We start from the raw sequence: 130,102 nt of genomic DNA, 5'->3' as shown, positions 1-130,102 counted from the left end.
TAATGCTGTGGGATGGGAATAAGCTCTGGTGAGGACAGCAGCTGTGCAAGGACTTCAACAGAGATTATGAAATAAATTTATGCTTAATTTCTTCTGCATGTTGTAGGAAAAGCAAATTATTATTTATGATGTATGTGCTGTGATCTCAATGGTCTTTTTTCCATGTCAAAACATAGGACTCCCTATAGTTTTGGCTAAGTGCTGTGTTAGTTGGTCTGCTTAGCCAAAAATACCTCTCCAGACCGGCTTTGGGGAGAGAAATGGAATGGCCTTTTTGTACATCTTGATGGATGTCTTCAGCATTTCAGTCTGAGGAGCAAATACCATAAATCATGTCAGCAGCACAGCCAGGATCCAAACCCCAAATGCACTGGAGCCCTAGGCCCAAAGAGGAGCCACACACAGAGAGCGTCTCTGTGAGCTCACTCTGCAGAAAAGGACAATGGGGAACAAGTGAGGGATGGTGGGCATGGTCTTAGATGGTACCGAACTCTCTAACACTTACTGACTGACAGAGGCTGATAAATAGGAGTCCTGCATGCACTATTTCCTGCAATTGATAGAAAATTTCACACTTTTCTGTCTCTCTGTAACCCACGTACATTGCTCTGAGCACTGAGACTGTCATTCACACAACACAGCCCATGATCACTTGAGAGTTTTATTTTCATGGCTTTCACACAGAACCATTAAGATCCCTAACTCAAGACACATAATAAACAGCAGGGGAAAAAATTAGGTTTTGCCCAATTTTAGTCTTCGGCCAATTGCATCATCAGAACAAAAAAGCACTCCAAATGAAATAGTTCTGGCAGGTACAGTTTGACAACTCTTTTGTACCAGGTGGTGCTGGTTTATTGTGATTCCAGTAAGAAAGGCACTCAGATTCTAAAGTGTCACTTAAAATACCATTTCTTGCAGCCAACATTATAATGGAGAGAACAGTGTAGATAACCTTACATTCCTTCAGGAACCCTGGGCTGTCCCGCATCAACCAGGTGCAGCACATCACGCAGATCCTGCCCATGGAAAATTTACACCATTCTGGTCATTCAAGCTATTACAGGAGTTTTGTACAAGGAGACAACTCTGTACATTGTTTCATGGCTATACATAAAAAATGTTCATGCCAGAACCCTTTGCTGCCATTTTCAGATGAAGTGCAGGGCACGCAGGGATTGTCATTGCAGGTACGACGCAGGACCTGCCCCAATAATCCTGTGGGACAATCAGCCAGGGAGATTGTCCCCCGTGGGCCTGGAGGCCAGGCTGGACAGACAGCACAGCTCAGCACAGGCTGGGCAGTCTCAGACCTAACTTGCATGGACTACTGATCCTGTGGGTGCAGCAGGGCAGGTAAGCAGGCAGCAAAGCCCACTGTAGGAAGTATTGCTAATTCTCATAGGTGATAAATCATAAGATTGGTTTTCTCTATGTGATGGAGACTATAATCACCCACAGATTTTTATTCTTTAGAGATATCTTTTAAAGATGTTATGGCCGCCTAGTAGCACAGTCAGTTGCCCAACACAATCTGCCTTATTCACTGAGCATACTCTAACAGCCTTTTCTCCCTCCTTTTTCCCAACCTTTTGCTCCATAGTTTATTCAGGACTTTGGAATCCACAGATAATTATTTATGCTCTTTCCTCAAGATGGATACTCTGAACTAAATTATTAACATAAAAAATTATTTTGATCATGTTTCCTAATGAATCTGATTTGCTAACATTGCAGATGTTACTATTACCAGAAACATCTGCCATCTTAAATACATTAGCATTTCCCCAATTAGAAGACAGCTATTCCACTTAAGAAGGAGACAACTTTTATACATGCAGATAAGTTGGTAGCTGAGCACCCACAAGGTCACCAGTAAACACAGAAGACCCTTCCTAAAGTGCATTAAAATACAGTTAGAGTCAGTGAAAAGTCACTCAGGAAAAGCAATTAATGTAGTTCACACATCAATCTTCTAATGGCAGGGACTTAATCTCTGCTTTGAACAGAGTTCAGTGATTTTCTGGCAGTTTGGATTGTTGGTAAAAAAAATAGAGTGGAAAAACCAAATGCAAACTAAATGCTCCACAAATGGTAAAAAACAATGAAACCCCATCACACCCACACATATGAAAACCAACCAACAACAAAAAAACCCCAAACAACCAATCAGTCAAACAAACAAGAAACATACAGAAAAAATTAAACACACTAAAACCCTGTGTGCTGCTTTTCATTTTCTCTTCTTCTTTTTGCTGGCTTCTGTTAGTGCTGATTTAAATGACATGCTAAAATCCTTTGCCAGAACAGGATTTGTTTTCCACTCAGAATATAAATAGTCCCATTCAGGTCACTAGGTTAGCAGTCCATGCTTAAATGTTTCATTAAAATGAGTGGTTTACACAAGTCTCAGCTGCTCCAGCACTCGGTAGGTTAATCAAGAGGATGCTTACAAGTTGTGCATAAACCTAGTACATTGTTTTATATAACCATACTCATATTTAAATCCTCAGTGTTCTTATAGGATTGAGCTAACTGAGCAAAACCAGTTAAAGTGAAGATCATATTCAGACAAACTTGCTGTGGAAAGAAACCTTTGTTTTTTATGCTCACCCAAAATAGCTTTAACAAAGTTACAGGACTAACTGCATCCACACCCAAAGTGTGAGTTATTTTAAGGAACCTTTCTATTTCATATGCTAATCTGGATCTTTGCTTATCAAAGACTTTACATTCTGAACCTTTGAAGATAAGATTGACATGTAATGCATTAACCATTAATTAACAGCAATCACACTTAACCAAGAAACCCTTGATAGCACTACATAAACTCTAAATTGCTTGCCTGGTTCAAAAGCAAGTTCTGATGCAACTTCACATACTTCTGCTTTTCCTGAAAGTTGTCTGAGAGCTCAGCAGCTTCATTTAAAATCTGTGCTTATTCTAATTTTGTTTCCTCACCAGAGTGAAAAACATGACTGAGGGGAGGGAAGACTGGCTCTGTCTCACGGAGTGACTCAGTCTCAGGAAGGAGCTTTAGTTAGACCCTGCTGAGGCTCAGCCTGGAGGGGTCAATCACTTTTCTCTTGGTCCTCTTTGCAGAAGCTTAATTACTCCTTGTTAGCCAAATAATAAGTATTTGTCAGGGAAGTTCTAACCAGAGGAAAGATTACGCACTTGAACCGTTACTAATTTTGTTTTATGCCACTGAGTCAGTTAAACTGACATCAAGGAAAGAATTCCAGCACTTCAGTTCTCTGCTCGTTGTTAGCCCAGGGAAAATCTTCCCAGCCTTGGCTGGAACAGTCATTTTCATTCTCCACAGGAAAACTAAATGCAAGCAAACAGAAATTGAAGACCGTTAAGGCAACTTTGCAGCAAACTGTGTTTCCAATATCTGCCACTTCACAGCAATGTTTCAGGAGAAAATAAAACTGAAGCAAATGCTGGGGTTTATTATCAATGTGTTAGTTTCTGAATAGACTTCTCCTGCCATAAAACATCTCCAGGAAACAGTGGGGGAGAGTGTAAAAAGCAGTAAGTATATTTGACATAATAGCATGACACAATCCTCAAGCCATCTGAGGAATTTGTCTTTTCTGCTATTTTAAAATACTTCAGTAGTTTTAGGTGAAACAAGAAGCAGCATTAGATGCTGAATCAGAATGGCAGTTTATTCTCTCCTAGGGAAAAAAAAAAGAAAAAGAAAAAAAAGAAAAATTTTCCATTCACTTCTAAGACTTTCAGAGCCATCTTTAAAGGGATTACAGCAAGGCACAACTATTTCATTATGGTTTTCTACTATTTATACACATGTGCACAATACATGCACTTTTATTTAAACTTCAGAAAACAAACATAATGTAGGGGTAAAACACAGGTTACCTTTCAGTTCCTCCCTGATAACACACTTCTTACTCTACACTTTCAGCTTATAAGGTGTTTCTCACCAAGTTACAGGATTCACCATAGAGAACAAAATACCACAGACACCTTACCTGCAGAGAGGAAGAGGAAATTCAGTTCCATGTGTGCTGCAATATCCCATCTTTTGGAGTGGAAACTGGAAAGAGAAATAGCCAATGGAGAAAGGCATTTAAGCAAGGTTAAAGTAGAGGAAAGTCAGTCAGAATCAAGGAATCTTCAGTGTTGGAAAAGAGGATCATTGGGCACTTCTGTTAACCCAGCACTGCCATGGTCACCACTAAACCATTTCCCTCAGTCCCACATCCACATGTTTTTTGACTTCCAGGGATGGTGCTTCCACCACTTCTGTGGACAGCCTGTTCCACTGTCTAGCAACCTTTTCAGTGAAATTTTTCCTGATGTCCCATCTAAACCTCTACTGGAGCAGCTTGAGGTTGTTCCCCTGTTGTCCTGTCACTGTTACCTGGAGGAAGAGCCTGATCCCCACCTGGTTACAGCCTCCTTTTAAGCAGTTGCAGAGAGCAACCAGGTCTCCCCTGAGCCTCTTTTTCTGCATGCTGAACACCCCCTCAGCTGCTCCTCACAGGACTGGACACAGCACAGGGGGACAATCCCTGCCCTGGCTCTGCTGCCCACCTGTTTATGACACAAGCCAGGATGCCCTTGGCCCTCTGGGCCACCTGGGCCCACTCTGGCTCATGTCCAGCCCCTGTGGACAGCACCCCAATCCTGTTCCCTGAGCAGCTCTCTATCCACTCTGCCCACAGCCTGCAGCACTGCCCAGGGTTGTTGTGACCCAAGGGCAGGACTGTCACTTCACCTTGTTGAACCTCATACAATGGCCTTGGCCCATCAATCCAGCCTTACCCAATGTCTACAGGATCAAAAGGAGTTTAAAATCCCATGTGCAAACACATGGATCAAATATATGAGGAGATTCTGCCCTGAATCTAAGTAGATGAGAATGGAAAGAGGCAAGAGGAAAGAGCTGCAGAGGCAGAAACATCACGTAGGGTTGGTGACACTGCTAAAGGTTGGGAATCCTAGACAAGCTGGCAGCCCGTGGCTTGGACAGGAACACTCTTTGCTGGGTTCAGAACTGGCTGCATGGCCGGGCCCAGAGAGTGGTGGTGAATGGTGCTGCATCCAGCTGGCGACCAGTCACCAGTGGTGTCCCTCAGGGATCTGTGCTCGGGCCAGTTCTGTTTAATATTTTTATTGATGACATGGATGAGGGCTTAGAGTCCTTTATTAGCAAATTTGCAGATGACACTAAGCTGGACATGTGTTGATCTTGTAGAGGGACAGAGGGCTTTGCAGAGGGACTTGGAACAGTTGGATGGATGGGCAGAATCTAATGGGATGAAGTTCAATAAGTCCAAGTGCTGAGTCCTGCACTTTGGCCACAGTAACCCCCTGCAACGATATAAGCTAGGAATGGTGTGGCTGGACAGTGCTCAGGCGGAAAGGAACCTGGGGGTGCTGGTTGACAGTCGGCTGAACATGAGCCGGCAGTGTGCCCAGGTGGCCAAGAAGGCCAATGGCATCCTGGCCAGTATCAGGAACGGTGTGGCCAGCAGGAGCAGGGAGGTCATTCTTCCCCTGTACTCAGCACTGGTGAGGCCTCACCTGGAGTATTGCGTCCAGTTCTGGGCCCCTCACTTTAGGAAGGACGTTGAGATGCTTGAGTGTGTCCAAAGGAGAGCAACGAGGCTGGTGAGGGGCTTGGAACACAAGCCATATGAAGAACGACTGAGGGAGCTGGGGTTGTTCAGCCTGGAGAAAAGGAGACTCAGGGGTGACCTTATCACTCTCTTCAACTTCCTGAAGGGTGGCTGTGGTGAGCTGGGGGTTGGTCTCTTTCTCCAGGCAACAACAGACAGAACAAGAGGACACAGTCTCAAGCTGCGCCAAGGGAGATACAGGCTAGAATTAAGGAGGAAGTATTTTACAGAAAGAGTGGTCAAATACTGGAATCATCTACCCAGGGAGGTGGTAGAGTCACCATCCCTCGAAGAGTTTAGAAAAAGACTGGATGCGGCACTTGGTGCCGTGATCTAGTTGAGGTTTTAGAACATGGGTTGGACTCGATGATCTTAAAGGTCTCTTCCAACCTAGAATTTCTGTGATTCTGTGAATAGCAGGTGTTTCTCCTGTCCCCCCACCCCTATCCTGTGAAACACCTTGCCTAAAATACTTCCATTAGTGGTGCCTTCTGCTGTCTGTAAATCAACAGATGAACAAGATCTCCTCCATCAGGATGCAGGCTGAACACGTAGAATCTTCCTGTGTATAAATTCAGCAGCAGCAGCAGGTTTTATGTCCGTCAGCTCCCTTGTCTGGCAGCAATCTGAGGGATACACAGGAGATCATTAATCACAGTCAGGCCACTTAGTCTGCTTTCATCTTGACTCAAAGAGAAATCAGTTTAGACCAGCATGATAATTCAGATGTCATGCTAAATGCTCATATTGTGTATTGTAAGGGAGTCAAATGACAGGCAAAAGGAAGATCTTTGAAGCCAATGCTTCAGCTTTTTCAAGACTTTCCAGAATTTCAAGTTCATTTTTAGGCGTGCACAACGTCAGATCTCTGAGCAACATGTTAAACAATAATAAATTGCTTCCTGTTTAATTAGGCCCAGCGATATTCTCTCCTCGGGGCACCTCCCTTTCCCCTAGCCCAGTCCCATTATACTTTGGGAAGACAGAATCTCCATCCAGTTCCAGCTCTCAGCCAGGAGCAGTTTCCTGAGTGCTGTCCTGCCCAGTTTCCTCCTGCTTTCTCTGTGCCGCGTTTCTGGAGCTGAGAGCCTTTGCTGGGCTCAGCAGCTCCCTCCGAGGTTTCCAGGCTTCCCTGGAGGAGGGGAGGGCTCAGCAGGGCTCAGCCTGGTTTCACTCTGCTGGCCATGTTTAGAGCCAGGTCCCCAAGCCCAGTTACAGCAGGGATATTTGTAGGTAGCAACACAGGGGTTTATTAAACGCATGCACACATTACACACCATATTTACAGACACATGGTGAGGGTGCCCTTTCCAAGCCTACACAGTCAAAAGGGGTGACTGGGATGGACAAATGAAAACGCTCTTACCTGAGCTACTGCTACCAAGAATGCTCAGTCACTGCTGCAGAACAAGACAGTGCCTTCTAACAATCAGGGTCGAGTGTCACACCAGCACACAAACACTTCAAAGACAAAAGTCAGTGTTCAGTTAACAATTCTGTCCAGCAGGTGTTGCTGCAGACTACAAAACACATTCAGGCAAGGTCCAGCTGGCCAGCTTTTGGGAGGGTGTCAAACACATGGTGCCAAGGACAGGGTGCCTAAGTACACTTCTATTCATGAAACTTTTCAGTGTCATCAAGTAATGCAAGCTGTGACATTGAAATCGAACTTTGGAATATACAAGCACTGCTTAACTCCATTTCTAAGTGGAAGTAAAACTTGGCTGTGACTTCCAAAATAAGCCAACTTGACAGGAAGATTTCAGGTTCTACATTTTAGTGATTCAGATCCATTCCAGCTAATAGGGCAGCAGGATACTTGGAAACTGAAAAATGAACCCAACAAAAACTATAAAAAAACCCTAGACAACTGCTGTATGGGGATACCTTCCCAAAACCAAAACAAAACAACATACAAAAATTACCTCCAATTGTATTTTGACAGTAATGGCATAAACAGAATTTCATGTAGTATTTGAATACCAGATGTGATTCAATATTTTAAGTATATCTTTTATTATTCAATTCACTGGTTTTGCCTGCAAACCCATCAGTGTTTCTATAGACAGTGGAAAGGTTTGAATTGCAAGATGAATTATCCAAACAGTGAATCAGTCCTTGATACTTGAAATTCATTTTTCTGTGTTAAATGGTGTTGTGTCTTTACAGGAAACTGAGTCTGTAGGAGCTTTAGTCCTTCACACCACCCATGTTCTGGTCAGAAGATGCAGAAAGACTGAGCAAGACCAAGCAGGAGGTATTGTCCAGTAGTGCATCATTAGAAGATGGAGAAGACAGAAGAGCAGACAAATGTCTAGAGGAGGTAGGGATATGAAATACCTGCTTTCAAGTATTTTTACATTCACTTTGAGTTCTTCATGAAGTCATGTCATCTGATCAAAAAGGTTAATCTTGGGAAATTTAAGATAGATGAATTCAGGAGAAATTGGTTAAATATTAAATGTAGCTATTTTGAAGAACACGTTTGCCACCCAACTCTAATGCTTGCTTCTTAAATTCAGCTAAAGCTTTCCTTTCCAAGTGCTGAAGCTCATCCTGTTACACCATGCTTGGTGGAATCTCAGCTAATATCCAACTCTACATTTTTGTGAGAGGTGAGAAGTTCCTTCTTCTACCTGCAAAGACAACTACAGATAAGTTTGGTCCAAGTCTTCTTTTTGCACTAATTTGTAAGCTGCCAAAATTACTGTAAGATTGTTCTTATTTAAAAAAGAAACCCCCTTCAATGTCAGTAAAAATAGATACCACTTCTTACTCAGTAAACATCTGAATCATGAATCACTGCATGCTGGGACTATTCATGGGAAGCATTAACACACACTTCCCAAATTCTCTGCTCCTTCCCACCAGCCATTGTTGCAGCCAGGATCCACTGCCTCACCACCTGCATCAGAAAGGCTCATGAAAACTTGAGATAACATTTCACGATTTGTACTGCTCCCATAAATTACTTTAGAACTCTGAAGTGCCTTTTTAAATACTTTTTGGCACACAGGAAAAAGTTAAAATGTCTAAAGTCGTGTCAGCCCTATGGTTTAAGCAGGGCACCCCCCTTCAATGGCACACAAAACCTGTGACCAGCACTAGAATAGACCCACAGAATTTTTTAAGTGGAAAATGCCTTTAAGATCATGGAATCCAACATTAACCCAGCACTGCTGAGCCCACCACTCGACCATGTCCCTCAGTGCCACATCCACACAGCTTTAAATAACCCCAGGGGTGGTGACACCACCACTTCCCTGGGCAGCCTGTTCTAATGCTTGACAACTGTTTCAGCGAAGAAGTTTCTCCTCATATCCCATCTAAGCCCTCCGTGGCACAACCTGAGACTGTTTCCTCTTGTCCTCTGTCTTGTTACTTCGGAAAAGAAGCCGACCCCCACCTGGCTATTATCGCTCTTCAGGCAGTTAAAGAGAGTGGTAAGGTCTCTCCTGATCCTCCTTTTCTCCAGGCTGAACACCCCCAGCTCTCTCAGCTGCTCCTCACAGGACTGTCCAGACCCTTCCCCAGCCCCATTTCCTTTCTCTGGACTCTCTCCAGCCCCCAATGTCTGTCCTGCAGTGAGGGGCCCAGAACTGGACACAGCACTGGAGGTGTGGCCTCACCATGCCCAGCACAGGGGACAATCCCTGCCCTGCTCCTGCCAGACTCCCTATTGCTGATCCAGGCCAGGATGCCACTGGCTGCCTTGGCCACTTGGCTCATGTTCAGGCTGTGTTGCAGCACCCCCAGGTCCTTTTCCACTGGGCAGTTTTCCAGCCACTCCTCCCCCACCTGCAGCACGGCCTGGGGTTGTTGTGGCCCAGGAAAAGGATCTGGCACTTGGCCTTGCAGAACCTCCTGCAGCTGGTCTTGGCGCATCGATCCAGCCTGTCCAGATGCCTCTGCAGAGCCTTCCTGCCCTCCATCACTCCTGCACAACTTTGTGTCCATCTACAAACTGAGGGAGCTTTCAGTCCTCTCACCCAGATCATTGATAAGGACATTAAACAGGACTGGGCCCCACACTGACCCTGAGGAGCACCACTGGTGGCTGGCCTCCAGCAGGACAGAGCTCCATCCACCACCTCCCTGGGCCCAGCAATCCAGGCCATTCTTCACCCAGCCACGAGCACAGCTTGTTTGCACAGCAATGCCTCTACTGATGTTACAAGCCTCGGAAAATTGGTGATAAGGAGCACAGAACTGTAATAGATATAACAGATTTTTTTACACTGTAGAGATAGAAAGGCTTAAGTTCACTGATCACCCACCAACTGGAATTTCTGACTGTTTAGAAGTATGCTTAAAGGTCTCACTTAATGTAGATGAATATTAAAACACTGCAACAAACCCATATATGTTAACTTCTCTCACAAAAAAGGGCTATCTTATAAAGTAAAACCCTAAAGGTATTTCAATGTACAACTTTTTCAGTTATCAGTAAAATATCAGTATTCATATCCCTTAAACCAGTACTCTGAACTTTACTGTCATATGTCTAGAACTGAGAACTCTTACTTAGTTATTTTCTGCTAATTACAAAGCTGAATTTTCTGAGTCCATAGAATTCAGGCACAGCTTCTCTGACTCACCTGTGGCTCTAACACAAGGGAAAAACTTCCACAATACAGATCTACTAAGCCTTTATTTACTGTGTCTCTCTTCTTTACACTTGCCTCCATGCCACAGAACATGCCATCACTGTGTTCCTGAAATATTCCAACTCTTCCCCCTGTTTTCTTCCCAACTTCCAAATCAGCAGCTCTTCCTATTCTCATCAGTTCCTGCATAATTTTTCCCTTACCTCAGACCCAGCTATTTCTTCACATAGTTTCTATTCCTCCACCATCAGTCATGGGTTCCACTTCTTCCAGGGGTTTCATCTTTGCCAATGCAATACCCCTGAGGCTGCACAGACAGACTGCTACTAACACATGGAATAGGATCCCTCTCCTAATTATCAGTAAGTCTCTTATCTCAGTCTTACTCTCAGGAGAGGGAGTCACAAGCATCAGGCATGAGTGGGAAGCAGATCTCATCAGGACTTGCCATAGTATATTCCCAACTCAGTATTTTATTTCTGTAACTACAAAGTTAAATAAGTGTTACACAATATTAAACAAACAGAACTTTTAACTTTAATATTCAAATTCAACACTAGTAAGAACAAATAGAGCACAAAAGGGAAACATTGTTTTAAGTAAAATGAATAAAGAGACAAGCCAGTAATCAGAACAGTTCTTCTGTCAGCCTAAGTTCAACATCAGCATTGGTTCCATGGCCACATTCTGTTCCACATATTGGAACTTCAGACTGAATTGTTAAGCTGTGTCTGCTGGCATCCCAGACTGCAGTTTCTGTATAGTACACTATAAGCATGACCAAACTTATGTACATAAACAATGAAAAACAACCTGAACACACTAAACAACTATTTACAAGTATTCCAACATAAAAAAACCAAACATACAATAGCCCAAGAATAGGCAACTGAAGAAAATATGAACATTCAGAGAACCTTATTAGAAAGTAGAACAAAACATCAATAGCAAAGACATTAACAATTGCACTACACTAATACAGAGTCCAAATATTAAATTGGTGCATTTTTTCACAATGCACTAGCTTTGAGAGAAAAATGCTGCCTTCACTAAAATGCAGCTTACATTTGTTTCACGTAATTGCTTTAACAAGAAGCCTATTAACACAAGAATGATTGTTTTAATGCTACAGTTTACAGCAAGGACATTGAACTAAAAATAGCAGCAGTTCCACATGGCACTTAATTCCACAGGTTCCTAAGCTGTGGTTTATGCAATGCCTACAAAGTGCTCCCAGTTGAATATACAAATAAAATTCACAACAGAAGTCTACCTGACATCAGGTACATTGACTGTAGGTGGCCTTAAAGCCTGTCTTTTAAAATTTATTCCCCCTCTGCTCCAAAAAAAAAAAATTAACTATCAAAGTAAGGCCCCCTCCCTCCTTCTTAAAAGATTAGGGATATTGCTTCTTATTACAACGCTGTAACACTACAAAGCAGCACACCACTATAGTGGTTAACCCTGGGACAACATAACATCTAACAGTGTAACTGAAGGCTTATGGAGTAACATCCAGGAGAGTAACCGAGTCCATCAGCCCCGATGGTGAATGCAGAACCAGCCATAGGGTACGAGTAAAAACCAGAAGCAAGAGCTGTCAAACTGGTGATACTGCCTACAGGACAAGGAAGAGGAGCTGAAGGCTCCCCCAGTTGCTGGCTGGGGTGGGTCAGTAGATGGTGAGGCTCAGCGAGCGGTTCATTTTCTTGCCGATGAGGCGCGACGGGCGGCTCTGCGTCGCCGAGCGCGTGGCCATCCTGTCCGTGAACAGCGCGCGCTCCTCGGCCGCCGCCTTGGCCAGCTGCGCCTTCTTCAGCTCCCTGCAACACAGGGACACGGCTCAGCACAGCCACACACAGCAACACAGATACAGCAGTCAACATCCAAACTTCGGGTCAGGTTTAGGTCATACTGAGAGCGTTATGATTCACATCCCCCTGTTAACAGCCAGATGGCAGAGGTGGCATGCTCATTACTTGTACAGATGTTCTTTCTTTTGAAAAGCAAGGGAAGGAAATGAAAAATTCACACAACTCAAAATTCTGAAATCCAGCCTGCTGCAAGCAGCTCAGCACTTCAATTACCAGGACTCAGGAGGGTGCTTTTGTCACAGACATCTTTTATGAAAAATCTTTTCTTAAAGATTTTTTCTCCTGAGAAGCCTCAGGAACAAAACGTAAACAATAGTTATCTGCTGCTGGGGAATGCAACAGGTAGATCTGTGATTGGTCCCATAGAGTTGTTTCTAATTAATGGCCAAACACACTCAGCTGGCTCAGACTCTGTCTGAGACACAAGCCTTTGTTATTCATACCTTCTTTTTCTATTCTTAGCCAGCCTTCTGATGAAATCCTCTATTCTATTCTTTTAGTATAGTTTTAATATAATATATATAATAAAATAATAAATCAAACCTTCTGAAACATGGAGTCAGATCCTCATCTCTACTCTCATCCTCAGACCCCTGTGAACACCATCACACTTTTACCTCCTAGCACAAGGCTCGTGTTAAGTCAGAGTTCATTACCAAAGCTTGCCCAAAGGAAGCAAATTCAGCCACACCTGAACTTCTGTGGGAGTCAGACACTTAGATGAACACAGGTGTGGGTAACTGGCAACAGACAGCTCAGGAAGCATCCCTTTCCTTTTGCATACCCACATCAAAAGCTGATCACCACCTCCACATTTTCTGCCTAACAAAAATGGGAGCCTGCAAGGCAGAGTCACTGAAGGCAGCACAGGCCATTGCCCCTGTGCAACATTCTGCCAATTGCTCTGTTTCAGAGAATTACCAATACCCAGCCTGAGGACAAAGTTAAATCTAACTCAGGATAAAATCATAAAGTAGTCCAATGAAAGAGCACCGCTATCTTTATAAACATTTCCCCCATACGCTGCTTTTCTCCTTTCTTCAAATAATGACATATGGCTAAACCTCAGCCTTCCCCCTCTCCCTTCCACAATCTCAAACTATCCATTAAAGAACTTTCTCTACCATGAGTATTTGTAATCTCATTTCACACCTGGCTGCAAAGCAAAATCAAATGTTACAAGCTTGCTGCACATTGGTGTAGGTGTATTCAGTTTTAAGCTACATGTTTTACTTTAATAAGCAATTCCCATTCTTGTAAGCCAGAGTTAACACCCGTGCCTCATCTAATCACCCCCACATTTTTCACTGTGCCAGTTTACTGGAAGAGAATGCAACCAATTTTCAGTCCTCTTCCTTGTGAACAAATGCACACTCGTGTGCTTGCCCAACCACCACACCACATTACCAGGAAATTTAGTTTTACAATATCCTTCCACTCTTCCCTAGAAGTCTTGAGTTCTTGCCTAGAAATCTTGAATTCTTCCTTCTTCTGAAGAGGACAACACAGTAGAAAACCTGAGTTGCCTTAAAAGAATTTTTTTCACTGAAGATGACTTACACACTAAAGTGGTATTTTAAATGGTTCAAATGCAGAAATTTAAGAAAAAACAAATCCAACAGAAAAAACCCTGTCTCCCCAAACTACCTGAAGTATTTTATGGAGCACTATGCCACACAACAGTAAAAATTACTGTGGCTAAATGTTGTTTTTAAGTCATTCTTAGATTTACAAGGATGTATCCTTGCTGCCAGGCTAGAAGGAATCTTCACAAAACACTAGCTTTGCCATTTTTCTTTTTCAAGTGGTGCAAAAAGATGTTGTCTTCATATAAACAAGCAACTTACCTCAGCAAATCTGCCCTTTAGCAACCTGCACAAATTGTCTGATTATTCTTTCAATGTAATTAATAATATTATAAAGATAACCAGCTAATCCAGTACATCTGGCTGCGGTCAGACTAGCAGTGGCAAGATAAGCAGGTAACAATGGAGTGAACCTGAATGTGAAATTAACATCTTCATTCAAGACATACCACTCCAAAATAAATCAGTGATCTATATTCCCTCATAAAAGCCTGCCCATTATGTATAACACATGTAAAGATAACTGAAGTGAAAGTGTCAGATAGCTGCTTATTGATTTACTAACTCTTTCCCTGAAATTCAAGCAGAAATCAGACTTTCCTAAAGGGAATCTCTTTTCCCAAACTTTAATTCAGAGTGAGTGTTTGAGCAAGGGGTAGGACAAGATGACCTCTGGATACAAATGATTCTCTGCTGACCCAGTAACACTGCTGTGTACAAGTCAGATTAGTCCAATAACATTCCTGATGTGCCACTCCATTTAGGTTCAAAACAAGTAATTTAAGTCATTTTCCAACATTTCAATGTACAAATGACCTAGGAAAACACAGACTCAAATCATACAGACGTAAGCTAGGCAATACCTGTCACAGAAGTGTGCACTGTCCTGAAACATCTGTTTAAAACCATAATGTTTTGTATGCCTCGAATACTAACAGTGCTTTTGAGATTCCCTTAGAGTGTTCAAGAGTTCTTTCTGTGGAGAAAGTTCCTTTTAAAGTTCCATGACCCACTTTGCACTCTCAGAAACGCACATGCATACAGATTTGTGGATCTCACCCACAAACAAGGACACCCCTGTTTTATCATCACTTCACTCTCAGGCGAGAACCTGTTAGAAATGAAGTTCTGTTAAGGACCCCAAGGCCCTACTTACTTTTGCAAGAGGGAGTTCTTGAATTTTTCAGCGTTCAGCTCTATCCGCAGCTGCTCCGCGCTCTTTTTTGCGGCAGAGAGAAGCACCGAATGCTTCACCAGGGCCACAGCCGAAGGCCTTTTCTCAGGATCAGGATTAATCATAACCTTGGGGAAAAACAACACAAGGCATCCTTGTCAAGGCCAGCAAGACAATAAATCACACTTATCAGCGAGCCACTACTACAGGAGTTCTTACTTTTAGTAAGTCTAGTAATTCTTGAGAAAGCACTTGTGGCAGCCTGGGCAGCTTTCCTTGCCGGATTTCGTGCCACTGGTCCCCATTGGTTGGAAGAGGCTCAGCACCAGCAGCACAGACAACAGTCAGAGCGAGAGCAAAGATATCCGCCTTTGGCAAGTGAGTGTAGTTCTTCAAAAGAAAAAAAGAAAAGTAAATTCACCATTTTTTCCCTAAAGGAAACAGCATGCAGGCCTAACATCATTGCTTCCCACAAACAGAACAGTTACCTCTTGTAGGACTTCATTTGCAAGGAAACGGCTGTCGCCTTCTTCCACTTGAGGACTAGAGACTCGAGTTACATGGCCCAGGTCACCTGCAAGGAGGAAAGAAAGTTAATTTTCAGAAGACAACGAGATGATGCAATTCTTTTGCACACAAGCGTGTTTTTTCTCACCTATTTTAAAAATTACTCTGTCAGATGACCAGTCATCATCATCGCCTTCCTCTAGAGTTATACTCGGGACTGATGTTCTAGATATGAAAATGTTACCTGAAAAAGAGCAGAATTGTTAAAACAAACATTCCTGTACCATTTGTACTTGACCTAGTTTCACTACAGTTTCCTTTAGCCATGCAGAAGTTTTATTTGTATATAAACCCTGTTCAAAGAGTGAGAAGCTATAACTGATTCGCTGTGGCCCCTCTGCTGGGAAGGCAGCCAAGTGTTATGCAAGTAGAGTCAATTACACAAAAAGGACCCAAGATAAACTCAACAGTTTAGGTCTGCTGGCCAATTTTATAACTGACATCTTTGTGCTCCTATTCAGAGCTTCAGGGAAGAATTTACAGTTAGTAAGGTGTGGCTAACTGTTCATTTTTCTTCAGCAGATTAAATGAACTGAGCAAGTTGTCAACGGAGAGTAAAGTAGTTACAAACTTACTAGGTTTGATGTCCATGTGTACCAGGGACATTGAATGAATGTACTTTAAACCTCGAGCCACTTGAAGCAACAAGTCCTTCAGTTCTGGTTCAGTAAAGTAACGCATATTCCTGTAATTTTCACTTATGGCATCTGCTAAACTGCCACCTGGAACACCATTAAAAAAACAAGTTATACTTTTGCATCAAACAGCTGACAAAGTAACAACAACTAGCTCCCAAAACTAAGTGAATACATCACAGAGAACTTGCTGGCAATATACAGTAAGTGTAAAATATGGTGCTGTATCCTCTTTTCAGCCATATAACAATATAATAAAATTCTTTCCTCCTGTAGTTGTCAGACTAACAGGACATCAACACAAGGGAAAGGGCTCTCTCTATTCCAAATCTCTGTCAACAATAGCAAAATGCTTCCGAATCAAGTTTAATCTCCTTTTTAATGGAAATTCTAGCAATTTTCTCTATTCCAGCTTGTACTACTGTACAGAAGAAAGAGAAGTTCTTCTGCTCACAAACACCTCACAGTACTTCCAGTATGCTTGAACATGCATGACTTGGTCTGAAACTTTGTACAGTTTTTGCTTCATCCATCTGCTAAGCCTTTTCCAGAAAGGAATACCAGTCACTTGAAAGACAGCATGGGCTATGAGTAGGGTAACCAGTTCCCAACTATTGTTAACAGCTTGTAGATACCTGTATGCCTTCTTTACTTACCATTGCAATATTCATTCTGTATAAGCATGTGATCATCTTCTGCCCATGCAGAGTAGTACCTCACTACATGGGAATGCTGTCCCAGAACTGCATGTGCATAGACCTCTCTTAAAGCATTCTGCCTGTTAGTCACAAAAAACAGCACATGTGAGTATTGTGACACGAAATTAGTACCATTCCTTATTACAGTAGGTATTTCTAATTAAAATCTTCGTATTCAATTCCATAACACCCTAAGCTGGATTTGTACTTATGTCCAAACAGTTAAAATAATTTACATTATATTAAAAGACTTAATCTATGGAACATCAAAACAATAGTTTGGTGTGAGAGCCACACTTCCATTACATACTTGCCAACCAGTAGCAATAGCAAACTTTAAGATGCATGACTAAAGTTCTAGGCAAAAAATAAAAGTGCTTATAAGCCAAGGCTTTGACTGAACTCAACATTCCCCAGATTGTAAGTCTGGTATGCAATTTTGTGCAACTCAGACTTGGGAGGTTTATATTATAACTATCTGAACACACTATTGTGTGTTCAAATACTTATAAACTATTCAAACAACTATTCCCCACAGTGAAGTGTGGGGGAAAGTCCTGAATCACAGGCTCATTCACAAATGCTAAAAAATACCCTCAAACTGACTTAACTCATCTACACGCCACTAAAGCTGACAAGGATGAGGACTCAGTTGGAAACAGTGCCCTCCTTCCATCTCTCAAAGATGACCTTTACAAAGAAGTGTAAGGAAGTCACTTTGAGAGCAGTCTGTTTCCACACAGAATACTGGGACAAACATCTGGCAGGAGAGAGGCCAATCAGCCTTTTCTCCCCAGTACTGCACAGTACTTGGGGAGTGGGTGGGGAAGAAAAAAATCAAGTGGCTTTAAAATTGTATCTATTTTACATTTAATTTATATTTGTTTTATACTTTCCTCTTAAATGCCTTCTCTAGACACCAACACAAAGAGCCAAGAAGAAACACCAAGAGAAGACTTTTAAGTTTTAAGAGCAGGAAGTACTCACTCGTCCACTGAGCCAGCCAGGGGTTTCTTGGATCGTTTGATTGCATAGATGCAGCCATCCAGCCTCTTCACACACTTAAACACAGAGCCAAATTCACCAGACCCAATCTTCTCCAGTTCATGGAATTCGGTTGCATACCGTGACTTCATGTTACTTTCTGTTATTGTTATCCTCTGCAAATATTACCAAGGAAAATATTTAGGTCTGCAGATACACAAACTGCTTAAATTAGTATCAAGGCTTAAAGATTAAATACCTTTGCAGGTCTCATGGTTTCCTCTTCAGGCTCTCCATCACTTGGTTCCATGTCCTCCCCACAAGAGCTGAAATTCACACCAGACATGGTTTAAGTAAACTTAGAACTGAAGCCCAGAAGCTGTTGAATTTTTTTGAGATCTAGTTTTCCTATCTAACTTTAGTTTACTAATTGAACACTAGACATCTGTAAACACAAACTCATAAAATTGCCACGCTAATATCTTTGTCATTTCTTTCTACATGTTTCACACTTGTATTTAATGCATTTTTTTCCTCCTGAATGAAAGACTGTGCATGGCTCATTGTGTGAAGGGAAAAAGATCAGCACACAGCCTAGTCTATGCTCTCTGTACAGTAATCAAAAGATCTAATGCTAAATGACTATTTCATGCTATCATGCCTCTTGAAGCACATCCTTTAAGAGCTGTATTATACATTACTAACAACCTGCAAGCAAAAATACATTCTTAGAAGCAATTTGTAGCAAAATCTTTGCAGGCAAAAGTAGCTCTAAATACAAGTTTAACAAAGGAAGCTACAAGTCACTCACTCATTCCAGTGTATCCTCTTCCTCCTCCGACATTTGCCATCAGAGTTGTGAAGGAACATGGAGTCAGGAGTGAAGGGATTGATGTTCACATGAGGTGTTTGTCTAAAATCTTCTTCTTGCTTCTCTGATTTCCCAACATTCATAAACAGTGAGCCCCCTCGAAGTTTGACTGAGCTGGAGCCTAAACCTTGTGCTTTAGAAAGCAAACTCTGTATTTAAAAAAAGCAAACAAAACCAAAATATTTTTAGTCATTCATGACCCTGACATTGCCTTAGATATTAAATAGTCAGGTAATGCCTGAAGCCATCATTACAGTATTGTCTAATTAAAGTTAGCATCAGTTGTTTAAATATCTGCATTTCCATCAAAAAGCCTGTCTAAGAAACCATAATGCTTTCTACCCTACACAGAAACAGTTCAAGCAAACAAATATTAAAATTAAGAGACAGCAAAGCTGATGATGAGAGTAACCTTTTTCTGTCTTTAATCATTTAATCACCTAAACTTCTTGGGCAAATCTTTGTCCATTAAATGAACACAGATGAAACCCGGACAATCCTGTACTGTATCACTATTTGCACGTGCACGATGTGGAAGCTAGATCAGACATGAAATGATCTTTGGTTTCTACAAATTTAAGTGACAATCTTAAACAGCAAATTCTGAGCCTACAAAAATCGTTTCAAGAATTGGCAGCATGGCTGCACTGCCAGTTAAATATCCAAAACTCATCTTCTGGGTGGTAACTTGGCAGACCAGGCATCCTCCAGGCACATAACTAAACCTCTCCCCTGCACCTGAGTCTCCTCCATCCTGGTGAGGATGCAGGGATGACTGGATCACAAGCAGGAGCATCATCTTATCCTAACAACAAAATAAAGACTTGACACAACTAAAGCCTAAACCACCACAGGGAAGAACACTCAATACATGGGAATCTCAACTGCAATCCTGAAATCTGCCCTAGATGAAGACCTGTGCTTCTCAGGACACATTTCTGTACTTCCACTGGATACCTGAACCAACTGATTCTTCCAAAGATAACCTATGTCGTATTTGGCCACCTAATTTAAGAACCCCACTGAACTGCTGCGTTAAGAACTTGTTTCTAGTATCATATTCCACAAAACTTTTGCAGCTCTGAAGCGTCTGCCACTGACAAGGTGTAAAATCACCACCAATGTCACCTTTTACAAACTTGTACCACTGATTTTTACCAGTGAACCCTCACTGGAGATGGAAGCTGTAGAAAACCAATTAAGAAGGAAGCCTTCCTCACACCTTAAGTCAGTTGTTTTCCATCTATAGCCTATAGACCCCTGGGAGATTATCCCCGGGGATTATCCCAGGATTACTTCTAAAGGGCTATATGAAAAGTAATGAAGAAAGGAAGCCAATTATCACTAGATTTAAATTCACTATAAGGGATTTTACACAGCGTCGAGTTCAAAAGTCGAAATGCCTTCCAAAAGTCTGCTATTGACAGAGTTAAGAGCTGCTATCCATGTCTCCCTCTAAACTTTGGACTCCCCCAGTTTCCGAGCACCGAAGTGTTTCACGTTCGATGCAGGAGGAGTGCAGAGGCTGAAGCAGCGCTGGCACACGGCAGCAGCGCCCATCGGAACGGAGCAGCCTCTGAGATCATCGGGCCCCGCCGCGTCATCACCCAGCCCACGGCACCGAGAGCCATCGGTCATCCTTCCTTAAACACCTCCAGGGACGGTGACCTCACCACCTCCCAGGGCATTCCATTCCCATGTCCAGTCACCCTTCCTGAGAAGAAACTCCTCCTAGGACACGCCAGCTCACCGAGACACGCTCAGGATCACACCCCAAGCCGAGCTTTAACTTTCGGGCTACACCCCTACTAACCAACGCCCACTCCACGCTCCAGCACGCACTCCAGGAGCTTTAACACTCCACGCTCGCACTTTTCAAACATGCCTTCCACAAAACACTGCCAAACTCGGGAAACATTTGTGTTTCTATATGACTAACATCTAAGTAAGCGGCTCGCCCCGTGTCCCGTCGGGAGGCGGCGCCGCCCCACCCCGTCCCGGCCGGAGCCCCCGGCGCGGTCCCGAGCGGCGCCCCCGCCGTTACATAACGGACTAGCCCGGCTCACCTTGGGCGTGTGCGGCGTGTCGAACAGGCGCAGCTTGCGCAGGGTCTTGTGCGGCGGCGTGCCCGGGTAGTCGGGCAGTGGCGAGCCGGGCTCCTCGCCCCGCGCCCCCCGGTACCCGCCGGCCGCCGGGTGCGGCGGGGAGCGCTCGCAGCAGCGCCGGCCCTTGTGCGGGGCCAGCGGCGAGGGCGAGTCGAGCAGGAAATAGGCTCCGGGCGACTTGACCGGCGACGAGCCGAAGCCTTCCTCCTCCCACGAGTCCCCCTCGTCCGGCAGCGGCGCCGCCGCCGGCTCCATCTCCTCCTCCTCCTCCTCCTCCTCCAGCAGGGGCGGGTCGCTCCGCGCCGGGGTGCGCGCGGCCGAGAGCGGAGAGTCCGCCTCCTGGAACGCCGAGTCCTCGCCGGTGCTGTTGGCGCTGCTGCTGCCGCAGCCTTCCTCCTCCTCCTCTTCCTCCTCCTCTTCGCAGTCGCTGTGGCCGCTCAGGAACAGCAGCTTCTGCCGGATCGGGGCCGCCGCCCGCCGGGCCGAGACACGCCGCGGCGGCGCCGCCCGCTGCAGGCTGAGGAAGCTCATGGCGGCCGCTCCGCCCGTGTCGCTCCCGCTGCGCTGCCCGCGCTCCGCCCGCGTGCGGTGCCGGTTCGGCTCGCGCTGCCCACGAACGGTCCCGCCGCGCGCCGTTCGGACTCCGCGGCTTTCCCGCGACCGTTGGTCACGTGTCGCGCACGCCGGCCAATCGCGCCCGCCCACCGGGTTTGAAAACACGGCGCGCGGGGGCGGGGCCGTGCGAGGCCGCGTCACGGGCCGCTTTGGCGCGAGCGGGGGGGCGGGGCCGGAGCGGGGCCCCGCCCCGAGGCGGCCGCGCAAACGTGTCCGCCCGTGAGGCGCGCGCCCGGCGCCATTTTAGCCCCGGGGCGGCCCCGCACGGGCAGCGGGAACCGCCTGGAGACGGCGTCCGGGAGCGCCGGGAGTGCCGCGGCGACAGCGCCCGCCCCGCCGGGCAGCTCCCGGGACACCGCGGAGACAGCGCGCCGCCCTGCGGGACTGCCGCTCCCCGCTCCTCTGCAACGTGGTCTGGCTCCCGTAGAGTTGCTGGAACTGAGCGCGCAAAAATGACAATAATAATAATAATAACAATAACACAGTATTTAATTAATTAATAATAAAAACAGCAGCTTCTACGCCGGTTAAAGGCGCGTTTTTCCTTTCCAGCCAGACCCATTGCTGTATTTGCAGGAGCGGCACGCACGTGGTTTAAAGGGCCGGGGCGCTGCCCGCGCCGCTCGCTCCCGTGAGACGCTTCCAGACGGACCCAGCCCCAGCACAGCGAAGGCCGTGGATGCTGGATGCTGTCATTAGACGTGTCTCCCTACGGGTGCCACCACTTTGCCTCTTGGCTTTGTTTTCTGTCTGGTTACACCCAACAGATAAACCTGCCCCTCTCTTCTGAACCAAATCGCCTTAAAACGAGCTCCTTGGGTAACAAAGCACATGAAGAAATAGGAGTTTTTCCAGCCACGGGAGCCCCGGGGAACCCGAACCCAGCGAGGTACACGTGTAGCGCTGCTCCCCGGGCACGCAGGCAGTGCCGGGATCCATTCATCGCTCGGAGCCAAGCTGGGATGCTCGGACGCTGCAGCACAGCCCCTCTCCTGCCTCACCGGAGATCCCCTCCGCGCCCGGCACACAATCCTCATGTGCTGCCCCTGACACACGCCTGGAGAGCAGAACCTCGCACCCACAGGGATGGATGGCGGTGTCCCCTATTCCACTTCTGGCAATGCCAAATTCTTTAACTTCTTCTGCCTGAAAATACCCATTTCTCTGCAGACAGCTGTTCTGGTTTTAGGACAAGCAGTGATGAGCCACAGGAACCCAAGTCTTGAGATTTGCATTTTGGAGAAAACTGAAAACAGGTTTCAGAAAACTGAAAGTAGCCAGGATAACCTATGAAAATGGGACAGAGATAGGGTTACATCAAGTCAAGTATAAACCCACTTGATGTAAAATAATTTAGAACCACACTAACATTCCATTTAAAATATTCATTTTTAAAAATTAAGTCCCCTGTGCAGCAAGTACTAACTGAAGCATTCAAGTTTTAGAACAGACGATGTAAGAGAAGGTTATATAAAAATAGAATCTCCATCACCTTTTTCTCCAATCAGAGTTCACAGAGGGAGATGCAAAGCAATTCTTATAAGTGACTCAAAACTTTCCAGCCACTAGCTGTGGCTTGCTTCAGTCATAAATGAAGTTTCCTTTTCTTTGAAAAAGTTTAAAGACTGTAAGCTTTCAATAAATTCCTCCCCCTGTAATGTCAAAGCCTGCAGTTTCCTTCCCAAACTCAACCTAATATACCTCATGTTTCCTGGAGTCTACAGACACAGTATTTGGTGACAGCAAGTGACAAACTGAAGTTCAGAAGCCCTGTTGTAATTGAATGAATTACTAATGAATTACTAATCACTGGAACAGTTTAGTGGGACAAAATCAAGTGCTACAATTCAGAATTGTACAGAGAAGAAAGTATTTCTGAGGAGAAGACAGGAGAGGAAATGAAAAAAGGAATAGAGAAATGAGACAACAGTAACATAGTGATTTTAAAAGCAAGTTTATTTGCAATCTGAAAGCAATTAAGAAAGGGAAGCAGTGAATAAATATGTAGCCCACAAAATGCACAGCTGCTGTGTAAGAGTTCACAGGCTCTGTTATGAACAAAAATTCAGTTGATTTTTTTCTGTGAGAAAAAGGTTACCACTACTGCTGGGCTGCTGCCTGTGTTATGGTAATTACGGGTCGCTGTTGTTAATAGTTGGTTTTGTATCGGTAAAAGCCCCGACTGGGGCGAATTAATAGCTCTTCTCTCAGACAGTAAAGGGTGGGGACCTCCCCGAACAGTGAGGAGAAGAGACTTTGGAGGGGAGGGATATGCAAAATACTCTAAGGACCAGCATGCTGTTTGGGACCACTATTCCAAATGCACGGAGAAAACCCCAAAAACAACGAGCCACCTAAGAGTTGAGAGACAGGAGTGATGTCTGGGTGAGAGGAGCGGAGTGCTGGGCCTGCAGAGATACTGAAAAACCTTCGTTGTTCCTCACCCTGTCTTGGAGAGCCCCCGGGCCAGGTCTGGGAGGAGGCGAGACTGAGGCCCATGCAGCAACGAAGGGATCACCATATCCTTGAAGACTGTCACGAGGATCTGATCCCTAGCTTTACCCGTAGTGGACAAAGCTGCGCATTTCCTCCTCCTCTGGGTCGCCCTGAGAGAGATGACAGGAGGCTGCAGTCCTACCGAGCTGCCCAATCCTGAGCCGATCACTTTAAATAAAGGTATTAAAAACGAGAAGTCTTCTTGCCCTGTTTATTTCAGGCTCTGTGTATGTGCTGCTCTGAACTCACACCCATTGTTTTGCTGTAGTCTGACAGGACCATGAGCAGGTGTGTTGAAGAGATGACTTTTGCCCAGACTGAGGGAAATTCTGCTCCCTCTGTGACACCTGTGATGAGCATGAGGAGCCCCACAGAGCCAACTCCCTCCCAGAGAGCACCTGAGCAATGCACATGACCAGAACAGGAAAAGCTCTTCAGGTTTCCACACTGTGCCAAATCATCCCAAATTCTCTGAAGCTGATTAAATTGCACCTCTGAACTGCTACAGATCTTGCAGACTCAAGCCCTGATTCTTCCAACAGATGTAACAACACACAAACTGATGGCTAGCCAGTGCCTGGCTGATACTCCTCCAAATTTGAGTGGTTTAACAGTTTTCAGGATATATATTTACAAAATTTGTTCTTTTTATAGTACTTGTTCCTAAGGTGCACTGAAGATTTTGCTACTAGAAATATTTATCTGGAGCTGCACACATTCACAGGCAAACAGCTGCTTTTAACCAGGAGTTTTCAAGCTCAAGGAAACCATTGTTTCCAACTGTTGTGGGTAGCAGGGGAAGTAAAAAATGAGGAAGAAATAGAACAATGGCCAATTTGTCTGGCTGTCAGAACTGCCAGAGAAGTGGCATTGCCATCTTGTCAGGATTCCTGCACTTGCAAGCTCATCTGGAATCCTCCAAAACCACTTCCATCAAATAGGAAGAGTTCTGCCAAAATCTGGCTGAAACCCATTCTACATCAGCCAGCATAATTCACCTCATCAGGGCAGGTGTGAATGGAGTGAGAGAGCAGAAGAGGAAGAAGGTAAAGCTGCTTCTATGAAGAACAGAAACACAACAGGCAGCTGTGCCAAGGCTGATGGTGGAGAACTGAGAGCAGAGAGAGATCTTTGCTGTTTTCCCAGCTTTTATCTTGGTTTTCAGCAGGTACCCAGGGAGCAGTGTGCTTATCACCAGTGCCAGCAATGGCATTCCAGTGCTCACACAGGACTTGGCATGTTCAGAGACATTCCCAGGACAGTCGCAGTGGGAGTGTGCCAACTGGGAGATGTTGTGTCTGGGCCACTGACAGCCTAAAGGTGAGCAGTTTAAAGATTATTTTATCTGGGGTTGTGCTGCTAACAGCTGCTGTTAGCTGGCAGCCTCCTTCTCTTCAATTACAAGGTCCAGAGTTAAATATGTTTCCCATCAAAAATGGACTTTGTATATCCAAAGACATGCCAATAGCTGGTGCTGCCAGTCTTTGTTCTCTTTTCAGTCTATAGTCTGAGGCACAGAGAACATTGCTTAGGGATTTATTCACCCAGGAACTCTAAATAATAACAGCAAGAGAACAAGGTAGAGAATAGAACAGTGATTTTGACAGCACCAAGGTTTCCACAAAGTAAAGAACAGTTTCTGGATCCAAAATCTAGGAATTTCAGGGAAAATCCAAAGGTATTCAGAAGTTAAAATGTACAAAGTACATTAAAAAAGTACAGATTGTGCCAAGCAGTCACATACAATTCAGTAATTCTCTATGACTATGAGAGCAAACACTCATGACAGTTTTTAGTGACTCCCTTTTTTGCTTTTAAGTTTACCTCTTAACACTTGAAATCTGCTTAACCAGAAAATGGCAAAACAATCTGTTCCTGAGAGTTGTATTCAGGTAAGAAATCTCCTCCAAAACATCTGAAGAGTGGAAGATTGCCATGACTGAAACTTGTACAATTAGAATATCCCAATCCTCTGTTGAGGCCAAGTTAAAATTATCAAAATAGAAAGATTTTGTACCAGCAATTGAAAAGTCACAATGTCTAATGCACAGAAACTAAGTAGTCACTACACTACTAATTTACCTCTATCACTAACCTACCTGCTTCCTTTTTCCCCTTCAGGGAACATGCAAAACCATGAAAGGTACTGTGCCTTTTTCCAAATCTACTACTCTTCTAATAATCTCTTAAGTGCATCATTTAAGGTAAGACATTTTACAAACATTTTTAGGTGTGCAGATAAAAAGATTTTTAAAAAATCTGTCTCTCACTGTCTTGAATGTATCTGTTTAAAAACAAAAATCAGCTTATCCCACCTGTCCCACAAACCATTCTTGCACTTTCTGATTTTTCAGTCTTTACAACCGATATTAAAATCTGACTTAGCCCTGAGTTATTGCACACCAGGGAGAAAACCCCACTGGAGATGTAGCTTTGGACCATTGTTGTATCTCCAGGAGCTTTTTACATCCTTTTGGTAGTTTTTGTTATGCCAGCAGACCTGCCAGGTGCTGGAAAGTCAGTCTCTTGCCCTTGTCCTGCCTCACTAAGATACCTGTTCAGGAACCTCTCAGCAAATCCTACAGAACCAAGCAGTAACACGATGGAGAGTCCACAAGTCTCTTGAAAATTAAGTAAAAAGCAGCAGCAATTCAACTTAAAGGTTGATGATGGATTTAAACAAAAGAAAGGGTAAAACACTGTGGGTTTTGACTACCACATAAGATACTTTTTACTTACAGGAAAAGTTCCAGGCAGTTACTGGTGCCCTGAAAGTGTAAATGGTTTGTCATTCCTTTGAGCAAAGTGCTGCAAATAATTAAACAGAACAGTAATAATCCAAAGAAAACTCTTATTGTTTCAGAACCTGAGATGGATTGGATTTAAGGGGGTCACATTTCCAGCAGAGATAAATACACAGACTGTGTAGGACCAAGTGCTCACTTGTTGATATAGGCTTCTATGTGTATTAGGATAATTGTATAAGCTTTTATGTTTATTGGGATAATTAAAGTCTGCTTTGAATATAACCCCCGGTTAGAAAGTCTGGTATCACCCCTTCCTGATAGGCTGAGGTGTCAACAGCTCAGTGCTAATGGTGATGGCCTAATGAGATTGTTACATTTTCCTCTGGCCAAGTGAACTCCACCAGCAGAATGAAAAACAGAATCAAAGGAATGCCAAACTGATGGGACAATTTACAATACAGATAACACAACAAGGAAAAATGCTTGCTTCTCTGCCTCAGCTTTTGAAAATAGCTCTTGATTTCTGCTTTGTTGTCATAGGTGTCTATGCTTTAGAGGGTTTTATCCGTAGAACACAGGATACTTTTGGGAAAATGGTGTCAAATACATACTTTGCAAATAAAAAAGTAGGAGTACGTTTTTATAAACAAGGGGCTGGAGTTTGATTTTATGCATCTGCAAAGACAAGGCAATTTCCACTTTTTCAAGACAAAAACGATGCATGCTGAATAAATACATTTTTAAAAGCTTCAAACAACTCTAAGTTAATAGCTGAACAGGACACAAGTTACCTGTCATTTCCAGTCTCTCAAAACCTTACTGCTTAAGAAAATCAGTTTGCACATCACGCAGATATTAGTGCTGTTTGAAAATTTCACAGAAATTTTGTTTCCATTCAATGACAAACTCAGAGTGAACAGAACAGGTTTCATCTTGGTCAGCTTAAGATGCAGAGTGACAACTCTCAACATCTGTAGAGCTGGAGTTGCCAGATTCAGAAGCATTTTCGATGAGATCCCTACTCCACTCCATGCTTCCCTGGGGAAGGCTCCCTGGGTGCACTGCACGAGCAAGGCACAGGGATTTCCCTGCTACAGCAGAACCCTCGCAGAACCCAGAGCGGGCAGTGGGACAAACTGGGGCAGTATTGGAGGGGTGAGGAGGGTCGGGAAGCAGAACAAAGCTCAGCCTGTGTTTGTTTATCACTGCTGAGCCCGTCCTGCCCTGTGCTGGGCAGACACCACGTGCCCGTCTCACACGGGCCCTGCGGTATCGGTCAGCTGAGCCGGCCTTAGTCCCAGCAGCAGGATGAGGGCTGTTCACAGCAGGATTTACTCCTATGAAAACCATTAGCCCTTCGCGGTAAAAGCCGTCCTGTTGTTATGCAGAGTGTGTCTGGCACAATAGGTCACCAGCCTGCAGCACCGAAAATAATCACCTCTTTCACTATCAGGAGAGACACTAAACTACCGCAAAGCAAAGGCCACCAGAGGGAAAATCTGGAGAGATACTTAAAAGGGAAAAGTTGACTGCGAGGCCTGGAAAGACTTCGGGATAATTCCTTCATAGGGAGAATTGGTACAGACCTGGAATTGACACACAAGCGAAAAATCCTACGGGAAATGTGGGAGTCAGTCTGCAAGAGGCAGTGGTGATACACTGAGCTCATTTGCTTTACAGGGCTTATCTTCTACAAGCTACTTCTTTGTGTGTGCCACAGCATTCCCTCTGAGACAGTTTTCAAAAGAGGAGTAGAATCTGTGGGTAAAGTACAGAGATTTCCACTGCCAAACACCCAGTGCTGTCATAATCTCTGCTTCCTCCTCCTGAAATCCTTTTTGCCAATTTTCCTGTCTATCTAACCCAATCTTGTTCTGTCTAAACTTTGCTACAGGACCTTCCAATGCCAACGTGCAGCCTCAGCTACCAAAACAGCTCCTTCCACTGCTGGCTGCAGGGAAGCAGCAGGGGAGAACCACCAAGGTCTGTTATGAGGGCAGGCCTTGCAGCTAAGGCACACATAATCACCTCAGCTCTTCTTTAAACACTAAGCATTTTACCTTATTTGTGTAGAGGGAGCTAGCAAAACATGGGAGCACCACCTTTGACTTGGGAGTTTTGCAAGAGTAACTGATAAGGTAACAGTCACAGAAATAATTTTTAAAATACCACAGCTTTCCTGACTGAGCTGGTTGTGAATGAACACCTTGCAGCAAACCAACTTGTATGAAAGAGAAGGAATACTCACATTTGTACAGTGGTCAGGAAATGTCCTGGGAAATGAAAAGAAATAAAAACTGAAGTTATTTCTTTGCTAAGTCAAAGTCACCGTTCCAGCCACCATTTTCAGAAACTATTAGCAAGGAAATTTAAGGAAAAAAAAAACCTTGAACATTCACATCAAATGATACAACTTTAATTTCTAAAAGGTGATAAGTACTAAGAAACTGATCTAGTTGACAGGCAATTAATCCTCCTTGCATAGTACATTTATCTCCATGGGATATCAAGATTTACAACATTTCAGGAAAACTGGCACCTAAGTGAGCAAGCAACCTCAATCCTATACAAAAGTTACAGACAACCTATATGTTTTCAAGTTTTACTTTGTAGTTTATGCAGAGAATGGCCTTTCCTTTGTCCCCATCTATCCCACAGTACTGTATTCTCTCACTGCTTCTGTGTAGAAAACATAAAAGGCTACAACCCACACTGATACAGTAATTCACAATAAACTGGCTCATTCTATTCAAACTTGGCCTTTCTGAGGTCAAACACCTCAAGGTACTTAGTTATGGACTTTATTTTTTCATGTAGGATGTGCACTTGGGATTCCTTAATAGAGACTTTGTCCAGAGGCTGTTCAATCCTTCCCTTGAGAAAGCTAAAGGTGAGGCTTCAGTTTCAGAAGTGCTCTTGACACTAATCTAAAATAAGCACTGAATCTTACAGGAAGCCAAAATTGTTTAACTTGCTTAACCAGCTTGCTAACAAGACAAGAGTAAAAACACTTCTTCATATAAAAAAAATTGAAAGTTACATTTTGCTGTATATTTTAGACATATCTACAATGGATTTTTTCCTTTACAGAATGATAGTTGGAGAGGAGCATTGTACTTACATCATCATTAATCCCTTTTTCCTAGTAACTTGTGTCCTGATTTTCAAAAGCACTGATTATCAAGCACATCCTAGGTACTGAATGGTAGCAGCAGGCACTCAGAACTGTTGAAAACAACTATTAGTACTTGGACTTTTGCTGCAAATGCACCATTTGAAAATAGTTCACTTGAAAATGGGAAACTTCACCTTTTAGTGAAAAATCACTCTTGTAGTGTTTTAGAATGTCTGAAATAACTATTACCAGTATTCCTTAATACACTATAGTGGATTAGGATCAAAATTAATGCCAAAAAATTCAGTTTATGATAAATAAACTTTGGAAAAATTTATACAAGGCCGTAAATAAATAATTTGAACTTCAGTCTCAGTAAGAAGTAAAACAGTATGTCACATGACAATATCATCCTATCTAAACAATACAATCTTGCTATATTTTATTGCATAATAATTCAGGAGTAACATCTTAAGTAAAATATGTAAAGAAACAAAATCATTAGATTTACTTTCTTTAATATTCAACAACCAGTTCTTTGTACATAATCCAATTTAAAGATAATATAATTAGCACTTCCAGCATTAACAGTCTGTATTTACAATGAATGAGATGGGGTAGATAATCTAAAGAGTATTCAAATCTGTATGAAACAAATCAAAATACGAAGATTTACAGTAGTAGGCTCAAAATCCAAGACTTTTCCATTAATGGAATGCAATTTAAAAAGGCTTTGTTGCCTTTATTACTTGTAAGGGTTCCTGAAATGGTTATTTAAACAGCTGAAATCTTCAGTAATGCCTTCATTATTTGTACATGACATTAAAAATTAATTCCAATACTTCTATTTTTTACTTGCTTGTAGACCAGTCTGAAATCTGATGAAAGGATAACAAGGAAGTTTACTATATAATCCTAATTCCATATTCCTGAATGCAACGGTTGGAAGTAGATGATGTCAGTCCATTCCAAGGGTTATGTACACAAAACTTAGAAAATGTTCTTCACTCTTGCATAAAATGTGTACACAGTATCAGTGAGTGGGGGACTTCAAAGTTTTTACGGGCTGTTGCTGGCATGGACCTTTGTTGGTTGAAAATAAAATACCTTTCACTCTATTGTTCTGGTAGCAGTTTTACAAGTTAATCATCAATCCCTGGTGTTTCCCCCTGTTGTATTCTGGAGGCTATTCTAATGGCTTCTTCCAGAGACTGTTGTTCTCCAAGCTGAAACAAACACATTCAAACAGAAAGAAGTCAAAAATGTTACACTTAGATAATAAATGCATCCAAAAAGTTCTGAAAGCAAAGATCTAGATACCAAACAGTACTTCAGCCCAAATAAGTGTGATCAGTATTGTCACACCTCTCCTGGATGATAATATATACCAGCAGCTATCTAATCAGCTTGACAATTAAGATAGCTGCTGCTAGGAGATTACACTGAGTTTATGTGTAACCACCACATACATGTGCTTCAAAGAACTGCTGCATGATAAACACACTTCATGACCCACAAAGTAGGTGATATTTTACTTGGCAGATATTACAAAGTTCAGACCAGGCACTGAAGTCATAGTGGCTGTTGCATTTCATTTTATCACTTGTAAAGCAAGCAAACATCTTCATTTTTCCTAACTCTCTTAACAGAAAGTCAGCTCTTTGGAACACCATGTGACATTAATTTATTAAAAAAGTGTTCATTTATTGCAGAATCCCAAATGCATAAAAAAGCTGTTGTGATGACACTGTTTGATTCTACAGTTAATTTCCTCTCTTAACTATCTGGTAGTACCAGAAGTAAGATAAGCAACCCTGAATAAATACAACTTGACACAATTTTGGGAGGGAACCCATGGAGTTCTATACTGTGTTCATGGGAACACTGAAGACAACCTCAACCTCACAAAAAAATGTAAAGCTGGCCGTTACCTATTAGCTCAGAAAAAAACACATATGAGAGTGTAAAAGGTAAAACCAAATTGTTTGACCTAATGGGACAATTCTAGGTATCACTTGTTATTTTACAGTCACTGCATATCACATTCAGGATCCACTCAAAGCAAGAGCTCTGTTTGCACCTCGTTAGGATTTCAATTGGACTATCAGGCTACTGGCTTTACCAGGACTTAGAAACCAAATGGAATAATTTGTTAGTATTGAAGTACAAGAGAAAAGCCAATCAAACCCTCAGGAATAATCAACAGTATTTTAATTTTAAAATCCCTCTCTTCTATTTGTGTATTTTAAGTTTACATTAATGTAAAGAGACTTAAGTTAATGCCCCATTGCTGGTAACAGAAGAGGGGCTTGTGCAGAGAGTGCCTGTTTTCCTTTCATTCAAAGGACCCTTTTAGCTACTTTTTTTCTTTCCCTCATGCAAAAATTGCCTTCTGACATGGTTTCTCTTACAGGCAGTTTTGATTAGTGCCAACTTACTCAAAAGAGAGGAGTTCAGAATTCAGGGCTTCTCAACTTTCACCAGCATCTCACTTGCTACTTTGCATTTAACAAAGGGTAAAATAACAATCTCTTGTTTCTGCTTGAGGATATTAATATTATTCCTTTCAATCTGAGCTCTTAAGAGCTCTTTCATACCTAGAAATTACCTTTTCCTGACAGTGTTTGAACAATGTGAGGAACTATTTACAGAGACTGTTTGTACTGTGCTGGTTTGGCACATTACAGAAGGTCACTATTTCCAGAGATTTCTGATTATTAATCTTTCTTTATAACTGTTTGCCCTATTTTGCTATTAGCATTTCAAGGTTCAAATAACAAATTTGCTAATTTTATAAGTTCATACCAATTTATTAGTGAGGGTTTGGATTTATATCTTGTTATAAATTCTATATGTAAAGCTGAAGGATGAACAAAAGCACTTTTTCACTGAAAACCTGTGAGTCCATGAACTACTTGGTTGACTTGAAGTTTAGACCTCCCCCAGCCTTCCCCTTATTTCTGAGTTCTACAAGTAGATTTGGAAAATGAGATGCTGTTTATTCCTCTTCCTAACACTATATATTATTTTAAATATGAGATAATTTAGTAGTGGGCTATTTATTTTTCAGGAAACCAAGCTTATTCAAATAATTTTGTTACCTGACTAGGTAGCTTCTAGCTCTAGAAGTAAGAAACACTAAAAAACCATTTCTCCCCATCTTACCTGTACTGCAATTTGTGTCCCATTGGATGTGGCCAACAATGTGACAGGTCTGGTTTCTGTAGTCACTAGGTGGTGTCCGTGCTGCTGGTGTCCCATTTCTGAGGAGGCACTGTGAAACGCTGCTAGGTCCTGGGCCACAATTGCAACCTTCAGGACAAAGGGACACAGTCACCTGCCTGGCACATCTGTTCCTGCCCCTCACCTCCTACCACCACTGCCTTCAAAGCTGGGATCACTCATCAGCATAATTGTATTGTGCAAAAGAAAAGTTGCCATAATTGTGTTCTCCAAATTAGTACTACCTCTTAAAATATAAATATCCTCATGACTGCAGCAATTCAATAAATGCACCTACAGATCTGTGATTATCTACACAGAGATTAATAACTATCTTAATTTTCATGTGGTGTAATTTTAGAACAGTAGAGTGAATTTTAAGTTAAAGATAACATCATATTTGTACTAAAAGGTTAGCGGTTTTATCTGTACATTAAAAACCAACCCACAGATATAGACTTACACAAATGTTTCCCATCTGCCAAATAAATTACAGTCCCATAATATTAACCAATGAAATTATAGTTCATACTGGATTCTATACTTAGTTCTGTCACACATTTACTGTGTGACTTTGGGGGAAAAGCTTGGCATTTCTAGGTGTTACTTTACAGACACCTAAATGAATCATTGGACTGGAACCTCAGATTTTTTTTTTCTTGGTGTCCCCTTGTTTTTAAAACATTAAAACCTACAGATGTGCAGCCCTGGGTAGGACACATCAGGCACTTAGGAGGGGATGTGTGGGCCAGGTGCTGGGAACTGCTGAGCTAAATCTGCATCAGTGGCAGCAGTGTGGTGGCTCAGGGCCTCCTTGCCACCAGCCCTGAGGGGACAGGAGCAGGAGTGCAGGGCAGTGACCTCACCTGCTGTCCCTCGGTGCCCTCTGCAGTGACCATGGCCACCGAGTGCGTGCCAGCCGAGGAGATGACGGCGTCGTGGGCAGGGACGGTGATGGTGGTGCCATCTTGTGTCACCATGGTGATGGTGTTGCCGATGGCCTGCATGTCTGCCTGGGAAATGTTCACCTGCAACACACAGCAGCTCCTGAGGCAGGGAAGGGCTCAGAGCTGCTCCAGCCTCATTCCCTCTGCCCCACGGGCTGGGAACCAACAGCTCTGACTTTTCAGACACACTGACCTGCTCACAGAACACAATATGGCCCTCAGGAGTAGGAGAGGATGCAAGCCTAATCCCAGAGCCCACAACTCCATGTTATCCCACATAACAGCATAACAGATTATCTATGCATGTGTCTTCCACAGAGGTCAGTGAGATTTAAGGCTGTACCACCTGACATACTTTGATCTTGATGTAAATACTAAACAGCCCTATGAGGGCTTAGAATTTAAGCCACAAATAAACAATCCATAACTAATTAATGACATAAATTACTGATGTCTTCAGTACAAATGCATTAAGGTATCAGATATATAATTTGATGTCTGATTTACAAGTTAATAAATCCCAGAACTGAAGTCAAGCTGAAAGATAATTTAAATGTAAGAATTCTATGTCATGACTTCTGCAGGACTTCATTTTAGAGAGTAAAAATGCCAGTTACTTAGTATTGCTGCAATTTCCAATGTCCTGGCACTGTATCAGGACCCTTGGATATTTTATTTCAGTCTGAATTCAGAATATATCTTTCATATATATATTACTGGTACTTCAGTTGCCCTGCCAGCTGATACAGAAATTTTTTTCCCAAAAGCCTTCAATACACTGCCACAGTGAATCAAGAGAGTTGTGTTGAAATCCCCTTCCAAAGAAATTTCAGATGAAATCCTTAAAAACATGTATCCATGGAAAACATTAAAAAAAGCCATAGGAATATTCAAGTGGAAAATAGTATCAAAGGATTCCTTATCCTTTAGTTTATGTTAGAAACTGCACACTACCAACCAAACTGCTTGTAAAGGAAGCACCTGGACTGGAAAGACTTCCCACCCCTCAACCCCCCAAAGTGTGTGCAGAGAAGACAGTGAAGATGCTCATCAGATATTAACAGCATAATCTGGGAATTGTGAGAAGCCTCAGAAACAGGCTGTATATATAGCAGTTGTTTAAAAAGTTCTTTTCAGAGTGACAAAGATAACAAGGAGAGACTGATCCCTAAGTCTGGAAAACTTTACAGTTTCATGTGCTGGAATATGTGGTTTCACTTAGGTACTCCACAGGAGCACAACCCTAAAGATATCCTGACACAGCTCCAAAGAAGCTTCTTTCCAGCAACATTTATCCAGAATCCTGTGCGATTCCAGAGAGCCCATGGAGAAGCTACAACCTGTGCTCAATTCTCAGCCTGGTTTTGTCAGCATGAGTCACTTACATGTTGGGTTCCATCCTGGGATATGAGCGCTACTTGTTGGCCTAATCCTGACTGAGTGACTGTAGCAACCTGTGCAGAAATGACATCTTCTCCCTCAACACCTGTCACATAGGTGATCTGGGAGCCTTTGAGCACATCTTCACCTTGACCTATTGGATACAAAGAGGCAAGAGGTTACTTTCCATACTCTAAATGCTCCCAGGAGAGCCAATGACAAGTCCCAGTCTTGTCTGAAGGTTTTAAGCACTCCAACAGAAAAAATTAGTGGAAAGATGAGAAAAATAAAAGAAGGAAAGATACCAGAAGCAAGTCAGAAAGTCTTATTTTGGGAACTGGGGGTATAATCTTCTAGCAATCAGTTTAAAGACACATAAATACTACATATGCATTCAGTTTGTAAGCAAATATCAAAATGTGATAAACATTTCTAATTTATTCATTAAATGTTAACCTCTCCAAGCAAGGGACTCCATGCAAACACAACTGGATATTTTTTTTTAAGTTATTAATTAACCAACATACAGAAGAATCTAGTGACATGCCTTTGTGTGAAGATTTAAGTAAATTCATTATCTTTATAAATGTTTAACCTCAGCAAATAAATGTTATCATTCCTTTAAAGGAAGGAATTAAGCTATAGCAAGTCTGCTTGAGGCGTTCAGTGCAGTTTCCCACGAACATGGTGCAAAACAACTTTGCTAACCAAAACAGTTTGTGGGGATATTTCTGATCTTCAGGCACATCCAAAAATCACAATTTGACAAGTGGTGTTTGTCCTTTCACAGTATTTCCTTCAGTCTGATCCTTTATACTCATAATACCATGAGCAGCAAACTCTGAGGAGTACTGCAGCCCAGCAGCTCCTTTCCATCTCTGCCTCTAGGACGGTTTACAGAAACTGCTCTAAACCACAGCAAAGTCAGCCCCTATCACTGTACTGCAGAAATAGATTTTTTTTCTCAAGGCAGAGCCTTTACTCTAAAGATTGTCACCAGCCATGGTGTTACATATATACACACTCTTCGAAAAATCCCTAACAAAAGTCCAGTAGGTTGTAATCAGCTTAGATTCTCTCTGGTCCCTTAGCCACATTCATGTTTTTAGCAGGTTTGCTGAGATTTCAACTCAAATTTCTCTCTAAACCCCATGAGTACTATAAATTAGTTTATTATCTGGCCAATTACCGTGCAATTTCTGTTTACAAGTTGCCTACCACCCTAAAAAGTCTTACAGAGAAATTAAGATCTCTTTATTAAGTACTTTAACTTTTTATCTGTGTTTTCATTTCCTTGGCTACCAAAATCCCCCAGCAAAATACCATCCCCCACCTAGAGATTCAAAGGCTGCAATTCTAACCTGGAGGTGGCTCAAAGAAAGCCTCTTGTTCTTCCTCAATGGGCTCTGTATCGTTGTGTGCTGTCCGTTTGTGCATAGCAAGGGTAGAGATCTGCTTGTAGGTCTTCCCACAGTGATTGCAGTTGTAGGGTTTGGAATGAGTATGTACAACATGATGTTTGTATAAACTGGAATACTCTGTGAAACGTTTGTCACAGCCAGGAACTGTACACACATAGGGCTTCTCCCCTGTGTGGGAAAACAAAAGGGATAAAGTTAACTTTATTAAGGATGCACAGGAAAAATTGCCAGCAAATGATATTTGGGGACAAACCTTCATTGCCAACCATACTTTCATTTCAAAGGCAACAGAGAAGTTCAACGTCACAAAGTTTATCAATGCTACATCTTACTGTCTTTAAGAATTACTGCCAGTAAATTTGGCCCATTTTTCTCCCTATCATTCCATCTAAAACATCCTTCTGATGAAGGCTGAATGATACAGGCTGAAAGCTGCCATTATTGTCATTGTACTGAGAATTTTGTTCTTTTATTACTGGAAGCCCCATAGTTTTCTTCAATGATCAGATATATTGACTAGTATCACTTGAGTATTGAAAGCTCTGAGGAAATCCATAGGAAGCATGTTTATAAACAATTATGGTTTCATAGACCTTCCATTTAAAAATCAATGGAATGAGTGTCCAAATTACATTGTAAACTAAAAATATAAACTAAGCTATAAAATGTTGCTCTATGAAGCTTGTCTGTGTTTCTATAACATACATAATGCTGCCAAGCTGATTTGGCTATCATCACTGGCTTTTACACTTTAGAGTCTTCAAATTTGTGCTTATTATTTCTGCTCACCAAATAAGTATTTTCACATCTAGTCTATAAAAAAGGAAGTTTTGACCACAGTTCCAGCAGCATGGAAAATACAGCTGGGATGAAAGGGTGACTCATAACAGTGAGCCAAAGTTAAGCTCAGACTTGTCCTTTACTGGTATTTATTTAAGAAACAGCTCACAAGGGAGGCAAGCCCCAGAATCATATTAAGGATTCAGCTCAATGCCCAGTTTAAAAAACCTTGTATCCAAACCAAAATGATTCTGCCTTGACAGCAAGGTGGGAAATCTAACTGCTTAAATATCCTCAGCTGAGGGGAGAGGACACCGAAACAGAATTACCAAGCCAAGTCATAAAACATGACTATACCAAATTACAGCACACCAAAACATTGTTCACAAGGAGAATGACAGTCTCTCCCAAGCAGATTCCACTTCAAAGTACAATAAATCACTCATGTACCTGTGTGTATTCTCACATGATTCTTATAATTAGTTGCACTGGCAAAAGCTCTCCCACATCCTGGCTCTGTACAGTAATAAGGCCTCTCGCCCGTGTGTGTCCTGATGTGAACCTTTCTAATATTAGATGTTGTGAATGACCTGCCACATCCTTCAAAGGGACACTTAAAAGGCCTTTCACCTGAAAAAGAGGACAAGAAAAGGTGCACAAGCAAAGGTTACAAAAGAATGAAAATCCCAAGTTACACTTAGACTTGAATGTAGGCACCTAAAGCTACCTAATTTTATCTGTGAGATCCTCAGTCAGAAATACCATGAACATGACAATGTGGAGTGTTCTAGTTTAGCCAAAATGGACAAAATTCAGGAAAATCATACAGTCTGTAAGCTAAATTATGAAGCATTTAGATTAATACTTTAACATGTATAGAACAGACTGCTTTATACTTTAACAGTATAAAACAGAACTGATTCATGCATAGAATCAGTTGCTTGGATTAGCTTGCACACTGACCATAATCTAACAACTGTTTAACAACCTTCCCTATCCATACATATATTCTCCAAACCAAGTGTATCATACCATTGATATTTGACAATTGTTAATTCTTCAAATGAAAAAAAAATCTTTATGATTTAACATATAACCAGGATAAACATGGATTAATACAACTTGTTATAGAAAGTATTAACCTTAAAAAAGAACAAACTTTCTAAAGAGAAGCAGCCATAAAACTCAAGTTTCAAACCCCCAGACCAAAGCAAATCACAAATACAGGTTCTTTTTGAGTAAGTCTTTCTGGGTAATACAAGTTTAAGCACAATAACTTACATCACTGCATTTCACCATGAATAGCAGACGAGGCCAACCAATAATACTGCAATAACCCTGACCTTTGAGATCTACCAAAGCACACAGAGAAGGAGAGGAAGGGGAGTTAAATTTGGAGACACTGGAGCCACTGACAGGATGTCCTGGGGTTATTTCCCACTTCTAGAGCCAAGTACATTCCACACACTGAGCTGCTTACCAAAGAGCAGAATCTGAGAGCAAGAGCAGAACACCACTACCGATACCACTGTAGGTAATTAGAAATAAAAGAACAAGTCCTGATAGACAGTAATACCACAAAACTCCAAAGCAGATCGCTCCTTGGCAGAGGAAACTACAATTCACTCCTTCGGGCGGCTGTTTGGGGAAGGTTTTGCAGCTTCCTGCCAAGGCAGTGTGTATTTCCCGAACACCTCAGTGATGTGTTACCATGGCTCCCCTAATCCTCGCTGCAGCCAGGACCCCAAACAGTCCCAAAGCAGCAGAGCCAGCCCCACCCAGCAACAGACCCTGCACCAGAAACCAGGTCAGATCCTCCAAAACAATGCCCGCAGGAATGTCACCAGACCGGTCCCTGGAGGGGCCTTTTCAAATTCTAATGTTCTTCCTAGCTACGGGGGACCTGTTTCCAGGTGACAGCGCATTGCAGCTCTAGAAATGCAAAGCCTTGAGGCTGTACCCCCCTGCAGCACCATCCACAGCAGCTCTCCCGATGCCAGAGCCGCGTGTCTGGGGAGCTCATGGGGGAAGCCAAGGCAAGCATTTGATGGCACTAAAAGTAAGACTGGACTCTACTCAAAGACGGGGAGAAGTCACTTCTGGTTAAAACAGGCAGAAAGTGAAGGAAGTGCTGACCCTGATGTGCCTCCTAAAGAAGGGAAAGGTTTCTGAGGTGTGGGAGAGCCCAGGGCTGCCCCCTGCCCTGCTGCAGCTTGCAAAGGCATGAGTACACAGTGCTCCATCCACCTGCACAGAGCTGTGCTGCACTTTTCCTCTCATTCTTCAGCTTCCAGGAAACTCATAAATCTAAAATAAGACACCTCTGGCCCCTGCTCTGCTGGGAGAGTATGATTCTATTACTCATACTGTTCAGGTGGGTAGGTTACATAGGGCTGGCTCAAATCTTATCTCAACTGCTAAACATAATTAAATTACCTCACACCTTCTGTGGCCATAAAAAAGGAAAGAAAACAGTCCACAGATAGGAAACCTTTCAGTTCATAGTCTGTACTTGATGCAGTGCATATCAACAGTCCTCTTCTAGAGCTGACATGTGTTCACACTGATGTTTAAAAATCAAAACAGTACTAATCCCAACATAATCTTTTTATGTATGGAAGTCCAAACAAGCAGAAATATCTTAATGTAATCCTGAGTTTTAACAATTTTTATTGCCTATATTTACATTCCACCCCCCATATTATAAGTATTTTTAACTTGAAAAAAATCTAAACCTCTACTTTTTTTATTGTTTCTTCTTGACTCACAGATTCAGACAGTTCAGTGGAAAAGCTTGTCAGTGTTCTAGCAGAGACATCAACATATTTAATGGAATGGGTTAGCAAGTGATAAATTGTCCTTCCTACATTTAGGGGTTGTTTTTCTTGAAGATCACAGGCACAAGGGAGACATTGTGCAATCTTATTTACACGTGTGTGCAGCCACAGAGTTTTGCAGAGTGTAGTGTGCTGTCTAGAATTTGTGGTTTGGCTTTCAATTTAATGTTTTTAGACAAAATGTAAGATTTTCTTTTTTGTGCCTTTGCAAGTTTTAGTAGCTGTTGGTTTTCTATGACATTTTGGTTTTTCTGCTGGAAGAAGAGATGTGAAATGAGGATAACAAGCTCAGAATATCAACTTTCATGGAGCTGGCATGCGAGTTATATTAAAGCACCAAAACTGAGGAACACTGAAGCCATTTCTAAAAGTCAAGACAGATTACTGAGGAAAAGTTCCTTGTTCTGTTACAGCTGCAGATGGAACTGTAAAGGCAATGAGTGACTCAGTGGCAATGTAAGTGAGGCACTGCTAAAAGTTAGTGCATTTGCCATAGCAGTGTGAATGCTTTAGCACTTTTTCCAAGAAAAGCATGCTGGATTTAATGCTTACCATGCTGAAATGCTGCTGAGCTCACTGGGCTTCAGAAAGAGAATATACACAGGCTGATTTTGTCAGTATAAAGTCACAGAATGAGGAAAGAGAAAGAACTAAAAATGCACCGAGGTGAATGAACAAAGATGTGTGCTGAGGGTACCTGTGTGTGTCCGAATGTGCTTCTGCAGGTCTCCAGAAGTCTTGAAGGACTTGGTGCAGTTCTCCTCGGTGCAGCGATAGGGCTTCTCCCCGGTGTGCGTGCGCACGTGGCTCTTCAGCCCGTACCCTGGGGACACAAGGGTGTGAGCAGGGCACAGCACACAGCCAGGACACTCAAGGGTGTCAGCAGGGCACCAGCACACAGCCAGGACACTCAAGGGTGTCAGCAGGGCACCAGCACATACAGGACACTCAAGGGTGTCAGCAGGGCACCAGCACACAACCACGATACTCAGAAACCAACACACAATCACAGCACTCATCAAACATCACCAGCAAAAGCTGGGCTTGCTATTCCCCTCAGCAGTGTTGATGAGTAAAATTTACTCTTTCATTCTTTGCAAGCTCTTCATTCTACCCGACAGAGCAGCAGATCTCTAGGTAACAGTTTAGAAATTCTTAATTCTTTATTTTTTATTGTTTTATTTATTTCCATTATTCTTCTCTTTCCCTTCAGAAGGATAAACTGCAATTATGTGGACAAATATTTACTCTGCCTGCTGAAGAAGCCATGTGCTGTGCATTCCATTGAGTTTTTACCTCTTCCCACTGCTGTCATCAAAATGATATTTAATTATTTGCTCACAGGAAAAGCAATAACCACAAAAGAAGTCAGCAGTAAAATCACATATACAGGTGCTAACCAAGAGCAGTCATAGACACTCATTCTCTTTAAGATTACTTTTAGGAACTCATCATCATCAAAAGCTCTACCAGTCTGAAGTGAACTTTGGATCAGACCCTCTATCAATCATTTTGCAATGAGCATTTAAGCAAAATTTTCCTTTCAGCGCTTCACTGAAAAGATAATGAGCAAAGAAGCCTGAAACAGCCATTTTAGAAAATGAACCTGAACGTCACTTGTATCCACAAGTGATGTATAAATTTGTACAAAATAAAGTCTGTAAGAAAATGACATCTGCTTTAATTTCAGTGAGTTCTCCCCAAAACAGCTTAAATTCCTGTTCTTGATGTTTTTAAAAGCATGAAGCATGTTAACCAAGCTGAGCATTAATTCCCATTTATATCTAAAATAAACTCAATGTCATGACCCAACCCAGGAGAGTTCTTAACATTTAAATCAAAGACTACTCAGTACTTAAAGTGAATTTGGCCAAGGCAAGGATTATTGAACTACAACAGTACAATGGCTCTGATCAAAAGTACAGTGTTTATAAACAAACAGCTGTTTATAGCCATACACCAGTGTGTTGCAAAGGAAGAGAGTATTTAATGACATAGTTTTCAAATCCTTTTACAAACACTATGCAATTAAACTTAGGTGCAGCCCTTTAAAAGTGTGCTTGTTTCCCTTTTGACTCTTTGCATCAGTATTTATTTTGCTTGTTTCTATTCAAAGCAATTGTAGCAAATGTATTAGATCAGATTAAGTTATCTCAAAATATCTTATTAAAAAAACAGAGTCTGACTTTTCTAAGCATGATACTAATTTACATTCCAAGTAAAAGAATAAAATTTCAAACAAGTTTTGCTCTTCCACTTCCTTCCATGTTTCATTCCTCATAATTGCATTTTGCACAATCAAATTCCATCTCAGGGAGAGCATCATTTATGAGCAGAGTAATCTGTACAAATGGAGAGTTCCCTTCATGACAGATGTCACTCTGATACAAATTCAATAAAGAACACTTAAACCAGCATCTTCTCTCAAAGTTCCTTTCAAATTTAGACCAGATGATCAGGAATCTGCCCCTAGCCTAAGGTTCAGCTTTCTATTATCACCTCATTTAACTTTTGCTATTAGTTTAATGGTAAGAAAAGCCTATTTTTAACATTATTTGACTGTAGATGACAGGAGAAGAGTGAGGGAAGTGTTGAGTGCTTCACCTCCTTCCCCCTTCAGTAAGAGTTAAACCTCTCTGTCCTTTCTATTGTTACACTAGATGAAAATGTAACTTTTTCCAGTTGTCCCAACCAACTCAGCAGTTAAAAAAGGCAATATTAAAAATTTAATTTATTCACACACAAACACTAACAAGCAGGAGGAGCTAGTCTGCACAAGATTACCTGTTGCAAAGGCTTTGCCACATCCAGGATGCTCACACTGGTATGGTCTGTCTCCTGTGTGAGACCTTTCATGCACCTATTGACATCCAATACAGTGACTTAATGAAATGCTGTATCTGGTTACTTCAGCACAGAAACAGTTCATTCTCAAAGCCCACATATTTTATTTATCTTACTAAGATTTACATTGAAGTGTCTGTTTATGTCAGTGATGAAAAAAATAACAAAATATGGTAACAACATTGGCCCTAAAACTAAAGATGTCTCTTTTCAAGGTCTAACCTGATCCTGCCAGTCAGTTTGGCACAAAACACTTGTGTAAATACACGCACAGTTGCCATCATGCACTACACTAAAGACAGGAGGTAAATATGCCTCAGAGCCCACTCTCTATCTGATTTTTGACTCCACTGAATGCTTCCAATGATGCTCTAATATTGCAGAAACCTCTACAGCAAGGACATCATTTTAGCAAGTGACTCCTAAAGCCAGCCACTCACTGACCCTGTGGTCAGAGACAAAGCAGCACTGTGAGCAGGTTACCTCATCAGCAAGGGACTGTGCCAGCCTCAGCTGGAATGTCAGCAGCCCTAGACCATTCACCATTTCAGTAACTCCTTTACTTAATTTAAAATAAGGAAGAGAATTAACAAGTCACCATCTGTGAAAAGATGTGCCATCTTTTCACTCTGAATATTAATTTTGAAGAGTGTCACTTTGTACTATGATGGTGAAATATTTCAAAACCTGAAATTTTTTCATGATCATGCATACATGTAAAGTTGATAAAACAAATGCTGGATTCCGGAATTTCTGTGACACTGCTGGTAGGAACAACCTCCCCATGCTGGCAATGAGCAGCTGAACATGATCCCAGAACACAAAGTAAACTCAGCTGAGCACCACCAATTACTGTAAAATCAATCCAATAAACATCTGACAAAACACCCCCATTGCAACTGGCTCCCCCTCAATTTCTATTACTTTTAACCACATAATCTTTCCAAAAATATCATATTTACAAAGTAGCAATGCACATTTTACATCTCCTCACCTTAAGATGGTGAGCTGTTGTGTACAGCTTTCCACAGCCATCATAATCACAGCGAAAGGCTTTCTCTCCAGTCTGCTGAGATTTTGCTGTCACTCTTGTTCCATGTCCTTGCAAGACAATCTTAAGTGAAAAAGAAAAAAAAAAATTAAAAACCCCAACCACATACTAAAAAACAAACAACCAAAAGGGATCAGAGCAGTTACACACTTTATTCTGCTATCAAGCCAGAGCTGATTTCGACAGGTTTCTTTTGTTTCTCTTTGCTCTGCTATGCCATGTATTTCTGAGCCCTCAATAAATAAACTAAAAAAAACTAACTGAAAACCATGATGGAAACTGTAAAACATTTACTTGTACCTAGCAAATTTAAAAGCTTGCATTAATTAGTCCAATAACAAAGACAAACTATTTTAAATATAAGCACAGTGGTAAAATGACCAAATTAGTAGACAGACAAGTAATAGGTGCTAGATCTGTTCCTAACGGAAATCAGTTATAAATCAGACCACCTTCAAATACAAGTTCATGGAAAGGCCAAACAATTAAATATCCTTAGAATGAGCATTTTTTGAAAATGAAGTAAAGCATTTTGAACTTGGTCTGCCATGCATGCACTTTGATCAAACTAATTGGAGCGTTGTGAGCCAGGTTCTACTCTCCCTTGTGGCATGTCAAGAAGAAAATAAACAGCACAGCTTCAGGAGGCACCTGAAAACCCTTGTACAGGCTCCTTTCTACACTGACATGCAAGAAACATGAAAAAACCTGACATTCATACAGACAGAACACAAAAGCAGCAGCCCAAACATCAGCACTTGCACACAACTCGGTGCAAAGCAGTCGAGACTGTTTTATACAGTCTGTCCTTTCAAATCACCTCCCTTCTGTTACAGATCCAATTCTATTCCAAACTGTTAAAAGAAGATTTCACAGGGTGGGTGAGGAGACAATACTCTCAGCAGAAAACAGTGTCAGGTTGCTCACAGCCATATCCAAACAGGTTCTGAGTATCCCTAAGGGTGGACACTCCTGAAGCCTGCTCCCAACGTTCACATTCCCAACTAATTCTTTTGGCAACTGAGGCTTTGCAAAGTGGTTTCCTTTGCTCAGTAGCCTGCTTAGACTGCCTCTTGCCATCCCTGAGCTCCATTCTGCTCCTTCTGTGCCCTGCTGTGATGCCCTTCTGCAGATACCAAGGAGGTCCCCATGAGGCCGCGGGCCTGCGCACACCAGGCTTGCTCCACTTGTCTGGAGAAGGCTTCATCTTCCTCCTGACCATAACCTTGTGCACAGTCACCAGCTCAGCACCCACTCTGGGCTGAGCCACCTCCCAGCCCACAGCCCTGTGCTGTTCCCTGTGGAAGGGCAGCTCCTGCTGCTCTCCTTCCCAGCTGGCCCTTTTAAGAGCCTGGATCCATCACACCACAGCACTTCAGCCACCTGAGCCCCCAGCACAGCTCCCTGCACCAGGGAGGCTGCAGCAGCACACACCTTTATTTCCTCTTCCAGAGGATCACAGATTTCACTGCTAACACCTTTCCTACAGATCCTTCAGAGAGGATGGAATAATCTGGTACCTTCAGAATATTTGTAAGACTAAAGGAGCAAAGTTTAATACAAAACTTTTAATCAGCTGAAATGTTCAACTCCATCACTTCAGAAAGTCTCCTCTGGAACCACAGAGAAAAATAATCTGGATCAAGAAACCATTACTGCTACTATTGTTTAACCTATGACAGCATGAATCACAGAAATCACTTCAATACATTAAGGATCATAAAGAACACATTTGGTTGAAAACTGAAGCACTAATTATTTTTTTCCTATCTATATCTCTACTACTATTTCTTTGTTGTTCCAGCATATAAAAATATTCATATAAAATATGTGTATACGTGCTAAGTTCTGCCATAAAGCTCAAGTATGCCAAAGTTGAAAAGAAAATGAAAACAATTCTGTAATGTGCTGATATCTGCAAGGAAATAACCAGTCATAATCCTACCAATATGAAGATGGATACCAAAACTGGGGAGGCAGCATCTTTCTAATAATGTGGAACTTACTGAGAGGAACTGTGTGCTTCAAATACTTTTAAACAGAAAGAATAAATAAATAGAATTTAACACCCTGTATTTTTAGGAGATCACAAATGCATCCTGATCTCAGAAAGGTAACACAGGAGAAAAACAAAGATCTTGGATCAGATTTTTCCTTGGATCAGATTTTTCTACTGCACACATAAAAGCAGAATCATATAACCCAAGTGTGTATTATGAGCAGATGGGTATGACAGGTTTGAAAGGAAATAGTGCGATATCCATTTGGGCACACAGAGTCTTTTGTTTTCCCATGTAGAAATCACAAAGAGGTTTTATGCTTTTTTTTTCTTTGCTGAAACACCTAACTAACCACATGCAAGTCTGAGTGACTGCTTAGCAGTGTGACATCTGTTCTGTGCTGTTCCCTGTGGACTTAGAAAGTTTATAAATATACACCTATTTAATTCTACATCTAAATATGAGACTATTTTATAAATTATAGATTAATACATATGAATACAGAATGAGTTACAAGCAGGTATCTACTCAAATCAAGATATAAGAATGATTTCTATTTTTATACAGAACTGATAGCTGTGGGCCCCTTCAACTGAAGGCCAGCTGTAGTCACCTTATAAGGGTCAGAATTTGAGCCTAAGCCTCATTACCTTTTGGAAATATCAGATCTTGTTTTGTTTGGAACATGCAGTGCTCCACAGATTGGCACATTTCCATATTGCACATATGTTGCCATATATGTATAAGATAAAACCACATTGAGTTTGCTTTGGGGCTGAAGCCAAAATCAATATTTAGGTGGATACTGATTACAAGTAATTCTGCTTAATTGGCTCTTACTTCAGGTAAAACCAACAAAGCTTTTATCTTACTCCTCCTTGAATTTTGCCTTTCATTGGAATTGTACCTCTATTCCAACCTACAAGTGCAAACCCTCTAAATTTCTTGATTTCATTTTCTGGAACATGGTCCAATACAGTAAATAATGTATTAGTTATTCTCTCCTTCCACAGTCATGCCACACAGGCAAAAGTAAAGTGTCTGCAGCTTTAAATATTGTGGGATCTAACTTGTAAAAGATAAAAATAGAAAATTTGAGCTGTGAGAGGTGAGCCTATAATTATTCCTTTCACAGATTATGTATTTTGAGCTTGGAAGAAGACATTTTTCCTCCTTGCCTACTTCATTATTTCTTAAATTAAGCAAACAGGAGAAAAAGTTTGCCCAGAGAAGCCCCATTCTCAATGCAGTGACTTTTCCATTTTTGATTTTTTCATCTGAACATGTGAGGATATAGAGTTTTTAGTGTTATTTTAGTTGCATATTTGAAGCCCAGGATATATTTTTGTCTTTTTCTTTAATAAAATTCATTATAATGCCAAATACCATTCTCCTTACATAATTTTATGGATCTTAGGGAAAAAAGCTTCAGACTTAGTAAGTTGCACCTGTATTTTCCATTACCCTTTAAACTTTTACACTAATCTTTTAACATTTAAAGGTTTGTAAATTCTGTGTACAAACAATATGGATCCAGAAGAAGCTGAAGTCTTTTCTCTTCTTTAAGCATTCTCTAGGAGCAACACTCTTAACTACTGATTCCTTATAAAACCTGCTGTAAAGGTCAGGGACCCTAACAGGGCAAGTGGAACCAACATAAGTCATTAAAGAGAGAGAACAGTTCCAGACCTGTGCCTGGAATGGTCTCTCCTAGAAGAAATTTAATAACTGAGACAGCATTTTTCTGCTTAAAATACTACCAAAAGTCAGCTCCTTCTCTGGAAAGAACTTCTGAAATACTTACACTCTTATTGAAGAAATACTCAGGTCAGCTTGAAAAATCTTAGCAAGCCAACATAATTTTTAATTACCTTTTAACAGGAAAACCCCCTAGACAACAGTAAGTATTAGAAGATCTTTTACACTCTTGTGACAGGATCTTGTACAGTGATACTATAATCTATCTGTATAGTTTGAACTCCACAACTTCTGAAGGGTAGAAGCAAACCATAGTTCATGGCTACAGGACTCCCTGTCATGCACCTTGCTGGTCAGAAAAGACAAAAGAAATAAATATATTTAACTATTTTGTATTAAGAACATACCTGCATTTTTTTATCTTGTTCATTTTCACCTATAATTCCCGTGCTACTAACACTGTCATTTCCATCAATAGAAACCTGAAAAACAAAGTTGAAATGGGAAAAACATTTACACCAGTTACTTTTATTCATCTGAGAAACAGAGTTCCTGAGACAGTTCTTGGGTTTATTATTTCATAGCTCTCTAGCTCCCTCTTGGAACATGGTTATCCCATAGCACATGAACTTACACAAAAATCACCACTTGCAGCACCTGCATTACACAACAGCAAAGTTGTTTTTTAACAAGCTAGGAAAGACTGCAAGAACTAAGGATGTTAAATTAATAGACTGACAAAAGTATTACAATAAATCAATAAATTTAACAATACTGAGTACTGACAAAAAACCCCAAACATTTACTTATTTTATAAAAAAGATATCTCTCTCACTCCATTAAGCAGAATGTACTTGTTCAAACAGCACAACTGCTTTTTGAATCAAAATACCTAAGACAATATGTTACATCTCAATTTGAACAAGTCAAATTACAGCTAAGAAAGGACTTGGGTATTGCTACATAGGTTTGTTTTTAAAGACAGTCTCCAGAAGGAGAAAGGTATTGCTGTTTCCAAGGAGCTCATAAAAATATTTGAAAGACTTAGATGTTAATGTGAAAGTTTTATTTAAATAAAAATGTAATTACCCAATTAAAAAAACACCCCAAACTCTCTCACAAGCAGCAGCTCAAAGAACAGCATGTTACTGGTCACTATACAAAAATTAAAGTATATTTTGCATAGTTTCCCATCCCTAAGTTGTCTCTGTACTAACCACAGGCATCCACAATAACCTCTGCCTCCATTATATTCAGGGCTGAGACTGATGCACCTAAGCCAAGTCTGAGTGATTTTATTCTCCAGAGCAGTTTGGCAGGACCCCTCCCTCCCCAGAGCACAGCAGGCCCTGAGATCACTGGGGTTGTGTGCAGCACCTTGCCCACAGCAGCAGCCCCAGCAGTTTGCCTGGAGACTGGCAGAACTCATCCCAGGAGAGGTTTTCACACACTCTCTCTAATTTACACCATTTACTTTTGGGGACTTTGAGCTAAAATAGTAATAAGGAAAGTGCCCAAACAGAGGTAAATTTACATTGCAAAAAGATTGAAAAGAGTGTCAGAAAGCAGGTAATTTTGGGGTGTTTTTTTCAGAGGGAAACAACAGCTATTGTGGGACCATGTCCCTCAGAATTTTTAAAGGAAGAGGAGAGAACCTGCACAGAAGGGAGACCTGAATTACTTCATCCTGAACTTCCTGCTGTTGGCAGAGAGAAGAACTGCTGACATGAAATTAGAACTTGATCAACTATTGGAAACAAATTATGCCAAGAGAACGTGTGTGCACGTGTTGAGGCAGGCACAAATCCCAGTTCCTACACTCTGCCAGCAGCTGGGATGGCACAGGAGAGCAGCTCATGGAAGGCAAGGATGTGCTGTAACCTCTTCACCATTCCATCACTGAGAGCAATGACCTTTTCTCCTGGCTTGCTCTGGGAGGATGGTGCCATTGACTCAGCCCAAAATTAGAGGGCTCAAGTTAAGTCTGCCTGGGCTTGACATGTTGGGCAATGTGGCACTTTCCTGCCTCAAGGAGAAGGGAGGGCAATGAAAAATGTACATGTTTCACCACTTTTGGGGAGTCTGCTTGGATCTCTTGGTATGAACTCTCTTATATTCTACACTGACACCTTGGGCACCCCACTGATCTTTCTGTTTCTGCCTGTTGCATAGGATAGGGAAACAAAGAAGAACCAACACTCTCCAAATTCACCTTTCTTTTCTTTGCCCTTTAAATTTCAAAAAGAAAGCCTTAAAAGAACCAAACAAAAAAAGACACCCAACTTTAAACTTCTCTTTTGCAGTATTGTAAGAATTCTGGAAGGATTCCAGGGCAGATCTTTGAGCTCCTCCTAAAATAATCTCCTTTATGCTGAAGAAAGATTTAGTCTGCCTTCAAATAAAAACACAAGGGCACCTACATTGAGTTAAAGTAAAGGCCATACCACTGCATCATTTCAGTTCCACCAGCAGCAGATGCTGGAGAACACTAAACAAACAGGCCAAGCATGTAGTGATGCATTCCCCATAATATTCTGCCAACCTCCAAGCAATTTGTGGTTTATGAGCTTCCTGAACGTGTTTTCATCTAATAGACATGGACACATTTTTCTTCCATGAATTTATCTAATTACTCCTTGAATCCAAGGACATATTAGTGTCCACAATATCCTACAAGCAGTGCACGACTTTGAGCTGTTTGAAAAAGCATCTTCCTTCTTCTTGAACCCATCACATGAGAGTTTCACTTGATGTTTCCCAGTTCTGAAACTGGTGTAGCCAATGACAAGGCATTACTCTTCTTTGGGCTACCTAAAATTTTATAAAAACCTATCATATACTTACCATGTGTATTTCATTTCTTCCTGTACCTTTCTCAAGGTGTCTGAAACACCAGCTATGAAAAGTGTACCTTGCCTCACTATGAAGAGTGCACGGATATGGAGAAGAATCACAAAACCACATTTCCTCTTTTAAGAGAGATCCAGGGTTCTGACCATTGAGCTAATATTTGGTTTTGTACCCAAAAAACCCCATAAACCAGGTATAGTGCTCGGAAGCTCACTCCTATTGTCTGTCCCCTAAAGGTTCCAGCAGTACCATTCAGAATAAGTTCTGAGATGAAAGCTCAAAGAAAATATTTTTTCCTCAACAAACACAGAAGTGCACTACAGGAAACAAATTCACATTACAGAATTAAAAACCCCATATTGAGTTAAATAGGATGAAAATGCAAATTTATTTGCATTTCTTCTGTTTCTTTTTCACCTTCTCAAAACATATATGTATCAGAAATTATGATTAATATAGCCACCAGTTAAGAAGGGCAAAGTTGTGATTGATTTAATCAAAATGAAATAGTACCTGTGGAATGCATAAAAGCTTGTGATTACAGCTCAACTAACATTGAATTACCTTTAATTTCATGAAATGTTAAATCACAACACAATTTGACTGTCTGCCTTAGGATCTCTCAATTCTAACAGACAGAAGCATAATGCAAAGAACAGTGAATAAGCTATTTAATTATCCTAACTGGCCTCCCAGATTTTGACAACTCTCTGTGACATTAAGAGGACACACTTTAAAATATATTCTGCTCTTTTTCCAGAGCAGTACAAGCACTGATGGCAATTATCCAGCAACTGGGACACAGCTTAACTACAGTCATGGAAGTTGCATCACCCATTACCATACTTACATCATGCTTTAGAGAGCCCAGGAAAGTGAACAACATGAATTTTGTGCATCCTACTGCATTTTTACTATTGAAAATATAGATCAAAGAAGTTTCTTTCTGAACTGTCTAATTGTCTTTTCTACACTTCATACCATGTGCTGCCCTTGCTCAGTCCACCAGGCCATTCTCTTCCCATTCAGGGAAAAAAATTAATCCAGCAACAGTGCCTGAACAAGAATAATTCAACTTTGTCCTTCTTTGCAAACAGTGTTCTTCCAAGAGACTCCTTTACAATGCTTATAGAATAGAGAAAATTATAATTTAAATGTCTAAATGGCTTTCTAAATCCTCCTCCACTTCAGTGTTCAATCTTTTCTCCTTTTTACGGAACACTATGCACCAGAGCTGCTCAGGACAGTGAAGCACTGTCATGAAAATTTGGTGTTTTCTCCGAGTCTGAAACTCTCCAAGTTACAATTTCTTAACCAACAGTTGGCTTGTGCTGCCAGGTATGTTGTGCTGTACATTTTTTAAGACATGATGGCTACAGAAAAAGCCTTGCAGAGTACCTTAGCTGCATACTGCTCCAAAGCACTGATGGTGTCAGGGTCGATGGCAGCATCTCCTGTGTGCAGTCCTGCCACTGTGCCATCAGCCTGGATGGCCAGAATGGTGTCAGACTGGGGCATCTGCACCGTGTGGTGGATGTAGGCAGTGGTTCCATCCTCCAGCTGCACAGCCTGCAGGGCACTCTGGTCATAGCTGTCTGAGGAAAGATATTGCACAGTGTTAGGGTTCTGAAAGGAGCAGCAGTGTGTTACATGGCAAACTACTGCTCTCCAGGAGGTGTCTCCTGAAGTCATAGACACATATCAAATATATGGGAAATAGAACCACTAGTATATGAGATACATAAACACTTAAAGTAATACTGTGAATAACACAGGAATTTGTTTTCAAGACAACACCTCCTATAGTTTTATTTCTACACCTCAAAAAGTTAAAAAAAATTATATTGATCTAGTTTTATTTATAAAGGAAATCAGGAACACAAATATACTTTCCATTTCAAATCTACTTATAATAAAATGAAAATAATATACCAGATCTATTGATATCATTACTTTAGATTTTAGAATTCATAGATCTCACATTTTAACAAGAGAATCATGCAAACATAAAAAAGAACCACAAAATACAAAACAACTTTTAACAAAAAAATTCCATTACATTCTTTCCTCTTACTATTGTTGGTTGTAAAATGTAATTGTCACAATGGCTTAAACAGTCTTAAAATATATACTTGATCACTTTTTCTAGAGAAGTGGTACCATTTCCAAGACTAGAGTAATCATCTTCTGCAGAAATATATGTTATCTGGAATAACTACATTTGCATTCTTGACACATTCTTAAATGTGTCAGCTGTCACATTTTCTGCCCTACTACCTAAAGGTATAAACTCACTTTAATGTGATCCTGGGCTAAATAAACAGTGAAATACACTGGGTTTGATTTCATTTATAACTGTTATAGGAGGCCCAGGTCAAGAATTGAAACAGTCATTTCAACAATTTTTGGCTGTCAAAGTTAAAGCAACAAGTAATTTACACTGGGAATCCCATTAAGATGATAATTTTTAGAGATTAAAACACTGAGTTAAACAGTGCTGAAGTTCTGTTGGACACTGAGGTGACAATGCCACTTGGCAGAGCAGTTACCTTTTGAGGTGTGATGGATAAATGCTGTGGTTCCATCCTCCAGCTGAACTGCCTGTCCATCCTCCAGGCGCAGGCTCTCCCCTGCTCAGGAGAACAATTAGAGCAAGACTTCAGAGAATCCTTAGATGGAAAGATTAAACACTAAATACCCAGGATTACAAAATACCCAAGATCTCTTCACGATTAGTTCCATTAAAATAAGAAATCAAGCTATTATCATGACTGTTGATTACTTAATAGCAATATTTATCAGTAATACATTATTTTAGAACATATTTCTTATATTATTGCACTCACTGCTTTTAGGCATAGGTACATGTTGAACATAAGCAGCAGAACCATCTTCTAATTGAATCACTTGGCCATCCATTAATTTGCCATCTGAAATACACAGAATATTGTTAAGAATTCTAATTGTGTAACACATCACAGTTTTAATACACAGTAGATACTTTCTAGATTAACATATAAATAAAATATCAACAAGAAATAATGTTTGGTAAATAGAAAGCACAGCGTGACTGTACAGAGCTTTTAACATTCTGGGATAAAAAAAGCAGAAAAGGTCTGCTGTCCTATTTGTTAGGCAGAATGTTGATATCTGGGTTTGAACAATAAAGATCTCTTCACTTTTGTTTGACTCGTTCTGAATTTCATTTTTACATCTTATTAGCAGCAAAACAGAAACATTTATTTTATAGCATTATCATAATTCCCCACTGGAATTATCCTCAACAACAAATGGAGCTTCAGAAACATTGTACAGATTTTGAATGATTTTACAATGCAAAGAGAGGGTTAGAAAGGGGAATACCACTTCAGTAGCCATCAGTTGGCAGTGCCCTGCCTACCTTTAGAATTGTGCTGGATGTAAGCAGTGGAGCCATCAGCCAGGGTGACTGCTTGCAAACTTACACCTTCCATGTTTTCCAAGTTGTCACCATCTAGCAAGGAAAAAAGTTCACCTTCACTACAACCAGCATGGAACCCTAGAAATCTCAGCTGAAAGACCTCCAAAAATTATGACATTCCCTCAAAGCACACTGCTTTGACAAATAAGAAGAGCAAGTATTTCTTACTTGCTTTCTGGTTTCTAAGCCTGGGACACATACTAGGGTCACATATTCTAGATTTTTGCTCTGTAAACATGACAGCTAAATGTTACTTTCCTTAACCACAAAAACACAATGTTACTGAATAAATAACTACAAAGCTGAGGTTTTAGGAGAACTATGAATTAAATCATCAGAGCCAACAGTGAAATAATGACACACATACTGTATTGATAATTTTGTTTTGTACAAACTACTTGTCATTAATACACACAAAACTATTTAGATTAAAATGCAGATTTAGGATAGAGTTTGTAATCATGTAAAAATCATAAAGCTGTCAGGAAACATCAAGTTTAAGCCAATTTCAAGTCAATCTATTTTAAAACTCAACTTGCTTAATACATACTTAGATATCAACTGAATTTACAAAGTATAAAACAGCAAGACTATACAGAGAATAAAGTCAGATTGTATATTTCATATATTTTTGGCACATTTACACTTCTATTATCTTAATTAAAAGATAATTTCCATCCAGAAGTAAATTAGGGATTTTAATCAATTTCAGTTAACGGTTTTTGATGGATTTTTAATTCGGAATAAACAACATGAATGTCAGTGTTTTATCTGAGTTTCAAAAAGAAAAGACATAATAATGTAGAGGTATTTTAACCTGAAGGGTCACCTTGCACAGCTACAGCTTCTGTCAGACACAGAGTCACGTGCTGGGCCTCCATTCCTCCTCCAGAAAACTCCGTCATTCCCTGAGAGTCTCGATTGATCTGAGCTAATAACATTGTCTACCTAAAAGAAAGGATTCAAAAACAGAACACTGAAATACAGAGCCATATTCTCAGTTAACTGTGATTTTTATACAGCTGCTACAAATATTTTGCTATGTTTTGCATTAAATAGCTGCAAAAAGTTATTGATTTATCTGGAAAATACTTTGAAGGAATAAGAGTTATCTGAAATAGATAAGTATTTTACTTTATTTAACAATTAACTTAGATGTTAAGGACTTCAGGTAGCAGTTATTAGTATGAGGTGCATCAACCACACTTAAATTTCAGTTAAATATAAATGATTTAACCAATGTACAAAGACTAATGTGGTAATGACAGTACAGATAATGATACCTATTTGTCCCCAGAATTGAAATAAAGCTGACAATTCACCCATAGTCACCCATGACAACAGCAGGGCTTTATCTGTATAAATCAAAGATCTCTCCAGTGCCACTAAGAGGTTTAAAAACAATGACACACTGCAAAAGTCTAACTGAACAATTCAACTATTTCCCTAGATTTTTCCAGAAAGGTTTCTGTTTAAACAAAAACAAAACAATCTGTCCTTTAACATAATGAAGTATCCCATGATAAAATTTGTTAATTAGACAAAAGGCCAGTGATCAGGGAGTGACTGCTGTACCTCACAGAACCAGACAGAGCCATCCCCCTGCATACTCACATTTTTACCAGCCATGTTTTACTATGGGAGATCACACCACACCTTTTAATTCTAGTGTGGTTCCATGACCTGCTGGTTCATAATTCAAGGCTGAGAAGAATAATCTAGGGGGTTTAATTTATTTATTATTACCTTTATAAATATATTTAGCTATTGTTACCTCTACAGTCCTGAAATCTGCTCTTGAACAAGCAATTCATCAACAGTCTCAAAGACCACTGAGAAAATTGTATTTTTCTCAAAACTAAGGAATAAGGAGCACAAGATTAGACCATGCAGGTACTCTAGTGTGCCTACAGTATTTAAAAAGGTTGCCACACTAATTTAGTAGTTGAAAATTACACCCAAGCAGTATTTTCCAAATACATCCAAGTGTATAAAGTGAGCCAGACTTCTTCCTCGAGCTACAGGCTCAGTTTCTTATTTCCAGTTAATGGAACAGATAGAGCTGAACAAAGGAAGTGGAAAGCAAGGGTACCTTCGGGAAAGTTTTAAGCTCTCCTGTCTTTCTCATATGTTACATTGAAAATCATACAAAAAACCCTATAAAATTACTAATGATCACTACATAATTCTGTAATAAATATGCCTTCCAAGATTCCTGTCCTCATAACTTCTCCCTGGAACATTAAGGAAATTAAAATACTGGCTTGCAATAAGGAATTTGAACCTTGAACAACTGGCATCAAAAAGATACAATTAAGAGAGAAACCAAAATATAATCCAAAAAGGGTGTGAGGCGATTTTTCTAGGATCCAAGAGAAGATGGGTAATTCCTCCCAACATCCTTTTCAGGAAAAGAAGCTTTTACAGAAAATGAGGCCTCTAAAAGAGATGTAATACACACAAAAAGGAGAAGTCATCCAGACTAAATTGCATTTATAGAGATGTCTCTGTAGAAAATGAAATAGGAAAATTTGTTTGGATACTATAATCTATGACAAGGAACTATATGAGAATATAGGAGATTCTGAGTTCAACCTGTTCCTTGTCCATTACTGAGTTTGGAAAAGTAACTTCTTTTCCTATTACTCATTTATCATTGCCCATCTCAAAATAAGCAGAAAATTTTCACTTAGGAAGCAGTTTGCTCACAAACCAAAAATCAATCATGATGTAGCTACAGAGTCAGCCTGAGCAGGCACAGAAGCAAAGCAGCCCAGCATTCATGGACTATGCAGCAAATAAGATCAGAAAACTGTTGCAGTTAAAAAAAAAAAAAAAAAAAAAAAAAAGAGAAAAACCACTCCCCCCCCCAAAAAAAAACCCCAAACAAACAAACAAAAAAAACCAAGAAATCCTCAACAACAATCTAGCAGCAAAAGGACTTTTATCCAGCACAGCAGTGAGGGAGGCAGTCCATGCAGACAGCTGCAGAGTTCTGAGTCTGAGCAGAACTAATGGCTTAAGGGGTGAGTAGCTACTTTGGAAGGAAAATAAACCTAATGCCAGATACATTCAAGGGCTGCAGGAGCAATAGTTTTTGTTTAAATTGTTTCACAGTGTTTGTTACTGTAGCATGGTTATCAACTCACACACACTGAAAACAGCTGAAGGAACTGCTGCACGCAGAACCACGGCTACAACTTTCCAGTTCCAGAGGATCTGGTCAATCTTACAACCTCACACAAGAACTCAGCAGCAATGCAACCTGTTTCTCCCAAGTGCAGCTCCTTTCAATGGTCACTTCCAACATAGTGGAAGGACAGAGGCTTGAGAAAAGGCTAAGTTCTTTATCCACAGCTCCATCCCTTCTCCTTGTACCAATTTTCTTCTTCAGTCCTAGATACCAAATTTCCAGGACATGCCTCTAATCCCATCCTTCTCCTCAGAACAATATAAAATACTTCCATGCCCACACCAACTCCTTCTGCAACCAGTCTCCAAGTCTTCTCTTGGTGCTGCTCTGCTCTGTGACCCCCTCACAGCACTGTCTATCCCTTTCTGTGCCACCAGCTCATGCTCAGACCCACCTTGGAACTGCATTCCCCGTAAGAGGCTGGGGCACTGGGGTCCCCCCAAACACCATCCCCAGCTGAGACTCCCTTTGCAGGGACACAGCAGCTCTGCTCTGACACTGCTGTGCAGGGAAAAGAGCCCTCAGCCAAAGTGACTGAGATGTGCTGCTCTTCCAGGCTCTCCTCTTCCTCCCCACTGGAGAACACTGACTAGCCAGACAGGGTAGGAAGGACAGATGCAGGAAGGAAGGACAGACGCAGAGCTGGCTGTGCTGCAGAGAAAAGGATCAATCTGTCAGAAGTAATGATGTCACAATGTCATCTGGTGAGAGTAATCAAATACAGGAACAAATTGCCAAGCCAGGTATGGACTCTCCATCCTTGTAGAGGTTCAAAGCACCTTGACACAGCTCTGAGCAACCTGGGCAAATGGGACTTGCTCTGATCAAGCCTGAGCCAGATAAATTTCTGCAAGTCCTTCCAACTTCACCTGCTCTCTGGTAATCATTTCAATAATGCATACATCTACAACAGCATCACCTTGCTGTTCATGTATCATCCACCCTGCAAAATCTACTCTCCTAACACTTTATAATTTGCTTGGCTTTTTCAAAACCAGTTGGTTTTCACCAAACTCAAATCTCTTCCTTGCCTCCACTTGAGTCACTCTCTTCAGTTTCCATCAAATTTGTCTCCACCATTTTTTCAATCTGAATCTGACCAGCTTTCCCTAATTCATCATTGCTTTTATTCCTCTGCCTTTGCATCAGTTAGCTTCTTTCTTTGAATTTCCTGTCTGCCAGGAGTTCTGTCAATGAAAATCTAGGAGAGATTTCCTTTACCCACTTCAAATACTGCAGCTCATTAGTTAAAGGCAGCTAAAGTAACCATTTTTAGGAAAAGCCAGGATCCCTGGGGTGGAGCCCACATAGCAGCTTGGCAAGATTGACACACGTGGGGCCTGCTCCATCTCAAGAGCTGTCTTTTACAGAAAAGACAAGTCCAGGCTCAGAAACCAAGCAGTCACTGAAGTGAAAACTTGTGAGCTGACTTTGTGAACTCTTGCAAATCTTCACAGATCCCAGGCAAGCTGCAACTGTCAATTTGCAAAGGCGCATCAATGACGATATCTGGGCAGACTTTCACAAGGACACTAACGTATCCTGCATTCCTGACATGATTAGTCACCAAAACATGTCTATGGTATCCATGCAGAGAAAACCTTACCATTCTTTGAGATGGTTCAAACACTTCTCAAAAGATCAGCCTGAGGCAAAAAAAATTGGCAGAAAATCTCTGAACTGAAGAGTATGTCCAAGCACAGGCAGCCACCTCCTCTCTAGCACTGATCCATGCCTTCAACAGCATCCAGCACAACATAGAGGTGCAAGCTCTTATTAAATAATAAAAAAACCACAACAAACCAAAAACAAGCCATCACCCCCTACAAATTATCTGAACAGAAAAAAAAAAATAGGCACACATTAAATTCTCCACACTTGGAAACGAAAGGAATGTGAGGGGGGAAAGGACGGTTAAAAACAAATAATTTTTTTCAAGAAGTCGCCTATCTACAGAGCACCTCCTGTAATTTTTCCTTCACCAACACGCAAACAAATAGAATTTTCTGGGAGCTATCACTCGTTTTGGAGAAAAGATGCAATGTTAGAAGAAAGGTTTTTATGTAAACTCAATGTAGCAGCTGGAAACAGGAATCTCCACTAAAAACTAGGAATCAGCAATTAAAAAACAGCAGGTGGGATTCAGGCAACTGAAAAGCAAGGGGAGAGCTGGCAGAGGGCAAGGTAGAGGCCATGGCTGCTCTGGGGCAGAAAGGGGGTTTGGGGCACTTGGGAACTCCAGCAGCTGAGAGGACAGCCCAGTGTGGCTGGAAAAAAGCAGAAATTAGCAATTTAAAGAATAACTGGACTGCTGGACAAAGGAAAAATCCTGCAGAGACAGTAGCAGAAACTCCTTAGAGAGACAAAGATGATGCTTAATGGGAAGAGGATGATTAATGGGAAATAGAATAAAGTTTGTAATAGCAGGCATGGAAGAAAATTTACTGTTACAAATACAAACTTAGAATGTGCAAACTGGGAAAGAATGACAGGAAAAAAGCTACTCTAGACATTCACCAACCTTGTGATTGTTCACTCCCCTCATGCAGACAGCACTGAGAAGTTTGAAATAATATGCATTTATTTCATTTGAAAGGAAACATCACTTTTATTTTAATACACTTCTAAATAATGTACAAAACCATTGTAATTTTATAAAACTTATAAAAACAGCAATAAAAAACCAATCAAGAAGGGTAATATGGCAAATAATACATAGCCTCATAATAGTGAAACTTTTATTAAGGAATTTAAGAAAAGTGTATTCCTATGTTTGACAAAACTGGATCCCAAAATCAATTCAAGTATGTCGGCAGTGTAACATTATGAAGATTTTTCTGAATTAAATACTGCCTACCTTAGGGTCCTTGTCAACTGATATGATTGCAAATAGCAGTAATTTCACAAAACTAGTATGAGCAACAAATGTGTGAAAACAGAAAAATAGTACCTATAATTAACAATTGGGTTAAACACACTTCAATTGATAATTCCTGTGTTACAGCCTCCTGAGTCTCAGTGCAAAAGAAAGTCTGACAGACTGGAAAACTGACTATTCCACACAAAGTTTTTTCAGGCAACCCAAGAAGACTTTTAGCATTTCTTCCCCCACTAATTACATAAAGTCACTTGTCATCTTTAAGCTCAGAAATAGACACAGGAGAACTAAGACTCTTTTTACAATCTTACCTCTGCTCCCCTACGTAGCTGCATGATAATCTTTTCCAGTATTAAGCAGAAATCTGTAACAGGGTCAGAAATTTAATCTAGATCCTGTGGGTGCTTTGATCAAACACTTCAGGAGACTGGGATTTCCTTCTTCATCAACAGCCCTTATCTTTTCCAGGATTTTACTGCACTGAAAAATTGGGGTTTGTGCTGTTGTCAGTCAGACTGACTTTCAGTAAACACAACTTCTTAATTGTTATGTGATTTCTCACATAATCTCAATTGCTTTTACTGTATTTTCTCCAGTCTCTTATAAAGTCAAAACATAATTAAACAGCAATTTCCACCACATTAATCATCCACAGTATAAAATGGAAACAAGGCTGAAATACAGAATATAAACCTCTCCTACAGAATCTGGTAACATCAGCTGGATTCAGATAATTTCACAGCAAATCAAACAATCACTTTCTAATTTCCTACATGGTAAAGAAGTGTTGTGAATAATAAATAACAGTCCCTAAATCTGGTCCTGCAGAAAAACCTGACCAAGAGCGAGAGCACTATCAACTGCACAAGCACAACATACACACCCTGAAGCAGTCAAACTCAAGACTCCTTTTTATTCTTTTTACAGTATTTCAATGTTTCTGTTCCACAAGAGATACATCCTAATAATAATGCAGTTCAAGACTAATTCAGCGCCACAGTGTTTGGTATTTCTTCAGAAACAAAAAATAAATGCAGGACCAAATTTATCATTGCCTTAACCACACATCAGTCTGACTTAAGTGTGAGCAGTGGAAACCACATTTAGCCTGACAAAATTACCTCATGTTCCAGCAGTCTTTTTCCCCCAAAAGCCATTTCCATACAGTTTATAGAGCAAATGCTATCTACAAATTGTGACTGTTAAAAGTATGGTCTGATATCAATGCTTGCATTTTATAGATATAAAAAGAAAACTGGATTAACCAGTGCAAATAAAGAATATTTACAAATCCTTACTCTAACTAGTAAGACTATGTGTGTGTATTTTCATTCTGTGGGAATGTGAAGGTTGCTATTATTTTTGAAGGTACAGCATTTAAACACAGGAAGATTTAGAAAGTCACCCACCAACAAGTCCTACACATGTGAGAACACTCAGGCTGATCCCAAATATGACTTCTAACTTCACACATTTCTTGAATATATTAGAGAAGAAATTACTGGTTAATGAAAGGAGGCCAGAGTAGTTCCAGCAACACTGAGCTGTCAGCAGTGCTGACAGAAGCTAACTCCTTCTGCAGCTCTGGGACAAGCAGCTCACAGCAAACACCCAGTTCCATGACCACATCTACCACCCTGGGTGCCCCATTCCAGCAGCATGGCTTACTAAGCCAGAGGTCTGAAACAGATCCGGGAGCTTCCAACAGAGCCAATTCCAAAAATCCTGCATGGAAGCTGACAAGCAATTGAGACCCACGCAGCACTGTTTGCAGAGGTATAAACACCAGGGTTCCCAACCTTTTATATTAATTAAGTACAAAAAACCATATTAATGCAGCTGGTCAATGAGCAGCATGCTAATGACTCGGTTATTATTATTAGCTGTAGTAGTACACAGCAGCAGCAGTCTGGCTGGAGGAAGAGCCACCCATATAATCTGTCCCAAACACCAGATTCCAGCACGCCTGAAACATCCCTGATCATTAGGAATGCTGGGCTGTGTGCATGGAATGCCTTGCAGACCTACTGCAAATGCAACTGCAGAACTCACCTACCCAAACTGCCCATCAAGTTTCTCTCCATGCAGGCGGTATTTCTCGTTCATTTCTTCTCTCCTGGCCAAACTTGTATTATCAGTGCTCAGACATATCTTCCTTTCTAAAGAACCTCAATCCCATTTCTTTATTGCAGACTGACTGGTAATAAATTACCTGTGTGTGTTTTAATAGGCAAAAAAGGTTTGGGTAACTAATCCTAATATGCACACTCAGAAAAAAAGCTGAATGGTAGGTGAGCTGATTTTCTGAAAAAAGTCAGAACATGATTAACCTTTGTTAACAAAAAAAACCCCAATCCTAAAGTAATTTTACAGCACATGTTAGTGAGATAATGCATTTAATTCCAAATTGATTTTCACCCTGGAAGTATAAATGGAAACAGATTTAATGCCCCTAACAGATGAACCAGTGTGGTTTTAAAACTACAGGCTTTTGGTTTGTTTTTACCATCAAGTGTATATATAGCTAAAATACATATGCAGAAGGCATCCAGCCGATGCACGTCACAACTGCATCTCAGTCACTCCTAGGAATGAGCAGTGATGCCTATTTACACAAAAAAATATATAAAGTTAACTTCTGAAACACTTCATGGGGCTACTCATCCCTTAAATCATAAAACCTCCAGTTATATCGGTGTTTTAAATAAAACTGGCAACATCTGGTGATTAGATGTACAGTTAAGGGCTAAAAATCTGAAAGAAACTGAGACCTACTATTTCTATTGTTGCTTTACTTTCATGCCAAACAGACTCCTAACTTTTTAACTGTCAAGCAACCACAAAAGTCTCTTAATTACATCACCAAAACAAATGAATCCTGGCCATGCCCTTTCAAATCCTGCAAATCCACTGAGACTACCAACAAAGAAAGGAATTTTGAGTGGGTTGTTTTGTGTGGCTATGAGTTAATTAGCAATCTGGTAAGTGCATTACAGATGTATCAGCATTAGCCATGACAGTTAATGGCAGTGCTTTAGCACAGGCTTGTATTTCAGGAGCTAAAGGGACAGCCTGCTGGATTGCCAAAACCAGATTACAAACAGAAATTGGAACACAGCACATTGAAATACATCCTACAAAACTCTGTGCAGCACCACGTTAACTATGTACGAATATACTTAAAATATGAGCAAACCAACTAACTTGCAAATACAGACCCATCTTCCAATTCTAATCTGTCATCAGAATTGAAGACCAAAAGTATAAAGCATGTAACACAATTTTCTGCTCAAGTGTGTACAGAGGGAAATATTCTGCAGACATTAAATACAGATCGAGGTAAGTCTTATGAAGTTTTAAGTGTAACTCTAATGTCAACCTTGAAAATTGCAAAACCTGCTGGAACTGTAAATTCCCTTTGAAACTGAAAATTTCATTTATTTAACAAGTGTTATCTTGGTGGAGCAAAGTACAGTCCCACTATACAATTAAAAACCAGCCATGTAGCCCAGAACATTTAAGTCTCTGGAAGCATCTACTAATTTAGCCCAATTTGGTTTGGAGTAACTGATCAATGATCCCTGGAGCACAGAGGGGGAGAAGCAAAATCATAATCCCTTCAGTAAATAAAACTAAGATGAAGTTACACTTAGGTACAGGCAAAAAAACCCCATAAACCCCAGTGGAGTGCCAAGATGGGTCCCCAGGCTTCCTTTTCCTCCTGCCTAGCAATGGTGTCCATGGGGAGAGACACCTGGCTCAGACCGCTGTCCCACGGCTCAGAACGAGAGCTGTGCACACCTCGGGTTACAGGAATTTGCACTTCAGAGCTCAACTCCTGGGTTCAAGAGGATCCATCGGTTCGGATCGTTGTGTATCTTAGGGATCCATAAGCTAAACAGAAACTTTCCCCCCATCTCTTGGGATCTTGGGTGATACAAGCCACAGGAACAGACTGCCCAATTCACTGCCGTTACCAGGTGCGCTGATCTCCTCTCACAGAGGAGACAAAACCCCAAGCTGTTCCCAATTAATGCTGAGCAAAAAGCACCGCTGGTGAGCTGCAGAGATGTGGCAGCAACCCAGGGGAAAAGGCAGTGAGCATCCAGGCAAGACTGGCCCGGGTGCTGGGCTATGAACACACACGGCACAGGAGTTACAGGACACATCACGGGATGGCCAGGGAAGCAGGCACAAGCCAAAACGCAGACGGGAAAAGAGTAACTACAAGAGCACAGAGATGGGTCCCACCCTCCTCATGAATATTTGCATTCTGGCCATTTTAAGGCCTGGAACTGGAAGAATTGCCCTGATTATCTGTGTGTGTAGAAACCCATCCAAACTAATCCAAGCCCTTTGGAAGACAATTGGCCTCAGAGGTGCCTGCTAACGACTCCCCAAACGCAACAGTGCTTCTCAAGGACTCCGCCTACGCTGAGCATGTGTTAACGCCAAACTCTTCAGGTGAATATGATGAGCAATAACAAGGCAAGAGCAACATCCCGTAGGGCAAATGAAGCCATCCCGACCAAACTAAAGCCGAGGAACCCTCGTCCTTATTATTATCCCTGTGCCCATCCCACAGAGCTGCAGGGGAACGGCCAGCGCTTGGAGCTGGCCACTGCTCAAACTCCTGGCAAGTCCCTTCTCCTGGATGGCACGGATCAGCAGCACACAACTGGAGATAGTCTAAGGAAAAAACTAATTTACAGCCTATTTTTGTTACCTATTACCAGGGACTATTCATCACTTGACTATCTGTGCCTGTCTCCTGAGAAAAGCATTAAAAGCTACACGAGAATGAAGACAAGAGTGAAGTCAGTGTGACTTTCTACCTCAAGTTCTTTTACACTAATATAAAACAAAATTACTCTTCCTCAGATAGGGTAGTACAAATGAAAAAATTAATTACAACAAGAATAGTTTAAATAAATTATTAAATCCATTTGAAATACACTTCTCAAGACTCTTTCAAAATGTTTATTTTTGCATCTCATTTAAGCTGCAATCCATCACCAAAGCAATCATCTATTTGACCACATATTCCTGAGGTTCCTTTTCTACAGTGATACAGACAAATCGCTTTTGACACAAACACAGCTTGAAAGCTCAAGGCATTAATGCAAAATACAAAGAAACGAGCCATGAAAACACGGCTACACCGTACTCTGCCATTCTAAAGCCGTATGGCAAACGCACAAAGCTAACTATCCATCATGTGTATGTTAAAAACCTGCTAGTTAAGCATAATCTAATTTCATTTTTCAGGTACCTAGAAGTTACAACAGAAATATCTGGTATACAGTCTGCAAAGACAGCTGATAGACAATATTTGATGCACACTGTCGGTAAGACAAGAAGAAATGTCTGAATGACTGGAAGGTTGCAGTTCCTATGTCACTGGACTAGAAATAACATTCCTTACAAATACTGATATCACTCTGCATATGATGGAAAATGCAATTCTCCAATAGCTCAAAATGAAACCTTAAAAAATTTAAAATTTAAAAAGGATGCGATTGAGCGGCTCTGTTTTTAACAGAAAAAATTAAACTTGTACAGGAGACACGTTATTTTTTCTGCACGAAAAAGCACCACAAATAAGGCCTTATCAGAAAACAAAATAAAAATCTTTGCATTATTGCAGGCCATTATTATAGAGGAGCAGCTTCTCGTTATCCCGTTCTATTAGAAGTTCTAGAGGGAAAAAAACCCCAAAAACATGACGGGAACGAGAGAAAGACAGAGAAAAAAAAAAAAAAAGGAAAGAAAATGGCTGAGACGCTTGAGACGCTTTTGCATTGTGGCGAGGCGATGCAGTAGAGCAGCAGGGCTTGAGGAGGCCGGCGGCGCCAGAAGCCCTCCCGTGAGAGAGCGGCCAGGCCGCGCCGCAGCCCCGCGGCTCGGGCGGGCACAGCGGATTCGCCGCCGGAGCCTGCGCGGGCCCGGCCAGGGCTGCTAATACCGCTCGGCGGCCGACGGCATGGAAATACCACCTTCGGAAAATAATAGCAACAAAAAACGTGTATTTGAAAAATAGAGGAAAAAAAAACCAAAAAACCAAACAACGGGGAAAATGCAAAAATTGATGAGCCCCCCCCGACTGAGGCACGGCGGGCGGGGGGCCCGGAGCGCCCCGGCCCGCGCCCCCCTGGCCCCCCGCCCGTGATGCAGCGCCGAGCGGGCCCGGGGGGGGGGGCGGCCCGGGGGACCCTCGCGGGCCCGGCGGGCGGGGAGGGGCCGGGCGGGCCCCGCGGAGCGGAGCGGAGCGGCTTTATCGCCGCGGCTCTGCCGCTCGCCTCGGTGCCGCCCGCGCCCCGCTGCCCCTGCCCGCCTCCCCGAGCACCGCCGGCGGGCGCGGCGCGGCGGCCCCGTCCGGAGATGGCGGAGGGAGCATAAGGCACACTGGGTAAAAGCACATTTATATACGAACCTCGCCGAGAAATTTTCCAACAATTCCTCCGTCCGACCACCATGCACCAGGACAGGAAACGGCCGTTCGGCGCCGCCCGCCCGGCACCGCCCCGCGCCCCGCGGGCGGGGCCCGGCAGCCCGGGTTCCGCCGCTCCCATTGGCCGCACCGCGCGCGCCGCCGCCGCCGCCGCCCGCCATTGGCCGCCTGCGGGCCGCGCGCCGGTGCCCATTGGCCGCGCGCCCGCGGCCCCGCCCCGCGGCTTCATGGCGACGCGGCTGTGCCGGGCGCGGGGCCGCCGCCATTTTGTGCAGCGGGCAGCGAGGCGCCCGCGCGCCAGCGGGGAGCGGCGCCATTTCCTGCCCTCCCCCGGCGCGCGCCGGCAGCGCCTGAGGCGGCGGGGACGGGGAGGGCATCGGGAGGGCACCGACTGCGGCCCCCGGGCCTCTGGGGAGCGGAGCCGGCACCACCGGGGCCATCCGCTCTCCCCTGGCCGTGCGCGGGCCCCGCGGGGCCGCACGGCCGGGCCGGGGCCGGCGAGCGCTCTGCCCTTCCCTTGCCGGCCTCCTGCCGCGGTGTCTCCGGCTGCCATTCCAGCGGCTCTGAGGGACAAGGACGCTGTGCTTAAAGCTGTGCTTGGGAGTGTTGTCCTTAGGAGATTTTTAGGTATGGAAACGTGTAATAAATAGCTCAAGAGCTCCCAGTGTAAGGCAAGCAAAGCGTGTTACGGTTAATTCCGTAGGTGATTTATCATAAGACCCTGTTGTGAAGTTGACGTGAATTATTCCCATTGATGGGACAGTAAGCCCAGCTCTGATGGACTTATACATCTTCCTGAACATGAGAGATGTAAAAAAAAAAAAACACATCTTGCTCCAGAAAAATAGTTTGAAATTCTTGCAGTCCAAAATTGTTGCGGTTGTACAAAAAGCCAAAAAAAAAAAAAAACCCTTATTCCCTAACAGGCCTAATGGCCAACAATTTTTCTAATTTAATTTACTATTTCTTTATTTTAAATGTTAAGCCAAATCTAAGCTGCAGGCATCAGTTTGTTTCGAGGTACAGCAGCAGTGAAATACCCAAGATAAAATCCTGTTTCTGATTTGCCAACTCCCAATAATAGATTATTATAATCTCTGCAAAATATGGCAATCTCTGCTTCCCATTCTGAAGTGCTTTCTTTCACCATCAGCAGTTCGCTATGAAAAAGCAGAAATACACAAACCAGTGACACACCATTTAAGATAAGGTTACATACTGACTGAAAAGTAACTGAAAATCAGCAGCAGACAAAGCTTTTCCACCTGGCTCGTTCTGGCTATGTAGAAGGTTCCACAGAAAAAAATAACCATTAAAACTTATCAGGTATCCATTACTAGACATAATTAAAATCACCTGCATGTTTATTGGCAGATAGTAATTATTCCACTGCAGACTTGACAAATCTTTCAGTAACAGTTCTAGGCTACAGGAGATTGGAATAGAGCTTTGTGGTGCTAGGCTGATACATATTCATAATTCTTTGAAGACAGTGATTAAGGGAAAAATATTAACCCAGTATGTCAGCATTTAAAAAAATACCTCTTTTTTATATTTAACACAGTTGAAGAGAACTCTGGTTATGCCTTACATTTGGAATATTTTGGAGGGAAATACAAACCTGAGAGCTGTGCAATTTGAGCAGGACTCTAAGGATACAGCTACATTCAAAACACCACACTGAAATAAGTGAAGATAAGGATTTGCTTTAGATGTTTATTAATCCAAGGAGATCTTCCATAATAGAAAAAAAACCAGAGGCTTTAAATTTCCCAGCTCTTCCTTTAGACTTGCATTATCCTTGAAAATAGAATGGATAAGTGCAAGTTCTAGGAGGAAGATCAGCTTTTAATTTGACATATGTGTATCACTGAAATTGATATATTGCATCACAAAATGCGCTATCACCACCAACAACAATGCAAAATTGTTTTGCAATTTATATAAATACATTTCTTGGAGCAAAGGAAAGCAAAGTTCTAGATCCATTCTTAAAAAATATGCTCCTTGCTAGCCAGTCTAGTGACACATAAAAGCACCCTTGAAGTAAGACTCTATTCCTCACACCAAGGTAAAATTCTTCCCTTGACTTGTAAAATAGAATTGTTCCAGAACTGACAACAGCACTAAAATTGGTGATTTCCCCGTATTGTTTTGTCATCTGCCTTATACATGAAGCCTTCTCACTGCTGCTGTCACATTTTCTGCCACGAGGCCCAGAATGGCTCCTCTGCCCTCAAAGCCTCTCCTGCATTTATAGGGTGCATGCGAAGCTAAGCAGATACCCAACCAGCAGATGCTCAGAAATGATTTGTCAAACTGGGTGTTCCCAAGCAATGCAAGGAGAAGGCATGCTGGAAGCACTTCTGTCAGCTTTTTCTACAAAAATAAAACCCTGTCTAGAGCTTCCCTGGGGGCTGGGGCACGTCTGGAAGTGTCCAAGAGTTACAGTCACAAAGCCCCAGTGAGTTCTGCTCTGTGCAGCCCCTAAGGATGCACAGCAACCACCCCAGGTATCACACCACCACGAGGATGGATATTCCCATCCAAGGCTTCTGCAGTCAGGCTTTTCCACCTCGGGTGCTTTGCTTTTCAAGTGTCCCTTTGGTATTGGGCCAGGGCTCCGTGTCCCACCTTGTCCCCTTTTGCTGCAGCCAGGCAGAGCCTGGGGCTGGGCAGCTCAGCAGGGAAACCCCAAAGCACCACCAAATGCTGCTACTCTGCTGATGCAAAAAACCACACCACACAGACCAATTTTCTGAAGACTGCATTTTGAGTATCATAATATATATATATGTGCATTTCATTTTTACAGATAAAAACTCAGTTTATTTTTAACCTGTATTTAAATTTTGGAGGCTTACATTAAATTAAGGTAGCTTGTTTAATATCAATTGTAACAGCAGGTGACATTTTTATATAAAAACAGCCTAAAGAAAAAAAAACAAAACAACCCAAACATTTGATTTCAAAGACCTGACACCAATGATCTCAAGGCAAGATCAAACGCCAATGGATTTGCTTTTAGAAAAGAAAAAGGGGGCATTTAAGCCAACCCATTCACAGCCTCTCCCTGCTGGCTTCTTCATACAGTGGTTTTGATAGTGGTCCCAGAGGGAACTGTATTTTGCCTCTCTAGCTAAAATACTAGTTACTATAGCAACTTCGAAGGAAGAAAATTGTGGCTTCAAAACTGAAAGATTGGCAAAACTTCAAATACACTGTCTGGATCAGGCAGACAACAGCACACACTAATGCTGCAAGTGCAAAAAGAGGGGGAATGAAATGCAGGAGTAGTGCACCTGCACTACCATGATCTGGAAAAAGAATAGTCTGCACACTTGGGGAAAAAAATTGCATTTACATATACCATAGCCCAGATCAGCCAATGACACTGGTTTTTAATAGATTGCATATGTAGGTGTTTCACCCACACACTTCAAGTGACCTTAAGAACTTCACGTCTCATTTACCTGCCTTAGAGAGGATAACTTTTCTTTGTGCTTACAGTACATATTTGTTCCATTTTCTAGCTCATACAGTGAGATCTTTAAAAAAAACAAAGGACATGGAGGGTGTTGCTATTTTTTCTTTAGCAGCAATGAAATATCACTAACCCCTTTTTACATATCCGAATTCAAGTCACAACCAGAGGTGACTGCACCACCAAGTCACCAGGTACAAAACTGCTAGTTCATTTTAAATTAATAACTTGAAATTATTTTCCCCAATACATCTCTTATTTTTTATTTTTATAAACAGCAAACATTTTGCTATTTTTGTACATAGGCTAGCAGGCTTATTTCAATATGAAAGTGCTAATTCATTTACAGATTTATCAGTTATGTAGTGCTACATTAAGTGTCCAATATTCTACATATGAACAATCTTGATAAATGGAAATGATGAAGATTAAGTAAGGCTATCTGATTACCTTATCTTATTTACATTAAAAGAATAGACACCTAGTAGTAGGGATAAAAGGGAAAGAAACTGGGCAAATACTCATACTGCCACAGGTGTAAAAATTAAAGTCTGCCTTCTAGCTTGTACTGTAAATGAGACATTTTAAATAGTCCTGCAGCCCGTGTCTAGTTTTTTTTCCTCAGAAAAAAAAAGCTGCCTTCACGACATCCCCTCTTGATTTCCGATCTCTAACGTGTGTCATTTGAAGCTTTAAATTCAGATTCTTCCTATCTTCAAAAAAACCTCTGGTTTGCTTTCCAGTATCAGGTTGAATGATCAGGTCCCACTTCTGGGGCTTTGTCCAATCTATTTATAAATTAGTTTAGAGTGAGTTGTAGATAACATGAACCAGTTCTGGAACCACTATTGGGAGGAACGCAAGCTCTTCACTACAATCACACAGTAGCAGGAAAAGTGATAATTCAATTCATTCCTGGGGCAGGGCCTCCAAAATTAAATGAAGTTGGCACAACTGGAGCATTGAATTTGTATCCTCCATGCTTTTCGATCATTTTGGATTCTAAAACAAAACAAAAAACAGAAGGAAGAAGATTTAGTGTGTGTGTAGCGGGGAAGACAGACCAAGATTCTGTGTCTGACCCCTTTGGGTCTCTCAGAGATACAGGTTTAACCTGGGGATACCCAACCAAGGAACCAGCAGCCACAAGTGGACATGTGCCAGGCCCCAGAGAACAGATGGACTGACTATTCACTTATTTGAACTTCTCCGTATTGTTACCACCATGCTTTCATGAATTTGTACCTTAAAAAGCCCACACTTTAGCTTCTGGACATGACTGTACTTTAGAAACAGGACCAGAAAGAATACTGCACTTATAAACTTGGTAACAGGCACACAATTCTTTCTGGTTAACATCAACAGACTCTGCAGTCTAATCAGTAACAGAGCGCATGCAACAAAGCAGTACACAGATATTGGCTACATTTTTGGTGTTCCTATCTCAATTCAACAATATAAGCAGAAACCACCACTGAAGCACCAGAAAAAGTCTTTTTACACATGCTGCTACCCAAGCAGGTCATTTGGACTTTAGGTTACTAGACCACAAAACCTAATTCTGAGAGAAAACTACCAAGTTGATCCCTTTTCATTTTCAACCAGAACTTAAGATCTTTAGACATATGAGGTGCACAAATCCATCACTGTAACTACCAGTGATTGTTACGGTGTTTGGTTTTACCATCCTTCAAACACTGCTGTAGGACAGAGATTACTGTAAACTGGTTTTAACAAGCTCTAATACATGGACAACTGAAAATCAGGTTGGTAATTTAGGTTGTACCTTTACTACAACCTAGATAATGCAGAAGGTGGCTTTGTATTATTCCCAGGCCAAGATAACAACTTAGTAATGCCTTATGTTGGTCTTAGAGCTTTCTCCTACATCAGAACAGTTGCAATCTCTCTGGGAATGCAGGTCAGCTCATATTATCTGGCAAATGTGCATTTTGGCTCTTTCTTTGGAAACAAGCCACAAAGATGTTGCCATGGCTAATGGAGCATGGGGGGAGAATCCCTCACAGCTCCACAGAAGACAAATCTGTCAGCATATGGAAATTCTTCTAAGCTACATTAATAAGGGAGAACTGTATTTCAAATCCTTCTAGTAGGATGTCCCCATGTGTGGTAAGTAGCCTAAATGTAGTATCAGTGTGCTGTCATAGTAGGCAAGAATTTCCCAAAGGGATATGCTTGCTTAAGTTAAACTTTACAACTTCTCTACAAAAAACAGTACAAAAAAAACCAACCAACCAAACATACACCTCAAAACTCTTTTGTCTCCATAAAATGCAGGAGTATAAATTACATCAAAAAATGTCTACTGCTTGACAGGAATCACAGTGAAACTGTAATTTATAATCATTGAAACTGGATCATTCTGGACCCAAACAAGCTTTGTGAGGTGATTAGGCTGCTCTCTCATAAAAAGCACTTATAAAATGTGTATTCTTACTACCAATATTTTCACTGAAAAACTTATGAATTTCTGTTTTGAAACAGCTGTAGCAACTGCTGCTCACTAAGACACAGGATATGAGGCTGGACTGATCCCTCAACATGCAGTCTTGACTTAAGAGTGTTATATATATTGGCTTATGCTCCAAAGTGAAAACCTAGGAAAAAAGAAAAAAAAATATAAACTGAATAAAGATTTAAAAATCTCTATTCTATGTAATACTTAATAGGCTTAATGATGTGGCTTTACAGATGGTACTACTTTGATAATTTAGTATTCTCCTACCCACAGAATCCTTGTCTATCCCAGCTGGACTATGTGACATCTCAGGAAATCATCAGCCACTTGATGTGTTTGTTAACATACCTGGAGTTCAACTATCTTCAGGTAATGAAATAAATTGTTTTCAAGTCTAAGAAATTAGGACAAATATGCTTTTATTTCCTTGGCTACCTCCCAGGTGTTTCTAGCACTCCTCTCACCTGTGGTATTGCCACCCAGTTTGTGCATGAAGACTGGCAATTCTAAGAGCTTTCTAACAACCCAGTTCTGGTGGAGCCATTGTCAGGCTTGACTGCAAGGCCTGTTCTGTGCTCCTTGAGCACACCATCATCATCATCCTCAGTGTCACTTTCATGCTCCTTGAGCCCCCAGGGCAGGGCAGGCCCAGGAGGCAGTGAGGCAGTGTGTGTGAGGTGTGAGTACAGGGCAGGCCCAGGAGGTGGTGTGTGTGTGAGGTGTGAGCACAGGGCAGGCCCAGGAGGTGGTGTGTGTGTGAGGTGTGAGTACAGGGCAGGCCCAGGAGGTGGTGTGTGTGTGAGGTGCGAGCACAGGGCAGGCCCAGGAGGCAGTGTGTGTGTGAGGTGCGAGCACAGGGCAGGCCCAGGAGGCAGTGTGTGTGTGAGGTGCGAGCACAGGGCAGGCCCAGGAGGCAGTGTGTGTGTGAGGTGCGAGCACAGGGCAGGCCCAGGAGGCAGTGTGTGTGTGAGGTGCGAGCACAGGGCAGGCCCAGGAGGCAGTGTGTGTGTGAGGTGCGAGCACAGGGCAGGCCCAGGAGGCAGTGTGTGTGTGAGGTGCAAGTACCGTGTGCTGCCCGCCGCTGGTCCGCCAGGGTGGCGATGTCCTGCAGCTGCTTCCTCTGCTCCTCGCTCAGGCCCTGTGTCAAAGCCTGGTACCACGCAGGGTTACGGTTCTGAATTGCTGCAGCACAGACAAAACACAAGCAAAAGGAAAGTGCTGATTAAAATGTTCTACAGCTCCAACCTTACTCACTCACTGCCCTTTTCATCAGAGTCATATTCTGTTATGGTTACATAATTCAAGACGCTTAAACACCAGTATAGCTTCTGACCTCTTCCCTACCACTATAAATTCATTCAAGCAACTCCCTCTGCTACAGAAGTTTAACAATGGCATCTCCTTTCCAAAGAAAGAAGTGGTTCAAGGCCATATTGGAAAGCCTGTTTGGAAGTTTTGAACAGGTTCTAGTTACACTAGAACTAGAACACTAGTTACTTTAGTGTACACTAAAGCTGAAGTGTAACTTATTGGCTGGGAAAAGAAATACAGTTACTTACTCTGAAAAATTGTTTTAAATATTTGATATTCATCAACAGGGTTATCTTCATCATCAATAATTGTGGAATACCCTTCCAAAGCAGTCTCTTCAGCATCATCTTCTTCCCAGTCTTCATCATCTCCATCTTCACCTGCCTGTTTCGCTAGAATTTCAAGATATTCTTGACCATCTTCATCAATGTCATCTTCATCACTCCCAAGCTCGTCTGAGTTAATTAAAAACAAACAAAAGTTTATTTTTAAAATGTCAAGAACAATGCTTTAGAAATGTGGCTAATTAAGTAAAACAGGCAGTGGAAGTGGTAGCAATACTGTGCAGACCGGAAAGGGGGGAGCTCTTCTAACTCTGCCCTGGAAGAAGTCAGATTTTATGAGAGAGCAGAAAGTAATATATACTGTGCACTATATATACTATACAGATTTACTTAAAAGTTGTCAAAAGATGTCCAGTGTTCTACTGCAGTGCTTCATTTTTGGAATTAGAGTACTCAGAAAAATTTCACAAAGGAACTCAGTATCTCCATCAGAAAAAAATGAAACATACAAAATAACAACAAAGGTTCTGTCTCCATACCTGTTTCCTCATCTTCTTCAGCTTCATCATCATCATCACTGTCATTTTCATGCTCTGCATGACAGGCATATGCTCTTTTCAATCCATTAAATAAAAGGATAAAAGCTGGCAGGATCTGCCCAGCAACTTGATTTAAAACCTGTGGTATTTGCTCCAGATTAATAAGAGCACACAAGCCAAGGACGCACATCTTTCTGTCATGGAGTCTACAAAAGAGAAGAGTAGAACAGTCTCACGTTTTGTCAGGATTTCCAAGCAGGTCATACACAGGTGTACCACAGAGAATCATCTCCAGAAGTACAAGCACTTACCCCAGGAAACAGTCCACATCATTAAGCCACTGAGTTATGAAGTGATTGGTGACAGGCTCCACGTTATTGGGGAAACGAAGATTTTCCAAGGTGTTTAGTAGCAAATGAGGATTGTAGTACAAAGCAGCTATGGCAACCTGGAGGCACATGGTTCGCAGTTCACTGGTTTTCACTTCTCTGGTCAGTCTCTCCAAGGCAGCTTCCACAAACAAGGGGATGCACTGGACAGTGAGAACATTCACACTCAGTGATCAAAAATAAAACTTGCCATTCTGTACTTCAACAGTGTGGCACATAAACACAGATGGCATAAAACTGAGTCATTTTGAATTGCCAGCAGAAGTCAGATACAAAGATGAAATGAAAATGTGAAAATATTTAATCACATGGATTTTGTGACATCCTGCACAGCAAATGTAACTTCTGGTTCTATAATCTTGTATATTAAAAATGGAAAATACAGAAAATGTGTACACTACAAAGTCCAGAAAAATCAACTTATTTATCTCTCAAATTCCAACTACCATATGTACATAATGAAGTCCCTAGCCCCTCTATTATATTGATTTGGATTCTAGGAACTTCATTTTCATTCTTCATTATTTCAAAGCTATGAGGTTGACAAAATAATTTTCATTAAATATTCACTAGAATTAACTTAGAAGGAAATTAATTGCCTTTTTAGAACCAAGATGCTCCTCAGATGGCACTCTTCCAGACTCATAAAAACACCAGTTTTGCAGTGTCCTAAATTCTGGAGCCAAAGCATGCAGGAACTCTCTGCAGTGCTGTCAGTGAGTAACACTGACAGGATTATCAGTTGCACCACATGAAGTGCTCGTAACAAAACTCATCTTAATACATAATCAATTCATACTACACAATAAATATTTTAAAAGTATTAGTTTTAGCAACCAAAGTCATTACCAACCTGATCAATGCCACGCCCTTTACACTGAAGAATAATTACTTCTAACAGCTTTGCTGCATGACATTCTGCATCTTCTCCAGCAACTCCTGTAAGGACCTGAAACACAACCATTACTGGTGGTGTATCCCCTGGAGGAGTATTCTCTATACACTGCTTTGCTTTGAAAAGCTGGTATGAAATACCCCCTCTAACAATGCTAGCATTAACAGCCATCAGTGAAGCAGCCAGATCTACAGCAACGGCTCAGGGTGACAACCAGGGACTGGAAACTGCTGGAATTGGGCAAAACAAACCAAATGTACAAATATTCAAGAGCTCTATGGATGCTGAGCCTACCACAGTTACTGTAAAAGCATCAGCTGCCATTTTGCCAAGGATTATTTCCATAAACGAAAGAAAAACTTTACTTATCCATCAATGTACTGAATTTTGTAGAAGTTTTATTTACAAAAACGGGCTATCCAGGTTTTGATACCTAAAACCTATGTTAAAAATCCACTGTGCTCCGCTAACACCAATCACTAAGTAGTCATGACAGGCTAATTTTATATACAAGATTCCAAGAAATTACAAATATCCTAATTGGCCTGGTTGCACCTTGTTTTCAAACAAAGGCTGGCAAGAGTTATTCACTAGTATTTATAGAATACTAAAATAGTTATTCCCTGCAATATTTAAACATCTTCAAAAGAATTACTCAGGAAATACCACAGGCAGCACAGCTGAGAGTTCACCAAAGCTCTTACATAGACATCACACCCCATATCCAGGAGTGGAAATCTGAAATCTCCACATCTTACTATTAGAGATGGTAAAGCATTAACACATATCTTATAAAAAAGTATTCCTTTCCTCACATGGTGCTAACACTCTGGAAAGCTGCATATTCTAGAATTTGACTGGACAAAGAAAGCCCAGTATTACAAATTAAAAGACAGAAACCCTGCCCAGAAGTGCCTGGACAGAGTCAGACCTACTGCATTCTGCTCCCAGCTTTCACCACTGACAAGGCACAAACTTGGGAAAACAACTTGCCATTCCTGTGCCTTTACCTTCCATCTCTGCACACTTCTTTAGCACACAGGTGTCAGACCTTCAGCACACATGCAACACGTGTATCCTGGCCATGGGGAGGCTACAAATCCCAGATGGAAGAATCCACCTACGTTTTGCAATCTGTCTTGCATGCCCATATGCACAAAGTGTATTGCACCAAACCTGCTTTGTTTATTCTGCTTTTGTTGTGTAGGATTTCTTTTTCCCTTCTGCCAAAAGCATGTATCTGAAATTTTGATGCAATCTCTTTAAATTTCTCTGCAATAACTTAGTTAATTTCAGGAATCTTAGATGATATTAGATAGCAAAATGCTTTAAAGAGCAGAAGTCAAAAGCTGCTGTGGAAAAAAGTACCCAGTTTAACATGGTTATTTCTTCAGAGATGGCAGGTTTTGTTACCACACAGGAATCTACTCACCTTCTTGCACATACTGTAGATCATTTCAAGATATTTTGTGTCTGACAGAAGTGTATCTGTATCAACAGTCACATAATTATGCAAGAGAGGCATCATATCTGTTAAAAAGAAGGATGATCACAGTTAGGTATCATCTGTGTGCTATTAAAATCAGGTTGAAATCTGTGTATTAATAATTACAGTTCTTGCTTAATGCTTGCCAAGATAAGCCTGCAAGTCATAGATGCCTTAGTAAAACAAGTCTGGTAGCAGCAACAGCAAAATAAAAATATTTTAAGTGTAACCTCACTTGAGTGCTTTGCTAAGATTTCAGTCATGATGCAATTCATTGTATGGCTGAAATTGCATTCAAGAAACCCTCTGGCTCCCTGATTTATTTACATTACTTACCAGTAAAATAATCAAAACCATCCTGCTGGAAGACTTCAAACACAAGAGGAAGAAGCTGCCACATTTGTGCAGAAACCTGTTGGCAGGTCAGACTATGAGCCAAGGAAAAGATCTCCTCGTAGAACTCTAAAACAAACAGAATCTAGGTAAATAGCATGCCAATGCCATGCACTTCTGAAAGTAAACCAGCAGAAGCACAGATACCTAATACATGCTGCTGCAAAACTGTTCCAATCACTTGCAAACAGATCCCTTCCAGCTGCTGGGTAATCTGAAAAATAAAATAAAATCAAAAAGAACAGGTAATGACTATTTTCAATACTTTGGAGTTGAAATGAAACACATTTTAAAATTTGTCAAAGCAGCTTCTATATATACAATACAGTTTTAAAGAACTATTAGAAATGCTTCACATTTTAGAGCACTAAATGTATAAGAGCACAGCTCAGCTGTGCTCAGCACTCAGCTAAGGATTTGCAAGATAGCTTTCAATACAAGGTGGTTTTTGAGTACTGGAAGTATCTCATTATAGGGAATCCTTTAAAAAGAAAAGCCTGACTAACCCTCTGCACCAGTTCAGTCCCATTAAAACACCATGAGCAAATATATATAAAAGGAGTAAACAATTGAAATAACGGGAGATATCTCCTATCCCAGAAAAGAAATTAAACAAAACAAAAAACCAAAAAAAAAAAAAAAAAAAAACACAACACCAAAAAAACAACCCAAAAAAAACCCCAAAACAAAAAACCCTCAAAAAAAAATCCTAAATACCAAACCACTTCCCAAACCTAACCTAGCTTAGGATGTTCATATGGTATGGAGACCACCAGTGTAAATGCTGGTCCTACAGATTCAGTCAATGTTTCCAATTAGTATCTATTAGTCCACGGAATAGCTAACAAAACAGTCATTAACCTGTTGAGGGCACTCACCTTGCACAGGGACAAGTAAAGACTGAGTTTCTGGTTTTAGCTATGCAGAACAGGATTTGAACCTAACCTGCTAAATACCATATCTCTTGGAACACTGGTCATCCTGTGGGAGATGTCTCTAAATATAAATGTTTACTGGTCAACATTTTCAAACTGAGTTCCTCAGGACTAGCATATCATTACACAGACTTTTAATTGAGAAGGCAAAGATTTGCTGACAGAAACAAGTACAAGCAGCTCTAGCAACTGAGCTGGTCCTTGGCGTGGCAGCACTGAATTCTTGGGAATTCCCTTGGGAATCTGATGCTGCTTCTTTAGTGAAGCCTTCAAAGCTCTACAGCTTATTACTGAACTTTTTAGTCACTAAAATCTATAATGTATTTCTTAAAAGTCTGTAGCTGACTTTGTCAATAAAGATTTTAATCAGAAATAGCATCTTTTGATACTGGCTGTACTCTGGACAGAAGTGACTCCATTCAGTACACCAAAACCAAATGACAGAAGTTTTAATCCCAGGGGAAAATTCTCCAGGGCAGATGAGGCAGGTAAAATCCCCATCTCTGAGCACAGCCACAGGAGCTGTATTTACCCACATTGATTCTGTCTCAGAGAGCAAACCCAGTCAGCAGAGTCAATGTTTGCAGCTATGTGAAGCTTTATGTGCTTTGTTTGAAGGGCAGACCTCATCAAATCCGACGTGTGTTCCCAGCTGAGCTGACAGAGCTCCACCTGCCACAGACACATTGCTTCTACTGTTTGAACAGGAAGCTGGATTCTTATGGGAAATGCTCTGGCAACATATATGCTCTATTACTGCATGCATTGCATTAGACAAGGGACCCACTCTGCTACAACTTGGCTACATGGTAAGTACTTCACTATTTTCTGTTTTAATATCTTTTTGGCCAAAAGGACAGTTTTTCATGTAACAGTGCTAGGACTATAAAAGACTTACAGTGTTCTTACACCATACATATCAGCTTTAAAATAATTTTTACTTACTTCTTTGTGATCTTCAACTACACTGAGAAGTGTATCGATAGTATTCAAGATTCCCATTGCTGTCACTGCTTTGTCATCACTGCCCTCTTCATCTGGACCAGTCTGGATAACCTGGTTAAATGTCATTGCCTGCAAGTAATAGCAGAACAACCCATAAATATGTCATTGAATTGTGAAAGTCTGGCACCCTACACAATTTCAGAAGGACTTCTGTGACAAAATGTGTACAAGTAATAGAAGGTGACTGCTCTGCTCCAGAATTTCTTCTCAGGATAATAAAATTTGGATGTTAAACCATTGGAGCTGTCTTTACCCATTATCTACTCCTGAATAAAAATATGTAAATGACATGATGTCCCATGCAAAAGAATCCATTTTCCCTTGGTAAGTTCTTCTGACACAAGGTTTCCTCAGTAGCTGAACCAGACCAGAACACTTGGCAGGCATTCCCAGAGAGGACACACTGACACACTAACAATTCCATTTGAACTCCAAGGCCTTTAATAGGGAAGCACTGAGCTGACCTCTGCTTTTGCAGACATCAATAAAACTTGCTAGATATGGCCATTCAAGCTCTGAATTTCTCCTGCAGATTCAACTTTATTTTCGCACCAAACTTTTAATTTAAAATTTACTCTTTCATTTAATATTTTAAAGCAGCTAACCTAAGTGACATTTTAGAGACTACCTAAAATGTACTACCAATTTCATTATTACCACTATCAGGAGAAAATATGCAAAGATTTCACAAACATTTCTAGAATTGTTCTTAGAGAAATTTCTACTCAGTGTAAGTTATGAAGCCACTTCTGATGAAACACTGTCTAAATGTAAAGAAAATTACTTGTATCAATGCACTTAGACTGGAGTAACAGCCATTAATTGATGGTCATACTCAACTATCAATTTTAAATATCAATCTTTCCCATATTAAAGATCTTCCCAAGCCACTGTAAAGTCTCACCAAATGCTGTGTCATTTCTACTGCAATTGGGGTAACTTCTTCACTATATTCACAGATCATCTTCTGAATCACATTAGTAAGATCATCATTTTCAGTCTCTCTTATAATATGAAGCAAAGCTTGCATTACAGGTCTAATGAATGGAGTAATATATTCTTTAGCTGTAAAACAGGTGGAATGTTTGAATTAACATTCTTAGAAAACCACAGATCAGTTTAAGAACCTACATCTCAAATAACTTTATTTACTGCTTCAGCATTAACACACCAAAACCATGAGTAGAATAAATCATTATAGCAATACTACCATTCAGAACAAATTTTAATAATATATAACAAGAGGATTGAAATTTAAGTATGAAAACCAGAGCACTGTGGTCTGAATTAATAAAATGCAAGATCACTGATCAATGCAAATGTTAATTGAATGGGAATGGGTACATATACACCTTTGTCAAATTACCTGAAGTATTAAATATATAGTTTATGTTTGCTTTGTGGCTTTTATGCCAGCTTCAGGAATACTAAGCCAAGTAAAACCTGCCTGGATCAGGATAGATTTTTTTCTTTAAATATTAACATGAATGAATATATGCTGAGACCGATACTGCCACTGTATTTCTGATTCAATTATTAGGTGCTATAAAACTGGATTTACTGTACCATGAAGCTCTTGTTTACCACGTTTTAATAATCATGTCTTATAATGTTAAGATGCAATTTATTTTAAAAAATTAAACTTTTCTAGCTGAAAACTAAGAGTAAATGATTACAAGTTACAATTGAAAGAGGGAAATTAACATCAGGGAAGAAGAGAACAAGTCTGCCTGAACACCACAAAGTTAACAACTATTCCATTAAAGCTTCTTGTGGCTGTAAGGAAAGGCTCCTACCTTTCTCTTGATTACTGATGAGAACTTGAAGAGCTATTGCAGCTTCCACTTTCACAGGCATTTCCCTATCATCTATCAGACACCTTCTCGTGAGTTCTAAAGCTGTCTGGAGATTCTGGTCACTTTTAAATTTGACTTCACAGAAATAATGAAGAACCCAGCAAGCCTGAAAAAAAGACATTGAAGAAATTCAGAGCTGCAAAAGCTACAAAGAGGATTACCAACTGCTTGTATACTCATAACCTACACAAATCATTGAATCCGAGGTGCAACTCCTGATGAATAAAGATACTGTAAGAGTTGTCAGGGATGAAGATGTCTGAGAGTGTGGAGGCTGGTCAGTGGGAGGCTGTCTTGCAGACATCACTAAACCAGTACTATGATCTCAGGTTCATCTTTGGCCACAGGTTTTGTGTGAGCAGTACAGTCTGTGTGCAAAACACACACAGACCCTACCACCAGCCACAGATGGGAAACTGTGCACACAGCACTGCAGCCATTCCAAAACCACACATGCAAAAACTAGTACCCATCCCTGGCAAAGGTGTACAATTTATTATGGAAAAGGTGCAGAAAGAGAGCATCTGTGAGAGGGAAGAAGTTGCAGATTTCCGAATTCTTCAGTTGGAACAATGTATCTCAGTAAAGGCCACACTTTCTTACCCGAGCTCTCATGTAACCCAGCTCACTGCTGAAGAGAGGGAACACATGATTCTGCAACATATATTCCATCTGATCCTTATAGATCTTTTTCTGTCAAAATATGAAAGGAAGCACATCAGTTTAAAACTTCTTATCAACATGTATTTCTATCCCATTAAAAAAGTCACACATGATAAAGTGTGAAGAGTGTAACAAACCCTCAGACTTTTCACTTATCCCTTTTTTAAAATCAATTATGCAACAATGATCTCCTATATTAGTAATTAAACTTGGATCCTACACGGATTTTTGAAATTTTCAGTCATAATAGTGACACCTTTCTCCCCAGCCATTTTTTGACCCCAAGAGGCACCTTTCTGTTGGCAGCACATTGGCACCAAAAGTAAAAGTGGTCAGGGAAAGTGCTTAGAGCTGTGGTTCAAATACAAGTCCATGCCATGCATGTATTTTGCTACCATTTTAACCAAGTAACATCTTTAATTTCATTTTATTTCCTCTCTTCTAGACACAAAACCCAGTCATTAAATAAACCGCCTCTGACTGGATGCACTTTTTTCCTTTCTTCCACAAGAAGAGGGAATGTAATTAAGTGAAGCACAGAAATGGTGTAGTAATTCTCACCAGAAGCACAGAACTTAATAACTGAACTTGAACATGACCTATAAAACTTCGGTAATTAAGTAATTAAGCTGACATTAAACCCAAAACAATTAAGTTCAACAGCTTAAAAAAAACTGGCAGCAATTCAGAAACTTGTGAACTCTGAGCTATTTGCATTACTTCTAAGGCACTATATGTTAGAGACAGCATAGGAGGGGCAAAAAAAAAAAAAAAAAGCATGAAAAGAATCACTAGATTTGTTCTGCTTACTTTTAGGAGAATTTCAGCCAAAGAACCAATCATATGTAAAGCACCATCCTTCTTGCGAGGATCAGCATTTGGCTCCGTGAGGATTTGATAACAAAAGCCCATTGTCTTCTGCAGGACCTAGATTACATGTAAGGTCAGTCACAGAATTCCAGTCAATCACCCAGGTACCATTCTCTGTGCTCTGAAATGCTACAATATCTAACAGCCTGCCCCAAGCCTGGAATGTGGGCAATGTTTTGTGCCTTTGTTATAAACACACAATATTCTGTCAAGAATAGGTCCTAGGGGAATTTGCAAATACAAAAAACCATAAATAGACCAGTACAAAATAAATCTGGAATTTCAAATTTTAGCGTACCATGATATGAGAGCAGAAAAGTAAAACTTTTAATAATGGCTCTTTCAGCAAATAAACTGAATTTCGCTGGTGGTATTTCAGTATAATCCTTGAACAACTTACCTCTTTCCTTTTACTACACGATGTAAACAATAATGTCTGAGCAGCAGTTGTTGGAGAAATGAAGTCTTCAAATACATCTGTTAAATAACATTGTAACAGTTTTAAATACCAGTCCTTTACTACAGTTCATGATCCCAATGTATTTAATATGAAAAAAGAGTAACATGTGGTAGGATACATATGGGTTATGTTTTTCATGATGACTGCCTCTACATGTCTAATTTGAAGTTCTATGTCTCTTATTTTTAAGATAAATCTTTTTCAAAAGTAGAAGCAGACACAACAGTCAAGTTTGGACATGGATGTTATTCGATCTACAGGCCAGCACACAGAATTAATTGGGTTAAAAAATGCTCTGTTTCTCATTTCTCTGCAGAAGAGGATTATCAGAGCCTTGTGCAATACCTGTAGTGTTTACAGGTATGCCTCTGACCTGAGGGATAAAAACTCTCAAACCCCTCAAGATTCCTTGTTCTAAACATAAACATTCCTAGTGAAGGGAAGAATTTGTTCAGGGAGTCTGAAGTATTTTTGTTTGTTCCCAGCCTCAGAGGACTGCACTGACTAAGAGTAAACCCCAACACAAAGTAGCAGAGCACAGGAGGTGAAATGGGACAAGTCTGGAATGCCAAGCTTACTCCATAATGTGTCATTTACTGCTGGGGTAAATCTGCTCTGAACTGTGCCATGGGTGAAATTCCCTAAGAAATCCAGGGCCTGAAATATTAGCTGTTTATGGCACAACGTCTAAATGACATTAAATTTATGTAGTTGTTGCTAGCAAGACCAGGACTGTTTGATTTGCAATAAAAACTTTGTAACTGTAAATGAAATACTTTCACTCCTGTGCCACTGCTGACTGTTGTATCCTCTCTCCTTTCCTGCAATATGTCCAACTTCTATTTGGTTAATACACTGTGTTTCTCTCTTTTTTTCAGATTAAATCCACCTGTTTTCACAAAAACACTCCATAAAATCCCATCCTTTGCGTGAAACCATTTTTTAACATGAGTAGATTTCAAAGGCTCACCAAATTTCATGCGGATATATTCATATGGATCTTCTTGCCAAAGCTCTTCATCAGCATCTGTATAGCACATCAATGGGAAAATAACATCTTGGATGATTCCCTGGAATAAAGAGATTGAAAGCAGGTTAGCGCTACTAAATCAATCTCTGTATTCTGTCCTGTGTTTTATAGATTTTCTCCATCCTGGTGGTAACATTCTAAAGCTATTTGGATTTAGAGTGGATTTATGTGGCACTTTACAAAAAACCACATCTTTTGTGTTTAGGCAGAGTTACAACACAACAAAAGATACTAGACTGGCTTTGGATAATGACATGTGGAGATGATTTAATGCCACAAATTCAGCACCTAACACCATCTCCAAATATGCTGTGTTAGACTGTAATCTTTAATAAATTAAAACACAAAGGAGAGACAGCAATAAATTAGTGGCTTTGCTCATGTTTCAAGGTAACCTTCATTAAACTGGCTTAAACTCTTTCCACCAGTAATTTATAAGAGAAGTGCCTAAAATGTGAATTGTAGCAAGGCTGGAAACACTCTACAGTAGACTGACTAATGTACTCCTGAGTCATCTAAGTATTAAACCCCAAAACTGGCTTACTTGAATATGAGGTTTCAGATTCCTCCAGGTGACTGCATGAGACACTCCTTGATTGATGTAATTTAGTGTTTGCTGCAGAACTCTAGGAGCCATGTACTGCTTTTCCTTGTATTGATACAGCACCTTCAGCAACACCTAGAGAAATCAGATCTCATCAGTGTCTTATACTGAGCACAGCCCATTTTCACCACAATTCTACCCTCCCTCACCAGCCTACATAAGAACCCCTCAAAACCGAACAAAACCCCCATTTATTCATTAGGCTAAAATGGGTACTGACTAAGCCTTCTACCAAATGTCATTGTTAATTTTATAAGACAATTTGCAGCTCATATTGGGTGCTTGCACATCTTTTAAAAATACCATCCTTTAATAACACAAACCATACATGCTAATTCACCACCAACACACCCCAGGGGGCTTTGCCCTCTGCCTCTGAGGTTTATTTTTCCATCTTCACTCTTTGGGGGCAGAAATTCCCACCCAGCCACTGGATCAGAACACTCCACACTCACAGTCTGATCAGTGCCTGTGCTGCCTCACAGAGCTGAGCTATGTGTGTGTGTGTGGAGTGATCCAGCAGGCAGTCACTCACTCCCTTTGGCCTCCTGGCCTCAACTCTTCTGCAGTGGCATCCAGAACTCCTTCACAGGGATCCACCTGTGTTCAAGTCCATGGCTCTCCACAAATAAGGTCATGAAAAGGACATGGGACTATGACTAGTAATTAAATTACAGCTTACAGGAGAGCTTTGCATGGGTAATACAAAGGGAATTCCCTGGAGCCCAATCCAGGTCAGTGGAAACACTGCACCTTCAGAAGCAGCATGACTAACTGGAGAGAAATGGCAAATTCCACTGCCAGGATTTCATTTCACTCTTCACACAAAAGAAACATTTTTTAAAACCCCAACCAAAAGGAGCTGGAAAGATATTGATCAATCTGTAATACTACCAAAATAAAAATCTAGGGAAAACAAGATTCATTATTTTGGAAATGAATGGTGCTCATACCATTGATTACACAGAGACTGAAGTGTTTTTCCCAAAGGAATTGCCTTGTACTTCAGTTTAAGGAGGATGCACTCGTTCATCAAAATATTCACAGCTTTACAAAGTTTTATGCTCCAGATGCTTTATCACTTCCCAAAGTTTGAACTGCTCATGTTTAGAAACCTCCAGGATTTAGAGAGAAATTACTTGGTACCAACACCTGAGTACAAGGTTTGGTGGCATTAGGCATTGAGTTAGGATAGAAAAGAAGAGAGCAAAAGATCAGACTTGCAGGGTTTTTTAGGACTATCCAAGAAGATGCATGTATTTTCATTATTCAGATGTAGTAGGTAAAGGTATTAAAAAATTAAGAAAATTTTTAAGAACTGCAGTGAGGAAAAAGAGCATGGACACTCTGGGGCAAATAAAATAAAATTCTGTGACAGTGCCAAGGAACTACAAGGCAGCAGTGTCCAACCAGGGCTTAGTTCTGGCTCCTGAGAAGTGTCTTGAGCAAAACAGCTGCTAACAAAAGGGATAAATTCAGGGTATTCCAGCTAGGCAGCTCAGCCTGGTTTGGACAAACTAAGAAAGTTTAGCTAAAGTGAATGCTGAATGTACAGGATTTTTTTTTTGGAGGGGGCTAATCAATGAGAAGTACTTATGACAATAATATTAGCAGTATATTTCAAGTTCATACTTAAACCACCTGTAGTCTTATGCCTTATATTTATCTATTACTCCTTTATTAAAAGGGTGCAAACACTTTGGAGAATAGAGAGAACTCCATGAAACATTATGCACATTTATAGTCTTCAGTAATTCATTAATTTACAATTTCTGTGAAGAAACACATCCTGCTCAAAAATGCTCCACAACATTTGTTTGGCAGATTCCATGTCCTGAGCAGAGGCCCAAGAGCTATCTTCTGCAGAAAAATGGAGGGCAGGACCTTAACATGGTCTGTCTTCCTAAACAAGTTACATTATTGTTTAGGAACAAACCAAGCCAAATATTGATTTTTTAGCAGTTTTCTTTCAATACCTGAATTCTTAGGAGCTTCCTAGCTGCAATAACAATAAGGATCAAAATTGATTCAAAGAGAATGCAAAGAAAAACGAGCATTTTGTCAAACTTAAAATTATCTTTTCAAAGACTACTCACGGCCATAGCCCTTTGTCAGAACTTCATTTTATCTTGGTAGTGCAAAGCAACCAGTAAGGCCTTACAGAACATGCAGTAATTGTCTGTCTAATGTCACCTAGAGGTGACAGGTGAGCACCTCAGCAAGCAAAGCTGACACCACTTCCCTGAGCAGAAGGTTGGGATATATTGCCTCACACTCCATGGGAAAAATGCTTTCCATACTTTGGCCAACCTTCAAAATGCGTGGATTTATGAGACACTTTCTCTACATTTCCTCTTTAAAAAGTCCTGTAATTCATTATCATTTCATTAGAAATTAAGAGAACTGAAACTGAACCAAGAACTGTTTGTCTGACTCAAAGGCTTTGAAGAAAACATTTTGCACTGTGAGATTCTCATAAATCAACAGTCTATTCTATATTTTATATATATTTATATTTTAATCACCTTAAAATAAAGTTATTTATGATCCAAATAGAAGATAATTTTATAAAAACATACCTGAAGTAATTAATCCAAAGATTATTTGCATACAGCAGATTGTAAAACAGCACAAGTGGCAACCCCAAAACAGGGAGATGAGTGGAAAGGGAACATCAGAATTACCTGTCTATAAGAGAGCCTCTGCTTGATCAGGCTTTTGCAGAAGGCTGAAAATTTAGCATTTACAGACTTTAAGTAAAAATAATCTGTATCAGAGTTTAAAAGGTAGTTCTGAAGGCCAACTAAACCATGTACACCCAATCTCTTTCAGAAAGGAAAAAAATTGGTAGCATTTGTCTGAAGCTCATCTGAGGGCTTTTAGATGGAAAGTGGATTGTGATATGTGGCAAATGGATAATTTCGTTATCAGTCTTTTTTTTTAGCCCATTGACATCACTGCTTTCCATACCAATAAGCTTGGAAAAAACCTGTGAATAGGAGCAAGAAGCCTTTTCAGCAGATAATGAAATAAGCAATCAGTACTAACTCTAAACTTATCCTAGCACTCCCCCCACACTCAGTGTTTCTTACTTGCTGAACACCAACAGCGAAGGCCTTCAAGAAAACTTCAGCAAACTCATTGTACTCCTTGGAAACATTCCCAGGGCTTCCATACCTACAATTAGAAGCAAGTATGTAAACTAAAGGCTGCAGCAATATTACTGACTTGAATGTTTGCTTGGAGGCTTTTTAAAAATAATAATGGAAGAGAAAATACCTCTCAAAGAGCCTAGCTAAGATATGCAAAGCCCACTTCTTGCATTTCCACCACGGCAACTCAGGTCTATCATCTTCATCAACCTGAAGGGTTTCCTTTAGGGGGAAAAAAAAGAGACATTATTTACCAATTATTCACAAAGACTTCAAATTATATGTATTTAGAACAACTACACAGTATATCTTGTTTTTAACCTGCCATTTGGACTTTTAGCTTAATAGAAGTATGAAGCAGAGCATATCTAAAAATAAATCCCGTGAAATATGCCTAAATGATCAATAAATTTTTGAAACAGGAAGCCAAAATAAGCTTTGCTATAATTTAAAAATAGAACTTGCATACAAGCTACATATTTTTAAAATTTGTTTAGTCTATTTGAAACTCCCCATATAGCCTAATCTTTTTTATTTATTATTTTCTTGGCATCTGTAGAGAAAAAAGAATGCAGAAATTACATTCTAGTGAATGAAAAAAACTTATAAATAGCCAAAAGCCACTTACAGCTGGCACATCCCTATCAACAACGGTCTTCAGGATTTCTATCCACTCAGCCAGGTTTTGCTGATTTATCAACTCCAGAGGTAATGTGTACTGGTTAAAAAAAAAACAAACAAAAAATAAATTATTTTCTAACCGCTTTATAATAAATTTATGTTACTTTTACAGTTTAAATTTTAGCTTTCAAATCTTTCCCTACACCACAAAAGATAGAAATTTACCATAAAAACCAGGCTAAAGAACTCAACACCATCTAACCTATACCCTAAATGTCCTCAAAGGTGCTAGAGGTCTTTGCTCCAATTCATTGTGCTTATGCAATGCTAAAATGCTACTTAAATGGATGTTACTCGACTTTCTGAAGCATTTAGCAGCAGTTCAATTCCAAACTGCTATATTTACACTGGTAATTCTCTGTAGGCTGGTCTCCACAATCTGTCCTCAGAAAACTCATTTTCTAACTGGTTTTCAGCAAACACCCTACCTTAGAGGATGGCATGTGTAACTTCTATCTAATGCCAACAAGAATAGCACTGCTCAAAAGTAAAAGCACAAGACAATCAGAAACTTGTGATTCATGGAGCTGAGTAGTAGAGAAAATGATTCAGCTGCAATCTAATACTGTAATATTTCTGTCATTCACTATTTTAAGGAAAAGCACAATGCTTTAAATTATTGTTCAAGTATATACAATGTTTTTTTTACCTGGACAAGGGCATAAAATATTTTGAAGATCTGTTTCTGGATGAGGACAGACTGGTCTGATGGATCATTCAGGAGCTGAATGAAGCTGTCCTTCAGGACTGGCAGAAAATGTTGCATTGCAGCTATCAAGGGACTCCGCTCCTCTGGTTTCTTGTACCTTTAGAGAAGAACAAAACCAGTTTTGTAGTTGTTTCAAGTGCCTTTAAATTGAAAAAGCTCACCTTGCCCCAGTGTAGGCACAAGTAGGTTATATGACAGCTCATAACAACCTGTCACTTAAAAAGAACCCCCAGCCAGTTCCTGTGACAGAATGGGAAATAAAGCCATGGCCAGATGGTGTTACAGATAAGAAATACATTAACCTGAGTGCACAGTTTCTCAAAACATTTGCAGAAGCTACATTGCTTCACTGACACTGGATAAAGCAAACTGGGGAGCCTCTCACAGCCTGGCACTGATGGCTCTCACATCTCCCCATTTAATTTGACGACAATCTGATAGAGAGGGTGGCATTCCAGGCTCTGGATTCTCTCCTGCTCTGGAGGGTGGGGCAGACTCTGATCAGGCAACCACCCCTGAAATAAAACCTCACACCTTCTATGCTAGGGACAGCCCACCAGCTTGCCCATGCTGAAAACAAGGCTCCACTTCCCTTCTCCAACACTTCTAAATTCCTGAAAGGAAATGAAGCCACATTTTGAAATTTTTGCCCCAGATTTTAACTTATACACAAGAAACTCCTAACTGATTCAAGAGTTATCACAGCAGAGCAGGATCTTTTCTATACTGGTGATGACAATAACAAGGTAAAATATCATTTTGTGATTGTACATTTGTTTCTTGATTGAGCAATCAACACTTGTCAGACTCTTGGACTCCTGTGGGAGATTTCTGCATTAGAGCTTTGGTTTGGTTTGTTTTTCAAACACATTTTTGTATTTTTCACTAATATTAAATATCAATACTCAGCTTCCTGAACAGTGGAAATTTTCAAAATATAACCAAAAAATGACTACTCGGTCTGCTGCCAGATGGCACGTTCTGTAAGAACTACTACAAAATACTGAGCTCCAAAATCCTGTTCAATAATACAGTCTTCATGCATGTTCTGAACCAGAAACCCAAACATTAACATAAAATGTTGCTCAGGAAAATCCTGTTTCTAATTTTCACAAGAAAAATGCTAGAAAAAAATTACTATGCAAAGAGCAGCCATTTGATCTTGCTGTTTGAATTGGAAGGAAAAAAAAGTGAAAAGCTCCAAAGACATTTATGTCCTATGTTAAGGAAAAAAAACCCAAAACTTAAATATTCCTACATCTCAGGCAGTAAAAACCTGATCAAAGTCATAATATCAGAGATTTGTGTCTCATTGAACTGACTGCAACACTGAAATGTGCACATTCCTACATGACTGGTGACATGAAACTCACCCTTGCTGACCACCAGAAAGCTGAGCAAGCAGGAGCAGCTCCTGGCCTCAGCTGAGACTACACACACACCTGGTGCCTTATCACACAGTGCACTCAGATCCCTAAACATGTATTTATTTCTATCATCAGAATTCACTTCTTCATTTAATGCTCCCAGATCTCTGCAGCGTATCTGGTTAAACATCTTTAAGCTGAAAATCAAGTGAGAAATTTTTTGCTTTCCTTTCCTAGCAGGACTTACGATTTCCAGCCACTAAGAAAACTCCCACTTGGGATTACAAAGATTTTTATGGCATTCCTGTAAAAGTATTTTTGAGAAACTGACATTCACTGTTTTACACTGACTGACGTAAAAACCATTGAATTAGATGGAATTTTTTCCATGCAACATTTTAAATTAAGAACCTGAACCAGACATGTTATGCATTCCAATGCTTTGAGAGAGTATGTTGTGGATCCCCTCAGTTCCACTACTACAATTCCCTGACTCCAGGACTGTCATTTTCTCTCATCACCCAAGTGATCATACCAAAGTCAGTTAACTAATTCTGAGCTCCCAGCATTCCAGATTTCACATTTTGAAATCTTTCTATGGTTACTGTCACCAAGTACTACAGTACCAATTGTTTAAAAGTTTAAACCTGATTTAAATAATAAATTCCTGCAAAAGTCATGATTTTGAGCAGACTTTCTTTCTGCTATCAATCCATAAAAAACAACTACCACACTAAGGTTTTAAACCACCCCTTTTTTCTGAATTCAAATCTTTAATGAAGGCCATTTTTGTCATTTTTAGTTGAGAAGATACATGAGCCAGCATCTGCACAGTAAGTAGCCAAGAATACTTTATAAGATTACATTTCCATCACCTTTGTTCAGTCCCATAAACAATTCTACATGATTACAATATACATAGAGTACAAAAAATAGACACAAATATATTAATTTTGCTGGTTTATATGGAGAAAGAACTTACTCATAGTTTTTCACAAGTTGATAAAGACAGAGAAGAATTCCAAGCCAACAAGCACTATTGTCAGACTGGAGATAAAATCCAATTTTCTCCACAACTGCAGTCCAGCGACTTGGATAATCATACTTGATGATGTGGTGAATGCAAGTTGTAAGCTGCACTCTGGAAATCAAAAGCACAACAATTTAAAAAGTTACTACTATTATTTTAGTAATATTCTTGTAGTGTTGAAGCAACAAATACTGTCCATACTCAGACTTCCTTTTAGTTTAGAAGGTTTAGGTTCTGTAGTTTCTGCTTGATATTCTACAAATTTCTACATGCTACACAAGCTGAAAACTGTTTTTCCATCCAGATCAATTCTATGTTTAGGATACACAGTGTGTGACAATGATGCTTAGCACGTGGGTGATCTTGGCAGGGGGAAAAATATAAAAAGAAAGAAAGCTAAGAGTCAGAATCCAGAGGCAATTGACACAGAGGCTGCAAGCGTGCACCTGATCAGCTCAGGAGAGTGGATGATGGCTTCTACAATGTTCTCACGGATGCAGTGCCTGTCCTCCTCTGGGATGGAGTACGGTGGCATCTCCCCTGGAGCACTTTCACGGTCCGGCCAATACTGGGTTATCATATTTTTCAAGTAGATAACCCCTGTGAAACAAGAGTGCCAAATCAGCTGGCAGCCATTCAAAGCACAAAACAAACACACAATTTGCAAGCAAATATTTTTTAGAACAAAACTGATCAAAATTACAAAATCATTGTCCCTTCCTAAGTTAGGAGAATCAAAATACATAAACCATGTATTTTGATTTTTCTATTTTTTTTTTTGTATTTTTGATTTTTGTATTTTTTTTGTATTTTTGATTTTGTATTATTAACCCAATAATTTACTTAACTGATACTCTTTCACCCATTTAATATAAAAATACTACAGGTATTGCTTTTAGCTGTGATTCAGGTAAGTACTTGTGGAACTATTTAGCAACAACACTTCTGAAAAATCCATTATAATGATTTTCTCAATATTTTCATTAAAACGGAAAGAGAAAAGCTGATCAATATTAATGACAACCTAAAACAGCCCTTGCAAGCTAAAAAAAAAAAAATCTAAGTTAGTGATCCAGGAATGAATGCTAGAGAAACAGAGCTCCTTTATACCCAGGTTATGGGCTACAGCAATTTGTAGCCATCAGGCTCCTGGAACAAACTCTGCATTTACCATTTGACAACCAAATCCAAACTGCTTGTGTGGCAGAATATAAATCACAGCTCTTGGAAAAGTACTTACAACATGCAACAGGAAATCTAAAATGGCAAACTGGTAACAAAGTTACTGTTAATCTAATTCCACATAAAAGTCCATAAAGCAACTTCTCTTCCTAAATTTCATATGCACCTTTTGAAGATTCAGAGGTGAAAGTGTCTGCAGAGGTCAAGAAACACTCAGCACATTATTACAGGACTGAAGTAATGAGACTTCAGCCAGCCCTCAGAGAGATTGATCAATAATTGCTTTGCAAACACACCCTGTTTGTGAGCTGGGCCTTGAATGAGCCATCCTCACTCTCCATGGGATGCATTGGGTTTAACTGGCTTACATGGAGGAGGGTGAAACTTCAGAGGTTTTCTTCAAACTTCTTTCTGCATGTGACACTTGTAGGGCAGTGTAAGTGTTTCTGAGTCATCATTTGAACAGTACCCCCAAGCAGTAGAAAAAAATGCAAGCTAAGTTTAGGCTACATCTTAGAGTAGTTTACTAGACAGAAGGTCCATATAAGCAGTCCAGAACCACACCCTCCTGACCAGTCAGAAAATCCACTGCAGTATTGCACTAAAAACCTCAATCAAATACTTAGAGCAGCTTTAAGGTGATGTTTGGAGCTGCCAATAATCAACATCCGATTTTACTGATGGCTCATGTGCAAATATGCAGGGTTCCAAAAGACATAATCTGTTTTCTTCCACTTAGTATGTTTAGAAATGTAAATGCTCCCAGTACAGGTTTAAATGACCTCCTTGGACCAAGTGCACCAGCATCATAAACTATTCTGCTTCTCCCAGGAATTTTCACTGGAGATAAAGGGGAAGAATCATTCAAGAGCCAGACACACCTTTTCTTTCTGTCTTCCTTATTCAGTGAATGGTGCCAGATAAAAGCTTGTGATGACTGTAATGTGAGCAACTCCCAACTTCTGAGTGCTTGACATTAAAACCATTAGAATTCTTTAACATTATCTGCACGTGTACTTGTGCGTATGCACCATTTCACATACAATGACAAAAATATTTGAAAACTTGCCTGCCTGTCTCACTGGTAAATCCAGTTGCTCGGACATAGTGATCTGAAGCAGAGTTGAAACAAAGTTCACTGACTTATGAGCCTATAGAGAAGGGGAAAAAAAAAAAAGAGTTAAGTTTTAGAATACTTCCATTACGTTTTACAATATCTTTATAATGATGTAATGCAATCAATAGAATAGCAGCAATTCAGCCAGTTTGCACAGGAGTCAGCTAATCAGCCAGAGCATTCCGAAGTTTTGTGCTCACTGTATTTTGAAGACAGCAAGGGTGAGGAAAAACCCTACTGTTTAAGGTAACAGCTGAAGAAATCACTGAATAGGAATCAGCCTTCCACAGTCACCAAACATGTTCCCCATTCAGAACAAACACTTGAAGTAAGAGCACCTGAACAGCCCAAAAAATCCAAGCACAGCAAGTTCACAGTGACCTTTAGCAGGGTATGAGATAATGAGATAATAAGCTAAAAAACAGATGGGAACTATGTTTTAAAACTAAGTCCAAGTCCTACTTCATCCTTCTGAAAAATCAGTTTCAAGGGACCACTGCTGCACTACTGCAGCAGCTGTCCAGAGAGCCACACCACAGCAAGGAACAGCAGGGAGATCCAAATGGAGACACATCTGCACAGGAACAACTTCCCAAGGATGTGCAGGAGTTTCACTTAAAAAGAAAACAAAAAATGCTTTAACTTACCCTAATGACAACTGTCACTGACCCCTTAGAGACTGGATTGTATTTTCAATGAGGACACAAACCTTAGCATTACTATAACACCCTTTACCCATCTTTCCCAAGCATCAAGAACTCCAGACAATAAATTAATTTTGCTGGGGAAAGTGAGTAGCAATCCTTAATATCTACCTCTGTTTTTCTTAACTGAAACCAAACATAATTTTCCTTGAGGTCAAGAGTCCATGGACATGAGTTACAGTGGGAAATCCCTCTTTTATGCACGGAAAAAAAACTCACAAGGGAGGTCACTTATCCACAAAGGCTGTGGGACCTCATCCTTGGAGATACTCTGTTGGACAAGTCCTGATCTGCCTCATCCAACTTCCAAACAGCTTTGCTTTTCTGCTTTATCTTCACTTACATGCCAATGTTGTTTCCTATGTTCTCTGCAGTTCCCCAATCAAAGACAACTGCATAGACCCATATATTTTAACCTGCTGAACTCTTAGGAAACACTTCTTACCCACTTGTTACTTCCAAAACCATTGAAATTACACACACTATTTATGAAAACCAAATGGCTGCCTCAGACACTGCAGCAACTTCATATCCTTCCATTCCTTTAGTATGACCAAAAACTCTTCTGACAGAATGAAATGATAACAGGATGCCTCCTAAGTGTGTCATGCTGCTCAGCTCACTCCTACAGTACTAGAATGTCCTCTTCAACCTTCATTTTCCCAAGCAAGTATCTCCAATAGGTCCAGTATTAAAAAGTGTGAAAGGGACAGCCTGGGACATGACATTGGTACTCAGATTTGGTTAGTGCAGCTTGTTGTCTACACCCTGTTCTTTAAAACAGATTTGAAATGAAGGACAAACTTCACTTAAAAATCTGCCCAAAATGTTAAAACACTGTTGTACACATTCATCCTGTGCACTAAAACTCTCCAGGCTGCAGAAGGACCTGGTCCCACTGAAATGTTTATTTACAGAGCGTGGTTTGATGAACTGAGAGTAACTGACACTGCAATATGAGCGCACGTCCTGCTGACCCATGTCCCTCTGATATTCCTCAAGTCCTCAAGAAGCAAAACCATTTTCAAACTAAAAGAAAAAAAAACCAAAAAGGCAATTGTCTTCAACTGCCAAGTAATGGTTGAATAAATGAATTTAAAATAAAACGTACTAGTTGGGTTTGATTTCCCCACAGCTGCAGGCCCATTAGGTTGCTGCTTTCCTTAAGGAACATTAATAGACACAGAGAGTCCTGCAGCACATTCCCAATGACATCAGCCCCTAATTCAGCACAGCACTCAATTACACGCTCAACATTCATGGCAGCGGAAGTGCTCCTGTGTTTAACGTGGCCTGAACCTGAAGAAAGCTTTCAGTTTCCATAACCTTTAACTCACCTACAATAAGGTCATATTAGTCTGCACAAAATGGACTTAAAAGTGCAAACTAATGTCTTTCCACAAGGGCTATAAGCTTAACAGATACCTTTTCTAGAGTGAAAATTTGCAATGTTTGCAAAGTCAGAAGCATTTAATCCTATAATTTAAAAAATGAGGGATTACTTTCCCTTTGCCATGATAAATGACCACTATTCTTGGAGTAAAAACCATCCATTTCAGCAACAAATATGGAAATAATGCTTAAGAGCTACTAAGGAACCAATGGGAAAACCAAAAGAAATGAAATTTTTAAAATCTTCTGTCATAAAAGAAAAAACAGACAGCAATGAACAAAAATGCCACACACTGAAATTTAATAAAATACAAAAGAATGCTTTTTTATTTACAAAGATAGCACTAAGCCTGTGCCTATAGCAGGCTACAGAAGCTCCCCAGAAATACCAATTCTATTAGTATGTGGGATTAATATATTTTCACTGTGTTCTTTGAACTATAGGAAACTTTAGGGGACAAAACTGAAACATCTACACCATTATCTGTTGGGTTTTTTAAAAATCTTACAAGTATCATCCTTATTAGCATCTGAAGCATCAGACTCCAACCAACCAGGAGGATGAGCTGCTTTATCACCTTTAGTGGCTCAAAGCAGATTCAGTCAAGATATAATCGTGCTTTTAATACAAGTAAAATACCTTGTACTTGCCAATCAAAGCCTGCTCTTAATCCTCTCCGTTAAGACCTACAGTCACACAGAGCTACATTCACACCTCCATGCATTCTCTGTGGAATGCAAAGGACTCCCAAACTCCCTCCCAAGGCACTGAAAGAGATTGCCCAAGGATTGCAGAGAAACTGAGCTGCAGGGATGAGCAGGGACAGTTCCATGAAGACAAGGGTGTACTGAATGCTCAAATAAAACACCAGGTACTACAATCACCTCTCATTGCTCTGCTTCACTCTTAAAAAGAGCATCTGGTGTTTTACTGGCACTTGGAGAAAAACAACTGAACCTAAAACAAGACAACACCATAGGTGCCCTTTTGTATCCACAGCATTAAAAAATACTGGATCCACATCTCTTTCAGCTATTTCCATCTTTAATAATTTTATTGCCCCAAGAGGGCTGCCTCTCAGGACAACATGCTCCTGTTCACTGACTGCACTACTAAAAAACCAACCAGACTAAAACCCACGCCTATTTTAGGTTCAGTTTTGAATTAAAATCATGATTTCACAATGGTCACTGCCACATATGCTAAACTGCATGAAGAACAGAAAATTCAAGACTTTAAAGTTCTGACATTGGTAAAGTTTTTACTTTTATTCTCTTGCTCCTTGTTAACATGTACCATTTAGAAGTAAACATCACATTTAGAGAACTACAGTATTATTTCAAAAATAGTTCTGTCACACAAGTCAGTTTTCCAGCACTTAACTCAGCATTTCAAGAAAAACAAAACCAAAACTCATCTCAAATCCTTCCCCCTTACAAAAGGTCCAACATGCCATGTCACTGGTATGACTTTGCTGTCTAAGAGCCAAAGAATTTGGGGACTTTTCCCAAGAGCAATCTTTGACTTTGCTGTCTAAGAGCCAAAGAATTTGGGGACTTTTCCCAAGAGCAGTCTTTGCTATGCAGCCTGGCCAGCTGAGGAATGTGTTCCATCAGACCACAAGCCTTGCACCACTGTCTGTTAATACCAGTCACTGCCCCAGAACACACAATCCTTTTGCACACTGCAGTTTTTCCTAGCAGGCTTGCTTTGCTAGACATGTGCTAAAAGACTTTTGAGAAAAGTGTCACACCAGAGCTGCAGAGTCCAAAAGAGGAAAGAAGTTCAAAGTTAACACTGAAGAGACCAGTTCATGGCATGTGAACTATGAACAGTTAATTGCAACGTGGAAAAGCACTTTCCCTCCACTAATGATACTCGCTGCAGCAACTTAAACTAATCTTTAATGCTGGAATATTCATCTCTCACACAAAATCCTAAAACCAAGTTTCATCTTGGCTAAAAAGACCTCCATGCATTCTTTTCAGGCATCAGGAAGCTGCCATACCATAACAAACACACTACAATAGACACCTCCTTTACTGCTGCCCAAAAAAGCAGAACAGATGAGCAACACTTACTAAATGCTGCTGAACTGGAACCCCAGGTTATTTATATAGCTATTCAAACTAGCACACATGTGAATAAAGATTAACATTTTAAAAATAAAGTAGATTAAAAAAAAAAAAAAAATTCAATGCTTCTCCTCCATTCATGTTTTGGGGAAAAAATCTACATGCAGTAGATTTTTTGATCTGGGCCATTGCAGGACAGGGTGCATGTAACTATTACACTGAGATGAAACTGTTTTCTTACAGAAAGGTAAGGTCAGGAGCTGTAAGGCCACGCTGAATCAGCAAACTGCCCTGTAGCACTCTTTTCATTCTGTTTTAAGAACTCCGCAGGTGTGGAAGTCGTTCTGACCTCGGGTTTTTTTGCAAGCCAGTTTTGCCACCTCTCACACGGCTACAATGTATATGCAAACCGAGTTGAACAGCCACAAAAGATACACACACACTTAGCAGTTCCTGCAAACAGCCCTGCCTGCTCCTTTCACGCTGTCTGCAAGTTTGCAGCACTATTTGCTCTCCCGGCTGAGGAAAGAGCGCTATGCTCCCAGCAGAGGCTGCCGAGGCACACACAGGAGCTATTTGCAAAGTCATGAGAAAGTGACAAGTGGCCCTTTCTGCCCGGGCTTTACCTCGTGCTGGGCAACTCGCACCCAGAAGGAAACTGCTTCCCAGCGGAGCCAAGGCTCCCCCGGTTCCTTACTGCCCCCAAGGGGATTCCTGGTGTTGGACCAGCCCCGGCACATGCAGCTTTAAACACCCCAAAGCAGCCCAACCTAGCAACATCAGAATGTACAGATGGAACATGGGGGAAGTGAAAGTAACAAAGTACTTTGGGTAAAATGTCACACCAACAACTTCAAAAGAAACCCCATGACCTGATAACCAAAGCCAAGAAACTCATGCTCCGTTCTTTTTGTTACACTACAATACAGAGCTGTAGATGTTACACATGCAGACCATGTTAGAAAAGGTTAAAAAAAATTCAAGCTGGAGGTAACACTATAAAAACCTCACCCAAAGTATCCATAGCATTCAGCATTTGAAAAATCCTGTCTGAAAGACTCCATGTAAGAAGAAGCTTGCCTCTTGCTCTTTGACAACCTTCCACTCCTAAACCCTCAGCAGCTAAGAGTCCAATCATTTAATGCAACCACTCCATCCTTGTGACATTTGCAGCTATTGAGGAGGCAGAGAAAGGCACTGAACCAGGCCCTGCAGCACTGTGAAATCACTGGTGATGGTGGCCAGCCAACAGGAACCCCTCTTTATCCTTTCCCCGTCATTCACATTAGGACACAAAACTTTAAATATAACTTCTGAAAGTCACTTCCCAGTAGAGCATCAGGATCTCTTCCCAAACAAACTCTGTTGAGATCTGACTTACAAAAACTGATGAGTTATAGGGGGTTAACCTCTTCCCCCCCAAACATTATCATACACAAAAATTCTAAAAATTTTTTAATGACATCTAAAAAGATGTCTTACTTGCTCACACACTGAGGTGAATCTCAGAGACTTACAAGACACATCACAGTGAAGTTATAAATTCCCTGGAATTACCAATTAAAAACCTGCAAGGAAACTATTATCTAGCAACTGCACCTTTATAAATATGTTGATATTAGAAGATGAAACAACACTCTGTATTGCTTTCAGAGTGTCATTCCATAACTGCATAGTTAAAAATATCTATTTTCATCATAAGTTCTGAGAAACTCTTTACTCATGAAGCACAAAGACTATTTCAAAAGGCAGCAATGTCTTCCTGCTGCTCATCAGTAGCTTAATTGAAGAGTCTGGTTCTAAGTCCTGGTAAAAAACAGGAGACAGGGACAGAGATGGGTGAACACCCCAGGGTACCCCATCAGCTGAAAATGCTGAGACACAACAGCCAGTGATCTCATTCCCTGGAACTTCTTTTCACAGTGAGAAAAGTAAAGACAAGGAGACTGAAATACTTGCTTTTTAACATTATCTCAACTCTGAAAGTTCTCACAGCCTTTTATGTGCAGGCAACATAAACTGATAAAACTTAGCAAAAGGAGAAATAAAGCATAGAATAATTCATCACTTAGCCAAGGTCAAAGGAAAAATAACAAGAGCCTGGACAAATCAAGAATCATACTCTCCAGTCAAGAGAACTTTGTTGACTGACAGGATATGGTGAAGACAGACACAAATACTTGGTTAACTCTTACCTACTTAGATATCTCTTGCACTAATCAGGAATATCAATTACTGACTGATGCACAGTCTTTTCTGCCAAGGTAAAATGACCATTCTGCTGAAAGCCAGTCTCATCAGCTCAACAGAGGCACTTCTGACAAATTAAAGTAAACTGAAAGGTCAACCAAGGACAACCATTAAGCTATAAAAACACCTGTACAGTTTGGCCATATGCAAGAACAGTGTTCACTGCTGCTGTGATCTCATCTTTACAGAGAAAGAGACCCCCATACCTGTAATTAGGTATTAACTGGTAACAGAATTGCTTTAACAATCAACAAATTCAGACCAGCATCCTGCAAGAAAATGCATAGCTGACTTCAATAAACCTAAGTGAAACCCAGACCATGCATGTGAATAAAGCTGGATGTGTGTGTAAGTGCTTGCAGACTCTGGTTTAGCACATACTTTTATCACAAAATATCTGTGAGAGATTAGTGATGCTCCATTTCCCACAACAAAGAATTCTTGCACACTGGTTCAGTAATATCTGGTGTTTTAAAGAGGCACAACTATTCAGATTTTATGCCAATTTAGCACTGGGTAGTACACGATGGGCCATGGGGTTTTGATTCCAAAGTGAGAACAAAAGGCAGTGGCCAGCGAGCACGATCCTTCCTGCAGGAGTGTGCCATTTGCTGAAGACCCCAGCCGGCAGTGAACGTTAATTTCCTGCACCTTCAGCAACTCAATACCTGCAGAAAAGAACTAGAATAGATTTCAAGCAAGTTACTATGTATAAATATTGACATTCATTGAATATGGAAAAAATGCATTTTGGGGCCATTCCAAAGATATTACTGTCTTTACAGGCCATCATATTTTTTGCATTTTTGATCTAAATAACAAACACTAACATACTCTTTAACAGAGTACATGGAAAAGACCGGCAATTACTTCATACAAGTCTCAATTAGTCATTGAGTAGTTTTATAGAGCTATCTATTTCAGAGGTACCTAATATTTATTTGCCAATCACTTATTAAATAACATGCAAGAGTCACTTTTTAATTTTCTGAGAAGCTCTACCTTTAGTTTTTTTTAATTTTCTCCACTGCTAGCAAAACATTTGGCCCACCTTTATCTAAGCTCTGCTGAACATCTGTTGCATTACACGAGTATTGTCAGGCCCAAGTCTGCTTAAGAGCAACAAGGAAAAATGTTTGTGGAAAAAGGCAACTAAAGGCACCACGAGAGCTGCCATGCAGCTTCACCTTCACCTCCTCCACCAAGACATCCTCTTTTCACTAAAACACTTCTGTTCTCCAAATGTCTACAAGCCCCGTGGCTGTCTCTCATTCATAAAGTTTCCATCTACCAGGTGAGGTTAAGCAGAACAAAAATATAATCTTCCAAAAGCGAAGTCGCTGGAGCTGGGAGCTGCTGGGATGTTACATGCGAGTCTGTGTGAGCGCAGTGCAAGGATGACACACCTGGGCTGGGAACCCTGTCTGCCCCCGTCCCTGGGACACGTGTGCGCATCCACCCAGCAGCACACCTACCCCGGCAGCCCTGCTGAACCCGGGGCCCACGGCACACCAAACACCGCCAGGCTGCCACATCTCATTCTCAGCTCAGCCCAGGCCATCAGATTTGCTTCTGAACTCCGTCCAGGCCACTCGTACAGGCGGCACTGCTGGCGAAGCGCTGGGGCTCTCGCTGCCTCCTTCCCCGCTCCCCAGTTTGTGCTTTCAGCACCCAGACTGCTGCGGCTTAAACGGTCCCGGGCAGGGCTGTGTCCAGCGGAGCCACCGAAGGCCTGCACAAGGGCGGGTTAACACCCCCCTCCACGATCACCCTTTTCCCGGCTGAGCACGGAGACAATGGAGGCAATCTGTTCCCGCCGAGAGAGGCACGGGGGCCTCGGCCGCTCTGTGCCGCTGCCCCCCGCCCGAGCAGCCCCGCCCGGCCCGGCGCGGCCCCGCTGCCATGTGCGGGGACAATGCACGCCGGGCCCGGCCTGCGGCTGGCGGGACGCGGCCGGCGGGAAGGGGCCGCGGCGGCGGGCGGGCGGGCCGAGGGGCCGGGGGAACCCTCTCCGCCCCCGACCCGCTCCCCCTCCCACGGGCCGGCGTCGTCCCCGCTCCCCAGCGCCGCGGCCCCGGCCCAGGCCCGGCGGCGCCCTCACCTCGTTGAGCTGTCGCTCGGCGGCTTCGCGCAGCGCCGGGTCCATGGTGCCCCGCAGGGCCTCGATGATGCCGCTGGGGTCCATGGCGGGAGCAGCGCTGAGGGCAGGGGCCGGGGCCGCGCCGAGCGCACATGGACCCGCCGCCTCCAGCGGCCGCCGGCGCGAAAGGAAGGGAGAGCGCCAAGAGCCCGGATAGAGCTGCCCCCGCCGCCGACAGCAGCGACGCCCCTTCCGCCGCCGTCGGGAGCGGCAGCCCTTCCGCCGCATGGCCCGCCCCGCCCCGCCGCGGGGCGCCCCGGGATCTGCAGTCCGGCGGCCGCGCCAGCGCCGGGACTTGGCTGGGCACCGGCACCGGGGAGACGCGGGACAGGCCGTCTCGGCCCGCACCAGCCGCCTCAGGAGCCGCGGCCCGGCTCGAACAGCCCCGTCACGGGAGCCGCGGTCCGACACCGGCCGCTCCGAACCGAACCGAATTCTTCGGCCGCGCCAGCGTTGTGAGGGATCCGTTGTTTTAGCGAAAATCCCTCCCGCATCCGCGCCCCGTTCTCGGAGAGGCTCGTGTGGCTCAGCGAGGAAGGAGGGGTGCGTGGGGACGTGGGTTTGCTTTGTCATGGACATGGGGCGCTGCCGTGTTGGCTTTGGGGTGGTGGGGGAAAAGAGGAGAAGAAAAATCCTGAAGATGTGTCCAAAAATCAGTTTAAACGGAGCTGCCGCTCGTGAAAGGTCTAGGAAATGTGTTGTGAGGAGTGGCTGAGGGAGCTGGGGGTGTTCAGCCTGAAGAAATGGAGCCTCACTCCCTGCCCAGCCAGGGCAGGCCCGTCTGTGCTGCTCTGCCGGCACAGGAGCTCAAGAAAGATGGGACAGGGGAAATTCAGATTAGATGTTAGAAAAAATTTCACAGACAGGGTGGGCAGTCAATGGAATAGATTCTTGCCCAGGTTCAAGAGACATCAAACTAGTGCTGGGTGATGTGGGTTACTGGGTTAGAAGGTTACAGAGGCAGTGCTGGGTTGGTGGTTGGACGGGATGATCCTGAAGGTCTCTTTCAGCCATGACAATTCCATGATTCACTGATTCTGGAGGCCTTGGCTCAGTCACAGAGTCATGACTGAGCTGCTTAACTTAGTCCTTTATAAGTCACTTCTGTAAGTCACTTCATCCCACGAGCATTTGAGCACTGAAGTAATTTCACTTCCACGAGTAGTCACGATAAAATGAGCAATGCTATATTTGAATCAGTGAGTTGTAGAATTTAATTGGCACTGTACAGTCATTCACTGTCATGCCTTCATTCGGGGGATGGCATGCAGCGATGTACTTGAAATTTTGGGAGTCATCCTGAAATGACTCTGAAATTTAGGCACATATCCAAGAGAAAAGCAGAAATGCAAATACAGAAAGTAAGAAAATTTAAAAGTGATACAATTTAGAAAGTTGATAAAGTGCAGTACCCCTTTACAGTTGAGTTAAACAGTTTCAGGAAATCTAGGCTTATCTAGACTGTCTTTGCATATATGGAACAGCATATCAGACTTGTTTTTGTGTATAATTTTCCCAAATTAGTGATTTTTCTATGATGGTCACTGGACTAAAATCTGGGTTTCTCAGTTTCTCATGCTACTGTTTGTTGTTTGGGGTTTTTTTTTTAACATAATACTAAAAATCATTATTTACACTATGTAGCTTTTTCTTATTACAAGTGTGAAAATGAGCAACTAATGTATGAAACTAAAAATGAGCAACTAATTTATGAAACTAAACTGTGAAGCAGCAATGAATGTCTGCTTTTCTGTGTAAGCACAGGAGACATATGGGCCCAGATGACCCAAGTAGCAATGTGGCATAATTTTGGGACATGATGTCATATGCTGTTCTTTTATGAGGTGCCCAGATCTGCAGTCATACTCCAATTCTAGATGTTGCACAAAATGTTTAAAAATAAAAAAAGTGAAATACTGTGGGTTCAATACCATTACAAAATGCTGCAACAAAGTCTTCTCCCTGCTTTTCTGTCGCAGCACAGATAACAAGATCAAATCTCTTTGTATCAAAGGAGCAAAGCAATCATGCCCCCAGCCAGGGTGCTAAGCTGATCCAACAATTTATGAAACAGAATGTATCTTCTCTAAAAATAAAAGTAAGTGCTTCAAAGGGCAGAGGGCTCCTGAGGTGCTGGTTGTGCATAACGCTCAGAGGTACAGGTGTGAAATGCTGCATTGACAAGCACAATGGGGTGGGAGCCATCATCAGCAGAGCTGCTGTGCCTCTGGAAGCTGTGCCAGAGCTGCTCCTGTTTGGATACAAAAGTGAGGAGTACAAAAAAAAGTTGTGCAAAAGAATGTGTAAGCAATTGTCCATCCTGAGTACTCTGAAAAAGAAAACCTTGTATGTGCAGGAATGTTGGCATTGTCCAGGGCGTTTGTACTTGCATTTTGCTTGCCCAGAAGTAATAACATCAGCTAACTTCATAGCAGGATTAATTGCATAAATGACTCACAGAAAAAATAAATGCAGGATTCAGTCAAGATGGACATTTTATGTCCACAGGGAGCCAAATTTAAGAGGAGACATCTATGAGGTTAAAATAGAATTTCTCACAAATCTGAACAATTTGTTGGTGGATCACATTTGCTGTGGGTAGTTTAGTGTTAGAGAGATGAAATAGAAAACTGACACACCAGCAGTTTGAGTGGAGCAGTCTAAGAGGTGGCAAATGACTTCAAGGGACTGGTGAGCTGTGGCATCCTTAACACTGAAGTTTTGATTAGATAAATATACCCACTTCCATCAGACACTTTCTTCGAGCAGTATTAGCAGGACAAAAGAGACTTTAGGCCCACCCATCCCAGTGCAGCAATTGGTGAGGACTTTGGCCAAACCTGTTTAGCAAACAAAGGGGACATGAATCAATATCTTGCAAGATTCAACAAGATGAGTTTAAATAGAAAAATTTAATTTTGAAGTCAAATTTCAAATCACAAGAGTTAACATTGGAAAGAAAGATGTCCTTAGCCAGATAAGCCTCATCAAATTCTTGCTCTCGGAAGAGAACAAAGAGGAGTGTACGTGCTGCAGCTGCCCAGAGCTGCTCTCTGTTGTGTAGGAATGGTCACAGACAACCTCAGGCTGCTGGGGGAGAGCAGAGCCTCTCAAATTATCTCAGAAAGGGCAATGTGGTATTGCACAGGCCTCAAATATTGGATGCAAATCGGTCTCAATTACTCCTGAAGATAAACTGCTCTCCTAGCCTGTCTGTCTTGGGGTTTGCAGCCATGTGTACTTTCCCTGGAAAGCTGGAGCAATAAGAAAGACAATGTTTGTCAGCTTTAATAAAGTGATGTGCTCCTTGGAGCTGGCTGTGGAGCACTGCTTGGCCTCTGTGCCTTTCTGGGCTTCCATTCTCTCTACTGTCACTGGAAAGGCAGAAATCAGATATAAAGACAGCACAGCTACCCAAGATCACCACTTTTGGGTGCATTTACCAGATATTGCTAAAGAATTGTGCATAAATTTTTTATGCCATCTGCATATTAAAAAATACCCAAAAAACAACAAAAACCAAAACCACCAAACCTCAAAGACAGTAACTGATAAATGCTGCTATCAGCTGTTCTGTGCTGGAACAGACTTGACAGCAGCCAAATTAACTCCAGCTATGCAGAGCATATTCCTGCATCAACAGCATTCCAAATGTCAACCTAGGATTTAGAAAAAAAATACTTGCACATGAAGGTACTTAACCAATCCTACAGATCCAAAGGGAGTTTGGACAGCGATGAGTGGATGAATCACCAGCACCCAAAGTCATTGTGGAACTATTTTTGATAAATCAAAGATGGCAACAGGAAGAAAAAGTTATGCACAGAAATACTGTGCTGATATGTGAAGTTTGGAAAGAACTGTTTCTATTAATCTTTTTTTAAAAGCTGAAATGGGATTAAAATATGAAACTACAAAATGAAACATGCTAGCCAACATATTTTGGTGTAAAATTGTCAAGCAAAGGTGATTGTTTGAGAAGTTCTCAGTTTGGCTAGGGAAACAGTACAAAATAAGTACCTTTCTTTGCTTTAAAATATCAGAGTAGGCTATGACTCTGAGCACACACTGAAGGGATTGAGAACTGGCTAAATTACAATTTTCAGTTAAAAGGTGATAAGTGAAGAGTGATTATTTAAAGGGCCAATTTCTACTGATACCACTAGCAGACTCTCTTTGGTACTTTAGGCAGTTTTGAAATAAATACAAAAAGCACTGCAGATCATTGTGAGAATGATGTAAGATTAGCAAAACAATCCTATGTGCATGGGACAGGGGTGTAACTTGAAAAGAAACAGAAATGCACTTTAACACAGCCAAATGTGAAGTTACACATAGAAGAACAGAAAATGAAAGATTGGAAGGATTAGTGATACCATGGGCATGCAGGTTGGCATGAGCAGGTTGGCATGAGCTCCCAGCAGGATGTTGTGGCAAAACCATAATTTTTGAGTTTAAAACAACTGTCTGAAGAGGGGGAGTGGGGAAGTGGTTTGTCCCTCCCTTTGGTGGGGAGAGATGGATGTTCATTGCCAGAGAAAAACACCACATTTTTAAAAAACATTTACAAATTGCAATGTATGAAATACCCCCAAAAGTTGTTTGAGATGAAGAGTTTATTCTCCTCATCTGTCTGAGACCTACTTGAAATGTCCAGTTAGGTTTGAGACAAAAGATGTGAGGAGTCTTGGTTGCTGTTTGTCACTACAGTTGTGCTGAGGTGAAACAGAGATTTAGCAGGCAGAGTAAGGGTGGTTCCTTGCACAGTCCCTGACCTGGGGCTGGCTCTAGCCAAAGGAGCAGGATGCCATTGCATGCCCAGCTCATGGTTTCACAGCTCCCTTTAATCTCCTTTAGTCAGCTGGGAGTTGGCTTTACCCCTAAGGAGAACTTTGCTGAAATTTCTTCAGCATTTTTTTAGTGAGGAAGGCACTATTCTCCTTGCTTCATCCCACCAAAACCCCCAGGAGCCATCCCCACCCCCCAGCCAGATGGCAAGGCTGGAGCAGATGCCAAACCCTGTATCCAAACAGGTTTCCCAGGGGACAGATGCTGAAAACAAGATTCAGCCATTAGCTGGTGGAAGTGCCTGCAAGTGGAACAGCAGGAGCAGCAAGGCTGAGATGGAGCAGCAAACAATCAGTTGCTGTAATTCAGCCAGGGTTATTAAGGTCCTGAGGAAATGTCAAGGAGTTAGAGCTGTCTTAGAGCTTTAGATCAATAGTTTACTTAAAAAAAATAAGTAGAAACACCCCAACAAACTACCAAAACCAGGAAATACAAAAATCTCTGATGTGTGATTCTTCTGAGGTCAGAAAAACTGGACATCTTGTTAAATATCTCTCAAAGATGCAGCAGTCCCTCATCAACTCTTATCAGTTAACTCTGGACAGCAAGGTGAGGGAAAAGAGAAAGATCAGGAGAGCAATAGTGGGTACTGAACATCTCTTTAGTGAATAAAGTTGTAAGAGGAACAAATGTCTACCAGGTGAAACTAGAGAGCCACTGAAGAAAATTCCCAGTGGCATTAATTGGTGCTTTCTGTTCTCCAAGTGAGCCTGGGTGCAGTTCTGGAAAATAACTTTTAGTGAAAACACAGTCTGTGCTTCAGTCAAACCAACAAGATTAGGGCTTTAATAATAAACATGTGCATAAACCTTGATCAGGATGTTGGACTAGATAATGTGATAATGAAGTGCACAGTATTTTGGGTTTTGCTGTTTGCTGTCAGGTTAGGTCTGTCTGCTCCTGAGGGCTGGGTTTGCACTGTGTGGAGGTGCAGCTGATCCAGCCCACAGCCTGCTCCAGGCCCTGGTGACAGACAGAGGAGCAGGAGTGTCTGTAACCTAGGGCAGTTCCTCCTCCTCCCTCCTGCTCTGTTTTCCAGCCTGTTTGTTTATATTTCACAGCCCTGAGGGAAAATGCCACTTAGAGAGCTGCAGAACGGTGGATGGTGACACCCTGGAGAGAAAAGCAGCAGACAGCAACTGGTATTGGTGGCATTAAGATGACACTCACACTTCATGCCTTCTTTCACACTTTCGATACAGTTGCACAGGCACAGAAGTTATAAAGGCATCGGTGGAATTGGTTATACTGTTTTGAAATGAAACTCAATGAAAACTCTGTGCTGAGGATCACAGAATTACAGTGTGACCTAAGAATAATGCCTGTGATCATGGTGTTCTCCAAGAATATATCTTTAAATGCATGATGGGAGTTGGTTTATTTTTTTTTTTGCAAGGAAACAAGCATGTCCTTTCCTAACTGTTCCTTAAATAGGATTGCAAGCTTATTTATGTTTTTCTGATTGCTCAAATGGACAGCTGTGAATCCAATGTAATGTTGACTTTACATTTTGAGGAAGCAAATGGAAAGAACATTTAAGTATAAGGGGTGTATATCTATGAATTAGGGTTCAAGCAGATGTTGATTTTTAGAACACAAGTTTTCTAACGCAGTTTTTACAGCCAAGATGCAACAATAATCTGGAATTGTTCAGAAAGAATTGTGAAAATAATCAAGCTGTGGAACAGGCAAAGATTTCCAGAACTTCTGAAGAGTAAAAAAGAATATTTAAGCTATAACTTTAATTGTATAATTAAATGTGTGTGCGAGGCTTATGCAAGCTATGTGTAATTTATCAAGCTATATTTCATTCAATTTAATAAGACAGAGAGTTCTGTTTAGAATCATTTTAGTCTTTATAATCCTATCCTGTTTCCATTTAGATTGATTCAATAATGAGTACAGTAGAACAGGATTTTATTCTATTAAAAATTCACTCAGAATAAATTCCCAGCACCTAGGGAGAGCTTTTCATATGCAAGGAGCTACAAACACACATTAAGAATTTCAGTAATCCAGCAGCAGAGCATTCAGTGTGTGAACTCTTCCAGGCACACAACTGCAGGCAGTGCCCCCAGGACACACCTGTGTGTGGGAAGTGTGCCAGCCTGGCTCCTCAGGAGCCTGTGAGCCATTTCACATCAGTGAAAATGATTGACCTCTGGTCATGGCCACAGCCTTAACTGTGCCCTTGGGATTTGTTATAAAAATGAAAGCACATTTTGGTTGTGCTGGCATGGTACATTATTCCTTTTTCTTACTTTTTCATCTTTTCCCATCTGCCTTTCCCTCTGCCCTTTCTAAGCTTGAGAAGACAAAACAAAGTACTCAGAGGGTAAAGCTTCTGGATTTCTGCATAGCACAGGGGGAGCAGGGAGATAGAAAAGGAGTCATTTATGCAGGAAAAGTGTAAAACCACTTTGGTGGCTTTGCAGAATATACAGCTGAGGTAATCACAGCTGTGTTAGCAGCAGAGGTGGAGAACTGGAGCTACAGAGCCAAGTGTGTTTCTTGGGTCTGGCTGCAAAGGGAGGAGCCTGACTGAGGCAGGGTGAATTCTCTGTGTGCTCCAGAGGAGGCTCTGTAAAGGCAGACATAAAAGAAAGACCCAGGGGCACACAAGGAAGTGCTCACAGCTCTCTGGGAGAAAAACTGACATGAAATACAGAGTTTGTGAGCAGCAAGTAAGCCACCAAGTTTATGTAAAAGTACTGAAATAAACATGCTTTCCTGTTTGATTCCTGATTCATTAAGTGAATCATAGCTTTTGATACATTTTTAAAATAAATAACATTTCATAAAACTACCTTACTTTTTTATGAAATTACTTTGCTATTAGAAATATTTCTACAAATCATAAGTCTTAGGTAGCTGCTTATGTTAAAGGAGTCAAAAATAACAAAATTAGGGTTGGCAAACATGGGAAATATCCTAGATAAAACAAAGACAAATAACAGAATTTGAGTGTAATAAAAATACATTTTTATAAAACAAAATTATCTTAATTTTCTTTTAGTTGTATTTAAGAGGTTATCAGATTAGCACTTTTATTGGGACTCTCATAGCTTTTATTCCTTGCAAAGCTATACAATTCATTATTGCTGTCTAAAAGGGTTTAATATGCTTTCAATTTGGTTATACTGTTTTAAATACCAGTATCACATTAAATACCATTAAATACTGGTATTTAATGTGATCAAAAGGCTGGAATCATAATGCTGGAATGTGCAAACGTAGGATTCATGCTGACCTTTGTGTAAATTGCTAAAGAAATACAGATATGGAAACAAGTGATGAAATCGATGCTACTCCAGCTGTGCACAGGTGTGTGTTTCCTGGTGGCTGGGGGTGCACCACTCATTGTTTCTGTAGAGCAGCAGGTGGGACAGCAGGAGCAGCTGCTCACAATCTCCACTCCTGTGCCTTCCAGGCCACAGGTATCCAACAGCTGGATTGAAACCCCAGTACCTGCAGCAGCAAGGCAGGGCAGGAAACATGAAAAATGTATTGCCAGTGCTCATGTCTTTGTGTGAATAAGCCTCTGTGTCTTTTCCAGGTGTTTTGTGAAGTGACAAGGTGGAGAATGCTTGTCCCTGATTTCACCTTTGGCAGGCAGATGAGTGATGCATGCAGGACATCATCATGTTCTCAGGAGAGCAGGGAGCTGTGTCAGCTTCTCTGGGCGCTCCTCGTAATCTTTGGCCCCTGCTTGCCAGTGTCCCTCTGTCCCACTCCTGGCCTTTCCTGAGCTCAAGGGATTCCTCACTTCAGAATGTGAAATGGATTTTCATTCATGTTTCTCTTGGGTTGACAAGGTAAAATCATTCATTGCTATAACTAAATCAAGGTTAGAGTTTATTAAAGCATTTGGATGCTATTGTATTGCCAGTACAACAAGTAATTCAACACAAAAATCAAACATGCTGGTTTAGCTTCAGTAAGGATTTCTACAGGATAATGGCACACCAGCTTCTTGTGGTTATTATAATCCCACTTATCAGTCTTTCTGTGGCTCCTTTTATTTTCTCCATGTTACTCTTGCTCATTCAGCAATGATTACATCATATTAGTTAATAATGTCTTACTGAAGCACCTGACACTTCTTTTCTGCAGTCACTGGTTTTAGCCAATTTTGTTGCAGGGAAAGGGCCAAAAAGCTGATCCTGTAGTTTATCCATAGGCAAAAGGGAACTACTATTTCATGCAGTAGAAAACATGCAAATTTCTTTATTGATATTTGTAGATCTGGATTTCTGCATTCAGCCAAGGTATCTAACAGGAAACCTGTCTAGGACTGGGTGCATAATATTCAAAATTGAAATGGTTTCCCTCACAGAACTGCCTTAGGTGAAAAGAGTCAATTCTTATCAGACCATCCCCATTTAATCTCTAATCCTGATTAACAACTGATTTTGTGATGCTCATTTAGTATGATAGTAAGTGCTATCAGTCATATTATAGCTTCTTCAATTAATTTGATCATTTCCCTTAGGAATACACATACAGCAAATCGTTTCTGTGAATGTTGGCAGCTTTTATAAATTGTTTCAATTAAATCACATTTTCACCCTTCTGATATTGCTCTAAATTTTAATTATTTTCCATTGCAGACTACTGGTTTAACGATGACCTGAGTATATTTCTTAAAAACTAGCTGTGGGTGTGGCTGCATACAGCAAGGGTTTGTTCCTTGTGGACTGGTTATTGCCCACTCTTTATGGTGTTTTCTGCAAGCACTCACACCTTGGAGGTCAGATCAGGACAGCACTGAGCACTCTCACTGCAGACATTTTGTACCTCACAGGAAAAGCAGCCTAGATGAAAATACAGAGTGACATTTTGTACATATTGTGATTAGACCATGCATTCTTAAATTGTCAATTGTGAAATGCATTGTTACAGGAAAAAAGAACCTTCTTCCCTTCTAGTTTTAAATGCAATTCATGCAATTTATCTGAAGGTTGCAAGAAATCCTTACAATATGGAAAATATTTAGAAGTTCTAAACTTTTTCTCTGGAAGTTTTGCTTTTTTTTAGAAGTAATGCTGAATTTTCCTTTTTCTTTATTCTGGTTTCTTCTACAACCTGTTTCACACTTCCCCATCAGACTCGTTGTTCCACATTTTCTCCCTGAATCAAGTATCTATCATATCACTTTTTTTCCCAAATATTTGCTGGTCTGCACTTCCAAAGGTCAAAAATTTTTCTTTTCTGACTCCTTTAAGATAGAAGAATTTTTCTAGCAAAAGCAAGGATCCTCTTCAGCAACAAAAGCAACTGTGTTTGTGAGCACAAGTAGGGAATAGCTTGGATTGGCCAACTGCTATAATTTTGGGTTTGTTTGTGATAAGGAGAGATTCAGAAGCAACACAAAAAAACAGCAGTACTTCAGACTGTCAGTGTGGGAGGAAGGTTGATTAAACCAGTGCCCCTGATGTTTCCTCATCTAGCTTATTTCTTAAAATTAGGGGACAGAGTTAGAACCTCAAATCAGGGCAAATTAAAATAAAAGGAAGCTTTCTTTAGCACAGTGCAGCCAACTGACAGTCAACAAACAAAATGCAGAAAGGAAATGTCAATAGACAGTTGCAATGATATTTTTAAGAGCCTAGCAGCAAGAGGAGATCATTCAGGTCCTGATGAGCTCCAGCAGGAGGTTCCACTTGGGCCTTTTGAGGACAGTAGAAAAAGCAGCTTAGAAACCACTTGGTTGCACTCTGCAGCATTCATTTCTGTCATTGCTCCAGCAGATCAGACATGCTCAGAGCTACACACCCCAGCATGTGTTCAACTCTGTGAGATGGCCTGGAGCTGATTCTCCAGACCAACAATCTTTGGTTTAACTGAGCTGAGACTTCAATTCCACATTTGTAGGAGCAGAATCTGTAATGGCATCTGAAGAAAAATTAAAATGGGTCTTTGTTCACATTAAAGGTGGTGTTTTTGTCAGCATGGAATAACTTTTGCCCTCCAGACAGACATGTCCAGCTACATCACTGCTGCAGATTAGGAGTCCTTGAAGGAACATCCTCCTCTTAGCAGGAATATTTGAATTTTCAGCTATGTTAGTATGAACTCAGCTTCAGACAGGGCATAAATCTGATCATTACATTGAATCCTACCCTAGCATTAAATTTGAATCATGACTAATGGGTGTATCTTGGGATGAGGGCCTGTGCCTTCCCTACACAGAAATTTACAACTGTGATCATTATCACAAGCAATAAACACCAGCTTATAAATACCTCAGCTGCACAGCAGAGCTGCATGGCTGAAGCCTTGTGCAGCTGCTTTTGAGTCAAGCAAGGACTCTTTTTTTTGCTTTTGAGTCAAGCAAGGACTCTTCTCATCCCACTCTCCTCTCCTGCTGCCTCCCTTTAGGCCTCCCCCGACCATGCTCTGTCCTGCTGTGCTCTGTGTGGGCTCTGCTGTGCTCCACAGGTACCCCCAGGAGCTTTGAAGGAGACTCTGAGCTAGAATAAGGTACAGGAATATTTTGTTGCTTTGCAAATATTTTTGCTTCCCTTCCTACCTATCTTAAAGAGTTGACATTGTCTGAGTTCTTCAACATATTTGCTGCCTGAGCCCATTCCCAGAACTCAGATGCTGTAAATTGGTTACAAATACTAAGTTGGTTATTATTGCCAGGAGGTCACCTGAGATTCCTTGTACTGTGATGAAAACTCCCTCTTTTATTGGTGTTTTTAGTAAGAGATTTGACTGTTTAAAGAAAGTGCTTTCTAAGGCTGGGAAAAATAATAAAATTAGAAGTAAGGTCTCTGAAAGTTGGAAATACGTTTAAAGAACCTGACAGAGCTTTCATGTTCCTCAGTTGGGGTGGCATAAGCTTATGACAGGGTATGTTTCACTCTTAATTTGCAGGAAGATAAAAGAACCTTTAATTCGTGGTTTTTGCATTCAAATAGAGGATATGACCAGACTGACCAGAAAAGTTTCTTTCCCCATGTCATGTACTCCACTGACACATGCAATAGGGAAAAAAGAAGAAGCTAGCTTTTAAAGAGGATTTATTAACTGTTAATTAGGTGCATCAAAATTAAGAATCTGGCTCTTATTTTTACCACTTGGAATAGAAACATCATAGCTATCTGTTTCACTGTGTTCCTAAGTAATTAAGCAGGAGTGAAAATAGGTGCGCCCTATTAAAAATCTACACTTTGTACATTTGTACATTAATCTGTGTACAGTGTACTGTCTGTACATAGGTGCAGTATGTAACCAAAATTTACATAAAATGGACAATAGGACTTAAGAAACATACCTGCTATGGTATGGAGAGAAACAAATTTGAATACTTATGATCCCTGAGCTCAGATTCAACTCATTTTAATGCATACAAGATCTGCTCTCACTTGCTGTTTAGTAATTTTTTCAGCTTCTGTCCTTGAGCACTGACTTTTATAAATAAAAGCTTTCATTAACTCTCCTTTGGTCTCCAAGAAATTTTTAATCCTTCATTCACACAAACAGCTACAAATAAGTGCTCATTTCTGTTTATCTCACTTGTTGGTGACATTTTTTATTAATTTTGATCAGTGCCTTTGCATTCTACCCCAAGTTGTCTCCTGTGCAGCTGGTTATTCTCCAGTTACATCCTCAGACTCCTCACTGTAACTGATCAAGGTATGAGCTCAGTAAAACACACCAGCCCCCTTCCAAGCACACTGGTTTATTTGGTTTGAATGGGAATTTAGATAGAATGAAAATAAATGTTTGTGGTTTAATTTCTTGCCATATTTATACAAAATAAAAATGTTAAAACAATGCAGTTTGCTTTGTGGTGGTCAAAAATAAGGCAGAAATAGAGGAGAAAAAGGGTTTTGAATCTGCACTTGTCAAGAAATTATCTGTATGATTTGCTTGTTGATTCATGTTTCTCGTTTGCATCATTTCCAGCTAGAAGCTCTCAGGAGCAGGATCACTCTCAGTCTCATCCTCCTTCTCTTGCTGACAGTTAGCATGACAGTCCACAGAGCATCAGCAGTGCCAGAGCCTCAGCTGTGTGCCATGGGCTCTGGCAGTGCATCTAGGAGTGATTTGGAAAAGAGGCAAACACAACTTCTGTGCTGAGGAAAGACAACTCTTTCAATGTGACAGAAATAAAGCATTTCATCCAGCCACCAGAAGGAAGGGACTTCATGGAGCTGACCACTTAGCTGCTGCCCTGACAGGTGGCAATCTATTTCATTACTTTCCAGCAGGTCAGAAAAACATTTTTTTCTTTTTGGTTCACAGATAATTTGAAAGAACTCATACTCTAAGGGGTATATTCCAAAATCCATTTCATATAAAGCTTTTGGCCCATTCAGTCTCTAGCCTCTAAGTATAAAAGAGAGCTGCTGCCACTGGTAAAGTCACTGAGCAAACTCCAGCTGAGACTGGGGTCCTCCTCTCATTTCTGTGCTGGACAAAGCATTCTGCAGCCTATGTTCCCTGCCAGGTGGGGATGCCCCAAAGACAGGGCAGGTTTTCTGCTGTTTCTTCAGTTATACATTATATACAGGGGATGCTTTATACACAATGAGAGTAAATCTATTTTCAGTCCCTAGCTATGGTTCCTCGTGTGCTGTGGAGTGAAGCTGTTCCTGGCAGTGCTGATCTCAACCATGTGTCAAAAATTTCCTTGGTACTCACTGAGTTCCAGCTACCAAAACTCTTTATCCTCTGAACACATACAGGATGTGGCCTATGGCAGTATTTTTCATTCTCTGCCTTCTTTCCAGTAAATAAATCGAAGTTAATCTTCTAAATAGAGTTCCTGAATTATGTTATTTACAGAATGAGCCCTAAAGAACATTCCCCAGACGTGTCCTTTCTTTTTTCCCGAGTGAGTGCAGAGGTTCTGCTGACATTTGTTAGGTGTGGACATCTTTGCAGGGGACTGTTCAAATTATCAGCAGACACTAAACACTGCTGGCACTTTCAAAGTTTGGTGGTATAGACAACACTTTCACACCAGCAGTATCCTCAGCAAGGGGAACCAAGAACAGTGAAGAACAGCTTAAAAGTCTGCTGCTAGTTCAGTCTAACAAATATAATTTGTGCAGTACATCTCAACTGCAAAGTGATCTAGCTAATGAATCCTTAAATTTCACTCTGGCAGCAATTCAGAGAGTTCCCTAAAAGTGAATGATTAGAGTTATCTTCTCTATTTTTAATGAGACATATCCTAACACTGTGAGCTTCCTGCAGAATCAGCATCCTGGGAATCATCTGCAGGCCATGTGCTTTCTACTAAATGGAAGGGGAAACACAGAGCATATCTATATTGTTGAAATTGCTTGTTGGGCATTTCACAGTGGTGTCTTGGGCAGGGGAACTGCAGAGAGTTCAGCAAGAATCAGAAGTTGCTTGGCCTGTGTGTCAGTTCCCCTGCAGCTGGGTTACACACAGGGCTACACAATACAGAGCAGGTTAATTAGAAACCAGACATCCCCTGGAGCAGGCTCTGCCCAGCTCCTTGGCTCTGAGTGCCTCCTGAACAACAAACTGGGTTGATACCCCTCTGAATGAACAATCCACCTCACCAAAATGATACATGGCCCTTGCAGCATTTAGCATCTACAGTTTTAAATTGTGGTACTTATTTTATTTATATCTTTCAGTCTGAACCTTTCCTCTTCTGTTTCAGGATGACTTGGTAAAGATTCCTCTGCATAATAATCTGGTTTCTGATTTTGCTTCCAACATTCTTCAGTTTAGTATCTATTTGTCAGAAGTTAGTTAGTCAGAGAGGAAAGAAGTCACAGTGTTTGAATAATTTTACCTGGAGTTTCAGAAGTTACAACCAAAAAGGGATGACAAACATGATGTGCATTTACAATAGGAAGGAAAGTGCCATTTTCTACAGTGTCAGCAACTCCCATCTTGCTAGTATGTACAATTTTCTAGTGAAAGGGTTTGAAAAAACAAAGGACTCCCTCATCTGGCATCAATGCCGAGAGCAGCAAGATCACAGTGCCTGGCTTCTCAAGGCACTAAATTCCTGAATTATCAATTGCAAATACTAAAAGGGCTAATTACATGATTTAATGAAATAACTTTAAATAATTTAATTCTAAAAGAAATAAATTCTGAGTAAATTATAGCTTCCCATGGAATCTGCTCATTATTTAAAGCTTTATGTGGAATTTGACCACAATTTATAGCTTGGATCATTTCCTGCCACTAGATTTGGCAGGGACTGTACTTGTGTAATAGCATATTAGACTATTTACATCTTAAATGAATCATCAACTTCCTGTAACACCAGTGAGTTTTGTACACGTAGCAATAAAGGCACGCTTTGGAGAGCTCTGCTGTGTGCTGGTCTGCATCTCCCTCGTGGCTTTGGGAACATCTGTGATCTCGGGAAACACGACCTGTGAAACAACTGATCTGCTGGGTCCTGTCTCAGCAGTTTAAGAGCTCTTTAGTCATGGTGTAAAGGTGGAGTTATCAGACAAACGAGGCTGAAGTTAAATCTGAGTGTCCAGCTCTCCCAGGAGAGCTTCCTTTCCAGAAGACCCTGAGGAAAGGTTGGACATTTATAAGCAGACACAGCTGGGAAAGAGACGAGGGGGAGCCACAGTAGCTCCATCAGCCCAGAAAGTTGTGCAATGTGCTGTCCGCAGGGCTCAGCGCCCTCCCTGGAGAACTCTCCCTGTAACAAACACTCTGTGCTGCCCGGGCGCTCGGAAGGCTTCGGGATCTGCCGCTGCCAGAAGGTCGCAGAGGAAAAGGCGCTCCGAGGTCACCTTGGGCTGGAAGGCCACGGAATCTAGGAACGCTGGGACGTGTCCCTCTGGCTTTTCTGCGGGATTTCAAGCGTTCTTACTGACAGGAATGGACGTGAGGAAAATTCCGGGGCTGATAGAGGAATTTTCCTTCTTCCCGGCAAATAGGCTTTCTTTTCGAACGAGAGACCAAACGCAACAAGGTTCCCCTTTTCCTGGAAGCCTGGCACTGCTCCAGCGCCAGAGGCGCCGAGGGGCTCCCGCCTCCCACTCCCTGAGGGGCGATCCCGCTCCCTGAGGGGCGATCCCGCTCCTTGAGGAGAGATCCCGCTCCGTGAGGGGACATCCCGCTCCCTGAGGGGACATCCCGCTCCCTGAGGAGAGATCCCGCTCCCTGAGGGGAGATCCCGCTCCCTTGGCTGCTGTAAAGCCATTATCGAGGGAAAAGGGGCTCGCAGACGGGCTGTGTCCCACTGCCCTGTGGCACGATCGGCGCTGCAGTGTGTCCAGGGAAGGGAAACGAAGCTGGGGAAGGGTCTAGAGCGCAAGTCCTGTGGGGAGCGGCTGAGGGAGGTGGGAGCCTGGAAAAAGGAGGCTCAGGCGGGACCTATGGCTCTGTAATTCCCGGAAAGGAGGGTGTGGCACGGCAGGGTCGGGTTCTTCCCCCCGGCAACCAGCGACAGGACAACAGAACACAGCCTATAGAACTTCTCCTCGTGTGCCAGGGGAGGTTCAGGTTGGACATCAGGAGGAATTTCTCCACAGAAGAGGTGATTAGACACTGGAACAACTGCCCACGGACGTGGTGGAGTCACCGTCCCTGCAGGTGTTCAAGGAACCACTGGACGTGGCACTCAGTGCCATGGTCTAGTTAACACAGCGGTGCTCGGTCACAGGGCGGACACGATGATCTCAGAAGCCTTTCCCAACCAAATTCCTGGGATTTATGTGATTTCTCCGCAGCCGGGAGAAATCTCCCGCCGCCCCGCACCGTATTTACCACTAGTGAGCGCAACCCCGTTACCGTACATACCCACACGGGTACACCCAAAAACCGCGTTACCGTATTTACCGCCACTAACCCGCCGCCGCATTTCAAGGACGTGGAGCCCAACCGTGCTCCCGCACACCACAGCAAAGCCGTAATGCCTCGAGAAAAGCGCATGCGCCGTGTCGCGGCGGGGGCGGGAGCGCGGCCGCGACCCGGTGGGGTGAGGAGAGGAGGAGCGGCCGGTCCCGCCTCCTCCTTCTCCTCCTCCTGCCCGCGGCTCCCGGTGCTGACGGTCCCGCCTCCTGCTCCCCGCGGCTCCCGGTGCCGCCGAGGCCTGCCCCGGCCCTGACTCGCCGGGCCCCGGGGCGCCGCAGAGCCATGGCGCAGCGAAGGGCGGCGGCGGCGTCGGAGAGCGCCAGGCACCAGCGGCAGCTTCTGGAAGGTGCCGGGGGCTCGGGGCGGCGGGAGCGGGGGTGACCTCGCCTTGGCATCGGACGGTGCCCGGTGCGGCTGTCGGTGCCCGGGCCGGTGCCCGGGCCGGTGCCCGGTGCGGCTGTTGGTGCCTCTCGGCGCCTCGGGCACCGGCCCCGTCCCGCGCGGGCACTGGGGCGGCCGGGCCGGGCCGGGTCCCTCGCGGTGCGTGTGGGGTGAGGCGGCTCCCGCCCCTCGGCGGCCGAAACGGGGCAGCGAGCCCTTTCCCTTTTCCTTTGCGTGACGGAAGACGCGTGGTTCCATGTCTGTATGTATTTGTGTGTGTGTGTGTTGGTGTTATTCCACTACCGACACGCTTGGAGTACAGAGAGTGGAAGTGGCAGAAAGCGCAGTGGGCTGAGTTTTCCTTTCTTGCCCTATGAGTTGCTTATTTGTTTATTTATCTGTAATTGATTTTGCTCCTTGGAGAAGGTGTTGTGAGAATAACCCCGGTGACAGTGCAGTGAAACAGGTTGCCCAGAGAGGCTGTGGGGCCTCCCTCAGAGACGACACTCAAGAGCTGTGTGGATGCCTCCTGTTCCTGGGATGACCCTGGGCTGGAAGGTTGCACCCGGTGGCCACTGTGGTCCAGCCTGACAGCCCTGTGATTCCGTGCTTGCAATTGCTTTGTGGATGCTGCCTTTGGCCTCGGCTGACCCGCTGCACACCTGTGGGGTCGCACTGACCTTAAACCTAAAAAACCTCCCAGCCGATAAAATTGCCAGCTCGCCCAGCGGGCTCCGTGGGTTTCGTCATCCAGTCGCTGCATTTCACAACAGTGAGGAGTCAGCGTGACCCACTTGAGTGCTGTGTGTTGGCATTGTAGTTGTGCCAGCGGCATCTGCGAGGGAAAACACAGCCTCGGCTCTTGGAGTGTTCCCCAGGTGACCCTGGGTGTGAAGCTGGGTGAGCCTCCAAGTGCCTGAGGAGAGAGTGGTTTAGTACAGAACACAGCCCAGTGTGGATACAGAGAGTATTTAGCATGGTGTTCATTTCAGTTCTTATTCTTTATGTGTGTAGTTAGATTTGTGTTAATGAATGTCTTGCACTTATGTGGTCATTTTGATAAAAATCTAAAATACAGAAGAGGGCCTAAAATGTCATTGTGTCACTTACTGTACTCCCATTGCTTCGACTACACAAGGACTTAAAGGCTAATAAGCACTTATGTATATATATCCACATGAGTGTAAAATATGTGTAATTCCCAAGCTAGCACTTTATATCATAGGCTAGCATGTGTGTGTTTATGTAGGTTTCCTCCTAATGAGTGTGTCTCACCCAACTGGCTGTATCTGGCAGTCTTTCATTAGAGGGGGAAAAAAAACCCCAAAACTTGTTAATGAGCAGGTTTTAAAGTTACATTGTACATCCTGGAAATTTAACTTCAAGTTGAATCTCTAGTTAATTAGACTGGCAGAAGATTTCTGGCAAAAAGGAAAACATTTGTATGGCTTATGTTGTTCAACTTTGTTTTTCCTCTTTACAAATGTATTTATTAATTGAGGGTTAAATTATTATGGATAGTTGACTTCTGTGGAATGTTTGCCAGCATTAAAACTTCAAAGTTGTTTGAAAGCTTTCAGGGAATGTGAGCAATGTGTGTTATTGAAAGCATTGGTTGGGAGATGTCTACAGAGAGTTTACTTTAATATTCCCTTAAAGGATAAATTTAAAATCTGTTGCAAGTTGTGAGACATTGCTTTGCTATTGCTGGGGTTTTTTCTAACTTTGTTTCATGTTTAATTTCAGGGAAAGCCCTTGCAGAAGGTGGATCAGCTCGGACATCACTTCTTATTTTAGTGTCCATCTTCTTATCAGCTGCTTTCCTCATGTTCCTGGTATATAAAAATTTCCCACAACTTAGTGAGTAAGTATGTTATGAAAGTTTAATTCATCAGTTTATTTGATTTTCAGTATCAGACTGTAGAGGAGCCTGCATGAGGAGATGATACAAGCTCAGAGAATTGTTCTTGATCTGAGGTTTCTGTTGCACAGTGGAGATCCCGTGTTCTGTGGTGTTACCCCTGGCACATTCAGTGGTGATTGACTCTTCTTGGCCACCTTCAGCTGAGATTAGAGTGTGTTTGGTTCAGGCTGAGTTCGCTTGAAACTTCCTTGTGCCTTGGTGAAACTGGAGGCTGTCACCAAAAAGGGAAATCCTTTCTTCCTAGCTAAACTTTGCCCTCTCTTTTTCTCCTTGTTGCACCCAGTGCTTGTGTTGGGATGGCAGGTTGAGCCTGCTTGTCTGACAGCTTCCTTTTTCACTTTTAGTAGTTAAATTTCTGTCTGTTGAACTTGCTCAGCAAGGTCAGTTTGCTAGGGCCCATCCCTAAGCCTGATACAGAGGGAGCAAAGACACTCAAGTGTGCTGCCCAGGTTGCACCAGATGAAGGTGTGACATGAGATTTTGCCCTTAGAACTTTATTTGTTTGTGAGGTGAAGTTCTGCCACTCCTGCTGCACTTCAGCTGTTCTGAGGCAGCTGCAGTTGGTTTTGACTGAAATTTTGCTGCTTTCACTTGCCAAGGGTTGCTTTGCGCAATTTTTTCTTCTTCATCAGTACTTGGTAAGCAAAAAACCAAGAAGCACATCACTGTACTGAATAAAAAACCCAGCTTGCAAATACCTAAAATTGGGGATTTTCTGATATAAACCACACTGTAAATATTAGGTGTTCATCTGAGAACGTTATTACAACAATAATCATGGTTTGTTTGCTGAAGCTGTAATTGAGTGTTGTAGTGTATCTAATTATCTCTGTATTCAGTAAGTAATTGTACTGCACTGTTTGATTATATTTCCATCATTCCTGCTTTTTTTTTTCCTCTTCAGAGAAGAAAGAGAATCTATAAAGGTTCCCAGAGATATGGATGATGCAAAGGCCTTGGGAAAAGTCTTGTCCAAATACAAGGACACGTTTTACGTTCAAGTGTTAGTGGCTTATTTTGCCACATATGTTTTGTATCCTTTTTCTGGTGTAAAGGATAGCTTTGATGTAGTCCTGCTGCTTTGAAAATGAAAAATACAATTTGATAAATTATTGGTCATGGGTGAAGTTTAACATACCTAGGAATGTCTACAAAGAGACAAAAATATTTTAAACTCTTGGAACTTTTCTCTGTGCATTAGTCTTGGTCTTACTTTAGTGTTATCATAACTTTTGAAATAAAGTGAATTTTGAGGTGGAAATTACTGTTTGCTCTAAAAGAAAACTGAGACTACTGCTTTACTCTTCCTTAAGACATTCAAAGACATTTCCACAAAAGGGTAACGTATAGAGTATTTAGCAGTATTTCTGAAGGAAAGTATTTTGAGCCATCTTTCATCCCTCCACTGCCCAAATTCACAAAACCAAATCTGTTTTCTTTTAGAGAAGCAAATTTCTGAAGTACTTTCTGACCAAGGAGACACAATTGTGTTGACTTCTTTTTCTTGAGTGCTGAATATATTAATGAATCATTAAGCACACTCCTAACTGGAACACTTAACTAAAGGTTAAGAACTTTAAAGCTGTAGAAGAGGTTTGTGTCACAGTTTTAATGCAGGAGCCTTTTGTAACTCAGGAGAGTCAGCACTCAACGTGCCATTAGTAATTATCCTTCAGCTCATTCTTCCAGAGTATTCCACAAAAAGTATTTAATATTTCCCCAATGAGAGATCTAGGAAGAAAATGAAAATGTTAGTTTATATATTAACAAGGAGTAGAATATAGTGGCTCTGTACTGAGCTGCTCTAGCAGTTCTAGCTGTGATGACCTTTACTGTCTCAGCAGCAGGCTGTGCTCAGTTTCCAGGCATGGGTAACTGAACCTTGACACAGCTTAGCAAAAGCTGTTCTGGCTGGAATGCATTCAGGAAAATCATTGGCCTTTTTAATATTTCAGTCAGTTCAGCTTGAGTAAAATAGTGTACAGGGTTTTTTTGCTTTATAACTTTTCTATCCAAAGTGGGCAATACATCACAGTCTCAAGTATGCCTAGCAAGCCTTAAGTCCAACAATCTGCTTGCTTATGCTGCAGAAACCTAATTTTTGCCTTTTAAAACATTTCTGACTGAAATTAGTGATCAGCTATTGTAGTTAGTGACTCCCCCAAGCCTGTTTGTAAGGAAGGAATAGCTGCCTTCATCCATTTCAGTCTTCCATGAAACTTGTGCTTATGGGCTTGGACAGGCCTGTGAGCTTCCCAGGGAGAGTGTCTGGAACTGCACATCTCCAGTCAACAGGGTAAAATCAGAGTAAGTGTTTTCTGGAGGTCACAGTAAATCCTCTGGGGGAGTTGTAGCCCAGACAAAGAGAAAAGTGTAGTCAGCTTTTGTTACTTTGTGACTTATTCTTTGTATGTGTAGTGATGGAGCTGCACCTTGCTGCTCTTGCTTGAGTTCTTGTGCTACTCTACAAGAGGTTTGTTAAGTAAGGGTCTTGAGAGGCCCTGCCTGTTTATGCTTTTTCTGATTGTAAAATGTATCCTGACTGCTTACAAAACTAAGAAGCATGTAGCTTTTTAGAAATGTCTTTTTCCTTAACTAAGATACATCCAGCTTGCAAACATTTGCTATTCCTGGGTCTATATTCCTCAGTATCCTGTCAGGGTTTCTTTATCCCTTCCCACTGGCCTTATTTCTTGTTTGTTTGGTAAGTATGGCAAATAGTTTATGAGGGCATATATTTCTGTCCATTTGGAATACAGCCATGCACCTGAGCAGTTTCCTGTTGGAAATGATCAGTCTGAGACTGGCATACACTTCCATTTCTGATAACTATTGAGTTCTTACTCAGCTCTGCTGCAGGGCTGGCATTGCACACAAAATTCACTGTAGCACTGGGTGATGATCCAAACCACTGAGCTGTTCCTCCAGGTTTGCTTTATAATGAAGGTTCACATTGGAGTGTGAATCAGCCAGTTTCCCATACTCTAAATTTCCCATACTCTAAATACCCATACTCTAAAAATCTAATTTCCCATACAACACTAAATTTGTTTAGCATCTGCCAGAACCCAGTTGTAATTTCATTACACAATTACTGTGGTTTTATTATCACACTGCAAAATACATCTGGTTTTTAACTGGTTTAAATATGCAAGAAGCTTAGTTTAAGATTTGAAATGTATGTTATCATCAAGCTTTAAAATATGTCATGGGCAAGGGATGCAATGACAGCGAGCCTTAAGTATTGAGAAGGTAGGGAGGACCCTGTTCACTTTTTATGTTTGAATGTCTTTAATGGCATTGTGCTTCTTATTTGCAAAGCTTTCACTGTTCAAAGTCTTAAAACTGCAGAAGCACTCAATATTAACTGATAAGTAATCAATGTTGTCTTCTTTGAGTGTTGAGATTGATTGAAATGCCTTGGAAATAAACTGTCTTGGGTCAACAACATTCTTAGGGACTGTGTTCATTCTGCTGGAGGAGAGCCCTAATGGAGGGCTGCATGGACACCTGCTCTAGGCAGGCAGGGTAGTTAATACAGACACAAGGCTGACATTAAGTAGAGTTTCTGCTCATTTGTTGTCTGGTTTTTTTTTTTTTTTTTTCCAGTGCTCAGGACTTGGGGCTTCATTCTGCTACATGCTGTCATACCTAGTGGGACGTCCCGTTGTATACAGATATTTAACAGAAAAAGCAGTCAAATGGTCAGAACAGGTAAGGTTTCTAGAGATGTTGGAATTTATTGTACAAAATGTGTCAGGGAGTAGTGTGGAAAACTGGGAGGTCTTGTGCTCATGTATGCAGTTACACAGAAGGGATTCTGGAAGCATTCCTGATTTTAGGGTATTTCCCATGAGAAAGTTGTTCTTACCTAGGAAGTGTTTGCAGCTGATCACCCCCCTGGTTTATCTAGTGTCAATAGGAAACCTCTCCAGTTTCAGGTCATTTCAAGTAATTGCTCTCTAAGCATTAGCACTAATGAAAGCTGGGTTTGTGTTTTTGTGTTGGAGGAACCTGTAGCTGGATGTCTGATTGAAAAACCTTAATTTGAACGTGTTATTGTAGTTGGAGCATTTAGAAACTTTTTCTTGAGTATCTGGTTACATTAGTTTCAGCAGATCTTGAGTGTGAGGTGAACCTAAAGGTTTTGCAGTACAGAAATACAGTGTGAGTTGTATTTGACCTTATGTGTCTTTAATTGATGCTCTGAAACATTTGAACAAGTTTTTTTTTGTTTCAAGTATAAAGCACATGTACTCTGTTCAAGATTTTTTTCTGAATCACATAAAAATGCTTTAAGCTTGTTCCTCATTAAATAAGATACAGAGGTGTGTCTGGCACAATTGACCTTGTTAGATTTTACAGCACCACTTTGACTCTTGACCCTAGTAAATCTTAACATTGCACTATAATCTTGAGGCTATTCTGAGTAGCAGGTGGTTACTGTTGCCATTAGTAGAACTGAATATGTGATTTAAAATTGCATGTGCAGCTCATATCTCAGTGTTTCCAGGTTAATTGGACTGTGTCATGCTTATTATGCTGGCATATTGAGGTTAAGGCATTTTATATACAGCATTAGTCAACATGTAAATATTGTCCTTTATTAAGGTTTAAAAAACCCACAGGGCTCCTGATTTTGATGTTACAGTAAAATCTAAATTTGACTAAAGCTGAAAACAGGGTTGTGACTGGGATGAGCTGCCATGTGAGAGTTCAGGTGGAATTGCAATCAGACCAGGTTTGTTTTCAACTGGCTGAGGCTTAAGCTGAGTGCAGGTCTGCCAGGCTAGGCCAGAATTGAGGATGCTCAGCTGTCCTTGCAGCTTGGCTGCAGTTGCCCTTGCTGTCTGAAAGGGCTGAGATGGGCTGAAGGAGAGGGGCTTTCTTTGTTGTAGCATTGGTGTGAGGAGCTGGGCTAGACCTGAGCGCATCATTAGGACTGTGAATGAAGTTGGGGGTGTTGTTGCTCCTGGGTAAATGTTCATGCTGAGCACTGTGACCTCTGGCTCTGGCTTTGGAGCTGTGCTGGAGCAGCCACCTCATGGAGTTCAGAGCTGTGACCTGGCTGAGTTTCCAGGTGAGGAATGTTGCTGTGTTTCAGGCTCGATCACAAGTTAGGACAGAACAGCTTGAGGAACAAACTTCATTGCTGGTTCCTGGAAAAGCTTTAGGAGTGGGGTGACAGGCTGGCAGTGCTGGCTGGGCTGTGGCTCTGCCTGTGACTGCTTTGCTGCTTGAGCTGGCTGAGTCAGTCAGACACATCACTGCTCTGCCACACACTGCTATTTCCATGATCTGATGTATTTAACAGGCTGATCTCAGTGTATTTAACAGGTGACTCACTGGGCTCTCTTTCCCACATCACACATTTTTAACTGATTTTTATGTTTGCAACATGTAAATGTCTACCAAATATAGGGGAAAAAACTCTTGAAACCTCTATGGTTATGTATTTTCAAGGCAGAGATTTTTTTTAACCAAAGTTTTGTTTGTTTGGTTTTTTTTTGGCAGGTTGAACGACATAGAGAACATCTCATTAACTACATAATATTTTTGAGAATAACACCTTTTCTCCCCAACTGGTTTATCAATATCACATCTCCTGTAATCAACGTGCCATTGAAAGTGTTTTTCATTGGCACTTTCCTAGGTAAGAATTGTGGCTAGTGAGCCACAGTTTGGGGTGGCCAGAAGAAGAGGCATACACTATAGCTATTTTAATTTTTAGTTTTCATGTGCTTTTTGGCATGGTTTTGCACATACTTTTTAATCTGATTAGGAAACAATCCAGTATTTTTCCTTTATTAACTTTATGAAAAACTTCATTATTTTTCCTTTATGAAAAGTCAGTTTGTAAAGAGATAACTTGAAATCTGGAGAGTTTCAAGAGCAGAGATTATTTGCTTAGTCTCCTGTATTTGCGTTTGCATTACAAATACTAAGAATGGCTTAAAACCAATTTTTTGGATAAAGGTTTTTTATCTTTGAATTCTGTATTTTCTGCACTCTTTTAAGAAAAAAGTACAAGACAACAAAATCTCAACGTTCTGGTATTAAAATTGGGATGACTAATTTTGAAGTGTTTTGTACCCTAACAAGCTGTTTTTTCATCCTTTCCTTGCTCCAGGTGTAGCACCACCATCTTTTGTAGCCATTAAGGCAGGAACAACGCTGTACCAGCTTACAACAGCAGGGGAAGCTGTTTCCTGGAACTCTGTTTTTGTCCTCATGATTCTAGCCATCCTCTCCATCCTACCAGCTCTGTTCCAGAAGAAGCTGAAACAGAAGTTTGAATAAGGATCAAACTGGACCAGAATTTCCCATACTTCATCTCAGGATCAGCACTTCTGATATTTGTATATTTGCTTTTCTATTGGATCTTAAGCAATTCTAGGGGAGGCTTGTGATTGATAAGAATGTCTTTAAATGAACACATGGCCTTAGAGTGAAGGAGATGTGTTCAGAAATGTACTGCATATAGTTTTGTAACCAAACACCAGTGTTTTACTTTGGGATGGTGTGTGTGTGGCCCTCAGGGTGAGGGAACTGAGAACATGGATGAAACATTTTGCTCTGGTTATATGCAGAGCAAAAACTGTGATGTAGACATAACCTACAGGTGATGCTCTCTAACACTTGCAGGAAAACCCCCTGAACAATTCAGCCCAACTTTGTAACATTCTCTGTAGGCTTGCATGTCATCTGCTCTGAGAGCATTTCTCACTAACAATATTCCCCTTCTTTTTTGCCTTGGGGAGTTTCCAAATAATGTAACGGTGCTCACTCAGAAACAAGGGTTCTCTGCAGTACTTTAACTACAATGTTATTCTCATCCTGGTTGTTTACTTCTATTTATTAGTGCTGTATGCAATTAAATACTTGAACCTACATCTGCTTTACTTACTGGATTAACAAAGGCAAAGTGTCACTTCATTCCCTCTTGGTCCCTGTAAAGTTTTATTCTGGGAGCAGATATAGGAAGGGAGGGAGCAGCTTAGAATTCATATCTTGGCTAGCTGATGATTTTTAATCTCTAATTTTCATTTTTAAATATTGATTGTTTTGCCAATATTTCACTTGCATAGATTTATCCTGCCAACTTAAGGAAGTGATGGTATGATTATATAAAACTTGCAGTTTTCAAGTGATTTAAAAATGCTTAAGCAGTGTAATGTTACCATTTCTCAAGCAATATGTAAAGAGTATAAAATTTCTCACTGCAGCTTGATTAGCTACAAGAAATGTCAGGTACACAAACTGGTGCAGTTCCTATCAGACAGCTGATCCCAAATAATGTTCAGAGCACCATGGAACAGCAGGCTCTTGTGTCAGTGTATATAAAATGGGGGTTCCACTGTCTGCCAAGGCAGTGAGCAGCCATGCCTCACCTCCAGTAGCAGCGTGTGTGTGCTGTCAGTAAGGTACAAGGTACCTCCCCTGTGCTTCCAGCTGTGCTTGTTGGTTGTGTTGTCAGTGGAGCCCCTCAGCCAAGGCCCTGGGCAGTGAGGAGCTGGGCGGCACGTGGCTGTTTTATCCTGCTGAAACCAGTGCTGCTCACGTGGTTGGAGCTGATGCCCCTGCAGTGCCTTGCTGGACAGGGACTCAGCACATCAGCATGGCCTCCAGTTCCAGGGTTTGTTTGTCTGTGTCCTCTGTTAACTCGTGATCATATCATAGATCTTTGAGATGTAAGAGAGTGTGATAATAAAAGGTACTGACTGGTACCTTTAAAGGGTTTATTCATTTTTGTAACATAATGTTCATTGACTGTTTCGTGTCATCACAGTATTACTTGTAAATATATAGTAAATATTATTGATACACCATTTGTCTTTTATTTAAATCCAGGCTGCACAGTAAATGCTATTTTTTACATAAGTATATAAAGGAATTTGTATCAGTT

The 130,102-nt window shown here is 41.4% G+C and overlaps 4 protein-coding genes and 1 non-coding gene across 8 annotated transcripts; 1 reads left to right on the top strand and 4 right to left on the bottom strand.

Annotated features, from left to right (window-relative positions):
- Positions 1 to 10,714: 10,714 nt before the first annotated feature.
- Positions 10,715 to 21,428, bottom strand: WEE1 (WEE1 G2 checkpoint kinase). Its single transcript, XM_064715415.1, has 11 exons — positions 20,714 to 21,428; positions 18,588 to 18,796; positions 18,036 to 18,102; positions 17,780 to 17,952; positions 16,751 to 16,872; positions 16,035 to 16,181; positions 15,548 to 15,643; positions 15,381 to 15,466; positions 15,112 to 15,282; positions 14,875 to 15,020; positions 10,715 to 12,081 (listed from the first exon to the last, which is right to left on the bottom strand). Exons 1-11 carry the CDS (start codon positions 21,281 to 21,283, stop codon positions 11,931 to 11,933), a joined length of 1,938 nt encoding a protein of 645 aa, XP_064571485.1. The 5' UTR covers positions 21,284 to 21,428; the 3' UTR covers positions 10,715 to 11,930.
- A 7,582-nt stretch (positions 21,429 to 29,010) lies between these two features.
- ZNF143 (zinc finger protein 143) lies at positions 29,011 to 66,797 on the bottom strand. Of its 4 annotated transcripts, none has more exons than XM_064715086.1 (16): positions 66,720 to 66,797; positions 55,045 to 55,163; positions 54,156 to 54,248; positions 53,602 to 53,685; positions 53,305 to 53,385; positions 52,154 to 52,350; positions 48,313 to 48,387; positions 44,151 to 44,270; positions 43,097 to 43,172; positions 41,010 to 41,135; positions 37,926 to 38,105; positions 36,636 to 36,863; positions 35,280 to 35,428; positions 33,814 to 33,975; positions 32,891 to 33,037; positions 29,011 to 30,951 (listed from the first exon to the last, which is right to left on the bottom strand). In XM_064715086.1, exons 2-16 carry the CDS (start codon positions 55,154 to 55,156, stop codon positions 30,868 to 30,870), a joined length of 1,914 nt encoding a protein of 637 aa, XP_064571156.1. In that variant the 5' UTR covers positions 55,157 to 55,163; positions 66,720 to 66,797; the 3' UTR covers positions 29,011 to 30,867. The 4 variants fall into 4 exon arrangements, with proteins under 4 accessions (XP_064571156.1, XP_064571153.1, XP_064571154.1 ...); XM_064715083.1 differs by having other exon boundaries at positions 55,033 to 55,163; positions 66,720 to 66,791; XM_064715084.1 differs by lacking the exon at positions 66,720 to 66,797 and adding an exon at positions 62,339 to 62,355 and having other exon boundaries at positions 55,033 to 55,163.
- A 2,692-nt stretch (positions 66,798 to 69,489) lies between these two features.
- On the bottom strand, positions 69,490 to 103,408 carry IPO7 (importin 7). Its single transcript, XM_064715082.1, has 25 exons — positions 103,182 to 103,408; positions 94,611 to 94,692; positions 92,806 to 92,959; positions 92,312 to 92,470; positions 89,903 to 90,059; positions 89,201 to 89,290; positions 88,700 to 88,794; positions 88,513 to 88,597; positions 85,361 to 85,495; positions 84,757 to 84,856; positions 83,727 to 83,803; positions 83,267 to 83,383; positions 82,397 to 82,486; positions 81,734 to 81,899; positions 80,842 to 81,002; positions 79,878 to 80,006; positions 78,145 to 78,211; positions 77,941 to 78,066; positions 77,551 to 77,648; positions 76,077 to 76,172; positions 75,146 to 75,366; positions 74,835 to 75,040; positions 74,260 to 74,466; positions 73,766 to 73,882; positions 69,490 to 71,223 (listed from the first exon to the last, which is right to left on the bottom strand). The coding sequence occupies exons 1-25, from the start codon at positions 103,263 to 103,265 to the stop codon at positions 71,126 to 71,128; spliced, it is 3,117 nt and encodes a 1,038-aa protein (XP_064571152.1). The 5' UTR covers positions 103,266 to 103,408; the 3' UTR covers positions 69,490 to 71,125.
- Positions 82,047 to 82,227, bottom strand: LOC135449283 (small nucleolar RNA SNORA23). The gene has a single exon (XR_010440709.1). It is a non-coding gene; the product is annotated as a small nucleolar RNA SNORA23 (small nucleolar RNA).
- Positions 103,409 to 120,032: 16,624 nt separating the features above from the next.
- On the top strand, positions 120,033 to 129,086 carry TMEM41B (transmembrane protein 41B). The gene is made up of 7 exons (XM_064715081.1): positions 120,033 to 120,237; positions 122,019 to 122,136; positions 123,101 to 123,229; positions 124,807 to 124,900; positions 125,806 to 125,910; positions 127,711 to 127,849; positions 128,327 to 129,086. Exons 1-7 carry the CDS (start codon positions 120,174 to 120,176, stop codon positions 128,494 to 128,496), a joined length of 819 nt encoding a protein of 272 aa, XP_064571151.1. The 5' UTR covers positions 120,033 to 120,173; the 3' UTR covers positions 128,497 to 129,086.
- Positions 129,087 to 130,102: the final 1,016 nt, after the last annotated feature.

This window comes from Zonotrichia leucophrys, chromosome 5, assembly GCF_028769735.1.
Source record: "Zonotrichia leucophrys gambelii isolate GWCS_2022_RI chromosome 5, RI_Zleu_2.0, whole genome shotgun sequence".
Classification (NCBI taxonomy): domain Eukaryota; kingdom Metazoa; phylum Chordata; class Aves; order Passeriformes; family Passerellidae; genus Zonotrichia; species Zonotrichia leucophrys.
This window is presented reverse-complemented; position numbering and strand designations above follow the sequence as displayed.

Bases quoted from the DNA above. Each gene is read 5' to 3' on its own strand.
- WEE1 (XM_064715415.1), bottom strand. From the start codon at position 21,283: ATGAGCTTCCTCAGCCTGCAGCGGGCGGCGCCGCCGCGGCGTGTCTCG. The intron at 17,953-18,035 runs GTATTTAATCTT...TAATATTTGCAG, and splicing joins AAACCATGAGACCTGCAAAG to AGGATAACAATAACAGAAAG. The intron at 15,283-15,380 runs GTAACTGTTCTG...TTTCTTTTGAAG, and splicing joins CAAATGAAGTCCTACAAGAG to AACTACACTCACTTGCCAAA.
- ZNF143 (XM_064715083.1), bottom strand. From the start codon at position 55,156: ATGTTATTAGCTCAGATCAATCGAGACTCTCAGGGAATGACGGAGTTT. The intron at 54,249-55,032 runs GTTAAAATACCT...TTTCCTTGCTAG, and splicing joins TGTGCAAGGTGACCCTTCAG to ATGGTGACAACTTGGAAAAC. The intron at 43,173-44,150 runs GTGAGGAGATGT...GGATGTCAATAG, and splicing joins CAACAGCTCACCATCTTAAG to GTGCATGAAAGGTCTCACAC.
- IPO7 (XM_064715082.1), bottom strand. From the start codon at position 103,265: ATGGACCCCAGCGGCATCATCGAGGCCCTGCGGGGCACCATGGACCCG. The intron at 80,007-80,841 runs GTGAGACTTTAC...TATTACTTGCAG, and splicing joins TAGAAATGACACAGCATTTG to GCAATGACATTTAACCAGGT. The intron at 71,224-73,765 runs GTACTTGCACCT...GTTTTGTTTTAG, and splicing joins CCAGCGGCGGGCAGCACACG to AATCCAAAATGATCGAAAAG.
- TMEM41B (XM_064715081.1), top strand. From the start codon at position 120,174: ATGGCGCAGCGAAGGGCGGCGGCGGCGTCGGAGAGCGCCAGGCACCAG. The intron at 120,238-122,018 runs GTGCCGGGGGCT...GTTTAATTTCAG, and splicing joins CCAGCGGCAGCTTCTGGAAG to GGAAAGCCCTTGCAGAAGGT. The intron at 123,230-124,806 runs GTATCCTTTTTC...AGATACATCCAG, and splicing joins TATTTTGCCACATATGTTTT to CTTGCAAACATTTGCTATTC.